The 102,108-nt window shown below is 34.7% G+C and overlaps 4 protein-coding genes and 2 non-coding genes across 6 annotated transcripts; 2 read left to right on the forward strand and 4 right to left on the reverse strand.

The window, feature by feature from the left end:
* Positions 1-15,956: 15,956 nt before the first annotated feature.
* Positions 15,957-22,137, reverse strand: Smp_078160 (hypothetical protein). Its single transcript, XM_018795342.1, has 3 exons — positions 21,520-22,137; positions 19,612-19,715; positions 15,957-17,610 (listed from the first exon to the last, which is right to left on the reverse strand). Exons 1-3 carry the CDS (start codon positions 22,103-22,105, stop codon positions 17,377-17,379), a joined length of 924 nt encoding a protein of 307 aa, XP_018646965.1. The 5' UTR covers positions 22,106-22,137; the 3' UTR covers positions 15,957-17,376.
* A 578-nt stretch (positions 22,138-22,715) lies between these two features.
* Positions 22,716-23,985, forward strand: Smp_164310 (hypothetical protein; the record flags this gene model as incomplete). Its single annotated transcript, XM_018795353.1, has 2 exons — positions 22,716-22,764; positions 23,786-23,985. 2 exons carry the CDS (start codon positions 22,716-22,718, stop codon positions 23,983-23,985), a joined length of 249 nt encoding a protein of 82 aa, XP_018646966.1.
* A 283-nt stretch (positions 23,986-24,268) lies between these two features.
* Smp_164300 (hypothetical protein) lies at positions 24,269-73,298 on the reverse strand (the record flags this gene model as incomplete). Its single annotated transcript, XM_018795364.1, has 14 exons — positions 24,269-24,324; positions 28,341-28,629; positions 33,585-33,779; positions 43,082-43,376; positions 45,575-46,647; positions 47,640-47,701; positions 49,255-49,388; positions 52,635-52,769; positions 64,053-64,195; positions 64,762-65,098; positions 66,369-66,961; positions 68,155-68,245; positions 69,350-69,477; positions 73,140-73,298. Coding segments are annotated over 14 exons (3,690 nt in total), but the record flags the coding sequence as incomplete, so codon positions are not given.
* Smp_tRNA_00693_Gln_TTG.1.1 lies at positions 60,394-60,460 on the reverse strand. The gene has a single exon. It is a non-coding gene (tRNA).
* Smp_tRNA_01702_Gln_TTG.1.1 lies at positions 70,675-70,740 on the forward strand. Its single transcript has one exon. It is a non-coding gene (tRNA).
* An 8,020-nt stretch (positions 73,299-81,318) lies between the features above and the next one.
* Smp_076620 (hypothetical protein) lies at positions 81,319-86,686 on the reverse strand (the record flags this gene model as incomplete). Its single annotated transcript, XM_018795376.1, has 3 exons — positions 81,319-81,408; positions 84,042-84,168; positions 86,637-86,686. 3 exons carry the CDS (start codon positions 86,684-86,686, stop codon positions 81,319-81,321), a joined length of 267 nt encoding a protein of 88 aa, XP_018646968.1.
* Positions 86,687-102,108: the final 15,422 nt, after the last annotated feature.

Raw genomic sequence — 102,108 nt, forward strand, 5'->3', positions numbered from 1 at the left:
TTCACCAATTGTCTTCAGTTGTATTGTCAGACATTAACACCGTTGGATGCCGGCTCAGTGGTCTATCGGTTAAGGGCTTCGGCTCGATACTGGTAGGTCCTGGGTTCGAGTCTCGCGAGTGCGGGATCGTGGATGCGCACTGCTGAGGAGTCCCATAATAGGACGAAACGGCCGTCCAGTGCTTCCAGGTTTTCGATGGTGGTCTAGCTTCAATTGACTCATGATTTCAACTGTGAAAATACTAAATTCTCCACAAAACCGCCTCTGATCTAAAATACAATTGTGTCCAAAACTGGGGGATTGTAGTAGAAAATAGAGTACAAAAGGTTACGTCTAAATTACAATAGCTTTAGAACAGAAAATGCTATGGCAGTGAATTATGCATCAAAAGAAAGCTCATGATCTGTAGAATAAACTAGGGGCAAAAGTAAATGTTACAGTTTTACAAGCTTTGAATTAAATGAATTAACGTCCCCAAAAATAGCTTCCGTAATTTGTTAAGGCTTCTTGTTTCGCGGTTCACATCAATGAGGATATACAACTTGGTAGTTCTCGGAATAAGTGAAACCCATTAGACCCAAGCTGGACAGAGAAGATTAGATTTGGAAGAGACGATGCCGTATTCTGATCACGAAGAAGACAGTTCGTTTAAAATCCACATGTGCCAAAACAACAGTTATCAAAGGTAAGATTACTACCTTTACAAATTACATTAATATATAAAAGTCATTACAGGATTCTGCCAAAACTTATGACTTTGCATGATTCATTACTGCTGGTGATATTTGTCTTATGCTTGACAGGGTTAAACCCCAGTTGTTTTAGATTCTCCTAAGAACTCATCCATCTTATGACTGAATCTATATTTTACAACTTATTATTGATTGGTCACTGAGCAGTTGTAATAAACATTATGTTTGCCTTGCTATTTTAGTTCTATTTGAGTTCCATCAATCAGTGAATAACATTGTGTGCATTCTTCTGAGATTTTAAATACCTATAGACAATTTGTAGGGCTAAACATGATTTTTTGTAAATTCGATACACTAGTAGAAGCCTCTGCATCAGTAGGCCTCAAAATACACAATGGAAAGAGCAAGAACTCCAAACACAACACAGAGAACATTAATTCAATCACACTTGATGGAGAAACACAGAATATTCAATACGAACGTCAAGACAGTTCTATTGTATGGAACTGAAACTTCGAGAACTACTACAACCGTCATCAAAAAGACACAAATATTTATAAACAATTGTCTACACAAGATACTCAATGTCCGTTGACAGGATACCATCAGCGACAACCTACTATGGGAGAGAACAAACCAACTTTCGACTGAAGAGGAAATTAGGAAAAGACGATGAAGTTGGTGGATAGGATATACACTACTGAAATCACTAAACTGCATCGAGAGGCAAGTGCTAACTTGGAATTTTGATATGAAGACCAAGAAACACAATCTTTCGAGAATTGGAGGCAGACGTCAACAGAATTAATAGCAACTGCAAAGAACTGGAAAGGATTGACCAGGACAGAGTTGGATGGAGAATACTGGTGAGCAGTCTATGCTCATCCACGAGGAGTAACAGACGTAAACTAACAAAATGACAATTGATATTGGATATTCATTGTCAAGTGGCGTTAAAATCTTCACCTCTTATCACTTAAAACACATTTGTTTACCTTACGATACCCATAATCATTTGAACTGTCTCATTCATTAAATACTCAGATCTTAGGTTCACTCCCCGCTGGAGTTGGTAATACATACTGTCGAGGATTCCTGTACTACGGCGAGATAATTATCAATTGCTTCCTAGCTTTCAATAGCTCCCTAACCAAGGCTACTTCATAAAGCAAACTACAAAATCAAATCGTCTCCATATACTCCCTTCATTAATAATTGCTTGATTTCAATGATATATTATATAGTATGAGCGACTAAAATAATATTGACTAATGAGGTATTATATTGTATCAACTCGTCATACTGATCATACCTTGAATGAAAACATAATAATAATAATAAGTTGTACAAAGAGACTGATTAACTGTATTATTTTACGACCTTCACCCTAATCTAATAATGAAAAATATTCATATCCTGATCATAATGTGTTTGTGGTCATGTTCATACATGTGACAAAGTATGATATTTAGAAAAATACATAAAGTTAGTATGTGGCTACGTTGATATGTAATTTTACAGATTTTACGTTTATATTATTACGAACTAACACTTCCAAGGATCTTGAATGTTCGTCATTTTATAATATTAACTCACTGATGGTACCAGCTAAAGATCACGTCTAACACTTTGAATCGTTTTCTTGTTCACTTAAGTTGTGAATACTGTATGGTTAGGAAATAATCTTCATTAAACATTACATTTCAAGGCCTGACTTTTAGTTTACTTGTGTTTTTCCATCCAGGATGTTTGGGCTGTGCCACACCGAACTTGTTCATAACAGACAGTTGAAGATGACGCTAGGCGTCTGAAAACAAATGTTTAATGAAAATCACTTTTTAATATTCAGCAATAACCTATTATATGAACAGAAAAGTGATCAGAAATGTTGTATAGAGCACATTTATTGGGTATGGAAACACCACGGATAACATCAGATTAAATAAACAAAAATTGAATAATAAGCAAAGACGGACAGTGACTAGCAGTGGAATCCAGGACGCGCTTTCCATCCTATTTGAGACTCGCCACCTGGATGCACTTGCACACCAGAGCTGATGTTCATTCCAGGACCCGAAACGCGCTCCCTAGCCTCCGCTGCTAGCCACTATCCATTTCTGCTTATAATGCTTGTGACTTAATGAAAAGATCAAGACAATCAGCACAAGCTACACATATCACGGAAAAGGACTGGTCAATTACTGCCTTCAAAATCAATGGGAAGATTCAAATGATAAACGCAAATGGATTAAAAACCATAGTTTAGAATAATCATTTTTACAAGTTGCTGAGGATCGTAATTTGTTGTTCAGAGAATCTGAGATTGAACACCAACCCTCCAATCCGGGTTCATCCGACTGACGAGTCCAAAACAGGAAGAAACTGGTGTACTGGTATATGTACATCCTGTACAGGTTGTCCCAATATTGCCGATAAGTGACTGATCAATTGCAGTCCTAAATATTAATGGGAACATTCAAGTAAACAATACCAAATGAATTTAAATCTCATCCCACTGCACAAGATAGTGGCTTTCAGGAGTCAGTAGCTAAGTGGATAAAGTGATAAAATTTGAAGTGAACTATACCGGAATCGAGTCTTGGAGTGAACATGAACTCTCAGACGCATGTACATCCGGCTGACGATTCTCAAATAGAACGAAACGTGAGTTCTGGATTCTACTACTAGCCACTATCCACCTTTGCTTATAAATTCTATGCTTCGCTTTCAAAATTTTTATGAATATAATATAACAGTTGGAATGATATATTTAAGAAATTTCTATTTGTCATATTCTATGACTGTAGGAAATTAAATATCAACAGAAGAGGACAAGACATGCTTATTTTCCTTTTTATATTTTACCTATAACTAATTCTATGTTTATAATACTAATTAATCATTCTGAGTATTGAACAAAATCATATTATAACGATCTTTAATGATGACTGAATTCTGTCTTAATTGAGACAGAGAAACAATATAGTTGAATACAAGGCAGATTATAAACATTATTAATAATAAGAGACTGATCAATTGCAGTCCTAAAAATCAATGAAAAGATTCAAACAAACAATACCAAATGAATTTAAAATTCACCCCATCGCATAAGCAAGTGGCTATGAAGTGTCAGTAGCTAAGTGGATAACGTGATGAAGTGAACATGAACTCTGAGATGCAGATACATCTAGCTGACGAGTCTCAAATAGGACTAGACGTGCATCCTCAATTCCACTGTTAACCACTATCCAGCTTTGCTTATTATTAATGATAGCTAAATATTTTATACATTTAGCTTCATGTCATCTTAAAGAGAATAAGAACAAATATTTCATATATTTTCACTAAAGCCGATCAGATTCAAGGTCCTTCGAACAATAGAAGCAAAAACTATTAAGATTAAAAAACTGGAAGCATATGTACGAAAGAATTGTGTTCAGTCTAGTCTCTTACCTTGGACAATAAGTCGATTATCAACATAATTATAGAATGACTTAACTTGACGAATGTACATAAAATCTTCCGTTTTTGTATTTTTTGCGACTTGAAATTAATGTTGTTCGAATATTAGTCTTATTTTCACAGTTAGCAACACAGAATGATCTTAATCAAACAACCATTGAAAACTAGGAAGCACTATGTGACCATTCCGTCCTAGTATAGACTCCTTTATAGTAAGCACCCGCTACCTCATCACCAGGCATCAAAATCAAAGTCTTCGGTTTCGCGTACGAACCATGAGCTTATGGATCACTCGGCTGGCATCCAATAATCTACAGTGTCTTACTTCAATGGATTCATAAAACCGACCAATAACTTTCAAATACATTTGGTGGATAACTGCCTCACACTTAACATGTGTTGGACTCCATTGGTCACAGCTCCTGATTACAGCTTCGAAACAACCTCTTTACATTAGTCACTAGAAAACATATGGTCACTTACTATTGGAGTTTATGGAAATTTTTTCATATTCATAAGTAGCATCATGGGTTAATGGATGTGTAATTCTAACGAATTCCATACTAGAACAAGCAGTTGTCCGGTACTTCCTGGTTTATAATGATTCCTTAACTAAGATCAATTTGTAATGTTAATTATAAAAGTGAAACAATCCCCATAAAACCCCTAAAGTAATTATTGCCATCGTTGTTTTTATTCATATATCTTTTATTGATTAGAAGGGGTTTTGTGAAGATTTCAGTATTTTCATAGTTAAAATCATGAGTCAATTGAAGCTAGACCACCATGGAAAACGTACAAGCATTGGACGGCCGTTTCGTCCCATTATGGGACTCCTCAGCAGTGCGCATCCACGATCCCGCGCTCCGAGATTCGAATGGTTGCGATTGTGAACGGTTGCTTAAACATCGTGGATTGGTTGAAGTTAGACATTAACGCCGTTGGATGCCGGCCGGCTCAGTGGTCTATCGGTTAAGTGCTCTGACGCGAGACTGGTAGGTCATGGGTTCGAATCTCGCTCGCGAGGCGTGATCGTGGATGCGCACTGCTGAGGAATCCCATAATAGGACGAAGCGGCCGTCCAGCTCTTCTAGGTTTTCCTCGATGGTCTAGCTTCAATTGACTCATGATTTCAACTATGAGAATATCTTTTATTGTTATTACTTCATTCATTATCCAGTCTTTTATCAAAACATTTAATCTGATTTGTAACTATATTATTATTTTTCTCTCTCACAATTATGTTACCCATATTTATTCTGATTATTGATCGGACAATTTCATTTAACCAATAGACTTATTGTAGTTCGAATTGTATATTAGCGGTTTTAGTTTTGTTAGACAAACAAACCTAAATCCACATATGCCATGTGTTTTAAACGATGTATTTTAATTTAAATCTGGTCATTTTTTTGAATTATTAATTTGGTTATGTAACCATGGTAACTGAAGCGAAGTTTTTGAAAAGAATATTCTTCGTTTGTTAGGCAGTGTTTTTATATAATGAGATTTTTAAACAATTTTAAATAAAGTACACTTCGTCTGTATAAATTTAGTAGCCTGGAAAAGAGGTGAAAAATAACAAGCATCTTGATATAATCACCTGAAATGAAGAAGATAAGCAAAAATGGAAGGTGGGTAACATTGGAATTCAGGAGACGCGTTCCGTCCTATTTGGGACTCGTCAGCTGGATGTACTTGAATCCCGGATTTGATGTTCACTCCGGAACATCAGTTTCTTTTTGAACGCAAGTTTCTGATACCTGATAATAATGGCTTCAACATTTTCCAGAAGATTGTACTTTTGGTGTTTATTAATGCGCCTGAATGAATTCAAAGTAACATCCTAATCTCTTATATCCAAGATATGTCTAGAGATTGCGCTATTTTAAGTAATTGTTTTTCTTTATCGAAGACCTTTTGTTATAATTTCAAAAAAATCAAGATAAACCCCTCTTTCTGTTCAATCAGTGTAGCTGATTTTATGGGTCCTATCATGCTAGATAATTTTATAGCTTACTTTGAAAAGGCAGAGCTTCAACGAGTAATTGACAAGATGATGGAATATTGCAGGTATACTAACGGCAACATGCAATATATCTGTTGAAAATTTTCATCAAGGAGCATCATAACGTACAGCTTAATATAAAAAAACAAGTTCCACTTTCTTGACATCGCCCTAAATCACAGTAAAAATGATAAAGTTCAACATTTAATTTATCAAAAAAGTACTTGAAATTGTCTTATACCTGGATTTTAATAGCTTTTGTTTAATTATTTCTGAAAGTACACTCCTCAAAACACTATTTGATACAGTGGAAAGAATATGTACCACCGAAAAACTAGAAAATAGATTGATAAACGTTGAAAACCACCCTGAAAAACTGCTACTACTCATAAAATTTCATTGATAAATATATTTTTTCTAAAAAATATAAGTTAAATATACCTACATTCAACAAAGAAAAATCAATTTTCAGAGAGTAAAATTGAATAATTTAGTAAGAAGAGAATAAGTAGATCTAATATGAAAAAATCAATCACCATATTTATATATAGCCCTAGACCATGATCGGAGATCAAACTATTCAGTCAGATTGACAATCATATACATAATCGAAGAGGGGGGTTCTGTGAGAAAGTAATGATGGATGGTGGTGAAATTTCGTGAGTTGTTTGAAGTTACATATTAACACCGTTGGTGTCGGATCAGTTTTCTAGAGGTTAAACGTTCGCTAGCGAGACCGGTAAGTTATGGGTTCGAGTGCCGCGAGCAGGATCATGGAGATACACTGCTGAGGAGTCCGTCCAGTGATTACAGGTTTTCCATGGTGGTCTAGCTTAAATTGACATTTGAAATCAATCATTCAATATACATATCCGCTAAAATTAATCTAATGTCCATTGGATAATAGTAAGATTAATTTAGCACAATGAAAACTTAGCAATTACATATAATTTAATACATCTTTGTCCTTTTTTTTCGAAATAAAAGACAAAACTTGACATTTTACTGTATGTATCCCTTACCGTTTGAATAAATAATTCAAGCATACTTAAAACAAATCCCACATTGCTCTTATATTCCCAAGAAGAATGAATGTTTACTTTTTATTCGATCTCAATCAACATTCAGATTGATGGGTTTTCATGCCACTTTTTTGTTTTTAGAAATTATGTCAGAATAACAAATCTGAATGAGACAAAGAAAGCTGATAATTTATTAACTTCGACAAGTAATCAATACATGAGATCGAAATGTTCCCGGTAAAACTACTGTGAAACTAAGTAATCAACGTGAAATATTTGATATTTTGTTTCCTATCATCACTAATTTATGGATTATTTTACTAGCCCAGCAATACAAAATGGAAGAGAATTACTTGTGACCTGAATGTTTTAGTGATAATTCGTCTGACTGACTGGTTGAGTGAGGTGGTTTCAGGTCTATTTTAATCAGTCACTAATGTTACATGAATTGATAGCATTGTTGACTAAGTTTTCTAACGGATAGGTGATGGAACTAAAATATAGGTTTCGTAATGACTGCCACTCGTTAGTTAGGCATTCAAGTGATAATGAGGTGGCTTGTATTCTTCCGCAAAATATCATTCAGCTTAGGGTCATATTTTGAACTTGGGTAATCAATAAATCTGTGATAGTGTATCTATCTCAGTAATTGCATGACACGATCTAGGATTTTCAATAACTCATCATCTATCGATCGCACCGTAGTAGATGCATCATATTAGTGATTTTCTACCGGGATAAGTAGTTCGGTTCACTTATCTGATGAAAAGCTTCTGCTCATTCACTAACATACATAAGTTTATTTCATCCTGACCGGAATGAAATGAAAATGACTTGTTTAGATGTATGTTGATTGTACTAAATAATTTGTCTGTCCCTTTATATTAATTAAATCTGTGTTAATTCGATCCGGTTATTCCAACATACTTGCTCCGAAGAAACTACTTATACTAGGGTGCGAAACACCAGGAATTCAATCTTCCATTAATTGGAATCCTACAAATATATCATCATTTTTCTATTTGACTTTCTTGTTACCTGTTCATCTTAAGTTTGAAAGTAGTTGTTTTTATAAATACTGTTTCATTAAACTGTTTAAATATATTGAAAGATAGGTTCAGGTTGTAGATATCAACTAATATTAAGTGTATTACTTTATCGCTTTATCACTTCACTTAAGAATAACGTTGAATTTCCTAATAATGAGTCGCCTAGATTATGAAAGATAATATTTTGATAAGTTCAAACTTCAGTTTGTTCGCATGAGAAAGTTACTTGATTGTCGGAACCCATTAATAATGGGTCTATAAGTCTAGTGACTTCGCTTTAATCAATAACACAAATGATCAGCGACGATAACTGGAGAGACTAATGCCTACTGGTCCACATGGTTCCTTCTAGCTTCAGCGGCCGTTCACAATAAGAAGACAGTAGAAAGATCTATCTTCTGTTATTGTTACGTCGTCCTGATTTAAAAAAATCATCTGTTTATGTACTTAAATTACATGAATGCGATGCACAAAAAATAATAAATCATAACTTGTGTACAGTTGAGCTATATATGATACAAACTGAACACTCAGTGATGTAAACTATGAAAATATAACAACCTACATAAAACCGTTGTACTAAGACTAATAATCACGTGCTCACTAGTGACTAACTGCTAGATGCGATTACCAAATTTCTAGTGAGAGGCCATCATCAATGGAGTTCAACAATGTGGAGTGTGAGATAGTTATCTAACGCAGACAATAAAATATGATCGCACAATATTCTGAATTAGCTGCAGTTATGCGTGTATCTCGTTGGATTCCTGGTTGGTGGTCTAGATGTTAAGTGACAGAACTCAAAACTAAAAGTTAACATTTTTATTGGTCAAAGTGAATAAGCAAGACAACCTATGTCTAGAGTTTCCTGTTGACTAGTTCCAAACACCTAACATCTCAACATAGCACACGAGGTTTCGAATAATCTAAACTAGTGGTTACGCTGCAAATTAATCGCTTAAATTTAATAAACAATAAGGATTACACAAACATGAAGTTGATGATTACTTGATCAACGATCAGTTATGAATATGAATGTACACACTTACAACTCTTATCAGCCAATACGGGTCAATAATGCATATATATAGTTTGATCCGAGAGTTCATCTTCAATTTCTTACAAAAACACTTTAAACCATAAATTTTACATCATTTGTTATAAATTCCCGATCATTAATTTACATGAGGAAGTTAATTTTTCAAGAAACAATTTACTTCATAACTCCACCTGTTGCTCCTCCGGGGGCTACTGCCGGTCCCAAGCCCGGATATAGGAGAAGGGTTTGGCATGGGCTTAGCGACCCCATCCAGTAGAAAACCAACTCGCTAAAAAAACGCTAACCAGAAAAAATTTACTTGATGTTTATTTCATTGCTTTTGTTTCCTAAATTTGCATCCTCATTTTTTTTTGAAGACAATCTTTCAAAGGGAGCTATCATGCATTTGTACAGAGTTTATAAGATCTTTTCAAAATGTTAAGTGTCTGTCCTGTTTTCAGAATTTTCAGTGATTCTATAAAACTTGATCTTATCCAATCGATATTTCAACATGTTTCATCGCACCAAAATAAAAGTCTTAGAAACATTGATTTGCTTATATCTGCTTTGACTGATAGAAAATGGAACTATTTTATAGATGCCTCCTTCATTAGACAAAGTACCATATCCAAGAATAACAGAAGAGTTTCTCTCACTCAACTTTGATTATTCTTAAAGATAAAATACATGCACAAATAATATTCTTATCACGTAAATTTACTAAATTACCTTTATCAAGAAGAACCTTTTATTGTCCCCACGGTTGCATAATCTTAAACAAAAAGCACTGGATAGATACTTCGTCCTTGTATTCAACTTTTCAGTACTGCAGATTAACGACCACATAGATATAACCTAACATCGTTAGATTTTGTGACGGTAATATTTCAAACGACTCAGTCAAAGTATAACAGAACACATTTCTAAGTTCAGTTGGTTTATTACATAATAGAACTGTTATTCAATGCTATCAATGGTTTATATTTCGTTCCTAATATGTTCAACTAATACTAGCTACGATTTTATATTAGAACTACAAGAATTTTTCGCGAAGTCAGACACTAGTCAGTATATCATCAGTAAAGTATACTGATCTAGAAAGTCTTGGATAGCAGTCGAATGATTATAAAAACAAATTACCTTTCATTCCTCTACACTATATCATAAACCAATTGTCTTTATGTAGTGAACAAAACACTGGTTGGGGACAATCGAATGTATTTAAGCAAAAAGTACAGACTATCTCAGTAAATTCTGATAACCAAACAATGAACAGTCAATTTGCAAATTAACAACCAATTGTTTCAATCTTCTCTGTTTCTTCTCTAATTTCATTGCTCATGCATTTTCCAAACGATTGCGCTTCATTTCAGTTCTTTGCACATCGGTCTTCTGGCAAAATACATTCTATGTCTGACCAACACCATATACTACTTATATAGATATAAGTAGACCACACCACATTTACACTTTTTAAGGATATCCTACCATAGGAAAATAATGTATAGGGCAAAAAAACTTGAAATGAGACTCAATGGCTCCAGTTGTTGGACAAATAGATTGAACATTCTTCACGCATTGTTCTAATAACAATCATACATTTACAGGTAACTACTTTCAAGTAGAAATCATCAATTTCTACTGAGAAGGCATGACTAGTGTATTTTAATAGAATTATATCACAGATCAATTAAAGTTGGAAATTCGAGTAATCTTTTCCTAACTTTGTGAATGCAAAGTACCGTCCTCTACGTTAGACTTGAAAACAGCTAGCTAAGTCCTTAGCACTTAGTAACCAGTAATTCCAAGAAAGGATATAAAAGCTGTTTCGTGCTTTCTGTTTTTAGATGATTTACTAATTTCCAATCGGTGGTCGAAATTATCTTCAAAACGTACTTATACTATTAAATATGCATATGGCATATAAACTATGCTATTTAATGGAATATATTTGTTTTATAAACCGATACCTTACTTTGTTTCATCGTGGTACCATTAATAGTATGAATGATTTTTATGGTAATTTGGCAGGCGTACGTAATATTACGCTTTATTATGAAGGTCAACACAGAAAGTTAAGCAATTATTGGTTGGTTAGCCGGTGACCTTCACCTAAAGTGTAAGTTCGGTTAAACAGCTTATACACATTTTATTTGACACATTTAGACTAATAAGCTTTATCCCATAACAGAATAATAAGTCAATAATTGCTCTTATTATTTTCAGACATTAAGAAGTACAGCGCCCGATTAAATGTTAATTTAAGGATTAAAAAGAACAATTCAGACAACTTATCAACAGAACTAAAGTACAACTAATGCTTCGTGTGTGTCCAATAGTGATACGGAGACTGATAGAGGAATCACTTTAATATTTATCAATCTGACCATTTACGCTGAACAAGTTGCATTAAAACTTAATTTCCTAACCAAGTTCCTCAGCACTTTTCAGAGTATTAAAGCAAATGAATCATATGATTAAAACTAGTTAGACACTTTAAAGAATCTATAGTATTAAGACTGATTTACCAAATGGGATCAGGTTCTGAATTTTAAGTAACAACTAATGAAAAGGATTGGAACAGTATTTCAAAATGAAGATTCGAATTCTACCTCTGACCTAACTTAATATTCATTTCTATTACAAAATCTATCTGATACACTTTATATGTACTGAGGTAAGATGGCGGTTGGAGGTGGTCAACAGAAAACCCTGGACCCGGGTTTCGTGCTACTTGGCACTCATCAGCAAGGTGTACCTGTAATCTTGAGGGAACTGATGCTCCCTGGCGGATTCGATCCCGTGTCACTCAGCTTCACAGTCAGAGACGTTACCACTGAGCTATTCGAGCCGCGACCAACCTCCTGCAGGACTGAGATGTAATTACAATCGATTGATCACTGGGTGGTGATAAATGTCATGCGTGTCAAGTCCTTCTTAGTGCTGATCGAATGCTGTCGATATATATATATATATATATATATTTCTCCCCTTTCTACATCTTTTATGATTCAATCATTTTGTCCTTATACATTTCAACAACGTTCTTGCTATCTCACCGACTTCATTCTATACAAAAATACCCGGTTTAGTTAGTAACTTATAGACCATATTTGTCAGGGATGATTAGGGTAGGTATATTATTTAAAACCGCGACATATTAGATAGTTGTTTCGTATTAGTATGGGACTCCTCAGCAGTGTGTGTACTTCAGGGACGAGAAACTCGTGATCGTTTAAACCATCGTCTCTTTTTGTTTATATGAGGACAGTTTAGCTTGGTAAATTGCTAAAGACATGTATGAATGGATGTTTTCTTAATAACAATTTTCAATTAAGTATGTCTGTACAAAAATGAACCAGTTTGATTCATAACATAATAATAAGTATTTTGACATTGGTGCAAGGAGGTAACGAATAGATATGTGTCACACAAATCATCCGATTTATGTGAAGGCTGGGATACTGTCAGGGTGTCTAGACCGAAGCAGGTGGTTTTCTCGGTGGACCGAACCCGGAGCATTTGACCTAAAGGTCTAGTCCAAAAGGCAGTGGAGCATCGTTAGGAGATGCAGTCTCAAGGCAGCCAGTGACCAACTGAGGCTGCGAGGGACCAGGGATCTCAACAGTGCAATAGCTCGACATTTACTTCACACAGGGCACACCATTGATATTTATCATACTTTCAAAATTATTAGCAAACAAAAAAGTATGACTGCTCTCCGGTTTGCTAAAGCGATTGCGATAAGAAAAAACTCAATCTGGATCAATGTATTCAAAAAGAGACAGTGATAAACTTATTACTACCCTCGTAATCCAATCTTTGTGCTTTTGGTTATTAGTTTTATTTTGTTAATATTTAGTTTGTGTTATATTCCTCTCGCATTACCCAATTCTTAAACCACCCTTTCACACACATTTCCGCTCACTTGATTCTCTTAAATTATGTGAACTCTTCAAATTCCATTCAATCATTACGTACCCATCTTATCAGTTTTTAATTCCGTGATTCCTTTATTACCTCTAAAATTATCACACAATTTATCTTATCTGTCTCTGAATTCCACTCAGCTATTACACCACCTACCCTTTATGCTTCCTTGATTCTAATATCTAATAACCTCTGACCTGTTTTTACATATATATAGTTATCATTGATAACCTTATGTCATTCTAATCCTTCACACTCACTTATGTCAAATGTTCCACACTATTTATTACCCCGATGCTAAAATTCTAATACATATTTGGTTGTAAGCAACTGATGAGAAACCATGAAATATAATGATTTCATATTATTGTCCATCAATATGTGTTCTGTCTTTATTTAAATTTATAAAGGGAACTAATTGCATGAGACCAACAATAGATCCATACGCCATTCGTTTTCTTAGGATCATGGAGCTCATGTTCATCATTGGGTTTGGAATCAGGGTTTTCCAACTCCCCTAAGTGGATCCTCCATACACACTAACCCGGTTAAAGTACCGGACACTCGCTTACCATCCTCTGAATTTCGTAAACAATACCCCCGCCATTGAAAGGCAGTAAGTAGGACTTCCTCGGCAGTGGTTGTATGCAGGTTGTCATTTGAGAGCGTTTCGAGAGAGAGGGAGAACCGACTCTCCCCACCCTCAGCCGCATCAGGGCATTTTGGGGCAGATATTTATGTACTCTATTTTGAGCTAATCAATTGCCGAAATCGGTGAAGTGGAGTTTTGAACTGTTTACGAGCTACTAATGAATGAAAGTAGAGTGTCACATAAGCCAGCAAGCAATCGTATCAACTTGAATGGGACTAAGAAGATATTTGTGATGACATCATTTATAATGTGTCTTACCATCTCAGTTAAAGAAATTTAGTAACACAATAAAGAAACAGGTTGGATAATTCAAGGTAGTCAGAATACTAATAAGAACAATCAGAGAGTTGATTAGATTCACAATCACAGACAATTGAATAAATAAACCTATCATTTCAAATTCATATGGAGATAGTAGTTTTCATTGACGAACCGGATTGAGACCAATAGTGTATATTTCATCCCTTAGAAATGTAAATCGTTCCCTAACTAATTACATGTACATATCTAATTGGCTCAAAGTGCCCCCAAATGTCTTGGTACAGCCGAGAGTGGGGAGAGTTCGCTCTCCCTCTCCAAATGCTCTCACATGGCCACGCGTATATAGCCTCTACCAGGGAAGTCCTACTCACTGCCTTCTCGAGACATTATTGTTGTTTACGAATTTGAGAGGACGAAAAGCGAATGTCTGGAGCTTTAACAGGGTTGGTGGACACGGAATGTCCACCTAAAGGAGTTGGAAAACCCTGATTCCAAAACAATGATGCACATGGGCTCCAGTATCCTGAAGGAACAAATGTCGAATGAATCAATCATTGGTCACCGGCTACCATGGGACTGCATCTCCTCACGACCTTTAGGTCAAAGGCTCCGGGTGTGGCCCCCTAAGAAAACCACTGCTTCGGTCTGGGCACCTGGGCAGTATCACAGCCCTCACAAAAATTAAATGAGATTTGTGCGGTATATATATATATATATATATATATATATATATATCTGGCTCAAAGTATCAGATCCATATTTGTCACATAACACTAATGATCTATTCAATCTAGTTATATTAGCGAATATCAAGTGTACAAAATGTAAAACATAAATTGTTTCTCTATTATAACTGGACTAAAACCCAATCTGTTCATAAAGAGAAAAACTTGAACTTATTAACTAAGAAAATCCTTTTAATTGAATAGTAATTATTATCTGAGTGTGAATGATAATGAGTTTCATTGTTATATGAAATGAGAAAAAATTTTGTGTAATTGTTCATTATCATCGTTGTATATCAATCTTAGTGTTTAAATAATAAAGAACACGAATGAAGACGAAGATTGACAAACGAATAGAAAAGAAAGAAAGAAAGTCAAATATAGACTATGACAGAAATTATCATTATTACACATCTGTTGTATCTGTGTATGGGTACACTTTATCAGTTTGTTATATAGTACAGAATAAATTACAAATACAAAGTATCATCTTATATAATCGAACAGGGAGCAAAACCATGTCGATAGATGATTATTAATTGTAATCTGTATACAGGAAAAAAAAACCGGTTAAACTTTATCAGTTAAAGGAAGGGATAAACGACGAAGCGTTAAAACAACAACAAAAAAAGAACAATGTCACAAAATAAAATTCATCTACAGAAAAAGGAATACTGAAATGGTCAAATCATTGATGTATTTTACTGGGTAACATAAAGAAGACAATGAACACACACACAAACATAAGCAATACCAGCATAGAGACGATGGTGAAGAAGATGAAGGAGAAAGCTGAAAACAATGAATAGATTAGTTGGAAATTCATTGATCCATTCCATTCATTCAACAAGTCTATTAACTGATCATTGTATTTGTTATCATAATATGAATAAAGATTTCCATAATGATGATGACGATGATAATGATATTAATGACAACATTTCAGTACAAACAAAAACATGTGTAGTTTGTTTAGTCAGAAAACAGGAACTGCCAAACAATCAGTTAGGATTAGCTAGTTTATAGGTTTAGTATTTGTTCTAGATAATACAAGACCAATATGACGTGAGATAGTTATTTATATATATATATATATATATATATATATATATATATATATATAAAACCCTGTAAAAAATAATTTTTTTATATATGTATATATAAGTAGGGTTGGATAAGTGTATGTATACATACCCATTTTGAAGTGATGACGGTACAATGAAGAGGAGCGCGAAAAAAAAGGTTAGGAGAAATCTACACACAGTATTTAACATACATAAACAATAGTCAATAATTTATACATGTCAAATTGAAAATAGACGAGAGAATAAGAAAAATCTATGAGGAATTCTATTGCTTGCCATAGTTTATGTTGTTAAACGGAGACAGAAGGAAATACCATCAACATTATCAATGTTGTCATCATGGACAATGACAATCATAATAATAATAATAATAATAATAATAATAATAATAATGTCGATAAGAGAACTGGATAGCTTTATACACAGTTGTTCATTTGAAAACAAACATTGAACAAGAACATAATATAGAAGATATGAATATGTGAATAAATGATAAGGGTGCGTGTGTGTAATAAAGCCAAAAATAACTTTTGAAACAAGTGATTATATTTAACAATCAAGAACTAACAGACACAAGTAGGTTTCATGATGGAAGTCATCCAGGCGCTTAAAGAACACAGAGTAAATAACCTCTTGAACAAGATGAATAAGAGGAAAGGGGTATTTCACACACAAACAGAGAATACATATATATGTATTATATATGGTTCCATATAGGGAGAAAGCGGTAAAAGAAAGACACAGGCGCTTAACAAATACTTGTGCATACATAGATCGCATACAATTATAAAGAATAACTAATGGTAAGTGTTTCATATACAACAACACAGTTCAATGGTGGTAATGAACTGTCCTAAAGTCTAAAATCAGACGAAGTAGGAGAATAATAAAATGAAAATAAGAATAATAACATTCAATTCTTTTCTCTCAAGCTATTATTGAGGGCTAATGGTGATGATAATAGACGATTTTCCTTTCAAGTATATCTATATAGTTATGGGTTATGGGATAATATAATATGTTGCATCATTCAATGTTAGTCAGGGGGGTAATTTAGTATATGTGTGTGTTGTTTTAAAGAATATTACTTTTCTATTAATTTTACCCTTGGTATATCGTGCTTGATTGCGAAGGGAATTTATTATGTTTAATGAAGTGACATATGTAATGTATGAAAGGCATAAGATGGTAGGTAGGTAGGTATGTAAGTAGGTTAGAATAATAACAATGACGACAACAACAAGAGAAAAACAAAGGAGAGTAAAATAACGGTGCGAATAATATTTGTGATGATAATAATAATAATAAACAGTAATAATTACAATAATACTTCGATTATTATATACCAACAACAACACCCGACAACCTACTTTCCTCAAGGACAAAGGTTAAACGGACTGGGACGCCCCTTCTCTCCATCACCGTCAATCACATATATGTCACTTACAAACTTACTCTTTATTAACATCTGTATCTGATAAAACAAAAGGAGAGGATTCACAAATCACAGAATTTTTAATGCTGCCATTATTTTGATGCTGGCGATTAAGATTCCTAGTTGGAGAAGGTGACGACGGAATACCACCAAAGCCAACACAGTTATTACTACTATCACTATTCAACAAAGGACGAGCACGGACACGGTAGAATATAAAGTTTCTCGGCAAATTGAATCGATTATTTGCCTGTACACAAAAGGAAAACGGAAAACTAAGATTAATAATATATTGGTTTAATGTTAGGTGGTTGGAGATAGTTAATTGACAGGAAACGGTGGGATCTACCTTTCATCCTACTCGGGGTTTATGATCTTCAGAGGACTGATGTCCACTGGCGGATCCAATTACGTCATTCAGCCTGAATTGTGTCTCAGTGAGTTGGGTGAGTATTAACTACCTCAAGACTATAGGTACATCTTGCCGGTGAGTGCCAAATAACAAGAAACTTTAGTTCAGGGTTTTCTAACGATTATGACCAACCACTAGATTACATTTCAACATTTTGCACACGATGTTGAGTCACTTAGATCAGTGGTCAGCCTGGTTGTAAAAATGAAAATAGATAGTTCATGATTCGAACCTGTGAATTACTGACTTTGAGTGGAGTGGTTTCACCCAGTAAACCATCGTGACATCCCAGTGGTTATATTTCGGCTTGATAGTAGCTGGAACCTCGACGTGGTTGTAATGGCGAGGTTTTAATACCTAGATGGTATAATTGAACTGCAATCGGTGGGATATTTGTAACTTAAAATCCTACCACGTCAAGTAGATCAAATGAAAAACAGTTAGACCAAAAGCAAGAAACACATAGTCGTAGGGTGGAGTTATACTGACGTCTGTACAGGAGGGTGACGGTAGAATGCTATTCCCATCAGACAATTACCATCTGCAGGGATGGTAACTTCTCTTAACGAAAGGAGAGAGGTTGGAGAAGGCGAATCCTAGAATTTACATACTTCATCGTGCCTAACGGATTTCCGTCTCCAGAGACTAGGTCTGAAAATTACGAAGCCCACACACCAACAATTATTAACTAAAAGGCTATATGTGATCAATTTCAAGTAGTCATCGCAAACTCTAACCTATTTCAGGTTTTATAGCTTGTTATTAGCAAGAAGAATGAAACTAAACAACTCCATTTATATAAAAAATACACCATAGAAATCTAGTAAATGAATAACATTTGACATAATTCAGTGTTTGACTAAGTCAATCAGAAATTCCTGAGTAATCAATCATCCCACATATGACATAAGACTACGAAATTTACCAAACAGACATACCTATATTTTTTAGAGGTAGATTACAGACACAGACTAATGAATGAAATTCAATCCCTATGCTCTATTCAGACTTCTTAAAAACTGACCACTTACTTGTATCGTGGAGACCATCATATTGTAAACATCATGAAAAAACTTTTGTTTGGCAATCACTGAAAATTAGGAACTATTAGACAACTCATTCAGTATTGTTTGTTTGAATCTTCCCATCGATTTGTTAGGACTGCAACTGGTCAGTCTCTAATTGGCATATGTGCATACTGTGCGTATTGCCACTGCTAGCCACTATCCATCTCTGCTTATTAGACAACTGTTTCTTCTTAGCGTGGGACTCCTCAGAAAAACGTACTCATAATCCCACTTGCGATCGAACTCTGAACTTTCAGATCACACAGAGGGTACTTAATCTTTAGACCACTGACTTCATGGTCTAGAGACTACTATTTGAACAGAAATATACAAGTGACATATACCTTTAATAGACAGATTGGATACAAGATCATAAAACATTTAGTGGAAACATCCAACAATGTTTCTGAGAAAAATGGTATAGATATATGAAAAGGTTTACTAACAGAGAGAGAGACAGAAATGAAGTTGATACTGTATTATTACTTGTGCTGTAGCAAAAACGGACAAGATACTGCCATCAAAATTTAAACGCTCCACTGTCAATATCAACAAGAAGTATTGATACGTACAAAGAGCAAAAAACAACAGATTGATATCTTCCCAGTTTTGTCATATACTATATATATAAATTCAACTAACAAGTACAATGACTGTGTTCAGGTAAAGTTTGATTTCGGTAGAAAAAAAGAAAAGAAACAAAACTACACTCACGGGGATGTACAATGAGATAGGTCTATCAATGGATGGATAGATAGATAGATAAACTTACTCGTTTGGATAAACAACGTTCTTTACTTTTGTATCTGGCTGCGATAAAATAATTATGTGCTGGAAAAGCTTCTTTAAACGACACATTTCTATGATGAGATGAATCTGTTAATAAAAAACATGATATTAGAGAAAAATGTGAAAATTCAACAGGGACATCTGTCAAACAACATACATGTCATATCCAAAAAACAGGCAAAATTAGAACATTAAACCAGTATTTAAATCCGTAACAGATAAAGGCTAGTAGTGGTCCAGATATGTTTTAATATGTTAGATAATTGAAGATAATTAACAAGAAACTCTGGATTTATGTTAGCAAGATATACCTGTAATGTCGAGGGAAATAACGCGTCCTGGTGAATTCGGATCTACGCGCTATTGTGATGCTTGTCTACTGACTCAATCATCTACAAAGTGGTAATTACCATTATTCTAGAAAGAACAGTCTTCAACCCTACATATATATAGGATGAAACGTGCGTCTATAACTCCACTGCTTGCCACCAACCATAGAGAACAATATTTATGAATTTTTCAAACCAACTGAAAGATTTGTTAGATTCAATACTAATACTAATACTCAGTATTCGTCTACGTGATTACAAGGTATTCTTTCATTCTATTCTCATTCATTACTACCAACCCTAACCTTTTTCTTCTTTTATGATTGCTGAATTCAGATTTGTTGAATGTTGGCTTTACCTCTTTAGGAATTCATGAATTTCGTCAACATATTATGCTTTCATCAAGATGACTTATATGTTTTCGTAAAAAGAACGATTCTGAACGACTTAACAGTCAAGTACAAATTAGCGTTTACTTATAAAACTATCTTTAATGAAAATTACAATGAGTAAAACATGTTCAATATGACTGTTGAACATTTACATGTTACATTTTTTATTACAGTGAATGAAAGTCAGGAGTTAGTAGTAGTCGGTTTATGGATATGATTAGGAGTTGATGTTCGAGTGAAAAAAATACTACTCTCTAACCGTAATGGTGTATAACTATTCAGTTAATTGTTTGAGTCTAACCTTCAAAACCTCCAAAGTTACCATGATGAATTCATAAATCATGTTAAAATATTATGTACTGAGTATCCCGAGCAAGAGAGAGCGTACAAACACCTCTAGCTATGGTAAAAATTTCCCATTTTGACATTTAGTATAAAGAGAGAGAGCAGAGAGAACAAATTTATATGCAATTAGTTATTCACCACGGCTCTTCACTAATATCCATATATATGTATAATCTACAACAATGAAATAACACCCATCGACTAGTTGTGTTACGTAATAACCAAAGGAATTATTCGAAAAAATTAACAGTTGCCACATTGCATAACATATAGTAGTTATGTTAGAAATCATGTGACGCATGCTAACAATATGTAAAAAATCAGAATGGGAAAATTGTGGTGGTCTAGCTTAAACAGACTCATGAATTCAGCGCCGCAAACTCCACAAACCCCCATTCTGATATAAAAAATATGTAAAAACACAAAAGTGAATGAGATAAGAAAATTGTTTGGACACTTTTGAAAGAAATGATTTGGTCAAAGTTCAGCTAAAATCTTACTCCTCTATCAATCCCTAAGGTAGTGAGAGTGGTTGTATAAACATCTTAAGGGTGTATAGATTGGGTTTGTGAACATGGATTTTGATAGCTTCAGCAATATGCAACAATATGAGTTCATAAACCAAATGGCGAATTTGATAGAATATGGTGGATAACGTCAAAAGCTTTATTCAAGTCAATTTGATATATTGTGTCCCCTATCGCATAGCAGAACACTGTCTGTCTTGGTTGAGCAAAGGACAGGTAAGAGTGATTAAGAATTATATTCTCTCTCAGTTGGTGTACTATTCGATGATTCATAAATTATATAAATATATATACTTACTTGTTTCCTGTACATTAGAACTCATCGGCTTACAGTAATCAATATGATCGTCAATATTCAATGCCTTAAAATCATCTTGATGTAAAAAGTAAACATGTCCATCCGAGGATAACATACGCCATTGAACATAAGTAATAGTTGATGTGGACGTTGTGAAAGATGTTTCAGTTGTGGTTGTAGTTTTAACACTAGTGCTACTACAATCAGACGTAGTAGTAGGAGGGGTAGTTGAAGTTAAAAGTGTACCATAATTACCGCCAAATGTACTTGTACATAATTCATTAGCTAATGTACTATTACTGTGAATACTACTACTGTTGATTACAGCACAAATGTTTTTCTGAGTAGATAAGATACTACTACTATTCATCAAGGTATTATTATCACTTATGCTTGTAGTAGTGACAGATGTAGTAGTGTTGGTAGTGCCAGTACCAGAACTTCCTGCTACAATTCCTCCTCCTGGTGACGAATCCATAAATATTGATGAACAAAATGGTAATGATGATTGAACAATCATTGACGATAATAAACTAGATGATGGTGAAATAGCACCTAAGAGATTCGAAGCAATTTTACTATTCATTGACCAAATGTCAGATTTAGTTATTGTTGTTGAATCATGAACATTAGTATTATTGTTACTACTACTATTAGTAGTAGTAGTAGTAGCAGCAGTGGTACCACCATCTGCTTTTACATCATGGTAATTTTGTGACAGAATACAACTTGCAGTAGAATTCGTTGTTGTTGTGACAGAAGTGACTGTAGTTGGAGAAGTGTTTAATGTTGATGATGAAATACTTGGTCTAGTTCCTGGGACAGGAACAAATATTACAATATCATCGGGCAAAAAGCTAAGTATAAAAACGGGGAAGAAATAAAAATAAATAAAAATGAGGTATAAGTAAGATGATATATGTATATATAAATGAGTTAGTTGAAATAATTGATACATATGTGCCAAATCACCGGTTTACTTGATTACGTCAATTGAAGTAATTTCCGCAGATCAACAGAGTCTGGATATGACATGCAATAAATGAGGAATTTTCATCTTTCTATTAAAAGGCGAATATACCCCATACAACAGTGGGCGTTATATTACTTTCTGGTTCCGAAACACCAACGCATAGGAGTTTAAAAGAAACATATAGGATTGAAGTTACTTGATAATGTGTTTTAAAGCAACACTAATGACGTATGGTGCGACCAGTAAATATGAGGCTGGAGACAATGAGCTGGGTGAGTATAAGCATATCATTTGCGTGCGCTCACAATCAATCTCAAGGTCAGGTGGTAGGTGAGAGAATATAAACGAGACATTATAAGAGGAAATCTATTGTGAACCTACGTAAAACATCAGTTAACACATCTATATTTGGTTCAGAAGAACAATTGTACATAGATACATATGATTTATACATACTGTAATTCGGTTTCCCGATTAAAGCCTCCTAAACATTACTTTGTATTCTCACTGTCATTGATGCTTTAATAAGCGTATACGAAGCGTGTTTATCAGTGGCTGAATTGGGCATCGTGGACTGTAAAAGAATAGTGCTAGATAGAAATAATAAATCGTTCGATAAAATTTCAGATCTTCTGCGAAAGGTGACCGATCAACGCCTACTCCACCGACGCTTACGGTTGGCTAGCACATTGGTAGGTTGAGCAGCTAAACAAGATAATCGAATTAGCGAATAAAGTGATTTATTTTAAGGTTAAAGTGAAAACTTTCGGATTTCCGCCCATAAGATAATGATAATCTGCAATCATTGATCTTACGCTTCACTAGTTTAACTTCCTTTGACTATGATCTGTATATCGATCAAAACAACTACCATTTTAATGTCTTTAGTTATTGATACTAATTTTCACAACCAGTACTTATTCACTTATCCACTAAATGAATGAAACTGCTGAGGTACAGAATATTTTTCAAAAAAAAAACAACAAAAAAAATAACGAAAGAAAACGCACTTAGAATGTACAAAACTAGTGAAACGTTCATTCGTTGATTTTGATGAAATATTAGTAAAGCAAGAAGATCCAAGTGAAAGATTGCAAGTCTGTTCATTGCTGTGATTTTGCTGTTGTAATATTGGAGAAGTAGAACGAGAAATAGTTGACAATGGATTATTAGTATTAGTACTCATCAATGAAGAAGTTAGATTCGTTAAAACCTCCTAGATTTTTTATTCAACAGAATTAAAAACACAACATAATAATTAAACAACATATTATTATTATTAATCAATACTAGAAAGGAATCTAACAAATAAGAGTGTGTGTATGTATGTTGATGAAGAATTTAGTGTCGAAATCACCGTTGATAATTTAGCTCAATTGGAAGAAATTTCTGATGAAATTATTCGCGTTGAAAGATATATTATTAAACCGACGAAAGAATCAGATTTATATAAACAGCTATGGGATTTTTGCATAAAATTCAGTACGCAGTAACGGATAACTTGTATATGCTTCCGAGTTAGGTGAACATTATTGATATCTGATGCTTGAAACGCTAGAAATCGTCAAATACTTTTAATGTGCAACTCCACATTGTAAATGTCACATAGTATGAAAAGTAAATTGCAAACAAACATCTGAACTTGGGGTAAAGTGTATATGAAAAGTGAATTACTAGTTTAGTGTTCTTGATGAGGATCAAGGAATAGTTAAGAGAGTTTGTAGGCACCTTCTCTCTTTGTCTTCAAATCCCTAGTACATAATATTTTAACATGATTTATGAATTTTTCATGGTAACTTTGGAGGTTTTGAAGGTTAGACTCAAACAATTATCTGAATAGTTATACACCATTACGGTTAGAGAGTAGTGTTTTTTTACTCGAACATCAACTCCTAATCATATCCATAAACCGACTGCTAACTCTTGACTTTCATTTACTGCAATAAAAAATGTAACATGTAAATGTTTAAAATTCAGTACTGAATATCAAACAACGGGATAGTTCGAACTCTTTCTAATGTTAATGTCTGTTGTTACACAGTTTGAGTTAAGGGAACAGAAATACATTGATATTGTCAGATGCATCACAAAATACAATGAAATAAGGAAATCTGAATTCTACTACTAATTAATAACAGGTTTTATTACGAATATGTTGATCTCAAATGCTGTTAGAAGTTCGAAGGCGGTTCCAACTTCCCGTTTGCCTAAACCTTAACAGAAGGATATTTTTCCTTGTGGCAACTGAGAAGGAAAATGGGTCAGAGGCAGTACAAATTACTTAGCATTGAGAGCATAGAGCCTAAAAGAAGAATTGTTCGAGATCGGCCAATAATCCTTTGTACAATCAGAAGCTTACGCCATGGGATGATATGGAGTGTGGTACTTTCAAGGTTAATATTTTCTAATTTCCTCCTTCCGCTTTAGGAAAATGGCATCGTTTCAGCCACTGGTTGTTTGAGGAAAAATATCCTACTACCATCAAACCTTTCCACAACCAGCAATACCGCTTTATTCACGCACTATGAGTATGCTGAGCTTATATTTTTTCTATTCTCTTTGGTGGAACAATGAGAAGACGAGGTTGACCCAGAAATGTGGTGTATTTACGTCATATATTTCGAATAATCTGATCACACATATACTAATCAAGAATACATTATATATGAAAATTAATGAAGGTTAATTAAATAGAAGACCGAATAGACATAAAATGATAATTGTAAATAAGGGAAAGAAAATAGATTTATTTAATATGGAAAGAATAGGAAATCGCTGCACTACGCTAGGCCACAAAATAGCTTAAAGATTATCAGGACAAATGCTTTGACAGGTCTATGTGCGACAAGATTGTTTGAAATATATAGTGAAAATACATCACAATTTTTAGATCAAAGTCATGTTCAGATTGCTCTATCAAAATTTAAAAAAGGGACTAATTGTTTTAAATTCCTTTCCTCTACTTTGTTCAAAGAAGTGAAGCATTAACCTATAGGTCTAACCATTCAGTTTTCAACCATTTATCCATAGATTTTGAACCTTGATCAACTTCAGTTTAGAGAGTCATTTAGTAATAATAACAATAATAGTAGTTTTAACTATTATAACTAAAGTGGTTTGTAACTCAAAGGTCGAAAGTGGGACGTTTTTAGTAGTGTAGAATAAAAACACTTAATCAGCTCACGAAAGTTATTGGTAACACAAAACATATTGGAGCACGGTGAGCACAATTGGAATGTCGAATATGTGACAAATGATGAGAAATCGGTAGAAGAAAACCCTTAAAAAGGGGAAACTTACACAGATCGGTGATGTTCTACTTTCAAGATCAGAACCTAAGAAAAGTATATGAAATAATAGAGAAATATAACACATAAACGCACGCAACAGTAACAACTGATAATTCAATGATTACAGGCATCAACAAATAAAAAACACAAACGGGAAAACATAAAGTATGCTAAACACCACGAGTTGATCTTAGTTACACAACCATTAAAAAACAAGGAAGTACTAGATAGCTATTTCCTCCTAGTATGGGACTCCTCGACAGTATGTATCAATAACCTTATTACAGCAAATAAAATCGAAAACCATCGGTCTCTACAGTTTATTTATTTATTTATTTAAACACATAAATATTGGTACAAGGAAGCACTAGATACATATGCGCCATACAAATCTCATCCGATTTGTGTGAGGGCTGTGATACTGCCCAGGTGCCCGAACTGAAGCAGGTGGTTTTCTTAGGGGGCCACACCCCGAGCCTATGACCTAAAGGTCTGATCCACAAGGCAGTGGAGCATGGTGAGGAGATGCAGTCCCATGGTAGCCAGTCACCAACGATTGATTCATACGCCATTTGTTCCTTCAGGATACTGGAGCCCATGTGCACCATTGGTTTGGAATCAGGGTTTTCCAACTCCCCTAGGTGGACCCTCCACATCCACCAACCTGGTTAAAGCGCCGGACATTCGCTCTTCGTCCTCTCACTTTCGTAAACAACACCCCCGCCACGAGAAGGCAGTGAGTAGGACTTCCCTGGCAGAGGCTATATATTCGCTGGCCATGTGAGAGCATTTCGAGAGGGAGAGTGGGCTCTCCTCACTCTCGGCCATACCAGGGCATTTGGGGTCTCTACAGTGCATTGTTGAGATTAAGGTTTTTTCATACGCGTTGCGACAAATAATCTTAGCCCTATTAACTCTACGTATAATATTACTAGATCTCGTGTGTTTTTTTCTAAATACACCTTACAATCATTTTAATGTTAATACAAAACGATTTTCAATACATACACATACACATGTGTAGAGGTCAAACATTAGTATAGTTAAGCTGATTTCAACAAATCTAAATCTATACGCTGGACAGCTTTCATAACAAACTGTAACAAGTGAGTTTAGATCAATCTTATGACTCTACTCTAAACTGGATACAGTGACTCTGGGTTTCAGTGCTAGTTGGGACTCATCAGAAAAGTCTTGAAGGAACTGTTGCTCCCAAGGTGGACTCGAGCTATATATATATATATATATATATATATGATAATAACATTGGTGGAGTATTAAGACAAAGAGAAGAAAATCGTAAAACTTGCCATATAAGGGGTTCTATAACCCACCCATGTACGGTTTTATTAATTATATATATACATATACAAGTCAGGAAAAAAGAATATTAGCCATCATTTCCTGCTAAATTAGTCACTATGTAGGGACAAAACCATGGGTTCGAATCCAACCGCACTTGCGCCCAGTGACCATGAATTAACGTTCATATATGTAACTATGAGTTATACATTTTAAAGAGATTAGGAACAGTAGATTGAAATAGATCAAATGGCTTAATTATTTATCCCAATCGTTCCAATAAATAAATTCACTTAGTTAATTTAAGAATAACATAAATAGACAGATCGCATCAAATTAACCTGAAAAACAAAAATTACTAACTTGATGGTGAAATATATTAATAAGTAGTATAGGTTAAAAATCCTAGATAGACATCAAGTTATCAAGTTTTCCATGAATAAATGTTAATTTCATTCGTGTAACGATAAAACCAAGTACATCTTTTCTAATGTTATATTTTTACATGACATTTGTTGCTATCTATCTATCTATCTCTCTGATTAATTGTGAATGTTAATAGTTTGCTTATTTTCCCGAGTTTCACGATCATGCCTCGCTACTACTATAAAATATACAAAATCGTTCTTTTTCAATTTTGAAATTCCCGACTATCGGAATATTAAAACATTCTCTACACTTCTGTCTTCTTCAGGGGTTTCATTATATTGGCGATGATGTATTCATTAGTGACTAACTTAGAGAGTCCCAGTGAAAAGACGAGACAAGTAGAGTTCAACCGTGTAGTGTGAAGACAATGAAAGATGGTTGCACAATAACGTGGATTAAATGAAGTTAGACATAAACAACATTGTATGCCAACTTAGTGGTTTAGAGATTAAGCGCTTGCAAGAGATCAAAGGTGCTGGGTTCGATTCACACGTGCTGGGCCGTGGATGCGCACCCCTGAGAAGTATCATACCACGACCAGACGACCACTCAGTGCTTCCTGATTTTCAATATTTAATCTAACTTAGAACTGTCCGTGATCTCAGTAAAATTCAACAACCGCCACAACCCTATACTGATAATTGTTGAGACATTGAGTGGGTGTGTGTATCGATGGCCGTACTATCGAGTACATATAAAAAGAAATTTCAGTTGTTCATAATAAGAAATTACTGTAGGCCCAACCGAATCCCATTGAACAGTACACATTACAAAACATTACTTTCATAATAGTCAAATTACTATTAGATAATACAAAGAACACCAACCTTTAGTGAACATGTTATTGGGAGTCGTTATTGATGTAGCCATATCCAAGGTTGGAATTACTTCTGTCTGTGTTAAAATTGACTCACTACTAGTGATAATCGGCAATACTTGTGATGACAACGGTGATGTTGATGTAGATATGGAAACCGTGGTAACTGGATTAATACTAATATTATTGTTTAATTGTAAAGTTTCCATAAGATATTGTAGTGACTGCCCGAAATCCAATTGATCGGATACTGCTGTATCGTTCGTTGTATTATCACTTGGTTGAACGCAATTAACACACTAGCCGATATGATGATACACCGAAAAAACAAATGCAATATTAGTCACACATAAACAATCAATGAGAAAATATGTTCCAATAAGATTATATTTTTATTAACGTAAAAGGGTTTGTGGTAATTGTCTAATTTCATAATTTCAATAACGAATTAACAAGAAGTGGTAATGCTAAGAAGAAATACCTGTTTACCGATTCTTTGATTTTAATGACTGTCTGAATAAGGTCAGTTCGTGATGTAAACTATAAAGTCCAATAACCACTACAAAGCCTTCATAAAAATAATAATCATATGCTCACTAGTGACTAATTTTGATGGATAATTTCACCCCAGAGTTCAAATGGCAGACCGTACGTTGATTCATGTCGGGTATGGGGCAGTTAGTTACTGACCCATGACATTGGAAGATAGCCACTGTGTAACATTATAAATTTATTGAAATTAAAAATGAAGACAAATGGATGTCCAACCAGCGGTTTGAAAGTAAAGAACTGGTCACGAAGCCTGAACATCTCGGGTTCAACCTCAGCTGGGGTGGTGAACAAAAGTTGTTGTTCATTCCCATACTAGAACGAAATATTTGTTCAGTCCTTACTAGTTTTCAATGGTTGACTAAACAAAGTCAATTCGTGATGCAAATTGTATGATATCACGTGTTTGATAGATTAATTTTTCCTTCATATAACTTCAATCATATTTCTGATTATTACTATGATTGAAACATCATATGATGATAGTCACTATAGCGTACGTCATTTTCATTTTATCACACAAATGAGCAATTCAATTAACTAAATAAATAATGTTGCGTTTAATGGAAAAGAAAAGTTTGATAGACCCAGTGAATTATATATCTATAGATCTCTGTTTTTGACCAAAAAAAGGAAAGAGAGAATGGAGCTAATTAAAATAAAGGGGGGGGGAGTGGAATGTCCAATACCTAGAACAAAATGAAAATTCCCTTACATGGTGATGAACACTCAAACATACATTATTAATTCGTATGTGATATGACTACTGGAATCGAATGTTAGTAACCGTAAGTAAAGTGAAAAATAATAGTTTTTTCTATAGCTAAGACACTTAACTTTTAACCATTATGATTCAAAAGATTCAAACTACTATAATTAACAATTGTTGCCAATTTATAAACCGATAACTAATAATACCCCGCTAACTAAAGTCGATTTAACTTAAACACGAATAAATAATTATAAGCATGAGGATTTGTGAAGACTATAGTATTTTCGTAGTCGAATTCACGGGTGTGAGACAGTTAACCCTTTCAGACAATGGATGATGGGTTGTGCAAGAACACAGATCGATCGAAGTTGAAGTTAGACATTAACACCGTTGGATGCCGTGTCAGCGTTCTAGACGTTGTGTTTGCGCGCAAGACCGAAGGTGTGGAGATGAACTATAAAATCTATTTTGTAAACAATTTTTCATAGTTTTTGCATCTATTTAGGGTATTTTCATATTCCGTACATTTAACACTAAACAGTTGTACTTGTTGTTTAAGTTTATGACCTTGAACACACGTTAATTGACTTCCTTCCGTTTCAAATACACCATATCACGGCGTTGTAACTACTCCCCATTAAATACATTCTAACACACACCTGCATCGTTCTATTATGTCTGCAAATGTGTTAAATGAATCATTAATCGAATATCATCTACGTTTATAGACTATTGTGCCGCTCTTATTACATTCTACGCTTGGTGAACTTACTGGAGCCAAATCTTCCATAACTGTGGATTACTGGTACCGAACCCAACTGAACACGCAACAGCCAGCAGACTTAAGTAACATCCCTAACTTTTATTTGTGTGTATTTAACTTAATAGCTGTTTATTGTTACATAAACTTTTGACGTAATATTTTTTTATTGCTATTTTTGGTTAACATACGTTTTGGTCCGCCACAATTATTTGGTGAGCCTAGTGTTTATTCTCATTTTGTATTGTTTATTTGTTTTCTTTAAACGTCTCACCAGTTTATTTTTCACGTAATGTACTCACCGCCTTAACTTGTTGATATGGACCCTCCTCCAGTAACAACTACTAATTCACTATCAAATCCTCCCGATAACATTTTAAGCTCTGTCAATGCTATTACTGAATTTAGACTCCCGACATATGGGGCAAACAATCCAAGAGTCTGGTTCGCGCGAATTGAAGCTTTATTCATGGCCAGAGGCATACGTTCACAGGCAACAAAGTATGCTCATGTTGTTGGCGCTCACCCTATTGAAATTGCTGCGTGCCTGAGAATGAACCATACGAAAAGATAAAGGCTGCAGTAATCTAACGTACCTCTGTCTCCGACGAAAAAAGACTCCAACAACTATTAACGTCCTGTGACTTAGGAGACAAGAAACCATCACAGCTGTTAAGATACATGAAACAACTAGCAGGCCCTTATAAAATAGATGAGGTGTTACTTAAACAAATGTGGCTCCAACGCCTTCCACATAATGTACGGCAAATCCTCAGTATATCCGGAAATTCAGTTAACCTTGTTGATTTAGCAGATATGGCTGATAAAATGTTGGAAACTTATCATGATAGCTATTACATAAACTCTACACAATTCGCTGGAACATCTGATACAAGTTATTTAGTTTCTTTGCAAAGACAGTTAGAACACTTAACGAATCAACTTGCGTCTCTCCAGACCACAGTAGCATCAGTTCAAGCTAGGCAGCTTGGACCCTCTTCTAGACGAAGATCTTTATCTAGACGGCGTTCGTGTTCACCTGAGCAGAACTCTGATGTATGTTGGTATCATAAAAAATATGGAACTAAAGCACGTCGTTGCACTCGACCGTGCGCATTTTCTTTGACTGACTCGACGTATCAGGGAAACGGCCCGGCCAGACAGTGATGGCGGCGCCTGTTTCTGGCCTCACCACAAGCCGTCTTTTCTACATCCGGGATCGTATTTCTGGTTCGGACTTCTTGGTCGATACAGGAGCAGAAACCTGCACGGAAAACAAGTTTTTTTCGAAGTTAGACCTAGTACGAGCATACCACCAAATCCCGATGGCACCTGAAGATATCGAAAAAATGGCCGTAATCACGCCCTTTGGTCTGTTTGAATCCTTGAGAATGCCGTTCGGGCTAAAAAAAAATGCTGCTCAGACGTTTCAGAGGTTCATGGACGAGGTTACAAGAGGTTTAGACTTTGTATTTGTCTATGTTGACGATGTCTTAATCGCCAGCTCATCCATGGAAGAACATGTACAGCACTTACAGATCCTCTTTGATCGTTTCAAAAGTTATGGCGTTGTGACTAACCCTTCAAAGTGTATATTCGGTGTTCCAGTTTTGGAGTTTCTCGGTCATCACATTGACTCTTAGGGAATTAAACCGCTATGAGAGAAGGTTGAAGCCATCATCAATTACCCTGAGCCTAAGTCGGTAAAAACATTACGTCGGTTTCTTGGGATGTGCAACTTTTATGGACGTTTCCTCATTCTTTGCGCTGACATACTACAACCCTTGACAGATCTGCTGAAGACAGATAAAACAGTAGCGAAGCCCAAGAAAAACGATGCTTTCACATTACCTCCTGATGCTAGAACGGCCTTAGATAAATCAAAATCTATGATAGCCAATGCAACCATGTTACAACACCTAAACACTGATCCTTCGACCCACCTAATCCTCTGTACCGATGCATCTCAGAAACCTGTAGGTGTAGTGTTGCAACAGCACGTAAACAACATGATTACACCTACTATCCTTTGATCGAGGATTAGGTGGGTCAGGGAGAGGTCACTTCAAAACCTAACACTTAACAAATAATTTTTTTTGTTTTAATCCGACTTATTAAGCCGAACTACATTAGTGTATTGATAGCAGATAGTTGTATATGTTTCCAGACACAATAAAAACCTTTAATAAAAGTAACACTCTGATATACAGAACACGCGGAAAAAATGGACGAAAGTGTAGGAGAAAACAAATGCATTGAACATTGAAAACATTGAGGATCACCTCAAACGCCGATCTTACACTTCATCAAAAGATGAATGGAGATTAACATTGGGATGAAGGATACGCTACATACTACTTGAGACTCATCAAATGGATTTATTTGCCTCCGTGTTAGTATTCAAACTGGAGCCCGACCCAAATACCGCCCACTCCAAACGTCCATCGAAACCCCAAATTACTTGTACAACGGGTATGGCATCTTTAGGAATCAAAATTCAGTAAGTGCATCTAGCTGACGAGCTCCAAATAGGATGAAACGCCCATCCTAGCTTCCATTGTTAACCAAAATACATCTATTCTAAAACCTCTCGCGATTAAATGAATATATAACGAGGTAATCGACACATGATGTACATACTTTTTTTTCACAAAGACTGATCAAAATTCAGTTAACAATAAGCCTTATACTTTAACTCATAAAAAATATATTTAATCAAAATATTGCTCAATTCCAAAACTCTTAAACTAAATGACAGTTGAGGTCACCGAAATCAACTCTTTAAATGGTCACTTAATAGACATGGGACAATTTAAGGTAGATGAGAACTGAAACGTTTTTCTAGTCATTCACTGTAATAGATCAAATTCGCTCTATGACTTAAGCATATATATATTCTTATGAATGGCAACTGGAAACAACTGCAAAGTATGGACAAGGATATAGTTCGATGGAGAATGCCGGTGGGCGGCCTATGCTCCTCCACAAGGGGTAAGAGGCGTAAGTAAGTAATATAAGTTATTGATGTCTACAAGAGATCTATACAGATTCGCATATTTATTTTATAAATAATGGAACAATTACTAACGAAATGATTATACTCAATTGGATAAATTGAAAAGAAAAGTAGAAAATGTCAAACTATTTTGTATTATTAAGAATAACACTGAATCATTGAATAATTCGATCTATTCATATATATCCAATAAAAAGAAAAACAATAAACAACTCACTTCTTTTGCTGCTGAGTCGTTGTCGATTAAACTCTCAATAGTTTCTTGTCTCAATATCGTGGATAAATCTGGTCGCGCAATATTTGAAGAAGTATCATTACTAATTGATGTTGTTAGCTCCGTACAAACAGGATGAGATGATTCACATGATATGTGTTTGGATTTTAAAAATAATAATGAACATGATTCCAACACCTTTTATTATTACAAATGAATATGAGGACAAGAGGGAAGAAAACAAAAAAAACTAAAGCATTTTCAGAAAAATAGAGATACTAAAAAGATTCAATTTTTTTCATTACTGACAGTCAAGTAAAAGGAAGTCTACTTGTCGGGCGGTTGGAGATCATTAATTTAGCTTTGAAAAAAAGGTCAAGGCAGAGTATCCCATCAATAACCTAACATGTCAATAATCATAATCTACATGATATTAAATTAGGTCTAGCTGGTCACACCGTTACTTGATCGATAGGGTTCGACCAGTAGTAGTGTCATGAACGAGAACAGAGGTGAAGACAACCATTTGTATTTTAATACGCTATTACAGAATCTCCTAGACCCCTCTCAACTCGCCTTTAAACAGTCGTTCTGCTCGCCGTACCATTTCCTTCCTTACTCCAGTCTGTGTCACGCTCCCTGTCAAAAAGTTGAGTCTGCGGAGCAGCGCGCAGACCTTCGTAGGTCCGTCGATCTGCCGAGTCGTTAAAATCCGATGTCCACCCAGCCACCACACGCTACATTGCTCCTTTCCCTCGACAGAAACTGCTACGGCCAACACCACTTAGTCATAACGACACACTCAACGTCACATCGCACCAGATCGCCCCAACTAGCGCCTCCTCTCCCTGCCCAAAAACGGCATCCGCCAAAACGAACTATTCCCGGCTCCCCTTTGACAGCGACACCAGATGTAATGAACAAGAACACAGGTGGGGACAACCAGTCGTATTCTCACACAAAATTACAGGGCATTTTGGCTTGCCTCGCAACACGAAGCAAACGCCAACTTGAAATCCTAAAAGTAAACGGAAAAGAGGAAGACCAAAGAACACACTACGTCGGGAATCGGAAGCAGGCATTAAAAGGATGAATAGCAACTCGAAAGCGTTGACCAAGACAGGGTTGGATGGAGAGTGTTGGTGGGCGACCCATGCTCCGTACAACTACGAACTAATAAAATCATTAGAAAACCGTTTCATTCATCAGATTACACAATATCTTTATTCCAAGTAAAATTCGAATATGACTTCTGTAAAGACTGATTACTTGCTAGAGGACCATTGAAATGAGAGAGGATTGAGAAGTTTAGGACTAGGACTCACGCTGAAACTAGTGGGATTTACCTTACAGTTAATCATTACTGGTAGATATATGTCTATGATGTTGAACAAAAGCATATGCAGAGATGGGTGCAATTTAAACATAGTTCTCGTCATGGATACAGAAATTATATAGAGAATCACTGTAAACTGGAAAGCATTGGACAGTAAATGTCCAAACCCTCAAGCACGCACCCAGGGAAGATGATCTTGAATCTCTTTCAATGATTGAATAAACAGTGCAGTGATGATAAGTAAATACTAACCGTCTATACTTTTTTTTAACAAAGTATAGACTGATTATCCTATGAATCACAATAAGAAATGAAACCATATATTGGTTGTGATATTTTCAGTTGTGCTTATTTTCATCCACATTTCTTCGTATATCAGTCAACAGTGAATACAATTGAAAACTGTTGTGAAATAATACCGATCGGAAGAGAAAAAATATCTGAATGAAATTTAACATTTCCACAGTCTTTAATCACTTAGACTACATTTCACTGAATAAATTCAAGTAAGTATATAAGAACTTTCGTCTAAATTAGAGCGACTAGTTCCATAGTATTTGGGCGCCGAGTTGATGTAAGACATTAAATAGGAATAATATATTTGTAAAATCTCAGCGAATGAATTTGAAGTAAATCTAACGTTTCGCCTGGCAATCTGGTACAAGCTTTTTCAAGGAAATTTCCTTCAAATTCATTCGCTGAGATTTTACGAATTCAAATCAGGATGTTAATACGATAAGACGAAGGTTATCAGAATTATATGATATATTGACGCTGTACATTTGGAACAATCTGATCATACATGTACTTGTTAACCTATCCTGATAATATTGATTTATTAACCATCGTGATTTTTACATTGTTCTTGTGTACTTTATCGTTGTCTTTGTTTCAGTTTACATTTTAATTTGTTTAATTGACCTTTTATTTTTTTCCATATATCAAATGTATTAACAAGTACATATATGATCAGATTGTTCGAAATGTATTGTGCATATAAATAAATAACATAATTCAGATAACCTTCGTCTTTCCATTGTATTATTCAAATTTCATGAATTGTTTTTTGTTGTTATTGTTATTGGTAAAGATGGATGATAATTAGTAATGAAGATGATGACATGTGTGTATGTGTGTGGCGGTTGAATGTACACTTCAATCTAAGTTCTGATAAGAGTATAGTTATAAATGTCTGGTATATTGTTGAACGATCGTGAATTTTCAATCCCAATAAAATATAAATATTTACAAATACGATCTTACATATTAAACAATGGATAAACTATGGAAGGATTTCAATTGAATAGTGCTGAGTTTTACTTTCAATGTGCACAATATATATATCAAGAACATATTATATCCAATTAAGTCAAATCTATTTAGAATGATTGTTCTATTTGAGTTTCAAATCTGTAATCTACAGTATTGATACAGGATAAATTATTTACAAGCTTCCTCATCTCGTCATGATCTGACAGTCATTATTGAATGAAACAGCAATATAGTACAATCTTGTACAATCTTGGTCTTTATAATTTATTTTAAATGAATTCAGTTCATAGTGAATATTCACAACACAAAAGCTTCATGAACACCTTAATAAAATGGTAATGATAATTTTATGTTCACTGGTGAGTAATTTCAAACTTGGAGAGCTACTACAACCATCATCAAAAACGAAGTAGTTATAAACAATTGTCTACACAAGATACTCAGTATCCGCTGACCGGATACTATCAGCAACAACTTACTGTTAGAGAGAACAAACCAGCTTCCAAATGAAAAGAAAATTGAGAAAAGACATTGGAAGAGGATAGATTGAGGAAACCACCAAACTGTTTCACAAGGCAAATGCTAACTTGAAATCTTGAAGAAAAACGAAAAAGAGGAAGGCCAAAGAACACACTACTTCGGGAATTGGAAGCCGACATCAAAAGGGTGAATAGCAACTAGAAACAACTGGAAAGGATTGACCTGAACAGTAAAATCGACAAGTCCTCTTTTCTCAGTAGCCCCAACTGCTTTTACAAATCTACATGTATGTGTCAAAGCACATACATTGGAAGAACCGACAGAAGAGTACATGTTCGCATCTCTGAGTATGTTCCAAAGAAATTGAGGCTGCCAGGGACTAGGGCTTTCAACAATGCAATAGCTCGGCGGGCATACCATTGACATCTCTCATGTTTTCAAAATTATTAGCACACAAAGAAGTACGGCTGCTCTCCGTTTTGCAGAAGCGATCACGATAAAAAAAAAAACCTAAACCGGATCTATGTATTCAAAAAGAGATAGTAATAAGCTTATTACTACCCTCGTAATCCAATTTTTTGTGCTTTTTGTGTGTTTTTTTGTTTGTTTGTTTTTGGTTATTAGTTTTATTTTGTTAATATTTAGTTTGTTATATTCCTCTCGCATTAGCCAATTCTTAAACCACCCTTTCACTCACACATTTCCGCTTACTTGATTCTCTTAAATTATGTGAACTCTTTAAATTCCATTCAATCATTATGTAACCCATCTTATCAGTTTTTAATTCCGTGATTCCTTTATTACCTCTAAAATTATCACACAATTTATCTTATCTGTCTGTGAACTCCATTCAACTATTACACCACCCATCATTAATGTTTCCTTGATTCTAACACCTAATAACCTCTGACCTTTTTTTGCACATAGTTATAATTGATAACCTTTACTAACACTTATGTCAATTGTTCCATACTATTTTAATATCTGAATGTAAGTAGCTGACGAGAAACTACGAAATATAATGAATTCATATTATTCTGCATCAATATTTGTTCTGGCTTTATTTAGATTAGCTTCGAGATGAAATTTTAAACATTATTTATTTGTGTGCCAGAAGTTGTAATGTGTGAAGTCAACCAGGTTGATAATAAGAGACAACGAAGACATCGATGATTGTAAAAATTAGTCACAATTAATTAAATCTACAGGTATAACTTTTATATACGGCTGCTAAAGTTCACGAAACTCCACCTAGAGGGCATTTCCAAGAATTATTACTGGTCCTAACCGAAAATAAAGTAATTAGTACGAAAGTGTGGTTAATGAACCTTACACCAAACAAAAACACACTAAAGTTCATGAGTTTGATCCCTTTTGTGAGATGATTAGTGTTGAACTTTTGTAGAATACCTTAAAAAAATGAAAGACGTAGTTGTCCAGTAGTATGTATATACAATTATTTTTAACAAATCTAAAATTATCAGAAGTTTTATGGATATTATAGTAATCTTGATAGTTAATATCAAGAATCAATTGAAGTTAGACCACCATGGAAAACCTGAAAGCACTGGACGGCCGTTCCGTCCTATTATGGGACTCCTCAGCAGCGCGCATCCATGATCCCGCCTCGCGAGATTCCAACCCAAGAATAAATTTTATAACAAAGATAACAAATATCATTATTTATCAAAGATAATACTAAAACTTACATTGAAAAGACATTTCAGTTGTATTGCATCTAATGAAATTGATGATTTAGACTGTTTGACTTCATTTGCTGTAATTCTTGATGATTTATTATTATCATCATCAATTACAGTTTCAGAAGTATTCCGTTGTAATTGATAATGATCAACATCATCATGACAATTAGTATTATTATCATTATTATTACTATTATTGATTAATTTTAAACTTTCTTGAAGTAATTGAATATATTCTTGATGAATACGTTTTAAACGACATTTGAAACAATTATGATCTAATAATGTAAATGATGTAATTTGATTTTGTTGTTCAATTAATTCGTGTAATTTTACTTCCGGTAATGATGATGATGGTAGAAGGAGAACATCACGAGAAGTTTTTATATCTTGTGTATCATTGTATTGCATATATATAGAGAAAAAAAAGAATGAACATGTATGTTGTAGAGAAAAACAAAACAAGATTAGAAGGATTAGTTCGTTAAAAAACGGAAATAAACTGAAGATGACAATTAACTCTGACCAAAGCAAAAAGCATATCAGGCAGTAACTGGAATCATACTAAAATACGAATTTGAGTATATGGCATTGTATCACACTATTTATTGAATGTTTATATGTATAAGGTTTAGTAAGAAGATATAATCTTGACTGCTACTAGAGATATTACAGCAGTTGTCGATTTCCAATTGCCCATAGCGTTAAGAGATACTTCTGCTTGGATTACCTCAAAAGAGAAGGCGAATTACAAGTGGGTCTTGATGACCTTGGAGAGTGGTTGCATGGTCCTATAAACAACTTCTTGAGGTCAATTACATATGGCCTTTTTGTGAGTAGTTCTAGATGAGCTAAATCCGTACTATTCAGATCATACCAGTGGTGACAAAAACTCATTAGATAGGGTAAGGTATACTGTTTTCACAGACGATATTTTCTAGCCTCTTCTTTCTCTTATTGGAAATCATTGTCTCTAAATATGTCGACTGTTTCAGAACATCTAATCACCGTCAGACCTCTGAAGAGTCAGCGGCATGACTTCAATTTTGGATCTTTAAGTTGCTGACTTTAGTCTCAATGTCATCACGATATGCCATCCCGACCACCACATCAGAACAGCAGCTGCAGTATGTTTAGTGATACACTACTCAGCTACCCATATCAATGTAAGCGTGAAAAGTAGTATTCGAAGATCCAATCAAATGGTCTAGACTTGAATGAAATTCTAAAAGTAAGTGCGTATTCCACAATACAGATTAAAATATAATGAAGTGATAGGTCATTCAAAAAAGATAATTCTTTTTTCATATTCCTTCAATCATCAACCATAAAATATGACCGGCTCACAATCTACTACAACCTATCATCAACAATAAAGCGAGATGAGACCAAGTCATTTTGTCTAGTTCACCATACAATTAACACCGTTGGATGCCGGCCGGCTCAGTGGTCTAGATGTTAAGTGCACTGGAGCGAGACTGGTAGGTTCCGAGTTCGAATCTCGCGAGGCTGGATCGTGGATACGCACTGCTAAAGAGTCCCATAATAAAACGAAACGGCCGTCCAGTGCTTCCAGGTTTTCCATGGTGGTCTAGCTTTAATTGACTCATGATTCCAACTATGAAAAACACCATACAATTGACAAATTGTTGAAGAAAGTTCTATAAGCACACCATTCCAATTAATTCGAATCACAAGCCTAATTTACCATCATAAAATCAGTAGTCAACTAGTTGGATGTTAACTTAATATCATTCACTGATCAAAACATGGAAATTTCGGGTTCGACTACGGATGGAGCTGTAAATAAAGTGGACATCGCCGAGAAGCTCTAAATACTAAGGATAAAACAACTTACTAGTTTTCACTAACACTCAATGAAGATCAAATCTATAATGTTGTATACATTACAATGAATACAAATTAAACTAAAGATCATTACAATACAATTCATGTTATATTGGAGAATATGAATTTTAATTAAAATGTAAAAAAATTTACCATCATCGTATATCATTGAATCATATTGTGTTGTTGTACTTTCACTACCACAAATGTCAGTAGCATTTGTTAAATCACATAGATTACTTGAAGACATTGATCGACTTTGATTATGCATTGACATGAAAGGTGTATGCATTTGTAATGAAGATGTATTATTATTATTATTATTACTATTATTATCATTAGTAGTATTATCATTACTACTATTAATACTATTGGAAAAGGTTGTTTTTGTTGAGTGAAAACTTGATGTCATCATTAAAGCAGAGTCAGTGAATAAATTATCTTCAGTAAATATTGATGATATAATAATATTATCTTCATTGGTTTCATCATTATGAATTGTAAACGGTAGTGACGATGATGATGATGAATGTTGATTAACAATGGTACTAGTAGTAGTAGTAGGCGTTTGCATTGTTTGAGGATGATAATCAACGACATTGTCGTCATTCTCATGTGTAGTTGAATTCTTTTAATTAGTTAAAAAGTAAAATAGAAAATGAAAAAAAAACAATTAGTTTTATTGAAATATGAGTTTTTATGTTAATGAAGATCAGTGTTGAACAATAACACACAAAATCTGGAGGTGGGGTTTCCTGTCGACTACCTATAACCAACATTTTACATCATAACATAATACACACGATATTGAGCCGACTTAGACTAGTGGATATATATTGCAATTTGATCGATAGAATTCAATCAGCACTAAGAAGGATTTGATATATCATAGCATTGATCACCACTTAGTGGTCATTCAGATGTGAAATAACAAATCCTTCACAATCCATCTCGTAAACCTGAACTAAGAAACCTAGATCAACCAATATGGCGCAAACAGGGGGTTATTAAATTAATGACTCAATAACATATCTTGATTCTTCCACTTCTAGATGATTATAAATACGTACTCCTGTCAGTCTAGATAGTGAAGTTAGGCATAAATAATATATGCCCTAAACAAATGACTTGAGAAAAGGTTAATAGGTCTAAATAATTAACTTGCTTTTCTTAACTTTTGGTTGACGCCTAAACACTGACTGTAATGCTCCCTAACTAGTTCCAACATACATTACCAATGTTTCTGAAGGTATCTACCATTAAATACTTACATAGGATCTTCTTTGTATTTTTTTTTTGTATTCAAAGAATACTAGAAAAGACTAGAAAACTATGAGGTCATTCGAAATCTAACCAATTTAATGGACCAATTAAAAAATTGATAAATACTTCATTTACGAATACAAACAGTTCGATTCACGAGTCAATTTATTCTAGACCACTATTGAAAGCCTGGAAACACTGAACGATCGTTTAGGTATGGTATGAAACTCCTTAGAAGTGAGCATCCACGTTTATTTATTTATTATTTTATTTAAACGCATAAATATTGGTACAAGGAAGCACCACATACATATGCGCCTCACAAATCTCATTTGATTTGTGTGAGGGCTGTGATACTGCCCAGAAGCCCAAACTGAAGCAGGTGGTTTTCTTAGGGAGCCACACCTGGAGCCTTTGACCTGAAGGTCTAGTCGACAAGACAGTGGAGCATCGTGAGGAGATGCAGTCCCATGGTAGCCGGTGACCAACGATTGATTCATACATTATTTGTTCCTTCAGGATACTGGAGCCCATGTGCACCATTGGTTTGGAATCAGGGTTTTCCAACTCCCCTAGGTGGATTTATCCATGTCCACCGACCCGGTTAAAGTGCCGGACATTCGCTTTTCGTCCTCTCACTTTCGTAAACAACACCCCCGCCACGAGAAGGCGATGAGTAGGACTTCCCTGGCAGTGGTTGTATGCACGTGGCCATGTGAGAGCATTTCGAGAGGGAGAGCGGACTCTCCCCACTCTCGGCCGTACCAGGGCATTTGGGAGCATCCACGACCCCATACGCGTGGCTCGAACCCAGAACCTTCGGTGTCACGTGCCAACACATAATCTGTAGACCACTTCAATCGATTTGTGATCTTGCACAAACCTTCAGCCATTGTCCCAGGTGGATAACTGTCTCACAACTGACACGGATTGGACTCCACTGATCACTCATTGATCTTGAAGCTAGTCACTAGTGAGCACATGATTGTTATCAGTATGTGGACTTTTGGAGATTGTAGTATTTTCGCAGTTGAATTCACGAGTCGATCTAAGTTAAACAACCATTGTAAACCTGGAAGCACTGGGGACAGCCTAGCTTAGATCGATTAAATTTGGTGATGAATAATCTGAGAGAATTATGTGAAGATAGGTGACCAGACGATAAGGTTTACTTCCTAGTTTTAGTGATTACTTAGATCATGTTCTCCTAGATCTCGCAAATCTCTTCCCAAAATCAAATGAACATAAATATACTTTTGTGTATCTAATACTCTATATACGATTATTCAAATCTGTGACAATATAGAATATTGTAATCCGAACTGTTGTTAATATTTTCATCGCAAAATAAATATCCAACTGTCGCTGTTCGCATATACTTTTTCTGGCTACATGTTCTTTCTGTCAAGAAATATAATCTCTTCATTTTCATTATGATAATAGACAAATTACAGTTAAAGTGTCGTTATTTACTATTAAGAGAAAATGAAAAGGGGTGGTTCCTATTGATCTTTAATCATTTGAGGAAGGAGAGAGTAACATACTACTTCACATTGATACGTGATGATAATGATATTTCTTGGAAAGAAAGAACATACTTTTCTGTGTGCTTCACTATTTTGTAAGTATAATTCTTCTGTACTCATAGGTTTAACAGGAGAATAAGATGTATTATGAGATTCTGAAAATTCCAATTGTTCTTCAGTTTGTGTACCAGTAGTCATTAAGTGTTCAAAACGTGGTAATGTATTTAAAGAAATTGACATGCGATCACCTGAACGTACTGCCACAGGTGGAAAACGACATAATTCCCAACTACATAAACTTCCTGGAAGTTCTTCCCAGCCTGTATGAATATTATTAGCTGTATGAATTGTAGTACGACGTACTGAACTGGGAAGAAAAAAAATTAGGAAATACTGGATTAGAACTTGAAAACAAGCGAATGGCAAATCACGTTCTCATTAAGAGGTTAAATAAAAATGTAGTCACATGTGAATTGGTTCATATTTTTAAAAAAATTCACGTTAAAGCAAAAAATTAGTTGCCGCTTTATTATTCCTTCATATAGGTGAGGTAAAACTGAAATATAGAATATGACCACCGGCGGAATCTAGGAGCGCATTTCATCCTATGTGAGATTCTTCATATAAATGTACCTAGATTCCAGAGTTGGTATTCATACTGGAACTCGAATCCAGTACCATTTACTCCAACTGACATCGCGAGTCTCATAGTGAACATCAATTCCGGGATGTGTGTACATCCAGTTGACGATTCCCAGACAGAATGAAATGAGCCCCTGGATTCTATTGCTAGCCAAACTTTATTTAATCTTTATCAATGTACGTCATAATGTCTATATCGAAGAAATTCAGAAAGAACGCTAATATATTCAGTCAAAAACATCAACAATGGGGTAATCTGAGTCATTTAAAATTTAATTTGAACTGAAGTATTTTAAATGACTACAATCGAATGAATAGCAATTAAAGATTATACTGATGGACAATATTTTTGATAAATCTTCTGGCTCAACCCTTGAATCGCTTTCCTAAGCTCTTCTAGTAACCCCCGATTGAATCTACACGACAACGTGAACACAAGAGGAAAGGCGAAAAATAGAAAAAGAACGCTTTACTCCAAGGTTACTTTTTGTATAGAAAATTGAGAGTATTCATAGGGTTTCAGATGGCCTTGGGTTCTTGAACCGAACCAAACATAGTAACATAACAGGTAATCATCCAAACAGAAATGTAACCCGTGACTCTTCACTTTCTAGATGTTTCTGAGGGACTTTTATTTAATGCTGATTGGATAGAATGTTTCGCAGTGTTTTTAGGGCCCCTCTAGCCTTTTTTCGAGGAATATTCCGGGTCTCCCTAACAATTTTTGTTATGTGAACTTACATGAAAGTGATGGAACTAAACTCCCAACATAAATACTGGAGTTTACAGCATAACAATAATAATGGTGATATGATCATTTACGCATAAAATACACTTGACCAATATAGTGTCGATTAATTATCTGATGACGACAGACAAATAATCAGAGATATCAAATGAACACTCTAAAGCAACCAACAATAGATAGGTGTAGACTACCTGATTAGAGTTTGAAAGATTACCGCAATTAATGACTAGAGATATTTGGTGAAATGGTTCAGAATCAATAATATTGGATAGTGAATATATTCACTTTATTTTAGATTAGTTTTCCTTCTTGTATACCTTTTATTTCAGTATTTTCAATATTTATTCTTTCTCCTTAACAATATTATTATAGGCCTGCTTGAATATCTGAGCAACCTGTTCATGTCATCTAAACATTTTAACAAATCTGTTGTTTGTTTTAACACATTATGTCTATTATTCGCATAACCTATTCAGCTGCATTTATGAAAAGTCTACGACCAGTTTCTGTTAAAGTTACAAAAAAGTACAACCAGAGACAACGCGTTGACTGGCAATATGGATTGGAAAGGATAAACATTATTCAGATGTCAATTCCTGAACTGTTAACATCTAATTGGCGATCATTCGATATTTATCGTCAGGATCGATCAAGAAATTGAATCAACTGTCCTTACCAAAAAACCCAGATAAAACAAACGAGGACTGACAAATATAAATTATCTTATTGAGTCTGTCTAATTGAGATATTGGTCAACAGATAAATTAATATTGTGTAATTTAGTTTACGTTTATACTTTTGAACAAATTTCCATTACATAAAGAAAGGACTAAATTTTTTTGTATTGTTTGTTTAAATTTTCCCATTGATGCTTAGGACTGAAATTATTCAGCTTCTTATTGGCATATGTGCATCCTGTGCAAATTGCCTCGATATTGCCTTAGGTCACAAGCATTATAAGCATCCAGCAGACGGCGAAACGCACGTCCTGGATTCCACTGCTAGCCAGCATTCATCATTGCTTATAAAAAAGGACTGTTTGTTGTATCTTTGATAAGGGTACGATTTATTTAATAATAATAATGATAACGATAAAAGTTATGTATACATAATAAATTAGTTGATGAAATTCAGATAAATCTGAACAACAAAACAAAATAAGATAAAACGCTTACTCATCAACTGATAATCCAAGGCTAGAATTCAAGCTTCGACCAGATCCAACATTTAGAATTGGTCCGATTAAACCAAATTCAGCTTGACAACCAACATTCATAAAATCTCTTGTTGATACATTCTCTAAACTACTAAATGGAGAGGTTGTAATAGATTTTGTTTCAGGCATATTAATTTGTGTACTAGTCATCATTGTAGATATGGATGTTTTAGATGTTGTTGTTGTTGTCATGATGGTTGATTTTAAATTCGATAATGGACTACTGCCATCACTATTGATAAAACCGGTACTATTAGCAATATTAGATGTTTGATCTAAAGAAACACACCCACTAGGATTGATCAACGATGAATTAGGTAGAAAAGAAGTATTTTTAAATAGTGAAAACGATTTATTCAATTCTATCCTTAATAAATTAGATATATTAGTAGGCATAGATTGCATTAATCTTTCTAAATCATCACGAGTAATTTTAACTGATTGTGTTATAGTCGATAGATTATGATGATGAGTTTGATAGAAGTTGTTTGATAATATACCTAATAATGATGACGAATCAACTGACCAATTTGATAGACTGGATAATTCACCTCGATCAGATTCATCAAATGGCATGGAAGCACGACGATTAGCATCAAACGATAGTTTAGTATGTTGTGGACGTAACAAAACTGGTTGGTGTTGTATAGGACAATTATAATTTGAACGTTTTTTATTTTGATCCGATTCAATCATTTCATCTTCTTTAACCTTAGTCAACTGAGGATCTGGAGAACTAAGTGAATTTAATCGAGTTGAACGAACACGAGAATGTTGTACACGATTCAATGCACAAGCTTTGGCTAATTCATTTAAACGTGGTTCAGATAAAGAAGATAAGGCGAATCGTCGATTCACTGTGAATTCCGTAGTATTTATATGAGGACTATGTGAAAGTGAATCGACTTTCTGATTAGATGTAGTCGTAATAGTAGTAGTAGTAGTAGTAGTGGTGGTGGTGGTAGATGTTTCACACAACTGCTGTTCAGCTACATCTTGTGACATAGAAATTGTTCCTGGTATGTTGCTAAGCTATACACATGCACAAATAATGATAAGAATAATAGATGACATGAAGTTACATGATAAACATCAAAACAGATATGAATCGATTATGTAGACATAGAACAAACAAATTATATTATTCTGTAGAAGATATTCGTCACTAGTTGATCTCAGTCAAAATATAGCTGAAAATCAGGGAGAACTGGAAAGTATTAGACTCCATGGTAATGTGTATTAAATGGCACTACTAGGAATCGAATCCATAACCTTCAAGTTGAGCAAAAAGGGAGCTTCACCATTCGCGTCCAGGTGAACAAACTCAACTCTAATCAATATGTGACATTGAGTGACAACTATCAAATGTTATTCATGTTGAAGTAAGTTCTTAGTGAGCTGACCAATAGCACCTCAAATGAAACCGATCTACATTTTAAAATAATCTATGCAAAACCAGACCATTTGAGTAACACTAATCAAATAGTTATTGTATAACAACTGATTATAACAAGTCAACAAACAATTATATACGAGTTTGAACGTCATAAATAACGAATAATAACTTCAATATCGAATTTATGAACAGTCACTAAATCAAGCATATAATAAATAAACCAAATGAATATACATTCTCAATAGTAAAGGAACATATCTCTTTCGTAAGGTAACATAATGCATATTTTGAAGTTTTAATTCTATCACCACCTTTGAACATTCTCAAGTCAATTTTTATTATAAATAACAGTACTGCATGAATTGTTAAAAGGCATTGATTAACGATTTATTTGGTAAAAATTCTATGATTTATAAACAATACTACTAATCAGATCACAGATGTGAACTTTGAGCTATGATGTATACTTCAGTAAATAAAATAGAGAGCTTTCAAACATACACATAAACAGACAAAGTTCAATTCACAGTCATAACATATAATAGCGATGAAATTGAATAATACATGAAAACAGCAATACATTCATATTGGAGGAATGAATTAAACAATAAACTAATTGATCAATTACCCCAAGAGATTCCGCTTTTGGATTAGTCCATGGAGAGAAGAGTGAATGTAGAACGTTATTTTCTAGGAATAAAAGAAAAAATTCATGTTTGAAATGAAATATGATTTATTATTAGACCTTTTAATATATTTAAAAACCAATTAATCATAACTCGGCAGGAGACGATAGCTGATGGAGGAGCATATTGGAAAAAGGAGAATGACGCACAAACATAAACATGGTACCGATCTATGAAAACACTGACCATGGGACCGAGTCATATAGATAGGCGAAAACTGCTTAGTTGTGGTTTACGAGATTACCTTAACAAATGGTCAGAGACTTTGAAAGATATATATATATATATATATATATATATATATATATATATATATAGAGAGAGAGAGAGAGAGAGAGAGTTAATTTGTAGACGATTTGAACAAATCACATATAGACTACCACATATCTAATGTCCAAAAGAATTCTGTAAATAACAATAATTTCTCCTAAAGAGTTTAATTCCAGAACTTAAACTGTTAATTTTAGTCTTACCGTTCACTATATGACCTATCTGGCATGATAAGACCTAAAGTAATGAATGTTCCAGCAAACATACTTCAGTTGGGTCATCGAATTATGTAGGATGAAACTAATACATCAAGGTAGTGTTATATCCGAATGAAGAATAAATGAATGGTAATTGATAAGAATTACTTATGGACTATTATTGCATATATTCTTATTGCATAATTATGAAGTGACGAGATTATGTATATCTACATATATTCTTTTTATCATAAGCCTTCGTTTAACCTATTGGTTACTATTATACGATTTACCATTACTAATTTATTCCCATTTTATCAGATACAGTCATCCATACTCATAGCTATTTCTGTTTTGAACTTGTATAGTTATAATTTTTCATTTTATGGTGCGATGCCGTCGGCGAGACTATAATTCATGGGCGAACCGATCAGATATAAGATATCAGGTCCTGGATTTTGGCGCGAAACTAATTCATTTATTTGGCTAAATAGAGTCTTGGCTAATGTCAGTTTGTGCTGAAAACTGCAAATCTAATTCTTAAACCTAACCATCAACCGTGAATCATAATTCTAATTCCTCTCACTGGTTTATAAGCCTCATTTAATCCTAGTTAGTAGCTGGACATTATCAAGGTCACTTTAGTGTCTTTCAAAGGTTATCCATCAATTATAGTCCCACCATGAAGTCTAATCCGCTTGTATATATACCACGTATGCCTGAAATATACAATTCCCATTAGCGGGGCCTGATATTTGTGTTTTAGATCGAGCGGACTGGGCTAGGAGAACTACTGTACAGAAGACCAATGAGGACTAAGAGTTCATTTAAGGCTGCTAGTGCTGTTTTGATGCACCATTCGTTTGGCATAGGGACAAGGCAACCTTATTACGTGATATTTGATAGGCCATAGGACATAAAAGGTAGCAGCTAAAATCAGGTATTGTATATAATCTATTCGATATATATCGTAAAATAACGTCAGTGTGACGGAGATAATCAAGTTAGGGATAAATGTGTTCACAGACAAATGGGTGATTCAAAGTAATAGAATATAGTATTAGCAACATATTGACATTTAAAAACATACTTAAATGTTTAGAAAATATACGCCGTCGGCGACATTCTTCAGTTCTCAAATTAGTTTCCTCTTTAAGATAACATACAGATCGTTGAGTAAGCATATCGTCAAATTCTGTACGTCTAACAATTTCAGCTAAACAGCTATTGATAATTAAGAAAAAAGCAAGAACAAAGAGGAGGAAATCAGAAATAAACTTAACAAATAAACATAAAACCAACTAAATATGTGCATTATTAAAATATATCAAATTCTCTCAGCAGTTTTTAGAGTTGTATAAGAAGATTATTTTAAACTCCACTATTGTACATCTCATCTAATACTAAGAAACATAGGATTGGTAAGTAATTTAAAGCTTATAGTAGTTGACTTTACAAGCTTGGCTTCGATTTACACAATTTATGTGAGGGTTGATAGACTGTCTAAACCCAAAAGTAGGTGAAGTGAAATTAGGACTTTCGACCTACTGCTTTCAAGTTGTGTGCTTCCCACACTAACGTACCAATCCTGTCTGAAAAAAAGATATAAACGTGTAACCAGGTGATAAAAGTTTGAGAAGAAACAGCGCAACCTATTCACTTAGATATTGAAGAGCGAAAAGTCACACAGCACCTACATATACACGTTTGTAAACTACGAACTAAATACATACACAATGTCGATGGGTAAAGTCGAGTTTGAATGCATTATTCACTTGTTTGAACATTAAACAGCATGTACGGCCCGAAGATCGAATGATAACTTACTCCTAACTACAATTAAGAGATTATTTAACAACGAATTCCATGAACATTTTAAATGTTTAAACTGTGAAGATAGTTTTCTTTACAAACATAGTGGTGGGAAAGTCAACGAACGGAGTACACAAGCTTCATTTTAGTGGCCATTCACAATCCGAAATATATGATCCCATACAAGATATTAGGGAGGAGAAATTATATTTTTGTAAAACTCTCAGTTATGGAATTTTAAATAAATTCAACGTTTCGCCTGACATTCTGATTCAAACTTCAGGGAAATATAATCAAACATCAAAATTATCGAATATAAGTAGTTACATGATTCTCCAATTAACTGTATACTAAACAGGTCATCTATGTTAACATGGTTGAATGTAAAAAATTTTCTGTAGTGCGTATGAGACATGTGGTGTGTAAAGAAAAGTGTGCTAAGTTAACAAATTGTATATATATGTAAATGGATCTGAGGCGAGAGAAGAAAAGCAAACAAAATCACATTGATCATAATATCGCCCGTGATCGGTAAATATTTTGTTGAAAGTAGACAATGTTTTTATAGACGATATGAGTTAAACATCTCAATGAAGTTTTAAAAAAAAAGTATAAAAGCTTGTGTGATTCTGATAAGTCTTGTTGATTGAACGCTATATTCGGATCCTAAGCTAGTCTCGTAACCCCCAAGCTAGAACTACACAGCGACTTGAACACGAGAGAAAAGGCACAAAATATACGAGAAGCACTTTACTCCAAAGATTCATTTATGTACAGAAAATATAGGGTTTTTATAGTATTTTAGAAGTCCTTGGGTTTACCTGAAAATTCTAGAATACTACTAAACATAGTAGCAGTATAGTAATCAACCAATCAGAATCTCTACATGTGACTTTTCACTTTCGTGATATTTCTAGCAAAACTTCTAATCAAACGCTGATTGGATAAAATGCTCCTTAACGTTTCCTGAGCATGTCATGTCTATTGCGAGAAATTTGCAGAATCATCCCAACAGATTCTGTTGATGAAGTTCATTATTCATCAAATATTCCAATAAACTAATTGATTAGAGTAGTTGAAAGTAACCGTTGTTGTTCAGATAATTAAGCGATAGAATAAATGGATTAAAGAGTTCAAGTTCACTTAATAATCATTAGTTGCCATAGAACAGTTAATTGTATTCCATCTCATCTGTTAATATTCCTTGAAATCTATCCATATGTGTAAGGGACTTCAGTTGTTAAGTCTCTCTTTGTAAGAATTCAAACCTTTATGGAGTAATTTTTTTCTTACCACTGGAATCATATAGGATAATTGTATGTACATCGTTTTACGACGAATACATCATAAGTCATTCAAGCGTCATACAATAAATCGTGTAAAAATTTATACTACAGTACATTTGAATAAAATAAACTGAATAGTTATGATCGATGAATATATAAAAAAATAAAGAGAGAATTCCAGTCATATGATCCATTTGTAACCATGCCTTCGTACATATATAGTATATCCTATATATCATGTGTACTCCGAAAGAATTTTTAGTCACAGTAACATGGGGTATTTTTGTGTTTTTTTTTAACGAAAAAAACAGACAAATAAAACATACAGTACAAATGATGATTTACATTAAGTAAATAAATGAATAAATTTATAATGTGATTCATAACATTAGCAAATCAGCCGATATGTAAAACTAGACTTTAAGAAAACATTGCACGTATACGAACATACTAAACCAGGTCATACGAGGGAAAAAAAGAGGAGTAAAAACAAATCATTTCCTTTTTTTTATTTACATAACATCTACACACAAACAGGTACTTTTTATATTGTCACAATAGAGACATGTGCCGAATAAGATGCGATATTCCTACAGTTGAAGAACATATGAAACTCAAAACAACTATCAACCAATATCAAACACACAATCTACAATACGAACGTCAAGACAGTTCTATTTTGTGGAACTGAAACTTCGATGAACTACTAGAACCAACATCAAAAAGACACAAATATTTATAAACAATTGTACGCTCAAGATAATCAATGTCCGTTGACCGGATATCATCCCCAACAATAGGAAAACATGATGGAGTTGGTGGATAGGATATACATTGCACAAATCATCAAACTACATCACGAAGCAAGAGCTAACTTGGAAACTTGAAAGGAAATAAGAAAGAGGAAGACCAAAGAACACATTGTATCGGTAATTGGAATCAGACATCAAAAGAATGAATAACAACTGGAGGAATTGTAAAGGATTCACCAGGACATAGTGCGATGGGGAATGCTGGTGGGCAGCCTATGCTTCTCAATGAGCAATTAAATCAATTATGGAGTGTTTACGTGCACCAGTGACATTACATAACGATTATAGCAGGTATGAATCGGACTGAGATCGAAAACAAATCAACGAATCAGTAATTAATCAATGATTCAGTGCTATTATACTGATAACAAAGTCATATAGATCAAGAATTCGACTACAGGTGAGAGGTACTAAGGTGGGCAGCACACTATCACAGATACTTAAATATGGGAACGACTAAGTATCGAGTAATCTCATACGTTTCCAAAAGTTTGTTTATAGAGAAAATTTCATAAATAAATAAATATTTCCAGTACACATGAAATTTTACCACTACTTACCGAGCATAGGTGGGACCAGCTTCATTTAATTGAGATATTAATGTACCAGTTGTAGTGACACGACACATACGACGAAGACAACGTTGAATAATTGCATCGAGACGATTTAATTCTGATTGGAAATTTTGTAACCATCTACGATAACAAAAAGGTAACTAATATTACGGTTACATTCTCATGACTGTATTCAACTAATGATTATGCAGAAGAACTCACAATAAAATTGGTCAAAAAAAGAATTGTAGAACTATTAATATTTAGAATTCCATTTTCTTGATAGTTGAATTTATCTTGAATGTTTAACACACAAATTTAAAGCACAAAATGTGAATGAATTACTAACCATGAAAAGAATATAATGACTTTTCACTCCATGATGATGATTGTCTTGGTTAAAGTGAAATCCATGTATAAGACATGATTTAAAAATAATTTATAGTACAGTTTCAAGAGTATTCAAGAAATACAAATGAATTTCCTATAATGTGATTATTCTTGCTTTGGTACGGCCAAGAGTGAGCAGAATCCATTCTCTCTCAAACTGCTCTCAAATGGCCACGTATATACAGCCGCTCTATCAGGGAAGTACTACTCATTGCACTCTCGGCAGGAGTGTTGTTTACGAAATTGAGAGGGCCAAAAGCGAATGTCCGGATCTTTAAGCGGGTTGGTTGGTAAGGAGGATCCAACTAGGGAAGTTGCAAAACCACAATTCCAAACCAATAGTTCACATGAGCCTCAAGATCTTGAGGAAACGAATAGTGTATGAACCTATTGTTGGTCAGCAAGGTATACCTTAAAACGTTTGCCTTGGTGACGATGGCTGAATAGCATGAAACCTAGGTCTAATGTTTTCTGAAGACTACCTCCCATTATCTAACATTACAATATAATGCACGTGGTGACGAGTCACAGAGACTAGTGGCAACTCGATCGATAGAATTCAATCAGCACTAAAAAAATGTAACAAACAAGACACTGGTCCAACACCTAGTGATCAATAATGAGCTTGAATTATATATATATATATATATATATATAACAGCCGATGAATATAGTGTTACGTCACTGCTCACTTATCGACTTAAATCTGACCATATATCCATGTTGCTAGACTAGGGCAAAACAGTATTTCATTGTTCTATGTCATTTTATACATGAATAGTCTAATAGTGATGAATAACTTATCCATAAATGCGCATAGATTACTACAGGCCAATTAACATTATTCAAGACTTCTATAGTGAAGCTATTTCACTGCGCTACTACTATTACTAATCTATATGCACGTACTATATATACATAGTTCTAACCTGAATAACAAATGTGCGGACCATGAAAATAAACCAACTTATACAATATGGCACATATTTAAATTTCACTGAAACAATGATCAATGAATTAAATGTGCACTACATCATATATTTTATACATTATCTTGTAAATTTGCATTTGTATTTCTTAGAAGCTGTGTTTATTATAAGCATTAACAGTTATTTGTTTCTTCGTAAAAATCCTATTACAAGTAAATTGAAGTCAAAAAATTTTATTGACGAATTCATATCACAGTTTAAATCATGAATCAATTGAAGCTAGATCACCATGGAAAATCTGAAAGCACTGGACGGCCGTTTCGTCCTATTATGGGACTCCTCAGCAGTGCGTATCCACGATCCCGCCTCGTGAGATTCGAACCCAGAACCGATCAGTCTCGCGCCAGAGCACTTAACCGATAGACCACTGAGCCGGCATCCAACGGTGTTAATGTCTAACTTCAACCAATCCACGATGTTTGAGCAACCGTTCACCAATTGTCTTCAGTGAGTTGATATCTCTATAACAAACTTGGTTGAACTCCACTGGTCACTGCTTCCCATATTCATATCAAATGATGATCAGTTGTATAGAGTTAATGAACAACAAGACAATTACTATTTACCTTGGTTCATGAGGTGAAAAAAAACTGTCGATTAGATTATGGAATCATTAAGATTGTACACTATTTATTTACGTGGATGTACATAAAACAGACGCATTCAATAACAATCATATTCATTCAATAAATGGAATTGTTAATTAGAGATTAAGACGTTCAACTCTCAACCACAAAATAGCAGGTTCAAAACCCAGCTCTATTAAACAGATTTGGTCTGGTTAACAAGGCAATATCTCTAGAAATCACACTTAAAGTGTGGTTTGAAACCGAGTACACGAATTTGTACTTTCATACACTTATTACTTTATCCTTTAATTGAGAAAGTGAGCTATTACTACTACTTCACATTGAAATGAACATGAACTCGAGGTACACCCAGCTGACGAGTCCTAAGTAGGATGCAACACGCGTCCTGGATTCCACTGCCAACCACCATCTATTTTTGCTTGTTTTCTAAATCTTCTCTATCGACATGATGATGTAGGAACACATCTTTGAATGAAACCCCTGAGTTGTTTGTGGAGATAGTTAGAACAGGCTTATTTTGTAATTAGTTTTTGCTACTATTTACATTTTCATTAATTCTTATAATTGGTACGACTACTATGATTGACTGCGAAATAGTCGTTTAGATACACATGACATGAGGTTTTCCGTTTTCATTTTGAATTCCCCATAGCATAACCCACTGATTATCGCTCACAAATACATTGCTGCTCACACATACGCATCCTGTTCTGAATTACCTGCTGTTATGATAACAGAACCCTAATATATTTGCTATCTAAATTTACAGATCACAGTGATATTCTGATTATATGCTTTATCTGGATATCCACCTCGGACTATAACAATTGTGATTGTAATTATTAACTACTTATAAGCCTGTTCTAACTATCTCCACATGTTTATGGCTAACTGAAAAATCATTTGTAAGATGCAGGCTAGTATCATTCATCATTGAGTCATTACCATTTCAGTAACACAGTAGGCTTCAGATAGGGACTCCACCACTACATCACACTTAGTTTAAACAGTCAAGTGGCATTCTCACTAATTATTACGCACACAAAAAAAGATCCCCACGACAAATGAACGAATTTGTATTGAGTTATAGAGTTGAATCTTTTAGGATGACTGTATTTTCGATAAAATTCCTTTGGTTATTAAGTAAAGAAAAATCATCTTATGTAGACTTTGATACTTCTATGGTCTGAAGCTCTGTGACGACTCATTGTAACTCAGTTACCAAGTGTGTAGATTCTTACACTTAATCAGTTAGTCGAAGTAACGTAGAATCGGGCTTATTTGTGTATCAGTTCAAGTTTTCACAATACATTAGCGGAATGAGTTGAAATTACCAAGATATATTATTACAGTAAGAGAAGCAGTAACAATATCAACAGTATAGACAATCTGATTGCAAGAGATGGAATAAACTCAAGGAATAAAAGATAACATTATAACTCGAAATCCAATGAAACAAAAATAGTGAGTGTAATTGTGTTATTGTGACTGATTCTGAACCATATCATTCAACGTCTCCAACCCCTGATCATATTTATTGTGAGGTCCTCAACCACATAAAAAATGAATTATTAAGTTATATTGATATATATTTGCCATTAGAGATTGATTTAAATAAAGAGAATTTAGTGTCTTCTATAAATTAAATATCAGTCAGTCACAATGTAGAACCTAGTACGTATGTACACAGGTTCAATTTGTCTCATTAGCACAGAGATGAAATTGTCAGACCGAATACTAGAATAGTAAAGTTAGTACCATTATGAGTGGTGATAGAAAGGTGTAGGCATAGAAGATAAGATTCAATAAAAAATGATTTAGTGAAAAACAAAAGTTACGATGAATTCTCAAGCTCAGGATTCGAGAGAAGACAAAGAATGGATGCAACTGCGCCATAGCATACGACTTTGAGCCATGTCATTCAAAATCTCTAATCATTGGTCACAATAATCACAAGAAGATCAGTCAGGTAGTCTACATCTATTTATGTAGCTACATCCAATTTTCAATGACTTTATGGATTGGTCCCACAACTTCGTTTGGCCATCACTAACATTCTTTCAGTCAACTCTTACACCAGACAACATTGCCCGCTGAGGTAAACAATGGTTGATTATACGTAACACGTGATCCAACCACATCAGTTGATGAAGTTTCACTACCTCAGCAATAGATCTGACTTATTTACCTATTGCCTTATCCCTAACCTCGGAATTGCCTACTCACTGGTCCCAAAATACACGAGCAATACTTATGATCAAATGCTGATAATCTACGAATATCTTCTATTCTTGATGACCGTATTTTACCATCCATAAAGAATAATGGAACTTACTTAAACATTTACTACATTAATTACCACTATATACAATATTTGACATGAACGACATATAGATCACTTTAACAAAAGTTGATTTTCATTCCAGTTTAGTAGTTGTACAAGGATATGCGTATGTTGGTTTCAAGTCATACACACTTCTATTCCAAATACATCTATGTAAATTAACAAGATTACTTCACGAATATGAAATATGAACGCTGATGATTTACACAAGAAAGCTATTAATTCACTCTTTCATTAACTATCTGTTCCTTGAGCTTAAACATATATATATATATTATATAACAAATACATTTATCTAATGATTAACAAGACAACCAACTCGCTACAAATTCTTTCAGAGATGGAGAGATTTTTTGTTTCTATGCAACCACAACAAAAAAATATTACCACTTTTTCATAATACCCTAAACTGGAAACAATTCTCACATGATCAACTGATGAAGTGAATAAGTTGATTAATCAATGAAACACCATAATGACAAGTCACAAGAAACAATACACGAATTAAATCAAATTCTTTTTTTTTCACTTTATTATTATTTTTCTTCCTTACAAATTCCATTAATAAAACAAGCACTTCACACACACACAGAGAAAAACTAGAACAGAATAGGTCATAAGAGTACTATCATTGATAGGTATTGTTATTATCGTTGTTCAAAGTTGTTTTTTTTATCTCCCTTTTAAATAAAGCGAAACATACATACACATAGTAACTATGATTAGTTGAAATATATAATAAACGATAACAAAATGTAAAAAAAGGAAATTAAGTCGATGTAGTCGACGCAAATGATAAATACATATATGTATAGTTACGAATTAGAACAGAAAACTATGTATACATGTGACAGTATGACGCAATTGGGAACAACGCGAAGATGTATTGACTATGTGATATGAATAAATTATGTTTTGTAAATAACAGATAATATTTTTTTTTAGAAAAAGATATTATTCTAGGAATAAATTCATTTCGTATTCTATATATAGAAAAGATATACATATATTTTTGACTTGTATACCACTAGACCTTAGCTCAGTGGTTTCAAGATTAAGCGCTTGTAAGCAAGACCAAAGGACCTAGGGTTTGATCCCCGACGACGGTGTTGTGGATGTACACCACAAAGGAATTCTGTGTAAGGACAAAGCTACTGTTCAGTACTAACAAGTTTTCAATGGTTTTCTAATTTAGATCGGTTCCTAATCACAATAATATATATATTTACTTTAGTAATAGTATTTCTGACAAGAATAAAATTGAGGCACAGAAAATGAGAATATTTTTCCTTAAGATATGATGGCAAATATTGACAAAACAATATAGAACGTAATAAAATATCTCCTATAGTTTAACTTTTGAATAATTGACTAGTTGAAGAAAAAAAAAGTAGGATACGTGTTTTGGTGAATTTGTAACGCATTTGCTTTATTAATGTCCAATTTGTGTGTTATTGTTTGTTTAGTGATTGAGCCTCCAAATGCCCTGGTACGGCAAAGAGTGGGGAGAGTCCGCTCTCACTCTCGAAATGCTCTCACATGGACACGAGTCTATAGCCTCTACCAGGGAAGTCCTACTCACTACCTTCTCTCAACAGGGGTGTTGTTTACGAAATTGAGAGGACGAAAAGCGTATGTCCGGCACTTTAACCGGGTTGGTGGACACGGCGCGTCCACCTAGGAGAGTTACAAAACCCTGATTCCAAACCAATAGTGCACATGGGCTTTAGTATCCTGATGGAACAAATGGCGTATGAATCAGTCGTTGGTCACCGGTTACCATGGGACTGCATCTTCTTATGATGCTCCACTGCCTTGTGGATCAGACCTTTAGGTCAAAGGCTCCGGGTGTGGCCTCTTAAGAAAACTACCTGCTTCGGTCTGGGCACCCGGGCAGTATCACAGTCCTCATACAAATCAAATGAGATTAAGAGCTGAATGTAAGAGCGTAATTTGCACTGCAATTTTTTTCTAACTTTCATATAATTTGAATTTTTTCATTTCATCTGGTAATCTGGAATGAGGATGGGCTACAACAATGACATTTTTCATTAAAGATATACGTAGATAGCTTTATATTGTCAGAGACGAGATAAACTCTTTCATGCAACACTCAATCAATAAATGAACAAAAAAAAGCTTGAATATATTCGTTATTGCAATTTTATTAAACATTGGAAACAATGATTGTTCACCTTACATACAAAAATGAATCCTTTTTATTTTCAAACTACAAATTAGTGACACTGTCAAAGTATGATTTTAATAGGATGAAAGTGTACATACAAGAACTTGTACTGAATGTACAGCTTAATATGAAATGAATTTTTAATTATCAACTCATTTGCCATATAAATATTTGTTCAGTTAGTTAGATTCAAGTCACACTCTACGTGTTTGAAGGTTAATGATACTACTTCGTTGCCAAGTCAAAGTGGTTAGAAAGAGAGATTGAAATCTGAACAAGATGGATATTCGCAGATTAGTGGTGTTTGATAATAAGTGATCTTGTAAGTTGAGACCACTAAATAAGCAATATTAAGGTTAGACCCAAGGTATGAGGTGAAAGTAGAAAATCAAACAATGAACTTAGTCGTTATCGACTGAGATGGTTGGAAGAAAGTTAGTGCTGAACAAGCCAAGGTATGGCACCAGTACATTGAGTTTTTTTTATATCAATAACTGATTGATATAAGTTATAAAATATTATAATATCGTCTCAGAAAATGCCCAACATAAAAAGTGGAAATTCTACTCTATATAAAAATGTACAAATCAATTACCGTATACAGTGATCAATAAGTTTCTTCCTATACATCTTACAAATTAACATTTTAAGCTACTCCCAATATGAAACTAGTCTCACTACTTAGCTCTCTTGATCTAATTGTGAACTGAAAACTCAGTTTCTAATGTTTAAACTTTCAACTTGACTGATTGACAAAATGCAAGAATCTACGCTCTTGATAACAGAATTTACGACGGGCTTCTCATTGACTATGGATGCCTTTTTTCGTTAACAATTTCTTATTTAAAAAAGCAATATATATGTTTTTTTTTTTGAGTTTCACATTGCGAAAGTATTTTCACACGTGAGTATAACATGAATAGAGTAAATCATTTGTAAGCATAGACTATGGTATTTCACAAATCAATTGTAACATCATTACAATAATTTACTTTTACTTTACGTAATATACATATTGTATGTGATCATTATGAAACGTGAAAGAAACTAATCGAATTTTAACTCCTTTCTCAAATGTTCATTCATATCGATTAACAACATGCAGAAAACATTTAGTTGCAAATTTTGTGATACATTAATAATTATACTAACTAATAAAAATTAGTAAGCAAAGATGGATAGTGGCTAGCAGTGGAATCCAGAAAGCGTGTTTCGTCCTATTTGGGACTCGTTAACTGGATGTACCTGCATCTGAGAGTTGATGTTCACTCTGGGACTCGAACCCAGTACTTTTCGCTTCAAACGCCATCGCGTTATCCACTCAGCTACTGAGTCCTGATAGTCACTTGCTTGTGCAATGGAGTGAAGTTTAAATTCATACGAGTAATACTAAGTGAATTTAATAAAAATTAGGTTCGAAGCCCGCATGCGAGACATTGGAAGCGCACTGCTGAGGAGTTCTATACTAGGATGAAATGGCTGTCCAGTGCTTCCAGGTTTTTATTGATCGTCTAGCTGAGATCGACTTATGAATCCAGTTATGAAAAAAACTTTTGTTGTTGTTGAAATATTGCACATGTGTTTTGATACAGAGCGCTAATCAGATATCGTTAAATGGTACGTACGAATGACTGAGCAAGAAAGAGTTTTTATTTTCGAGGAATAAGATATCTATAACTGATATGCTTGATTTCCCAAGGAATACATTATATATACATAATTGAGTGTAGATACAATGTATTCCGTTTAGCCACGAAAAAAAACTTTCTTTCCAGGCTCGTCGTACATAGAAAATATCAGTATTAAGTCTTGGAAAGCGTGAATCATAACAATCGCGTTTGTTACTACCATACGGAAGATTCAGATTGATTTTTTTTGATTACAGAAAATAACAGAATAGACAAATTATTTGAAAACTTCCAGATTTTAGAAGTATACGGGAGAACTACTCATATTCATAAATTTTATAATTTGATAGTTGTCAGATTACTATAGCAACTAAGTCAAAAAAAACTGAAGTAGGTTTAATTCAAAACCTTACAACTTGTATATCATTGTAAAGCAACATTGCATCACATCCAGACACTTATGGATTGACAAATCTTTCTATCAGTAAACTCTTCACCATTAATACATCCTTCCATTAAAAATAATAATAACTCATGGAATAATTAGCGAAGAATGAAAAGATTGCATGTAATGTCATTGTTAATTCGAAACAATGAAGAGTTAGTCATAGAATAAAACTCATGTTAACAAATAACAACTGTTGAATAAGAGATAGTTTAATAATAATGCAGTGTTCAAAACAATAGGTGTTTAGACCAAATCTCATTGACAATCTGCTTCATTGATTTAAATAAGGAATACTAAACTACGTTAATCAAGTTAAGTGAATGAATGGTTTAACTACAACAGTTAGTATTTCTCGCTATTGGATTATTTTACGGTCAAAATTTTAAGATGGAAAGCAAACCAATTCAACTGCTTCTGTGTTTTGTTAGACTGAAGAATTTGTGTTCTTAGTATGAGATTAACTGTTTGGTAGTGATCATACACAACTGCAGAGCGGAATGGAGCTACAGTAAATGCTTAACTTCTAAACCACCCACTAATGACCTACTATCCAACGGTTTCCATATAACAGACATTAATTGATTAGTTTTATATGTTCATAATCACAGAAGTTTAACCTCAACATTGGGACAATTATGAAACCACTATTTCAGATCAAAAGAAATTTTTTTAATTTTTCAAAGTTTTCAACAACTTTATCCTTGTCATATCGAATCTGTTTATGGATATTATATTCATAAAAAATGGTTTGATCTTTATTAGTAGGCTTTCAACAGCAAACTTCCTCTAGGAGGGGGGAGATAAGTCACTGAAAATATATCTTATTTTTCATAGATGATATGAAAATGAAGATCTGGAAAAAACGTCTTAACCAACTTTGATTGATTAGCGATACACTACTACCATGTATTACTCATTAATTATTTGCACATTTTCAAGGTCAGTATTTCAGCAAACAAAACAGTAGTTATTCGAAGTTTTGTAAAAAAAAAAGATACACAAGAATACAGTACTCCATACACATAAAAACTGTTTTGTTTTCTTCACGTTAAGCGAATTTAACAAGTTTGTTTATTTATTTATCTAGACACATAAACATTGGTACAAGGAGGCATCAAATATATATACGCCACACTTCGTCATTCGATTTGTGTGAGACCTGGAATACTGTCCAGAAGCCCGTAACGAAGTAGTTGGTTTTTGAAGAAACCACTCCCCGGACCTTTCATTTAGAGATCTAATCCACAAGTCAGCGGAGCAACATTAGGAGGTGTAGTCCCATAGTGTCCGGTGACCAACACTAGGTTAATATGTCATACGTTTTCTCAGGATCGTGGAGTCAGTATTCACCATTGGTTTGTGATTGTGGTTTTGCAACTCCGCTAGTTGGATCCTCCGGACATTCGTTCATTGTCCACTCGATTTCGTAAATAACACCCCCGCCGTGAGTACGTGTTAAACTGACCTTAATAATTGACGTTACACTTTATAACAAGAACAATAATAATAATAATAATACTGACGTCAGCATACAAACGACGAAACCGTGGATGAGTTACCTTAAAATAGTGTTTTGTAAACATTAATTATTATTATCTCACAATTCAAACATCTAACAAAACTAAGAAGTTATCGTTTAATTTAATTGTTACAACTAAATTTCGCTAGACTGTATTGTTTTTGTTTGAATCAATACTTACGTGGATTACCTTTTAAAAAATATTGATTTTGGCACAATCAGCTGATTTAAACACAAATCAATAAAACAGATGATTTCAAGTTGAATAATTAGTTAGAGGTGAGAGACGGAATGAAAACAGATTCCGTTTTATTGAAATATTATATTGATATATATTGGCAGTAACTATAGGAATAGTTTCCGGAGAAATCAGTTTAATAATCCAACCAAAGTAACCCAGTTTAAACTAGGTTCTATTGTCTAAATCGTAGTTGCTACATTATTGCACTGCTGCATGAACTGAGGTTTGATGAAAGAAAGGTGTTCCCCATTAGAGAACTTGTACTTCCATCTATGCTACTTTCTGTAACAGAATAAAGCTAAGAGGTAGACTCCAAAAAATCACACTTCACCTTGTACTATTGATTTCGATGGTAAGCGACAAGGTCATATAAATACCAAGTCAATACATTGATAACTACTCACAAAAATATCATGCGTGATCGGCTTCATTAGTAGCTGTTCTCTGGACTCTGCAGTTACAATCGCAGGTATTCAACACCATCCTAAGTTAATTTCTTCTTCGGGCCTCTGGAGAAATATCCTCCAGGGAAGTGACAACCGACCGCATACCTCTAAGAGCACCTGACGTTAAGCTGGTTACTCCTTATTTTGGGAAGTACGATAGAAAAATAATATCACTAAGTGATACCCCCGCCTTTGACATATCTCTATTTTAATCTATTTAAAATCGTTCGACAAAATGTAAACTACAGTATGAATTGTTAGTTCAATGAAGGGACAAAGGACATTTAATCATAAGTATAAAAATTTATAAGTGGTTAGCTAAAATATTTGACTATCACCAACTGTTTTTGAGTCCAAGGCTTTAGTAAAGCAAAAATCCAAATACAGTGTGAATAGGGAACTCAGTTATAACATAAAAATTAATAAAATAAACTTGACATCTCATCAACACAGTTTACTCAATGTTAAGTTACTCAAACTAAGTTGGTCACTACTACTCGAACAACAGAATTCAATCAGTTACTTTTAAACGAACCAGAAAAATATATGTTGGTCACTACACTAAAGTACTACTACTCACACACACATGTTATACAATAATACAGTGAATAAATCAAGTACAAGCAACACAATTAACTTACCGTTGACGATCAAACAAATTATTAGCCAGTAAAAGTTTACTCTCCATAACAATACCGAGGATTTCACAAAGACGATTGAATGCAATAATTAATTCTTGTGAATTTTGTGTATTCTCTATAAATTTCGTCTGTAATAATGAATTCTGAAAACAAGAGGTAGAGGAAATGAAAGGAGAAAAAAAGACCAACTGAAATAAAATCCAGAATAACTTTTAAGACTAAGACAAAAACTAATTAAGTTCAACTGTGTCCAGTATGAGGCAGTTACTTATCAAAGACAATGAAAGATGGCCACTCAATGTCGTGGATTGGTTGAAGTTAAACATCAACACCAGTGGTGTAGAGGTTAAGCGTTCGCGCGCGAGAACGAAGGCCCTGGCTTCGAGTTCCGTGTGCGTGTTCGTCGGTGCGCACTGCTGAGGAGTCCCATACTAGGACGGAACGGTCGTCCAGTACTCCCAGGTTTTTAACGATGGTGTGACATTGACAGGTTCATGATCTCGATTAAAACTCAACAATCTCCACAACTCTATACTGATAACAAAATGTAATAACTTACAACCTTTTGTTGAATTATCTGTTGAAAAGCTTTTGTAGAATTCTGTTCGATTCCAATCATTTTCCTGGCTAGACCTACAGCTTCACATAATAATGGATCAAGTTGTGAAAGACGTTGACTAAAATAACCAGGATCTAACGCATCACGTACACTGACCAAGTGTATATCATCTACACCATCATTATATGGTAATTTTGATGGGAATAAAGTTGATGAATATGTTGACGATGACATGAATGGTGGGATTTGTTTCTTATTCACTGCTCCATTGCTATCATTTGATGTAATATCATTATCCGTTGAATTATTAGAAATATCTTTTGAACTAGACATTACAGTATTCATTTCAGTAACAGGATTGGTAGTGGTAGTGTTGGATGGTGATTTCGTTGAAGGATGAGACATAGTAGAAGTAGTCATTTCATCATAATTTGATTTTGAACAAGTAGTAACCATTGTAATCAGTTCGGATAAACGATTTGTTTGTCTAAATTCAAATACAAATTAAAAGAGAATAAAAATGTAAACGAACGAACTACATTTATCACCAAATGTAAGCTCTATATTAAGTTCACATTTACTTACTGCCTGTTTTAGGTCACATTGCTTTGTATATAGCGACGAGGGCTAGTGATGCAACTCGTCTGGATGAAGTGAATTAGATTAAGTTAGGTTCGAACTTATGAACTATCAGTTCAAAGTTGAACAATCTATTTACTAAACGATAAATAAATATACGCACTTCAAATTTCGCTGGTCAACCTAGTAGTACGACTGTTAAACTACGAAGGTACAAATGAAAGTATTCAGTTAACATATTTGGTAACTGACTGAACTTTGGTAGTGGTGGACAAACAAAATTGCGGGATCTGTTCATGAAGTCATTAACACTTGGACTGAACTGTGTTAATATGTGTAGACTATCTGGTTAGAGTCCGTGTGATTATCATAATATGTAATTTAAGACTTAGTGTGACATGTCTTAGAATTGTTCGCGGTGGCGCAGGTCCATTCACTCTCTACTTTCAGAATATGAGTTCTGAAGTCACCTTAAACCATTTTTTCTCTGTCTATACCCAGTCATTTTACTAATACTACCATTATTACAGTCAACATTCCCACAACTTTGAGATTTAACTTGAAATAATTTTATCTTGTTGTGCTAATGCAGTACGGAGATTTGAATTGATGTACATATTTGTCAGATTCTACGTTGCGCATAAAATAAAATAGACCAATAAAGATTGCTCATCTTTTGATCCTTAGTATATCATCAACAACAAAATCCAAATTCTCATAAATGAATAAGTTTGTTTGATAAAACGAACTGAAAAAAAGACATAAATAAATTCCCAGAACATCTGCCAATACAACTTGCTAAACAGGAGCAGTTGAATTGATGGATACCATGAGCGAAAAGTCTCTGTATATATGTGTACAATTCAGAGGAGGTGCACCTAGTGAAACGCTAAGACTAAAGTTACGCAGATCAATCCAAAGAACTTTTAATACAGGTAAACTACAATTGATGTTTTCTACAAACCCGATGTTGAAAGATAAACTACCTAGACTAGCCACTTTTTTCTGTATCTACCAACTCAACTGCTCCTGTGGAGCAAGTTATATTGGCAGATGTCCTAGGAATTTGTATATTCGGGCTCGTGAGCACTTCCCAATATGGTTAAGGAAATGTATAGTAAAAACTATTAACAGCTCCATTCTAGCTCACATAAGTAAATGTATACATAAGCACTTACGCTCTAACATAAACTAATTCATTAGTGAAAGTATCCGGCAGTTTAGCATTAAAATTGAATGGTGAGTCCGGACCAAATCGTAGTGAATGTATATCATGTAATGCACGTTTAATTATATCTAAAAATGCTGACTCATAACAATCAGATGCTGAAGAAGAATGATCCTGTACAATTGTATCGTTACCATCTTTGGTGGTATAATATTGATGATGATCCATGATGAAACGCATATCTGAAGAATTTGAATTTGTAGAGCATAAACTATTTAAGCTGGTTTGAGAACCACCAGTATAGAAAGACACTCCAGTAGGTTGATTTGATCCAATACAAGTAGATCCTGAATTATTAGACATAATACCATCATTAGCACCACTAAGGACACCGATATGACCAGTACTTGTTGTACGAACACGTCCAGTACTACCACTACCAACACCGGCATGTCGACCAAGATATAATGCAATCGATTGTAAGCCAACAGCTTTAATTGTTGACGATGGTAAGGAATAACGCGTCCCAATGCTAGATATAGCAGATTGTAAACAAACCCATTCATATAAATTTGTTGGCTTAGGAATATTGTTAAAATTGAACTGAAAAATAAATAATCATAAAGCAAATTCTTTATCAATAAACTTTCCGAAATCAGGTTAATGGTAAATGGAGTTTAAAAATAAATAGGAAATTTTGATCATGCAGAGGTCGGACGAATAGGCCTAATAGACCTACTGAATTAAATTTTATAACTTTTTGATATTTCCTTATAGAACTTTATAAACAATTGTCTACACAAAACACTCAATGTCCGTTGACCGGATATCATCCCCAACAACCTACTATGGGAGAGAAAAAACCAGCTTCCAAATGAAGAGGAAATTAGGAAAACACGATGGAGTTGGTGGATAGGATATATATTGCGCAAACCAAACTACATCACGAAGCAAGAACTAACTTGGAAACGTCAAGGGAAAAAGAAAAGAGAAGGACCAAGGAACACAATGCGTCGGTAATAGGAAGCAGACACCAAAAGAATGAATAGCAACTGGAAGAATTGTAAAGGATTCACCAGGACATAGTTCGATGGAGAATGCTGGTGGGCGGCCTATGCTCCTCCACGAGAGGTAACAGACGTAAGTATGTGAAGCTTCTATTCGCTGGTCGGAGATCTATGCTCCAAGAGGAGTGACAGGCTTAAATAGTTAAGTAGGTAAATAAGTAAAGCTTCTGTAATACAATAAAGTAGGTTGAAGCACAAAAATTTTCTGATGCCAAAGAAAGAATATGGGGCTGAATATCTTAAATCAACTACAGACTGATTTGCGCTATCTTTTGTGGACTATCTATCAGCCTGATAGATCGCCTTGAATGTAATGTAAAATTGACCTGTGTATCTATTTTTACAGGAGTAAGCAAACTATCGTATAAACATGCAAATTGTCAAGTTGCAACAACTTTCATACAAACACTTACTGAATAAAATGTATTTCTAATTGACTTTTCAAGACAGGCTTCAAGCACATAATCAGCAAGATCTCTCTCAAAACATAATGAAATTAAAAATTATAGATTGGTGTAAAACCAGACTTTGAGTCAGTCATATCAATTTTAATGTGACACCTTGTGATATACTAATTGATTCTTCCAATATATAGATAAATCCAATGCGGAGCTTAAACCTATGATAGATGCGCATTGGTGAGGCTAATCATTAAGTGATATTACTCAACAATCGCATGTATTGAATGAGTGGATGGGTAATATCAATCTTGAAAAAAAGTCAACATACCGATTCTTTCTGATCAACAATTTCACTAGTTCCAGCTACCAACTGTGGTGGTAACGGCAATTCCGACAATTCCTTCTTTAATTCGTTGAAGCTAAAGATTAAAAAGAAAGTGGAATGATTTCAATCAACAAAAATCGACTTCAAGGTTATGATGTATATATCAATCTAGGATAACGTTTGTTGAACCATATCACAACACACCAAAATGTTGACTAACGATTGTCTCGTGATTAACCCCTAATGAAGAACATAAAATTAAGACGTTGTAGAATGTAAAAAAAGTATTTACTTGTGAATGTGAGAATAAAATAACTGAAAATGAATGATATTTCGCTTCAATATTTCTTAAGGTTAGGATTTAAATTAAGAATGGAGTTTACTGTTAAAAGTATTGTTAAGAACTGCAGAAGGAAATTGTTAGATTGCATAATGAGGAACGTATGGACAAATAAGATGTATTCGTCATGTGGAATGCTACATTAATGCTGAATTCTTTGTATGGCTGAAACAAGCTGAAAACCACAAAGCAATTCAGTAGTATAATCTGATTATAGCATCATTTATGTTTACTGTTTAACAGTATTTATCAACAACTGATTATTCATGAGTAAAGCACGTAAAACATCAGGTCGCTATTATTATTACTATTGTCTTTAAGCCTGGCTGGCTATCACGTGATTCATTCGCCAATCGAAACACCACTTATTTAATCTTAGCACTGTGCTAAACCAAAGACATCTGATCGGTATGAGCAGTCTAGCGTCTTTATTGGTCCTTTGTTTGCCTAGCCCATCCAGTCGAGTCCAGAAAGTCGAAAACAGCTTCCATTATGCGAATTCTTTATTTTAAACATACTTGGTTTACATACCAACCAAACAGATCGCATCGCACCATAAAATAGGAAATAACATTTATACAATATCGAACCAATATGTGACTGTGAACGTGGGAGATGGTAATTAATAAACTGAACATAATTTAAGAACAGTAAATGGTATAATAATAATAATCTGTGGGTTAAAATAAAGCTTATAAAAATGTATATAAAATATATCATATTAGTCCATTAATGGCTCTCAGAAGTTAACCGTAATTCGATCTTCACTAGGATATGACAATTATTATTACAAATCTAATTAAAATATTCACAATATTAGTAAGTGGTAATTTTTAAGTAATGTATATTTCAACGTACTTGTACAATTTTCGTTCCCAATCTGATACACATCCTTCAAATTGAACCAACCGACTTGTTGCAAACAACAAACGTTTATTTGTATCTGCAGCTACTTCAGCTAAATTAGCCAGTGCAACACACCATCCCTAAAAAATAAAGTGACTAGTATAGGAAAATATGATTTCATTTAATTCAGTTAGACAGTAAGTATATATGTATATAAACATATCTCAAAATTGAAGGTTTTATCTCTTGGCCTCACACAATGCCTACAGATCGTACCTGTCACCTTTATGTGGCGATCAAGCCTGTATATCGTATCAACCCAGTTAAGCTATGTCAACTACGAACCATGTTCCTTTGTATCCTACTATATCATGTATGTCGGTTGCATGGTAGTAAGAATAAAAGCAACAAACACATGATCTGATGGAGAAAACGCACAGTCAATTATACACGGGATAAAAACTGCAGCAAGTTGTTTTCTTTAGGCAACCAACAACAATAGTGATGCTACCTTGTAACAACAAGAAAGTGGATAAAAGATACCCCAATTAAATAGCATACTTGACTTTACCTCATGGATTTCCATTGCCGGTGGTGAGGCCTTAAAAGTACTGACACAATACTTTGAAATTATTCACAAAAAGACCGTCGGTGAATGGTATCAAGCAGTTATTTCTTCAGTGCTGATAACACTCTCAGATAGTCAAAACAACCCCTAATCTATTTTACTTTTCAGGTACCTCGAAAAAACATGTCCTTCCATAGTGCGAGCAACGAAGAAATAATAATCGCCTTCATACTTCTAACACTACTCGAGATCATCTTGACAGATTGATATATAATTTCTAAAATCTTAAGAAACATGATCTCTCAACAAATCATTTTAGTAGCTACAGAATAACAAATTCATGAAATCCATGTATGTATGTGTGAGATGTGAATCACTGGAATTTTGTGAACATCTGAAATACAAACACATATGACGACGCGATTCATCACCTGTAATTTTTCTTAATCTAAGCGGTATTATGAATTGATTATGTGGACATAATACTTTCAAATTATCAGACTAGTAAATATTCAATTTAAATATATGAATACACAACGAAAACAGTAATATTCACTTAGTATTGTTTGTTTGAATCTTCTCATCGATGTGTTAGGACTGCAACTGGTCAGTCTCTAATTGGCATATGTGCATACTGTGCGTATTGCCTAGATATAGCCTTGATTCACAAGCATGATAAGCAAAGACGGATAGTGGCTAGCAGTGGAAACAAACAATACTAAGTGAATTTAAACTTCACCCCATCGCACAAGCAAGTGACTATCAGGACTCAGTGGCCGAGTGGATAACGCGATGGCGTTTGAAGCGAGGGTACTGGGTTCGAGTCCCAGAGTGAACATCAACTCTGAGATGCAGGTACATCCAGCTGACGAGTCCCAAATAGGACGAAACGCGCGTCCTGGATTCCACTGCTAGCCACTATCCATCTTTGAAAACAGTAATAGTTCAGTGAAGTCCGACTGATATCGACATTTTTCTAAACTTAAATGGTAATACCAAAAATATTTCAGTAAAATGTACATGTAACACAGTTAACAAACTTTCAATGGATTATAAGAGATTTAAATGTCATGAACTGAATTTAACAAGGAAAATATTCGCACTAAATAGGCTAACAAAGGTATATAAATACATACAAGAATCCCTTTTATCTAATTACAAACATATACAAACACTTATCAACAAATCATAAGTTGAAATGATGAAATGGCATTTTATACCACTTATTATATTGTGAACAATTAATTTGTATTCAATAAACATAACCAGTTGGAAATTGTCATAATTTACTAAATATGAGAAATTTATAATACATCAAAGGTTTTAGGATTGCCACAATTCATTGGAAAATCTCTATTTTATTGCTCGATACAACTAAAGTTTGATTACAAGCAAAGATAGACAATGGCTAGTAGTGGAATCCAAGAGGCGCGTTTCGTCCCACTAAGGACTCGTCAGCTGGGTGTACCCGCATCTCAGAGTTGATGTTGCTGTCCTAAACATCAATGGGAAGATTCAAACAAACAATACCAAATGAATTTAACTTCACCTCATTGAACAAGCAAATGACTATTAGGACTCTGTAGCTGAGTGGATAACGTGATGGCGTTTGAAGAGAAAGGTACTGGGTTCGAGTCCCAAAATGAGCATCAACTCTGAGATGCAGGTACGTCCAGCTGACGAGTCCCAGATTGGACGAAACGCGCGTCAAACTAGATTCCGCTACTAGCCACTATCCATCTTTGCTTACCATGCTTGTGAATTAAGGCTACATCGAGGAAATACGCACATATGCCAAATAGAGACTGACCAGTTGTAGTCCTAAACATCAATGGGAAGATTCAAACAAACAATACTAAGTGAATTTAAAGTTTGATTATTTTCAATAAACAATTGAGTTAAAGTTAGACATGTATAACATTGAATAATAACTCAACGCCTTAAATGTTAAGTACTAGCTAAGATACTTGAATGTCTTTCACTCAATGTTCACCGATAAGGTTGTAGATGAGCACTGACAAAGTCTTATACCAGCATAAAACTCCTATTCAATACTTATTGTTTTTCAATATTTGTCTAAGATCAGTCTGCAAAGAAAATAATAAAATTCTACAGTTTCCACAAACCCCTCATAATACTGAATAGCAGCAAGCCTAAAACTACGGTTGAGTACTACTAACTCGTCCACTGTCTCTAATACTCATGATCTACATAATTTGATCGCCATTACAAACGACAACTGTAAATCGTTAAGTTCTTTATTCTATAATCCGACTGATAAGCTAAACTTTATTTTTATTCCGTATTAAACAAATCATTTGAAAGATTCTTATCAGTAGTCGTACGATTTGAAAATCAAATTCAAATGATCTGCGTATGTGTGTTTCTGTTAAGTTAGTAATTAGTACGAACAAAACTCAACAATCAGACATGAACTCAGCTTTGTTTAAAACACAATAGTTGATGCAAATGATTACTAGAAGAACTATTCCATTATCCCAATAGAAATGAGGTGGAGTGAGGGGTTCAAACATAAAGTGTCTGTTTATCAGTAATCACAGTTAACCTTCATATTTTGTCATAGAAATTGAATAACTGAAAGTTTTCAATGTGGAAAGTACTGTTACGAATCTGACTGAAACATTCAATTCATCTGGTTAAAAAAATATAATTCACTGACACACCAATACTATTTATGAATATGGCTACTAGATTTTTGCGAAAAATTCGAAACGCGATAGTGAATACCTTGAAAGTTATCAAAAGTTAAGTAAAACGTACCAATAATACACTATTAACATGCCTTAAATTATTAGACATGACGGGGGGAAATAGAGACTACGATTTATGGGTATATGGAGATCACTTGAATGTGATTGACGTTTACAATAAAAAAAAATTAAAAATGTATTCATTCATGTGACAAGGCATTCTTTCATTCTGTTCCTAACCATCACTTCAAAACCTTAATACTAAATCCTAAACTTAACCTTATAAGGTAATTCTAGACGAAAACCTTAGGTTTCTATGTAATCAATTAGTCACTTATATCACCTACATTCTGATCAGTTAAACATCGGCTTCCAGCTGAAGATCATCAGTAAATTATACTTTCAACATTGGCATATCAAGTTTAAAACAATTTTCAATTGATCACATTATTAGTGTGTAAATATACTACTGATAGAAACAGTCACACAAACTATACATATACATATATGAAAGCGTATATACCTGTATCATTTGACGTTGTTCAGAAACCAATTGTTCAATTGCATTGGCAGCTTCACGACCAATCGGAGTAAGTGAACGAATAAGACGTAATCGCTCTTCAAATACCTTTTCAGATGGAGCTAATTCTAATAGACATGCAAGTTGTCGTGGATATCCTCCATCTATGACATTAGAAAGAAAAGAATTTATTCATTTTGCTTAGTTAAATTTTGGCAATAAAATTCGATTGATAATTCATTCAGAGAAAGAAAACAAATGGATTCATAGCTTTATGATTTATTAACCTAAGCTTCTAGAAGATTCCTGAAGCATGTTAAAACTGATAACGAAATCAATCATTAACCAATTAGGAGATGATGGATAACTCATTGTTCCAAAAAAAACTCTAGAATTCCACAAAATACTAACTGATTGGAATATATTCAGCATTTTAACAAATTATAAAGACTTTTTCACAGAATTATGGAAAGGTTTTAATTAGACAAACAAAAATAAAATGTTTTTAGGAATTTAATAAATTTCTCCCGCACAGCATAAAATCAATATGCATACTGCGACGAATTTCAAAAGATTGGCAAATGTACAAACCGATTCGAATCTCGCGAGGCGAGGTCGTGGATGCGCACTGCTGAGGAGTCCCACGATAGGACGAAACCGCCGTCCAGTGTTTCTAGGTTTTCCCTGGTGGTCTAGCTTCAATTGACTCACGCTTTCAACTATGAAAACCGATAACTGCCTACCTTTACTAGAAATTCGGAAGGAAAAAAACGTAAGACTTTCTGAAACTATCTACCTTGTGCAAGTAATATTCAGTTAGTCAGTCAAAAAGTAGGACCAGGCAAATATATGCATCAATCCAAGTTGCCATACCTCATTAGCACAACAAGATGAACACCATACTCATAGCAGTAACTTGAATGGCAGTAAAAAATGATTTCACATAAGGATATGATACAGGGAGAAAAAATTACTTCGTGGAAAGAAAGGTATAGAGTAATTTTAATCTCAATGTTTGAGGGAAGACAAGGCGTGTAATGTTAAACTAATTCGAAAACACATAGAAAACTAGTTTAGCTCGTCGACTGGTTTGTTAGATTGAAAAACTGGATACGTTTTAGTGGACTCATGTTTAAATAATAAAAAGAGTAGGATGTAATTTATTTATCATATCAACGTTTAAGTACTTGGAAGTGTCACAAAGTTCGTATAAGGGAATTGTGATGCTTGCCAATTGCTGAAATTGAAGTATGTGAAATAAGATTTCAATGAGAAATCTATTGTTCAGAAGTAGAGCGCTCAAACTATTAATCCATTGTAACAAGTAAGGATATAATATGACATTCTCAGCATAAATCATACGCTGTACGGATAGTATGAAATTTTACAATAGAAAATGAAAAAAAAACCATTAAATAAGTAGTTTTGAAGTTAGGTGTGAAGGGATAGGTATACATATGGCAAATTGGTTGATCATGATGTAAATCTTCATTGATTAACATGATTAGAATGTGTTAAGCATACCTCTTTAGTGTCAACTCCGATTTAAATTAATGGAAAGATTATGGACCTATTACTCAGTTTTGTATCACACACGGTGACTTCTTATGTGTGGTTTCTTGTGGCCGGGTAATCGATGTTCATAATCGCCTGCGTTTTTCAGTAGGAGTGACAAGAGAGGATGACATAACAACAGGTCTAACTACTTGCAGTGTTCTTGTTCTGATTGATCGTTGTGGCTACAGGAACTGGTTGGACCAATAGGCGTTAAGATTTCGTGGTCATTATTCATAGTTATGAAATTATTGATTAAGAGAAGGTTAACATTTTATTATTAGATGAACAGGTCACTGGTCTAATAGGCATACAGTGGATTCCGCAATCAACTACTACTATAATTAAAAAACCCGTTTACACAAACAGTCAACATGAAGCTGAGGATACAACAATCTTGACTATGTTTGATTTCTTTTACGATCACTCATAATATCGTTTTCAATCCTGATTTTTATCTTGTTGTAAATGTTAACGTGTAGGATAACAAATTGATTCAAGGCATATTTATTTTAGACTGACTGACTGACTGCTTTTCATGGTGACTGACTGAACTACATACACATTACCAATATATCCATATAACACAGTTCACATTGGACTCTGCACACATATTTCACGCAACAGAATACATTATTAAAGTGTTCCAAGAGAGTGTGAGAGATTAGGTCTAAAGATGGACAGAGTGGACTAATGGACCATGAGTTCCCCCTCACAGCAATTACTTTGAACTGTAAATACTCTTATCTGGTGATTTTCACAGTCCAACGGTTAAAAGTAGTGGAAAAGGCCTTAATTTGATGTCTAAACCATTTTATTATGTAACACGATACAGAAAACAATTAAACTAACCATTAACTTGCAAGACATCTGGTTTTTGAACAGTTGTATCATTTGAAAATGTTTGCGTAAACACATAAATTGGATTAGTTTTATCCTGAATAAGAAAGAGAAAGAACACAAAGAGAATAAAACCACAGGGTTGACCACGTCTTCTGAACCAAAATAATGTAATTCCAGATTTAATAATAACACAATTGATTACTAAAACAAGAAATAATAACGCACGCTGTAGACATATGCACATATTTAACACAAATATAAAAATGGTTTCCATCGGCAACTTATTTACGTAGTATATATTTATAAAATTGGCTTGGAGTCATGATAATCATGTGAAGAAGGCCAGGGATACTGTCAAAACATGAGATTTGCTAAATCATGTAAACGCAGAAAATAAAGACAAACTGTTCAACCAAAAATCAGACATCATGAACCAAAGCATGTTGACAAAATTATACACAATGGAAACAAGTGAATGGGGTTTATCAACAATATAAAACAGTCTACTGTATGTAATATAGTATCCAAATCACAACTCATATTGACTAAACGTACACTTAAGATAAAAACCGTCAGTTCGAAATAAACTAGGTGACGTGAGGTCAAAACTTATAACCTGATTAATTCTAGACATATGTACCCGGAAGTGAAATGTGTGTCAGTTTTCTTCTTCTGAGAATTATCATAAAACTAAAATGATAAAACAATGATAAAAAAAAGAAACTACTTAAAAATAATGTACCAGTTTTATTACTAATAAAACTGTGATGCATGCTACTTATGTCTGTCGATATAAGCAGTATCTAACATCAATCAGAACTGGAATACCTGGCAGAAAAAGGTTGAAAAAATCGAATTGAAGAGAACAGAAATGTAAACAGAGAGTAATTGTAATAACAATAGGAATGAAGGAGCGAATGAGTATGTAGGAGACAATTGAAGAAAGATGTGCAAATGAAGTATTTAATGTATGGTTTTCGTATTTTACGAAGACATTCTGTAATTTTGTATTAACTGAAAATTGGTTTCCCCCACCTGAGTTCTCTATCACTACAAAGCTACTCTTTACAATTGATTGATCACTGAGTAGTGATCTATGTCAGGTATGTCATGTCCTCCTTAGTGCAGATCTAATTCTATTGACCAAGTTGCAATGTAGCCACTAGCCTAAGTGACTTGACATTGCGTGCATTATGTTGAAAAGAGATCGAATCCCTCAGGGAGAATCATTTCCATCAAGATTACAGGTAAACCTTGATGACGAGTGCCAAATAGCATGAAACCTAGGTTCAGGGTTTCCAATCGACTACCTCCAACCACCATTTCAAAGCTCCTTGAATATTGAAACCTAAATATATGAACCTAAAATTCATACTTGCAATGCTTATGAAGCATTCATGCAATCTGGCATTCGTTAATAAGCCGTACCTGGAATCTTGAGATAAGTGATTTCACATGTTGGATTCGAACCTGAGTCACTCAACTTTACAGTTTGGAACGTAACCAATGAGGTATTCATGTCACGACTGATTTCTTGTTGAACTAAAATATCTATAACTGGTTGAGCACTGAGTAGTGATCAATATCATGTTTGTTTAATCCATTTAGTACTGTTTGAAATCTACTGATCAAGATGTAATGTGACTATTAGTCTAAGTAACACGATATCGCAATCCTACATTAAATCAGTCGCAGCCCGAATAGCTCAGCAGTAAAACTTCTAACTGTGAAGTTGAGTGATCTAGGGTATAACCAGTTCCCTCAAGATTGTGGATACGCTTTGCTGAGCACCAAATAGAACGACATGATAGATAAAATTAGTTGAAGCAGGATTTTCCCCCGACTACCTACCTACAGCCATTTAACATCCTATTATAGTCCATGCAATCCGGAATCATTTAGACCAGTTGACCACATTGCAACTTGATCGACTAGCAATAAGTGCATTACATAAACATGATACTGATCCCTAAACCACTCAATGATCATTCAATTATGCATCAAACATCTTGTGAACGTACGCAAACATTAAAAGCAAATAAAAACAGGAAAATAATGTGAAGTCAGCGAATGCATATGTATGTATATGACTAATACATATACCAAATGACTTAACGCAAGAACTCACATAACATAAAGTTTTATTTTTGCAATAAAAATTATCGAGTTGATAAATAGAGCAGTTTTGTAGTAAAGTCAATCCTCGTACCACAATGTGATGAATCTTTTAGGAATATATATTTTGTTGAAATAGATTATAAGCCTTACCCATTTTCTCAAAAAACATCGGTGTAGTGACCTCTCTCGAACTACATAAATAAAAATATTAATCCTAATAACGAACGAAAGAATCAACACAAGGAGTAAATGGAAGGCCAGATATCCACTCACCCCCTAACTACTCTTAACCCAAGCCTTCAACGATTCCTGATTCAATCGATTATGATGATACAAGGAAAAATCAAGGGTATTTGTCAAATGCTTTGGTGCGCCCATGAGAATCACCAATTCAGGAGAAACACGAGAGACACATGACTAATAATATACAAAAATATATATATGACTTAAAGTTAACAAGTAGTTGACATTTAATGTACGCATCACACTACACTTTTGAAAAGAATCATATTTCTCTAGGGGATTATCTCAAATATAATAATTTTTTCACATACAATGGATTATCTTTACGATTAATTTATTATTACTCTAGTTCATTTTCTTAGATTGCAGAAAACATGAACAATGAACAGTATAAAATTACAACTTGACTGGATTCAATTTTAAATAAATATTGATGCATACATACACGCATTTGTACTAATGAAATGTACCATTATTTGATATGAGGTACTCTTACGAGTGATTTGTGTATAACATTATACATATACTTATATTTCCGAAAATTACCGGTATCCTACCTCATTAAAATAATGTTTACTTACATTGAACTCATTAATTAATTACTTTATTCATTTCTTATGTAAACAATTAAATTTGAAACTATAGTAGTGATGAGTGTTTTATAATTATGTGAAATATTTACTGATAGACAGATACTTGTGATTTATTACAAACCTATGGATTATTGAATAGTAAAATTAACAAAATATTTGACGACCAATTTCACCCTTAACATTGTTCAAAGTGGATAAAAATTAAACTTGATGGTTAAGTTTTGATTTCATTGACAGTTGAGAAATAGTATCATACAGATGTTTTTGAAGTTGATATTTAACCAACTTGTATCACTTTCGGCCTAGACAAGAAGTCCCTCTCCCACGAATATACACCGAACCAATTTACTCTGCATCACCTTATAATTGTGATTCATGGTTTATAAAAGTAGAGAATGTGCGAAAACTGTACATTTTTAATTATGAATGCCTTGGAAGTAGTGCTCGAGCTTTGTGGAATGACAGAGTGAACAATATTGAGGTAAGTATTAGATAAAGATAACAAAGTGGTCGATAAGGTAATGGATCCTCATCTACTAAGGTGATTAGGGTATGTGTTACGCATATCTAACTACTGTCTACCTCGGAGCGTTATATTAGCTGGTGTATAAGGTTGGGACAAAGCCAGAAGTGGCCAAAGTAAAACGTGATATCAGTCCATAAAGTCATTAACTGTTGGTTTGAGCATTGTTGGTAATGAAGATAACCTAGTTGATGTTCGCGTGATAACCGCGACCAGTTTTTGTAAACGCTGAGTGATATAACTTAGAATTGGTCACATTAGATCAGATGTACTCAGCACTTATCCTAATCTAAATATTGAGTTCCATTATCTCTTAACGCATACCTATTCTGTGTGTTTTTATGAACCACATTCGCAATACTTAGTCCTTCTCATTATTGTTCCTGCTATATTATTACGATTTCTTTGCTATTCATTACGTCAATTTCATCTCACTGTGCTGGTGGTACGAGAACTCCAGACAATACAAATATGCATCAGCTTCTGTGTTTAATATAACTAACTGATACTTGATCGCTCTTACTTCCGCGTTTTTACTTTGTATCTACATGAAAGTGTGTACCTGATTGAATGACAAATTTTGTTTATTGGCTGCTAGTTATAATCGTTTATGACAATTCGTTTGTGGAGATTCAGTCAATAATTCAGGTTATTGCGACACAACTACCCGTCATCCTAACGTTTTGCAACATTAGACATCTATAAACCAGGAATCCTACTTCTTTTTTCCGTAACAGGTTGCTATAATCTCGGTGGTCCCATATTAAGAAGTGGTGTCTATGTGGTACAAAAAACCAAGCGTGATATACTGAAAGAGGCTGGGCATATCTCGTCCCAGTGTTCACGTATAATATCAAGGTCAAAAGGAAGGTGGAAAACCACGAAATTGTAGAAAATCGATTACACACCTAGACAAGTGTCTTAGCCTATATAGCCTTGTTTGTACCGAAAGGACAAATATATATACCTACGATTTGAGTGCGTAACTCCGTTTTGCCAATCAAAGATTCTTAAATATTTCTCAGTCCATTCACTCGCATCGGTTTGTATCTAAATTCAAAAGTCGCAGTGTGTAACAGATTAAAGATGCGAACCACAGCCTACCTATTCGGGTATCAGAAAGCCGAGACAGAGGTATCACAAACATTCGTATAAAAATGTATAGGTTTTAAAGCCAAGTCAATGAGCTACGTTAGGATTAGTGATATTACTTGTTATATAATCTAAGTAATGCTGTAAGCTAAATATTGAGAGTCGATAAGTTTAATCGACGCTTTATATATATATATATATATATATATATATATATATATATATATATTTGAAAATGGCTATAAAGAGCAAACACGTTTCGTCCACCTACTCAATTTGTTTAGAAATTGGAAGATGAAAACTATCTAACTCTGTTGTTATCACACACCTAAATAAAGATAAATAGACATGTTTTTTTCGAAGGAAAAAAGGAACACAATTTTATGCATTTACTGCTCGATAAAACACGTTTACAGTGTGCTTCATGATTCATGATAACTTAGATTTTACTTAATTTGTACAATTAAACATTTATGTAGACGCACCCCTACCTAATCGGCTACGAAAAATGACGCTAATTACAATTCACTTATAATCAGTTGATCGAAAAGAAACGAGAATATATTTATATTCTTGAGAAATCTACATGATGCATGTCCACAGACTTGATGTTTCAACGAGAGTTATGTGCTGGTGTAGGCGTAGGTCGGTTGAAAGCAAACCAGTGCCAATAAAATCAAGGTGAAGTATCAGTTTATCAGTTAACTGACTGTTGGATTGAACGGTGTTAATAGGTGCAGAATACTTGGTTGGTTAGTTAGTTAGTGTCAGTTTGACTATTGTAACCAATGATTGAAGATGTTTGGTGAATTGAACCAGAATCGGTTACAATGACGCAGATGCATTTACTCCTTGTCTTTTCCTAGAACTTGATTTTTAAAATTATCTTATATATATTTTATTTTGTGGATTCACTCTGTCTCCTCGAATCACATTGTCTATACTTCTAATGTTTTTTACTACTATCACCACCACTATCACCATTGGTATTGTTAGTTCTTCTATTACTCTTTTATTTATCATGATACTTTCGTCTTGTTGTGTGTGATGTGTTGTGGCAAGTTGAACTGATGATGCATAAATAAGTTTTGTATTTTATGTTGTTTATGACTTGGTTGACTGTTTTTCGTTGTATTTATATTCTCTGATTATAGTGATGCGAATTCAAAGTGACTGAAATAATAGTAATAATAATAGTTTGAGGTGATACAGTGGGTTAATCACAAACCGCCGAGTGATCAGCCAGTATCAACTTCCATACACCGCATGTCACAGTGAGAAGTTTTAGAAAAGTAGGGAATATAGACTGGAAAGTATGGATGAAATAGGAAGAATGAAAACTAAGAAATAAGATTTGAGCTTACAACCTACAGAAAACTATAAAGAATAAGTACATCAAAACAACTGAAACGGATCTCAAACCAGGTTCTCTAAAGCCGACAATCATAGGCTATTCACAGGCATTAAACATAGAAAGTTAGCAGTAGTCCAAGGTTACATAGGTCAAGGCTTTGGCGTAATCAGAGGAGGGACACTACTCCTAACACCTATTAAACCTAAATATTACGTTGCTAGCCTATATAGCACGAACGTCACAGTAAGCACGGCAAATGATCATGAGTAAAACATAAGCTGACTTGCCATATCTAACTATCGTGTGAAACGCTAATAATAACAGTAATAATGATAATAATAATAATAACAATGCACAATCTAATCAGTTCAATGTTGTTGTTTTTCATTATACACAACTATATATGTATAATAAGGAAAGAACCTGAGAATAAGAAAACCGTGTAAAAACATGTTTATAGTGTTGTAAAAAGAACACTTTTCTAATTTTTTTTCTTGGTAACCAATAAATACATTTTTTGGTGAAAATGAAAAAAAAATATTTCTTTATTTAGTTGAGAGAGACTTATACAACATAGAATTAAAACCTTAACAATAGATATCTATATATCATTACAATCAAAGCTATGACCTGAGAATATACTTTATTACTGAAATAGTAACCTACTTGAATAATATAGAAATATGTTATAAATACAATGAAAATGAGTAAATAAACTTAAAATAACAGTTTATTTGTGATGGATCATATTGGCTAGTTGGCTCCTACTGCCGGCTTAGAGTTCATGAGACCATTTTGGCTAATGATTGGAGGAGATGCTGGATAATATGATACAGAATTGGCAATAATAAAAGACCACAAGTTCATTCACTCTTTCGTTGTGTTTCCTAGCCTTTTAAAACCAGGGTCTTGAAATTAATTTAGACCTTTCATACTTTCTTCTCTACTTATATTGTCTATGTTAAATGTTTTTTTTACTATCTCGATTATTGTGTAATTATTCTTGATAATTTCATCTAAGTGTATTGATATGGCGTGGTAATTTGAACCTATGTACACACGTACCAGGTTCTGTATTGCATATAACTGATTAACGGATTTGTGATTAATTTTTATTTAAACAAGTGGCTTACATACTAAGTTGTGAGAAGTCAGAAATTTAATTTTCTACTCATTAAGATCATACAGATTTACTATTCTACTACTAATAACAAATCAAATAATGATCAATTTATTATAGGTGAAAACTATATTTGAAATAATCTCAGTGATTGAAATTTAAATAATCCCAAAGTTTCGTCCAGCAAACTTGTCTGGACTTCTTCAGGATTATTACCTTGAGATACAAACACCAACAATCAAATCAATCAACAATGTTGTATAAGTTACATCTAACATCAAGATCACAGCTTGTTTCTATCATTTGATAAACTTAAATAGAGCTGTGGTTTACTTGTGTGAGATACTTGATGACAAAATAATGCCTGATATCCTTGAATAGTACATAGACAATAGTACGCAGATCTTTTAAGATTATCATAAACAACCGGTTAGTAGCAACGTGAAAATAGGTATGTATGTACATAGGTCTAAGTTGCTATACTCCATTAACACAAGATAAAATTGTTAGGACAAATCCCGGAATAGTAGAGGTAGCAACAGTAGCGGTGGTAGAAGGGATTAGGCATTGAAGTTATATAGATTAGTGGAAAAAAAACAAAGAAACTGAGAAATTCAAAAGCTTAGAATTTGGGGGAAGACAAAGAGTGGATGAGCGTGCGCCATTGAAAACGATTTTGAGCAACGTTACCTAAAGTCTATAACTATTAGTTACAAAAATCACACAGACCCCAATTAGGCAGTCTACATAGATTAATTTAGCTCAGTCTAATTGTCAACGACTTAGTGGTATCACGTCTTGGTTTGGCCACCACAAGCACTTTTCGAATATATTCTGACAAACAATATCGCTCGTCGAGGTAGGCAGTGGTTGGTTATACGTAACACATGTCTCAACCACGTCAGTTGAAGATTCATTACCACATCGATCGATTTGCCTTTTTTACCCAGTACACCATACTTCACCTCAAATAGTAATAATCGACGAATATTCTTGATTTTTAAAGGGCACGTTTAAGACCTATAGAGCAGAACGGAACAAACTGTTGTATAGTAAACTCATCCTTTGGTTAGTAGATGGATATCTTGACTACCTTACAATTGACGCAAGTTGGTAAACCCCAATGGGGGCATCCTGAATCTGTGCCGAAATTTCGTCAGATACCAGTTCATCGGGATTGATGAGACCCCCCAATATAAGGGAGATGATTGACGGACTCATCACTTCTTATCAATAATTCAGGAACTGACGTAGGGCAATCCTGAAGCAATATTCTGCATTTAGAGTGAGAGAATCGCATTACAAGTATGCTACCATTGTTCCTTTATGTGGTCTGAAGACTGCATTTTGTCAGTGTCCTCACCAAACATAACTATATCATCTACGTATCCCATATCAAGAAGTAAATCTCCTGGTAGAAACACACAACCACTCAATAATAATAATCATGGTATATTACACTTACCAAACCCGCACCATAAGTTGACAGTTTATCACCTGGTTCCAACTGAAAGCCACCTGATACTAAAAGAATTTGTTTATTCAATGGTAGGTCAAAATCATGCGCCAAAACATTGCGTAGACTTGAAACCCTTGAAAGAAATGAAATGACGTAAACTCATCACTATCATTGAGACGTAGTGTATATAAATTAGGATGGTACTATTTCATTATTAATAATATCAAATAACCTGAATAGAAAAATGACCAAGACTAGTTGGGAGTGTAAGGGACTAGATATAATTAGTATTTTGATCAAATAGGCAGTTAAATTACGGGAACAACCAAGATAGATGTTTCACTTTTAAAAAGAATATAATAGATATAGTGGTAATAACCAATGGTTTATAATATCAATTATGTCTGATAAACTTACAAGCTTACTGATTTTGCATTCAAGGAATTGTGATGGATGAATAAGTTTCATTTAGAACAAGTAATATCGCCAGGTTATGAACAAAATATATCTTATCATCTAATCTTAGAGTCGACAAATATAGAAACCCTGAAATGATGTACATATGTGTCGAATTCTACATTGTGTATGACTAACTGGCTGACAAGTGATCAATTGTGGGATCACTTACTATCTATCTAATTGACAGTAGAAAATTCCCTTTATTGTAAAACAATTCAACAGTTGTTATACTGATAAATAAATAGCATTCACTGGTAGTGATGTAAATCTAAAGTGAACATGTGCCTAGACTACAACTAACCCAATACTTTACGTCATATGTAGAAAAGAAGAGACAAGGTCATTGTTATTATTACTACTATTATTATTATTATTATTATTATATACTCCAGTATGATATTAAAAATCAAATTTCCTGCACATGTGACCTGTTTTGCATCCAATAATAGACTTAGAGACATAAATACATAAAGAACTATACATCATATGACAAAAATCTATTTCCTATAAACAGGTTATTTAGAAGGTCTGAAAATAAGAAATACAGACAGATAGACAGACAAACAGACAGACAAGTATCTAAACAAATTTATGGAATGAAAAAAAAATTAGAATCATATGCAAGAAGAAAACCTCCCACATAAGGAAGTGAATCCGACAAAAATATTGTGATATGGGGCAATATACATACACATATTAGATAAACATGCGTGTAAATTAGACATGGATACATTTCATCAATAGGTTGAATAAATATTCAACATATGTTAATTTGTTAGTCTCCGTGGTAAACGTGGAAGCATTGGACGGCCGTTTCGTCCTATTGTAGGACTCCTCAACAGTGCGCACCCGCGATCCCGCCTCGCGAGATTTAAACCCAGGACATATAAGTCTCGCGCGCGAGCGCTTAACCACTAGACCACTGTGCTGGCCGGCATCCAATGGTGTTAATGTCTAACTTCAACCAACCGATCACCAATGTCTTCAGTGAGTTGATATCTCCCAACTGACCTGGTTGAACTCCACTGGTCATTGCTTCTCACTAGAACTCCAAGAAATATCTCTTGAAGTCAGTCACTAGTGAGCATATGATAATTATCAGAAGGGGTTTTTGTGGAGAATTGATTATTGTGTCAGAATTCATTATCATTGTTATTATGTACACAAATGTATGATTTTAAAGGTATTTTTAAATCAACTAATACAATCAACGTGAGAAACTTTTGTGACTTAGATTAATGATAGTCTACTGGCAAAACTAATTATTAATATAGATTACAGAAGGTTAGTTATGCTATCAAAGGTAAATAGAGATGATTATCATCTAAAAGAGATATTGAACAGTGTTCATATCTCAAAAACAATAGGAGCTGTATACACCATACCTTTATGATGAATAAATACTAACAGAAATGTAATCTAGATCGAAGGGCATTTTGTCGACTATTACTGGAATCACTTGGTAAAACATGGAGTACTAACGAAATACCGTAATGTAAGACTAATTAATTCAAGTTTTTCACTTCAGCCAAATTATTAAAAAACCACACACACATTGATTAACGCGTCGATTCCAATTAGCCTTGTTGACAAATATCAGCAAGCAAGAAACTCAGGCTTAAACCACCATATCAATCGGCCTTTAACCATTTAAAATCTAAAACCGGGTTTTAAAAATATATCATGAATAATAAACACAATTCTACCGAAGTGATCGCACACCAAATTAGGGAGAAATCCAAACCCAGAACGAAGTAGCTGAAAATGCAGCTTCTTAATCACTATTCTGCATTAGTTGGAATTAGTGGATATACCACAGTGAATGATAAAAACTGTTATATTGTTAGGGATCAGGCAACCGAAGTAAGATACCGGTAGTGTGTTATACAATGAAATGTGCAAAATTACAGGCTTTGATAGCTAAAAACTAGAATCATATATATATGTTAATTATCCAAATGAACATCAACTATAGTGCAAGTTGATGTGCAGAATCATCAAGCCTCCTCTCTAAAGTAAGTGTACAATGTTTGACAAACATATAAAGAACAAAACGTTAGAAAAATAACTTAGCAGTAGTAGGCTACTAAAACAAAACTTCATCTATATAGATAAACCAACAACAACAAAAATTTTTCTTACGTTTGAGATAATAAGTTATCATCTAGTGAGACAAGGCGACCTTGGTCCATCAAAAAAATATACATGGTGATAGCTGGAAATGAGATTTTTTAGAAGAAAAACATGAGTAAGTAAAATAAACTGCAAAAGAATTACGTAATTTACAATAATCAATTAACCGATAATATAATTTGACAATGATATACACAGAACAATAGATTTCTTTAAAAGTTGTTAGACAACTAACAACAACATAGAACCTAATATAAATGAGCATTGACCAAAGTTAAAACGTCTTATATTAGCATTATGACAAAGTCGTAATCAGAGAAAAGTCTGGAACATAGGTGTTTTGATCCAATTTCCCAAACCACATCAGCACAATAAAAGGGAATCAATAAGACGAGTAAACATTTAAATAATATAGTATTATTATTATTACTAATAATAATAACTGTTGTCATTATTTGTAGTAATCGTGAACCAAGTATCAGGAACATAGTTCGTAAAAACAAACAGAAAAGGAACAATGGAACTTAATATCTATAGTAACATATGGAGCGAATACATTTGAGCTGCCATGATTGCTTCTAATCCAAGACAAAGAAGAAATGCAGAAGAGAACCAAACAACATGTAGTCATATTGTCCACTGAAACGAGGAAAACTAAGCATGAAGAATATAGTTCGAAAATAAATGAAATTAGAGAACGAGAAAATATAAAATAATGGTAAAACTTAAGATACAAAAAAGAAAGAATGAGTAGATTTGTGTCGATGCAATCTATCTTCAACCAACATCACTTAGTCTCCAACCATGTACAATGATTATTACACTTGAACTGTTATTATCTCCGGTTCTTTTCTGCTTCAAACTAGTTATAACCTCTATACACCTTCAGCTAAGAATAGTAGCCAAAATATCATTTTCAAAAATGTAAGAGAGATAATGTAGTTTGTGTACTTAGATGAACAAGTACTTATATCCACATCACATTTTTGCATTTTTTTTGAAAAAAAAATAATTCTCCAACTGATATCAGTCTATCGTGGAAGATGGATAATCTCTACAAGTTCCTACAACTATTATTCAATAATCAATACTGATTAGACAAATAGATCATGATAAAATTCTAGTATGCATTATTTAGAATACTAAAATCAGATTGGTCTATTACAAAACATAAACATTAATGAAAACCAATGAAAAGTAACTGGGAAGTTACAAATAAAACTTAATTACATTGATTTATTTTTTCTAATCAGAAAACTGAATTATTTTTTAAGGATAACAAAGAGAGTAAACAAAAATTAATGGTTGGAAATTTTATAATAATGTGAAGAATAGAAACTGTAGATAGATGATAAACAGTCGTTTAGAATTTATTAAGCGAGCCCCCAAATGCCCTGGTACAGCTGAGAGTGGGAAGAGTCCATTCTCCCTCTCGAAATGCTCTCATATGGACACGCGTATATAGCCTCTGACAGGGAAGTCCTACTCACTGACTTCTCGAGACATTATTGTTGTTTACGAAATTGAAAGGACGAAAAGCGAATGTCCGGTGCTTTAACCGGGTCGGTGGACACGGCGAGTCCATCTAGAGAAGTTGGAAAACCCTGATTCCAAACCAATGGTGCACATGGGATCCAGTATCCTGAGGGAACAAATGATGTACGAATCAATCGTTGGTCACTGACTACCATGGGACTGCATCTCCTTACGATGCTCCACTGCCTTGTGGACCAGACCTTCAGGTCAAAGGCTCCGAATGTGGCCCCCTAAGGGAATCACCTGCTTCAGTCTGGGCACCTGGGCAGTATCACATCCCTCACGTAAATCAAATGAGATTTGTGCGGCGCATATATATCTGGTGCTTCCTTGTACCAATATTTGAGTGTTTAAATAAATAAAGAAATATTAAGCAATAAAAATGAAGATTATGTGTATATGGAGAATATTTACAGAAATAAGTGGTAACATGAAATTGTGTTTACTAAGGATAAAGTTATGCAATGAAAATAAGCTTGAAAGTAAGAAGAGTAGAAGAGATCAACATAATAGAGTTAATTTACATTAAATGTTATGAGTTGATCGTAAACATAGATGTGAATATCGAAAATTTAATTATTATTTTTTTCCTTTATAATCAAAGTAGAAATAAACAAATCTGGCATGTGTGTTAACTCGCTCTTAGAACATATTATCACGTCTAGCATAGGAGATGAATTAATGAAGTAGTAAAGGATAATGAAAAAGAGGGTATGTTTCAAAAAGGATGAAATGAAAAGATGCATAGGAAGGAACATTGAAGCTTAAGATCTGGAGTAAGATGAAACATAAGTGAAAATGCTTTGCTCCGACCGATTAGGACCCCACGAATCAATATCTCCAACCATTGGTCATGGCTATCGCGCAAAACCTCATCAAATAGTCTGTATTTGTTAACACAGTTCAGTCCAACAGTCAATGACTTCATGGACTAATACCATGTATCAGGCCACCGATAGCTTTTTTTCATTCTATTGTTCCACTATCTAACATCGCGCGTCCATGTAGGTTGTGGCTTAGAATACTCAACACTTGTTCTAACCTCATTAATAACTATAAACTAATACCACAGATGTAATGCCATATAAACAAACCAACGATAGAGACAATGACTTTTATTTTATCAGGAACAAAATTTCAAGACAGTAAGTGAATCTAATCATATTTTCGCAGTATTGATTGGTTGAAGGCAGAAATATCGAAAATCGACCAGTATATTGAGATCTTTAAAGGGAGAATAATTCTAATCCTCGAATAAAACCTTACAAAATAGTGAACTGATTCATATCACTAAACTTTTAAAGGTACATTGTTATATCCCGATAACAATAGTGAATGGTAACTTTGGGATCCATTTATGGACCAATATTATGCATATATTTTTTTATCGTATAATTGCAAAGTAACTAAACTATTCATATTCATGTTACCCTTATTATAAGCTTTATTTTGATCTATAGACTATTATTATACGATTTACCATTCTTGAGTTATCCCTAGTCTGTTAATTGCTGCCTCCCACATTCACAGCCACACTTGGCTAAATCTTGTACAAATGTTATTTTCTATTTTATTGGTACGATGTGGTCAGTCTGTTTGGTATATAAACTCAGTATGTTTGAAATACAATGATTCATACCGCAGAGGCTGTTATTGGTGTTCTGGACTTAATTGGCTAGGCTAGGCAGAAACAGGATCGATAAGCACTCTTGACTGCTCGTACGGTTTTCGTGTGTCACTGTTCCAATCGATAATTTGCTGCTCTCTGATTGGAGGTTTTATCACGTCATACATTAACTAGGCATCCACTCGGCCACAAGATATAACATACATAAAGCATAGAAACAGTAGGTCGATCAAGATGGAAATTGGTGAATAAAAAAGGGGATATCAGGTAATAGATGGTAAGGAGTAATAAGACTAACTCACTTGTGCTATTGTGATTACTTTCAGACCATATCACGATATACGGTTTCTAACCTTCGGTTTCTGAAAGCCCTAGGATTTCTATCCTTCTAAGGAACGCAAACCAATGAATAAAAACTTCATAAGATAATAATATATTTCACTTTGACCATCGTCAAGTTGTTTCTAATCTACTTTCACTTATATCGAATACCTTACTCAAGATAAATGATGGCTTGAATACACATGTCACTTGTCTTAGGCACTTTAATAATTTCAGAACCACAGACCCGTACATTGACTTCTCTACAATTGTGTATTCATCTTATATATGCAGGTTACGGTTAGATAACTGATAACAGGAAACGTTTTTGACAACGCTCTAAAATCTTACTCTACGTCCTCGATTAGTCATTGTCGATGATAATCTTCATCTGTCTACACATAACGATGACAGATATAGATAGTTTATGTAATAGCTATATTGTACTGAATGAAAACTCACGAGGGGGAAAGCCAATCTATCTTTTAATGCAAAATTACAGTGCCTTCGTAAAATATGAAAACCGTGCATTAAATACATTATTTGCACACATCCCTTCAGCTGTCTTCCATGTGCTTTATGACCTTTACTATTTCTAATTCCTTTCCTGTTCTCTTTATTTCAATCTCCTACTGGCAGGTATCCTACTTCCGATTGGTGCCACATACTACTTGTATCTATCAGCATAAGTATCATACATCATAGTATAAGCAATGTGTTTGTGGTAAATATCTCCCCTCCTAAATGAATGTTGCTTCAAGGCTGGTCAACATCAATGACTAAACTGGTGATAGGGAGTGAGGTAGTTGAGTGTATCGGCCACTTTACTTAAATTTGAAGTCCAATCAGTCTTATTCGGCTGGTATCTGACAAAATATCGGCACAGATTCAGAAAACTCGATTTGCCTTTTCCAACTTGGGATAGTCGTGACGTAAACGCAATGTTTACCTCCCAAATAAAGAACGAGTTTACTGCCCAGATGTTTGCTTCGCGGTTATGAAACATGGCCATCAAAAATATAGGATATATATATAAGTTACTAGTGATTGGTCGTAGATGTCTTTAAAGCATTGTTAACGTATGCTGGGACCACCGAGTGATCAATACTGACTTCATGCGCGGGTGGTTAATGAGGTAGTGACTTTTCACTGACAAAAGTGAATGGGCCATGAACTGCATATCACCAAGCACCACCTACATCGACGCGCGATGCCAGATGGTGCAATAATGGATTGGGAGAAAGCTAGGATCAATCAAACAGATACGTGATATTAGTCCATGAAGTCACTGACTATTGGACTGAGCCTTATTAGTAGATTGAGACTATTTGGTTTTAGTCTACAAAATTATTGTGACCAACAGCTGAATGCGTTGAGTGAAATAACTTGGGATCCCTTGAGATAGAGTAGGTGTATTCAATCATCTTTACCATTAACAGTACTATTATTCCTGTTACTTATCGCGCTGTGCTTATGTAGTCTATTGACTAGAACCAGAGATATGTGCCAGGTTTTAGATTGGTTTTGATGTGACTTTAAAACAGCAATACATATACGTATATGTATTCTAAAATAGATCAACTTAGTCAGTGATAAATTACTTCAAAAATTGGTGACATGAAGTTTTACATAAAAAACTTGACTTACAATTTACTATATGACTTAGAACAGGCTATCCAAAGAAATTTGAACTTTGAAAATAATTTGACTTCACTCAATATCCAACTCCCATAATTATTTACACGATTGTTATCATCATTCAAAAAGTTTTCTAATACGATTACCATCCAGACTGATGACTTTGAGTTAAAATGATAGCAACAATGATATGCATTAAATTCATGAAATTCTGAAACAAAAACCAGGCAATCATGATATATTTAATTGTCATCGAAAGTAATTCATACGAAATTACGTAATTGGGATGGACAGTGTCCGAGTGAAGTGGTAGGGTATGCACTAGGAATAAGTGCCAACAGTTTGTAATAAAATTCCTTGACGGGACTTGTTATATAAATCATAATTGTGTCAATATTGTAAAGGGATGGTTTAATAATGAAAAGTAATCAATGCGCAACCGCCGGTTAACAGTCTAAAACTAGACTTAACTCACTTTAGTTTGGGGAGTCGATTAGTATCACTAGCCCTTACGACGTGACTAAAAGCTGAGTGTACAAATCCATACTGCTTAAGTATTCCTGAGAACATTGATCAATTGTTATGTTAGAGATCAAGGACCACTGGTTGTTTCATAACTTTTGTTTTTACTCAGGCTTATCGCTTGGTACTCCATAAGTCACTAGGTTATATTATTTGTTACTATATAAACAACAGCTTCGGTTTCCGACACCGAGTAGGTCGACGAGTGATTTCTTCGTTGGATATTGTATAGATTCTGTTAGCAGTTTATCAATTCGTCCACTCGTGATTCCAACAGCTTTTTCGGGTTAATTTCACTGTCATACTAGTTTAAAAACGAACTAGTTAGTTGTTAATCTACTTGTGAATGATTCAGTTCAGATGGTTAAATCAGTTTTAATCGACGGTGATTGGAAAGGACCATGAAATTCTTTCTGTAGGATTGCTTCAAAATGAAATTCAATTTCATGCAATCAAGCTATCCTTCGAAAAACTTCAGCAACTTTTATGTCGTACATGCTATTACACTACATCCAGCTAACATTTCGAACTATATTTATAACGACTCCATGGTGGTAGAAAAAACGGAACCGAAGGAAGACTAAGGTAAAGTTCCATTTCCAGAAGATTTGAGGGATAAACACTAAGACGGATACCCACCAACTTAAACTTGTATAAAGTTGCAGCCTACTGTATCAAGCGTTTGGTTTCCATTCACTGACCAGTCTGTACTCCAATTTATGAAACAGGTGTAGCACGTTTGAAACCTGAATCACAGAAACCATTTGGTTGCTGATAAATAGGTATATTATGTATAAGAAATCATAGAAAGGAAAGTTAATCTAATCTTGATAAATAATCATGTGAAGTAGTAGGAAAGTATGCGCAAATAAAATGAAATGGATCTTGGCACAAAACTTCACAGATTTAAGTCACACAACACAAAAATATACTTTAGATTAAACAGAATATGTGTGAGAGAGGATGATGAACAATAAACTTTTCGAAGTTCACATTTTAAAAAATGAGTCCATCCGTATTATTAAGGTTTATTTTGAACCGAATCCTTCAGGGTCATCAAAAACTTGAAACCTGATACTTGGAACAAAGGTATATTGGTTAGCACTTCACAGTGAAACGAAAACGTTTGCACGACAGTGAGGTGAAAGTAAAGTTACCAAAAGTGTTAAACTTCATGAATGGAAGGTTTGAGGCAATCCTGTTCCTAGAGTCTATCTGAAGGTAGATGTGCCACTGTGGTCACCGACAATACTTATGTATCAGATCCCAATGAAGACACTTGGGCTTATGATAGGCAATACCATGAATACATTATAGTTTAGAGAATCTCAGTCCTTTTTTCAGCCTACTACGTCTGGTTTGAATGGATAATAAGTGATATATGTTATGTATTCCCACATGAAACACACGGGGAACCTGGTATTTCAGCCAGTAGGACTATGCAGTAGGTTAGCATGTCAAAACCATGAAACGAAATAAATACACGAGTGCGTCAGTGTTTAGAATGTAGTTACCTGATCTTTTACAAACAAAAGGGTTTACAATACTACCAACAATGAACGATGGGATACTTACTACAAAACTAAAGATGTCTTATTCGACTACCTTGACAGTTTTAGGATAACTCGATTAATTCAGTAACAAGATAAAGCAGGAACTAATTTTTAAAATTGGGTAACTTGATGTTACTGCTAACAAGGGATCTCAACCTATCCCCAAAACCCTGGGCAGCATGCGTTGTGTCATGTAAAATAGCCAACACTACGTGGTCTATGTCTGGTTGGCCCTTTGTTATTCAGTATATAACACTGACCTACCATTATATGGTACGCAAAACCAACTAGAGAATTGGAAACTCATTCATTGAGCCTGCAGACGCCTTGAAAACTTTTGTTTTTTCAAAGTTAAGATGCCACGACTTTACACTTTATTTGACGAAGTACAATCCGGAAACCGCCAGCTGTCGCTTCAATAAGCGTTCAATGTCTTGGTTAAATCTGCTACAAACTTTTGACGACCCAAATCCATAAGCCGTGAACAGAACACTTAGAAACACCAATCTAAGTTCAGTGTGAATCAAGGAGATCGAAGGGTTTAACAAGTTTAATCCAACCAAAACGCTGGAATAAACTATGTTTACTGGGAAAATATCAAAGTGATATGGTGGAATATTGATAAAAACACACCAAATATGTAAAATGGACTGTTAAGGAGAATTTTGCTCCTGGTATTCAATAACATACGAACATTCTCATAATAACAAGCAAATGCTACAAACACTAACCAATAATGTAAAAGACTATAAGGCGTCCTAGAGTCAGCTGTAACGATCAGGAGACATTAGCAAACAGACTATACAAACAAGAAAGGTCACACGATATTTCCTTGAACACATGAAGAAAGGAATAACACTCACAATAAGTAGAAACAGAAGTAATATGACTCTGTACTATTTGTGACCTAAAAACCCTTCATTCAATGAAGCTTTTGATAATAAAGAGGCCGGGTTCAACAGATAGTACTAAGTTCGTTAGTTAGGTTTATTTTAAGCTCTATTTTGAGACACTGGAGAAAAATAAGTCTATTCAATACGGTGTCCTCATTATCAATAACGTCATTTGCATAACCCATTTGTGTTGTCCCTTAGTTACGGTCATTTATTCTATTAGCTTAGCTTTAATTTCGTATTTGTTATACCCAATGTTTATAAGGCCGAAAATAGTTCCGCGAATCGGTGCGTTTGTGATAAAGTCACTTGTCAATTATCCAGAATTCCATCCTCATTCTTGAATGTTTTGTTCGAGGCATGCATTACAAGTCACCCCTTGGTGTTACTGCAGATTTTGAAATTATCTTTGTGTTGGCGAAACCGTCGTAAGTAAGCGACTACGTTGGTTTCCGTTTTCTACAAGCCTGACGCCTATTAAAACCCGTTTAATGGCAAATTACTGGGCTAAATGGTGGGATGACAGCATCATCAAACAGATTATTTCGGGATTTATAACAAATGAGATCAAATTTTCGTGTGAGGATTAATTATTTCGTAAGTCTTCTAATGAATTGAAAATGAGCTACTTCAATTAGAATAATTAAATTTACCATCGGCTAGTAATGTGAAACATGGTTTAACCTTTAGTCTTATACTCAGACTATTGACAAAACTTACGGACGATATAGTCTTCAATTTAGATTATAGTGCTTTCACTGTCCCTAGCCACAATAAACCTATATTACCATGGAAAATCCTCATCCTGTTGTAGCTGTAAATAATTCCCCAAAATCAATAGCTCATTAAGTGTTCGACATTGGATGTCGACCATATTTGTTTAAGTGGACTTGTTTAACTGAAGGCTTTCGGTCATGCATCCGTACCAGATCACGTTTCGAACCAGCGTGGGACACAGCTCCTACGTTCACTAGCCAGATTAGAGCAAACACTTCTCGATATATTGATAACGTATCAAATATATCTTTCCGATCTCTTCGCATCTGACTTCTGATTTCATTCGGTTGGGGAAAGTTTTAAATATAGGTGTTACTGGTTGCTAGTTGTCAAACTAGAAAACTAGTCGTATTTTCAGTGGTGAACCTGACGTGATCTGGTACACCAGGCCAATAAACTGTGAGTCTGTCCCTTTTTGGAATATCATTATTCATTATTATTCTTTATTTAATTTTTATATATTGTGATATACTTTTTTTTCTCGAGTTTTTCCGGACATATTTTAATCATATATTTTTGGTTCTTTATATTACTGTGACGGAACAGTCACCTAAGGTTTTCAAGTTAGAATCTATTCCCCCACCCTCGATTCAGTTAACGCCATTTTGGCCTGACAATATCGAGTCCTGGTTCTGCTACGCAGGAGCTGACTTTTGCGGGCACGGAATCACGGACTCGCGCACACGATTCCTCGCGGTAGTTAAGGCGTTACCACGCGATTTTAACAGGTACGTAACACCTAGTATGTTTACTAGTGATGTTCCGGAACCTTACGAAACTCTCAAACGGTTGATTCTAAAACGGGGAGATCTAACTGATCGACAACGGTAAGACCAAGTACTTAACAATATCGACTTGCAACATGGTTCCTCGACCGACATGTTGTTAAGGATGAGAGAAGCCGTAGGTCAACGAACGTTCGACGATGGCCTATTCAAACAACTTTTCTTGTCTAAACTCCCGAAACAGGTAATAATAATATAATATATTTCTGCAATAGCAGGTACACACCATTTTTACAGGCATGATCTACAATTTACAACATATACTGGTTCACAGTATGCATCCCAAGCAAGGTTATTTGGTAATTATAATCTATAAAAGTTGATAGGAATTCATTCGTTTAGATATAATGTGTTTTCATAAGAATAGTTTCCAAAGGAACATGGCGTCCACGTTACATACCAGATCCAATCTCGACAAAAAGTGTATTAGGATTTCGGTCGTGCTAAGTATTTATGTAATGCAGCTTTTTAAGTTTATAGTTGTTATAAAGTAGGCTTGTGGAGCGCCTGGTTTGAACTATGACCTTGGGAAAGCGCGTTCGTCGAGCTTGTTCCAGATGTCAGAAGTTACCTAGCTTCACCCTCAGGGCAAGATTCTGAAGAGAAAAAAAGAGAAATCGAGGAGCAGCAAGGCATTTGAATATGAACGATAGCCAATGCTTAACATTTTTTAGTGGAACAGACGGAGGTACGATTAATTATCAGATTAAATTGATACTAGCTCATGTTGCAAGATTGAAATGTGATTAGGGGCTCCAGAAGAGAGAATGCAGTAATAAAGTACAATGAGTTGTGATATTTATCAAGGTGGAGTAGTTTCGAATGAAGGAGGGAAGTCAAGATTCGAATGAGGAAGAACAGAGAGTGTATATAGAGAGTAGAGTGTTGAGTAAAATAACCATATCCTTTACAGTCTGTTTTTTTTCATCATACGATGCCTGTCACACAGTTTTCATGTGAAAGTCCGAGTTAGCATGTTATAGGTTGTCTTAGTAGAATAGTTAATCCAGTACAAAAATTAGAAACATGAGTCGTAATGGTGAGTGTAGGAGAACAACCTCAATACCACAGATTGATTGACTTGTTCTCCCGAAACAGGTGCAGGCAGTGCTCGTCTCGTTTCAAAACAACGCCGTAGACGAACTCGCTGCATCTGCCGATCGAATCTTAGAAATAACGAAATCGACTAGCGCTGAGGTTTTTTCCGTCAGGGAAAAACCCCAATCGACCCCGACTGACATAACCGAACTATGTCACACGCTTACACGATACCTTAGATTTTGTAATGACCGTAGTCGGTCAAAAACCCCGCGTAGAAGTGTCTCACGTGGGCGATTTGTCTCTCAACCACGAGAGACAGATAATCCCGACTGGTGCTAGTATCATAACCAGCATGGAAAATCTTCTAGAAAATGCAGGAAGCCTTGCAATTACCCGATCTCTAAGGCGACCGACACGAGTAAGACTTCGGGAAACTTCCAAGCCGGCACGCGTTAACGGCAACCGTAGCCGGCGAACATAGCCGCCCCTTATACGTCACGGATGTGACAACGAAAGTTCGCCACCTCGTCGAATCCGGCGCAGAAGTTAGCATCCTTCCAGCAAATCCCGACGACAGACTTCACGAGTCTGTTTTAAGTTTACAGGCGGCGAACGGAAAACCGATCGCTACATACGGTAAAAGGTACGTTTACCTTAACGTGGGTTTATGGAAACCTATTCACTGGATTTTCGTTGTTGAAGATGTTTCTATGCCAGTCATTGGTATAGACCTGTTACAATACCACAATCTACTCATCGACACACACAAACGAAGGTTAATAGACGGAAACACTAAGTTATCTGTTTGCGTAACTACTTTTTCTGGTTGCAGATTATCCCCAGTCACAATTAAGCACGCCATAGACCCCCTATATCAATCATTACTCGATAAATACTCTGGGATATATCAACCGCAACCGAAATTGCCTTGTGTAACTAGTAATGTTACACATCACATCTCGACTACAGGACCACCTGTATTCTCAAAAGCACGCCGACTGGCTCCCGAAAAGCTTAGGTTGTCTAAAAACGAATTCAACCACATGATAGACTTAGGAATAATTCGACCGTCAAATAGCCCTTGGTCATCTCCCTTGCACATGGTCCCTAAAAAGGACAGCAATGATTGGCGTCCAACTAGTGAATATCGGCGTCTGAATGCTAAAACCATTCCCGATCGTTACCCGTCGCCTCACATTCACGATTTGGCAGCTACCTTGAAAGGTGCAACTGTTTTTTCGAAAATCAGCACGTTCAGTAGTGAACTCCTAGCTATGTATTGTGCTGTACGATATTTCCAACATTCCATCGAAGGAAGAGAATTTACGCTTTTTACCGATCATAAACCTCTTACCTTCTCTTTAAGTTGATCTTCAGATAAGTACTCACCACGAGAGTCTCGACAACTCGACTACACTTCGCAGTTTACTTCAGATATACAACACATTTCTGGAGCAAACAATGTAGTCGCAGACGCCTTGTCTCGAGTAAGTTCCTTGAACTGTTTCCAAGGAATCGGCCTTCTTAAACTCGCTCAGCTTCAAAAAGAAGACATTGATCTTCAGCATGAGTGATCCTCAACAACTCTTAAACTACGTATTAAGCAGATGGGAACAGGTAAGGAAACCTTACTTTGCGACACATCTACAGGTAGGGAGCGTCCAACAGTACCAAAACATTATCGACGCAACGTCTTCAATACGTTGCACAATCTTTCTCATGCAACAATCAAGCTTAAAGCCGAACGTTATTGCTGGCCTCGTATGAATAAAGACGTGAGGGAGTGGGAACGCTCCTGTGTAAGCTGCCAGAAATCTAAGGTCATAAGAAAAAACAAATGTCCCTTAGGCTCTTTCAAAATCCCTGCCGCTCGTTTCGACCACGTTCATCTAGATTTGATAGGACCCTTACCCGATTCAAACGGATACTCATATCTCTTAACATGGGTAGACCGTTCTAATCGATGGCCAGAAGCAGTACCTATTGAGGACATTACTGCTGAAACTGTGGCTCGCGCTTTCGTCGAACGATGGGTAGCAAATTTCGGCTGCCCTTCAACCATCACTACAGACCGCGAACGCCAGTTCGAATCTGGACTTTTCCGTTGTCTGACCTCACTATTAGGAATCACGCGCTTCCGAACGACCGCCTAACACCCACAAGCAAACGGGTTGGTAGAACGTTTTCATCGACAGCTTAAAGCTTCACTATCAGCTACAAACGTTTCACAGTGGACAGACGCTCTTCCACTCGTCTTGCTAGGTATCCACAATGCAGTGAAAGCTGACATTGGATACACTGCATCTCAACTCGTTTACGGGACGACGCTTTGACTTCCAGGAGAATTCGTAGATCCTTCAGCTTCTTCATTGAACATGGATCTAAACTCTTACATGAGTAGGCTTACAAACGCTATGCGTTCAGTTAGACCTGCTCACACTCGACCTCAATCAACTGATGTTTTCGTTCAACCTGAATTACGACATAGTACACACGTCTTCGTTCGTCGAGACTCACATCGACGACCTCTCGAATCAGCATACGAAGGACCCTTCAAAGTTCTTCAACGTGAACCCAAGTACTATGTAGTCGATAAGAACGGCGCGAACGATAGCATCAGTATCGATCGCTTAAAAGCAGCGTACTAAGAAGGAAACCCTAGCTACGTCGATTTTCCTTCGGTACAAGCAAACGACACAGCTACTACACCTGTAGTACCCCACACGACAAACGACACACACCTTGATACTTCGTCACCATCGGAAAATAAACCTAAAACAACGCGTTCTGGAAGAAGAGTAAGACTTCCAGAACACCTAAACGACTATTGCACGTCGGACACAAACTTTATCTCGAATTCCCTTTGCATTACTTATTACAAAAAAAGAGTTTCTTTTTAATATGCTTATTTTTATATATTTATTTTAAAAAAGCCAATTTTTTTACTCATGAGCATATATGTATATATTTTACGTAAGAAACAAAAAAAACAATTTTTTCCGATTGCTTTTACGCTGTCGCAGGTGTATTAGTTTATTTTTTCCGCTCATCTTGTGTCCTTACGCAAGTACGAGTGTATTTTCGACATGCACTCACACGTTCTATTTTTTTCTCTTTTCCAGGACGGCTGGAAAAGAACGAGGAAGTATCACAAGGAACCAAAATTTTCATTGTACTTTATTTCCTTATTGCTATGTTGTACCTCATGGTCCCTTAGTGTAAGGAAAGACGACCAGACGCTGCTAAACGAAGCAAGCTATCAGAAGAGTGTTCACCAACGACAAACTCGTTGGGTTTAAACTTCTGGTCACTCATCAGAGCTAGGTCATGAGTGGGTACGTTGTTCTCAGCTTCTTCTACAACTGCTAGTTAGCTTAGACAAGTCATTTTTTGACAGACTGACAGTTTATCAAATATAACTTCGAATGTCTTCGCTTCTGACTTCTGGGTTGGCACGTTTCGATTATAGAAGATGTTGCTGGTTAAGGCGTTGCAAAACTCCGGATACTTCTGGCATCTTTTATTTTAAATCGATATGGTTGATAACATAATTTTGTTTCCTAACTTTTGCTGCTTCCCTGAAACACCCACAGATTTCTTACTTGGCAATTGTAAGACCAGTGCCCTAAGTATATGACCTCTTTCTCTGCATGTTTCTGTGGATCATTTTGAGATTTTATGCCATTTTTAGTAGGCAGTTGAAACACACAGGAAATAATGAGATAATTCTGCATTCTCAGTAGACTTTCGGGTCCTGGTGAGTGCTTAGAAAGTTTCCATACCCTTCTACAGATGGTGACCACATACCAAGTGCAGTGTGATGGATGTTGTGAGTGTTCACCAACGACAAACTCGTTGGGTTTAAACTTCTGGCTGGTCACGTCTTAGGGGCATCACTACCTCACTAGGGGGTGTGTGATCTGTAGCTGTAAATAATTCCCCAGAATCAATAGCTTTCTAAGTGTTCGACATTGGATGCTGACCACGTTGTTTAAGTGGACTTGTTTAACTGAAGGCTTTCGGTCATGCATCCGTACCAGATCACGTTTCAACTCGGCGTGGGACACAGCTCCTACGTTCACTAGTCAGCTTAGAATAAACGTTCCTCGATATATTGATAAAGTATCAAATATATCTTTCCTACCTCTTCTCGTCTGACTTCTGATTTCTATCGGGCGTAAGAAGGTTTCGAATATAGAAGGTGCTACTGGCCGCTAGTTGTAAAACTAGAATACCAGTTGTATCCTCAGCTCTCAGATTTTTTCTTACTCTTGAAGGAAGGTTATCAAACCCTAGCTAACAATCCTAACTACGGTATCATAATGAATGATTATTTTAGCTTTATAGATTGTACTTTTTCTACAGAATGAAATTAGCCTTCTAGCCATAACACTGAGGAACTTTATTATTGGTGACGTTTCCTGATATGACACTGAATCGGACAAAACTTCTAGGACCCTCATAGGATGTTACTGTTCACCAGTTTCTTGATTGCAATTAACGAATTCAGCAAAGAGCCACCGGGCTGCAGTGCACGCCTTTGCGTACATTGCAATACTGTATATTATGCGTCGCGCCGCTGTCCCGCATCACGTCTCAGAACATTTAATAGCTCTACAAAAAGCATACCCAAAATGTCATATTCAACGAGGAAATATATATTTAAAAATAGAGATTGAAGTGTGGAAAACGATAAAACATATCTAGCCCCATTATTTTGAGAAACTTTGTATGAACGGTATGAAGCAGTAAATAAGTCGCGTGTGAACATCAAAGTTGATTATCTCT

This window comes from Schistosoma mansoni, assembly GCF_000237925.1.
Source record: "Schistosoma mansoni, WGS project CABG00000000 data, supercontig 0179, strain Puerto Rico, whole genome shotgun sequence".
Classification (NCBI taxonomy): domain Eukaryota; kingdom Metazoa; phylum Platyhelminthes; class Trematoda; order Strigeidida; family Schistosomatidae; genus Schistosoma; species Schistosoma mansoni.

What these genes read in the sequence shown, in the direction of transcription:
- Smp_078160 (XM_018795342.1), bottom strand. Translation starts at nt 22,105, where the DNA reads ATGAATAGTAAAATTGCTTCGAATCTCTTAGGTGCTATTTCACCATCA. An exon ending in TTCTAATGTACAGGAAACAA is followed by an intron (nt 19,716 to 21,519) that starts GTAAGTATATAT and finishes TTTTATTAACAG; the next exon opens with ATTCATCTCATCATAGAAAT. An exon ending in AACGTTGTTTATCCAAACGA is followed by an intron (nt 17,611 to 19,611) that starts GTAAGTTTATCT and finishes TTTTGTGTACAG; the next exon opens with GCAAATAATCGATTCAATTT.